Source organism: Cololabis saira, chromosome 20, assembly GCF_033807715.1.
Source record: "Cololabis saira isolate AMF1-May2022 chromosome 20, fColSai1.1, whole genome shotgun sequence".
Classification (NCBI taxonomy): Eukaryota; Metazoa; Chordata; class Actinopteri; order Beloniformes; family Belonidae; genus Cololabis; species Cololabis saira.
In genome coordinates this window covers 17,924,080-18,068,258 of record NC_084606.1, presented here as the reverse complement: position 1 = coordinate 18,068,258, position 144,179 = coordinate 17,924,080, and the positions used below count along the sequence as shown (strand labels likewise).

At 41.3% G+C, this 144,179-nt stretch overlaps 3 protein-coding genes across 4 annotated transcripts in view; 1 reads left to right on the top strand and 2 right to left on the bottom strand.

Annotated features, from left to right (window-relative positions):
- Window positions 1–32,625: 32,625 nt before the first annotated feature.
- Window positions 32,626–113,970, bottom strand: tnfsf10l (TNF superfamily member 10, like). Of its 2 annotated transcripts, none has more exons than XM_061709681.1 (7): window positions 113,363–113,970; window positions 73,659–73,808; window positions 41,985–42,021; window positions 41,788–41,889; window positions 36,923–37,086; window positions 36,706–36,816; window positions 32,626–36,613 (listed from the first exon to the last, which is right to left on the bottom strand). In XM_061709681.1, exons 1-7 carry the CDS (start codon window positions 113,609–113,611, stop codon window positions 36,428–36,430), a joined length of 999 nt encoding a protein of 332 aa, XP_061565665.1. In that variant the 5' UTR covers window positions 113,612–113,970; the 3' UTR covers window positions 32,626–36,427. The 2 variants fall into 2 exon arrangements, with proteins under 2 accessions (XP_061565665.1, XP_061565664.1); XM_061709680.1 differs by having other exon boundaries at window positions 36,923–37,089; window positions 113,363–113,969.
- Window positions 113,971–126,367: 12,397 nt separating this feature from the next.
- On the bottom strand, window positions 126,368–131,639 carry si:dkey-171c9.3 (uncharacterized). The gene is made up of 2 exons (XM_061710259.1): window positions 131,525–131,639; window positions 126,368–127,380 (listed from the first exon to the last, which is right to left on the bottom strand). The coding sequence occupies exon 2, from the start codon at window positions 127,372–127,374 to the stop codon at window positions 126,511–126,513; it is 864 nt and encodes a 287-aa protein (XP_061566243.1). The 5' UTR covers window positions 127,375–127,380; window positions 131,525–131,639; the 3' UTR covers window positions 126,368–126,510.
- Window positions 131,640–136,524: 4,885 nt separating this feature from the next.
- ccnb3 (cyclin B3) overlaps window positions 136,525–144,179 on the top strand; it is an 8,826-nt gene continuing 1,171 nt past the window's right edge. Inside the window, exons 1-10 of the mRNA XM_061709610.1 lie at window positions 136,525–136,659; window positions 136,866–137,003; window positions 137,989–138,072; window positions 140,568–140,683; window positions 140,777–140,945; window positions 141,033–141,131; window positions 141,269–141,361; window positions 142,232–142,369; window positions 142,540–142,695; window positions 142,821–142,970. Of these exons, the coding sequence (XP_061565594.1) occupies window positions 136,917–137,003; window positions 137,989–138,072; window positions 140,568–140,683; window positions 140,777–140,945; window positions 141,033–141,131; window positions 141,269–141,361; window positions 142,232–142,369; window positions 142,540–142,695; window positions 142,821–142,970 (1,092 nt within the window). The 5' untranslated portion in view covers window positions 136,525–136,659; window positions 136,866–136,916. The remainder of the gene's footprint in view (window positions 136,660–136,865; window positions 137,004–137,988; window positions 138,073–140,567; window positions 140,684–140,776; window positions 140,946–141,032; window positions 141,132–141,268; window positions 141,362–142,231; window positions 142,370–142,539; window positions 142,696–142,820; window positions 142,971–144,179) is intronic.

Here is a 144,179-nt window from a genome sequence, read left to right as displayed (position 1 = left end):
CCCTTGCTTGACGAGGCTCCAGTGAGACAGCGGTACCGAAGAATCCCCCCTTCGGAGTATGAGGAGGTGAAGGCTCACATTGATCAGTTGCTCAAAGCCAAAGTGATCCGGGAAAGCAACAGCCCCTTTGCTTCTCCCATTGTCCTTGTCCGTAAAAAGGATCGTAGTCTCCGCATGTGCGTTGACTACCGCCTACTTAATAGCAAAACACGGAAGGACGCATTCCCTCTACCTCGCATTGAGGAGAGCCTTGATTCACTTGCCGGAGCTTGCTGGTTTACCACTCTTGACTTGGCGAGTGGCTATAATCAGGTCCCTGTTTCTGAGCAAGACAAGCCGAAGACCGCCTTTTGTACACCTTTCGGGCTCTTTGAATGGAACAGGATGCCATTTGGCTTGTGCAATGCGCCAAGCACCTTTCAAAGGCTCATGCAGAGGATGTTTGGAGATCAACAGTGCCAGTCCCTGCTCTTGTACTTGGATGATATTGTTGTCTTTTCTTCTTCTGTTTCACAACACTTGCAGCGACTGGAAGTGGTCCTCAGTCGGCTGCAGAGAGAGGGTTTGAAGGTGAAACTTGAGAAATGTGCCTTTTTTCAAAAAGAGGTTCGCTACCTGGGGCATATCATCTCCAATCAAGGAGTTTCCACAGACCCTGCCAAGATTGAGGCTGTGGCAAAATGGCAGAGGCCCCGCCATGTGTCAGAGCTGCGCTCGTTCTTGGGGTTCGCTAGCTATTACAGGCGGTTTGTGGAGGGGTTCGCTAAGCTGGCGGGCCCTTTGCATCAGTTGGTGGCAAAACTCGCAGGTACCAAGTCAAAGCGAGGATCTGGGCAGGATCTGAGCTCTGCATGGACACCCCAGTGCGAGCAAAGTTTTGAAGCCTTAAAGGCAAAGTTGGTTTCAGCCCCAGTATTGGCTTATGCCGATTTTTCACGTCCATTCATTTTGGAAACTGATGCAAGTTACAGTGGCCTTGGCGCCGTCCTTTCACAGGAGACTGATGATGGTATTCGACCGGTTGCTTACGCAAGTAGAGGGCTTCGACCCACAGAACGCAACATGGAAAATTACAGTTCGATGAAGCTGGAGTTCCTTGCACTTAAATGGGCAATGGGAGAAAAGTTCCGGGAGTATTTGTTGGGGCACAAATGTGTGGTTTTCACAGACAACAATCCGTTGAGCTACCTCAATTCAGCTAAGTTGGGAGCCACAGAGCAGAGGTGGGCCTCCCAACTTGCTGTCTTTGATTTTGAAATCAGGTATCGCTCCGGACGCATCAACAGGAATGCTGATGCGCTCTCCCGCCAGTATTTATCAGGGTCTAGCTTGGCTGAACATGTCTTACCGGGCACTTCAGTTCCATCATTCTCTCAGCCAGCTGCAGTCTCCGCCCCAGTGGTACCTGCTGCCCAGGCGATGGTGTCTGTCTTCCGGAGTCATTCTCCAGCGGACCTTTGTTCTTTGCAAGAGGTGGATCCTCTTTTGTGTGATCACGTTCTGCCCTTTTGGAAGAGGCGGGCTAAGCCGACTTCCGAAGAAAGGAAACAACTTCCCGTTTCTGCTTTGACGCTCCTAAAACAGTGGGACCGCTTGGTTGAACGGGAGGGCGTGCTGTACCGCCGGACCTTCCGTTCGGACGGAGGTGAAGAATGCTTCCAGCTTGTTTTACCTGCTGTCCTTAAAAAGGAGATCCTTACCCAGTTGCACCAAGACCATGGCCATCAGGGTATTGAGCGTACCACGGAATTGGTGCGGCAACGTTGTTACTGGCCGGGGATGTCCGTTGACATCAAACAGTGGGTCCAGACATGTGAGCGTTGCCAAGTTGCTAAAGATTCAGGGTCAGTGCCCCATAGTTTTATGGGCCATGTTCTGGCGTCTCGGCCGAACGAGATTGTCGCCATTGACTTCACGTTGTTGGAACCTTCACGGAACGGGTTGGAAAATGTCTTGGTAATGACCGATGTGTTCAGTAAATACACAGTGGCAATTCCAACACGAGATCAGCAGGCAGCGACTGTGGCTCGAGTCCTGCTGACCGAATGGTTTTTTCGGTTTGGTGTGCCAAATCGCATTCATTCCGATCAGGGTCGGAACTTTGAGAGTTCCCTGATCCAACAACTGTGCCGCTTGTACGAGGTTGATAAATCACGAACCACTCCCTACCATCCGGCCGGCAACGGGCAGTGTGAACGTTTTAACAGAACTCTCCATGACCTCTTGCGGACTCTACCAGTCTCCCGGAAGCGGGATTGGGTTTCTTGTCTCCCACAAGTATTGTTTTGTTATAACACTACGCCACATCAAAGTACAGGAGAGTCTCCTTTCTTTTTGATGTTTGGTCGGGAACCTAGGCTCCCTGTGGACTTCCTTTTGGGCCGAGTTCAGGATGCTGAGCCAGGGGAAGTACAGGACTGGATGACCGAACATCAGGCGAGGCTCAAGGTTGCATTTGAGAATGCTCGTGGTAGGCTGTTGGCGGCTGCAGGTCGACGAAAAGAGCGACACGACCAGCATGTTCGAGAGGCTCCTTTGCAGGTGGGCCAGCATGTCTACCTCCGAGATCTTGGTGTTAGGGGTCGACACAAACTTCATGACAAATGGAGCTCCGTCCCCTACCAGGTGCTGAAAGCCCCACCCAGAGATGGGGCAGTTTACACCATTGCCCCTGTGGAAGAGTTGCATAGGGCTCGGCAGGTGCACAGAGACATGCTGAAGCCCCTGGTCGTGTCTGGTACCCATCTTCCTAGGGCGCCGCTTCCACCAGCTTTGGCAGCGCCTGCAGCCTCCCCAGGTCCACCTGAAGGTGGTGAACTATGGTTTTTGGTCCGTGACACTGTTTCACCCTCTGCCACCGAGGTGCCAGCCCATCCCTGTCATACAGGGCCAGCTGTGATGACATCAAGTATTGAGCCTAATCCTGGCACCACTGCAGAACCAGAACATCTTCGCTCTGTGTCCCTTCCCTCTACTGGTCAGTCCAGTCCTCCTCAGTCAGTCTTGCGTCGGACCGGCCGTTCCACCGCCGGTCAACACCCCAATGTTCATCGCCTTCCCCAGTCTGTTGGCACTAGGGGTAACGCAGTGCCTGAACCTTCACAGCCAGTGGTAAATTCGCAGTCTGTTCTGTTTAGGCCTTGGTCCTAGTTTGGTGTAGTCCGTCGTCGGGGCGACGACGCAGAAAGCGGGGGTGGAATGTGGCAGGTCGGGTGTTGCTCTGCTCCACCCCCTCCCACTCAATCGGCATCACCTGTGCTTGATTGTTAATCAGCATCACCTGTTAAATACTGCGCTCCTGCAGGTCGCATCCTCTCTCTGGCATTTACCTGGAAAGGACCTGTGTCGGCTTGCTCCAGTTGTTTGGCATGCTCTGTTAGCTTGGTCTTGGCATGATTAGAGTGTGGTCGTTTACAAGGTAAGTGTAGGTGTGTCAACGTTGTGCAACGTGGTGGCACATTATGGTGTAACAACCACCGTGATTTTGTTCTCAGTGTTAGCCGTGTCAGTTGGGTTGCAGCTGGAGGAAGTGTGGTGTCCCCTCTCTGCTGTTTTGCAGACTGGGACTGGATCGTGAGCATTAAAGCTCTCTTTATCGGTATGCCTGCTCTTCTTTTTATTCATCTCTGTTGGCTATAGTAGCCCTGTGCTAACAGCTTTTGCCCTCTGCTCTGTCCTGCTGTAGCTGTGGAATCTACAGAAGTTTTCTCTCCTCCTGCGCCCCTAGGATCCACTGCACAGCTTATTGCTGACCATCACAGCCATCCAAGTCAAACCTCCGCGGCCTCCAGCCTTGGTGCAGCCGCTTCGTTTTCACTCCGTTTTCGCTTCGTCTTCACTCAGTCTTCACTCGTGTCTTCTACGCCATTGTTTTTAATTCTGGTTGCGGCTCTCCACGCACCATAAGACTGAAGCCCCACCGCAATTGTTGTGTTTCTTTGTTTGTTGGTTTATTTCTTTTTGTTTGTTTTTGGTTAATTATTAATTTGCTTTCTGGTTCCTCCTTGGGCCAGCTGTTTAAAGCAATTTTCTTTGTTTGTTCTTTTTTTTTGAGTCACATCTGGTTATGTTTAGTTTTTGGTTACATTTTTGATTTTGTTATTTAGCTATGGGTTGCCACCCATAGCTGAGTTACCATTTAAGTATTTGTGTTTACCTTAAAACAATTAATTTGTATTCTTTATGTTGGTGTGCATGTGGGTCTGAATGTTGTGAGAGTGTTTTAGAATAGGCCATTTTAAATGTTTGTATAATCCAAACCCTTGAGTGTCACTTCCCCTAATTTTGTTTCTTTTCCCCCTGGACAGGAGCTGGGTAGTGCGTGGCAGACTCCCTGGTGGTGGTCCCCATCTCACATCCCTTAAGTTGCTGTGGCACGTGGTGGTTTGGTTTGTAGTGTTGTGTGTTTTTTTTGAAGTTTCTTTCATCTGTCCGCCTCCCTGAGTTTGGCCCTGCTCCCCCTTTTTTTTTGTTTATTTTCCCCTTAAACTACTGGTTTTAGCAGACACTCGGGTTGAAAAGAAAATGTTCATTTTAAACTATTGTTAAATAAAAGTAATTTATGTATCTTTGGAAGTCCGTCTCATGTACTCTTTTAACTTAGTGTAACGAATCTGTGACCTCATAGTAGACCGAGTCGAGTTTATTTCCTGGGGTGCAATTCCCCAGGTGGCGTTGTTGGACAACTTCCCCCTCTGCACTACGTCTCGCCACATAATGAGAAGATAAATCTTGTCCCACTGGCAGATTTTTCTACTTATTTCAAGGGAAAATGTACTTGAAACAGGTGAAAATTGTCAAGTAAGTTATTTTTCTGGTGTTATTTTTCTGGTGATGACTCTAAATGTTGAAATAACAGTAAAACCACATTCATTGATGAAATTACATAAGGGATGGAAAGGGGGGATGGCAGTTTTACTGGGGGGATGATTTTGACCGTTTTTATTTCAGGGGGGGATGCCATCCCCCCTCATCCCCCCTCAACTCGAGTACTGGTTGTATAAATGCTTAAGGGACAACAATTATAATGCCCAAACCGACAAAAGCAAAGTTCTTGGTCCGCTTCTCTTCAAGGGCAAGGTGAGGGATTTCTGGATATGTCACATCTGTTGATATTTTACAGAAAACGGGGAGGGTTAGCTATTCCCTGTGTTCCTGAAGAGTACACACCACATCCTGAATTATCCCATGCCTCTCCACCTCATCCCCCGTGTACGTAGAAGAAGGGCAGCCAGTGGATCAGGAGGACACTTTCACTGAACGTGTATTATTGGATTTATAATGAAGACTAGTGAAAGTCTGACTGAGCAGGACCCCTGATGAGCAGCCTTGCAGCTCCCCGGGGCCTTGTTGGTGCAAACTCCCAGTGGGAGTGCAATTCAACTGATGTCATTCAAATGTGGAAGTAACTTTTTTGCAGTCCCCCTCCTGCAAATGTCTTCAGTATTTTCCATTTGAGATATATGTCAGATATATGTCTCCTGAGCAATTCCAGACTGACTGATTGGACAGCGACAACCATCTCTCTAAGATCATCGCTGATATCTGTCCTTTTTTTACTGTGTTAACACGCACCTGAATACTCCAGATCAAGAAGCAGATAAATCTTCTGCCTTTCTGCAGCTCCAAACACCTGCTGATGGTCAGTAGATTAAGTGTAATGGATTAGTAGTTACTCTGTTAAAATGCACTTATATATTATCACACACATCTGATTTTTGGCCATGTTTGTTTGTAAATAATGACACGTGTTATATGTCATGATAATATAATATGTAATAATTTGTGATAGCCTTTTGTAAAAACTGAAAGAGGTTGTAACTTCTTTTTCACATTTAAAAAAACTCTAAAAGACTCTAAAATGCGTAACAGAGTTGAAGATGATTAATTGTGACTGACACCTTTTACATGTCTTTATTGCTGCAATTGTTGTCTTTTTGTTTGTTTGTTGTTGGTTTTTTTGTCTTGTTCTTTAAAATAAAAATGTGCTTTTTGTGTGGCTTTAGCATGAGTTTAAAAAGTAATTTGTATAATTTGAGTACTCACAGGACCTAACGTAAGAAACTCTCCAGAACCGAGTTCTCCCTGTAGGGTCACAATGACAGGTAAGTGAATAGTTTGAACTATTCATGAACTATGTCTCAGCTGAGTGGAGAACAGTCGCTAAACTGTTTCTGTGGAACATGAAGCTTTAAAGCAAAGGTTTTTGTTCAGTTTTATTATATTTTAAATGGAAAATGGCTACGAAACCATAATCCTGTTAACCCTATTGGTGCCTATTTATCACCGTAAAATTGGACCATTAGATTAATGCAGCAGGTTTGTGTCTTGAAATTATTTTACGCCTTCTTGAATTTGCTACTTCTTGATTAATAATGACATAAAACAATTTTGTTCGGCTGACACAAGCAAGCAGAGTTGGTTTAAGAGCTCAAAGGGAATACTTACTGCAAACTCCAGACCAAAAGGGTTTTAAAGACGAGAAAAAAAGTGACCACATTTTCTGTAGTGTTTTTTATTTAATCCATCAACATTTAAGCAGAGTTTTCAGGGCTTTTTGATTGACCAGTTCTTTGGCATGATCTGCAGTGATGAAGGACAGGGAACCTGTGATTGCAGTCACGTCAGTGTTCTTGTAACATGCTGTACTGCTCATATATATTTCTAATTTTCTTCTGGAGACCTTAAAACTAGGTTGAGGTCATAAAGAGGGATGGAGCCAATTTGCGCTTCCAGGTTTGGAATATAATCCCTTTTCTGTGCAGGAGCACACTTTCAAGTAACCTCATGAAACACATACCAGACATGCACATCACTCAGCCACGTCTTTCCTCCAGAATGTTCATGCTCATGCTTATAACTCTGGTTATTTAGGATTTGTATGCAGTGTTGAAGGTGTTTCATGTAACACTTTTATTCGGGAGTGGTTTCAATTTTGAAAATGTTAAAATTCTTCTCTTATGCTAAAGGCTTGTTCCAGTGGCACACGAAAGCAATTTCATCCTCATGTCTGAATTCGACCTCTTGTGGCAACAAAACATACATTCTCGTCATATCTGGTAAAATAATACATCACTGTCCCAGAAGCACACAAATGAGTACGTAAGTCTTCTTATTTGTGGTAATGACCATGAAAAGTATGGTATAACCATAACAATATGACTTGCAATATGTTGACAAAAGCTTCTATGTATGATATTTTGTTCTGCTTTCCTGTCATACACAAACCGTGAATTACCCATAAAGATACCCAAAAGATAATAAACATATCAGTTTTTTTTAATCTGGCAATTTGGGGAAGAAAAACTAAAAAACTTGCCTGGCAGGAACTGCAATATTGGGAGTTAACAAACGTGGCAGCAAGGCTGCCTTGGCATGGCTATCGGTGATTTAAGTTACACAAGGATTCTACTTCCTGAGACCTTTCTTCAGATGCACATGAATCAACGACGTAGCTGCATGTGCTGTTGAATGATTTAAAAAGCTCATCCACATGCTGATTGCGATCAACCACAAATGTTATACTTCTTATTTATTTTAGAATAAACCACCAATGAAGCTTAGATTGCAGCTTACTTCTTCCAGTAGGCGGGTATTGTGTGTGTGTAACTCAGAAACACTGTACAAGAACATTAAAACTGAATACAGTATCTCAGATTCCTTTTCTCATTTTCTAAACTTTACCATTTGGCCCTGAATTGGAATACGTGGGAATAAATTATGGATAAATGTTGTATTTCTGAGTTCTGTTGAGGTCCATCTTTTTAAGTTTGACCATCAAAAACCCCTCTGATGTCAGTTTGGACCATTTGACACTTTTTGTGTGTGATGACTTGGTCGACCAGCAAACCCTTCTGTGACAGTTTTAGGAAGTGTTTAAATAAAAACTTTGTAGTTTTGAGTTTTAAGTTTTCAGTAGAACTTTTTAAAATGGTTATTTGGTGGGGATGATTTGATGAGTTAAGAGGACATCTGTGTGTCTTTAAAGGGACAGCAGTTCAACTTTCACTTTTTAACCAAATTAAGAGGTTGATGCGTCTTAATCTAGACTTTTCTCAAAAACAACAACTTTTTCACTTTTCAACTAATTTAAAACGTGGTTTAGCCGACTGCCATAGTTGTCATTTAAGCTATCAGTGTTAGCAGTAAATCTGTCCTCCAAAGTTCGACCCCAACTGACCTGCACCTCTGTTCAGCCGGTCATTCAAGCGGATGAACAGATATCCTACTTGGAAATAACCTGGTATATGTCATTATTAGATAAGAAAATGCTTGCGGTTTCATATTAACATGTTGCTGCTATTTTTAGCAGGAGCTGCAGTAGTTTACTTTCCATCTCTCAAACTACAGTCTAGATGTCAAATTTGCTTGCAACAAGTTGAGATAATATTACCCTAGAAATGTGGGATTCTTTGAGGCTGGAAACTATAAACACCAATTTTATTTCTTTTCTTTTAATTCTCATCAGACACACAACCTCCATCTCCACATCCACCCTTCTCTTGGTGTGGTAGAAGCCAGGTAATTGTGCCTGTGATTTCTCTCACTTTGATCTATCTTTTTTCTGCCGAGGTTGCAGCTAAACTCCATGAATCTTACCCAGGAAGATCATCCGAACTGCAGATGATGCTGCCAATTATTTGAGGGTTAGCATGCAAGCCCCCTCTTTCATTGTATCATGAATGTACTTTTTAACATCTGTGACTGTGTTTATGTTCAGTGTTGACATGGATGAAGCTGTGAAGATGAGGACTGTTTTACTTCTCCTCAGGTAAGGTACGTTACAGATATCACCCGCATTGATATGTTGAATGATAGTTGCAGTAACCAGTCCAGAAATACATGTTTAATCCCTTCCTGACTGCCGGTGGCAGGAAACTAAGTGGATGTGTCTTCTCGCACTCGAGTTTTTATGTAAACAAAGTCACATATACAGTATGACCTGTCGGCTACTGTCAGTGCTCGCACTGTAAATACAGAGTGGTAGTGGTAGTCTAGCAAAATCTTCTCGTGCCAAGGAGGAACCGAGTGACCCGTGTGACTGGCAGTCACGCAAGGTTATGTACGTAACTTCCGTTATCAGTGAATCATTTATGGTGTTTTGCAACCAAGTCTCTTATGAACAGCTCGCGGTGTGTTTTTGGTAACCGATGTTATTAAAAATGTTTTGGTTTGCAGTAATTTGTTTTCTTCTGCTGCAGTGCGTCTGCTACCAACGCGTCTGAACAACTGCTGAATCACTGGCTGATGACACGAAGCCGAGGATAAACCAAAGCAATTGTAATCTGGTTTATGGGATGTCTAATGTGATCCCATAGACATGGGATCAATCTAGAAATGTTCTGTTGAAAGCAAGTTTTGACCTAAAATCTGTTGTTTTGGCAAATCACAGTAATTATCTGAATGGAAATATATATTAATTTATTTAAAAAAATTAGGATATACTTGCCTCCATACATATTGACGATCATATTGATACACGACACATAAAATATTCCACTGTTGTTGCCTTATATAAATGAAATTCTTTCTCTCAGATACAAAAGACCCTCCAATAAAAGTGTATACGCTCCCAAAGGCCTGTAACTACTACCAGACCTGCAGCTAAAAGCCGGACCTGCAGGTGATTATTGTTTCCAGAAGGACTGTTGGGGGTCTTGGGGTAATGGCTCCAACACGGCCACCAACAACCTACGAGCACGTGGGAAGTCATGTTTCATGTGGAGAAGGTGGGCTCCAAACTCAATAGTAATGTGTACAAACCTGTAAAAGAGGATCATTGATTTGACTTTGTTTTTATATGAATATGTACAGTACATACTGTAAACAGACACAGAATGAACAAAAGGCTGCTGTAAATAGTTGTAATAAACTGTAAAAAATTGAAGTACTACAGTTGAACGGTTTTATATATATACACATGTATAAAACATTTTGATATACGATACTGCAACATGAAAGTGTAGTGATTTGTTGGGCCAGACAACATGTTCATTATTTACCAAACACAGCAGTAGTTAAGGAAACGGCATGCCTACTTTTTTTCTCTGAACCCTGTCAGCACTACTGCCGCGGAGGAAGCAGTCCACATGTCTCAGTGGAGTCTGGGGCTGGAGAGCGTCCAACACCGGGCCTGGTAGCCTCTTCTGGACCTGCAGCAGTCAATCCCTCTCAGCAACTGCAGTTTATTCAAAACGTTAATACAAATAAACCTATAGAGCATGTCATTTGCACCATAAATATAATGTACGCATACTTTTGAGACAGTATTCACAAAAAATAAACAAACCTGCATTTCAGTACATTTCTACTGAGGTTGCACGTCCTTCTGCCTCCACCTCCTCCACCTCCTCCACCTCCTCCGCTCCTCTGACCCCCACTATCAGATTGATGGAATAAAACTACAGTGAAGATGGATGTTTGACAAAAAAAAACAAACATACATAAGGTAAACTTCATATTTTTCTCACTTTATCTACATTTAGCTCTGTGTGAAGTGTCTCACTGTTCACATAAAAATAAACTCATAAATGGAGCGTACAATGCCGCATATTTGGTGTGCAATACTGTAATCTGTTGCTCATTATGGGGATGTATTCATCCCTGTGTAAACGTCATTTTCAGACTACGTGTGAGTATTTTCATGTTACGTCATCAGCTGGTCAGTGTTTGAGATCTCTGTCTCTAATCTGACGGAAGCTAGTTATTTAGCACGCTAACTCCGTAGATACAGTATCTCACCAGCTAAACACACATTCATCATTTTTGTGATGTGCATTTATTTCTTCTCACTCTTGTAGTTTCTGGGTTATTTGGGGAATGCACAGTGTGAAAAAAATGCAGATTGACATTAGGTGCATTTCCATTAGTGGGGCCAGATGGTTGATGCGTCTCCATGACCACAAACGGCCTTTAGGACCCTAAACCCACATGTTATTTCAACTTTCATTTCCATGCTTTTCCACATTATTTGTATTTACAATATGTCCTTCTCTTCTTCAGAGGTCTCTCTAAATTGAGTTTAGATGTGGTAACTGTTCAGGTATTTTGTTTCAAACAAGCCTCTCATTCACCACTCACCCCATTCCAGAAACATAATTTTTTGTTTTATGTTGGGATGGAAAGTTTTTGTGGTGGTAAAGTGAAACATGGACTCTTTTGCCATGGTAGCGTTGTAGCTCCTTTATATTTATCCAGATTTTAAATTTCCTTCGGGTCTTTCTTCACTAATTGCTCTCTTTGTTTTCCAAATGTTGGGCATTTTCTGGGTAGTTTTGCACTAAATGTCTCTATTCAGTGTTTTATCATTGTACCGAATTTTTACCGACTCTTCTTTTTTCCTTTTCTCAGATCTGTACCGTATCATATGTTTACAATGTTTTGAAATTTTCCCAGAATTTCAGTTGCAAAGACAACCAGCAGACTTCACTTGTTGGGAGATTCAGTTACAGCGGTGTGTGTGATGTAATGAATAGTGTCACTATGACCAATCAACTCAACTACTGTGGATTAGTTGGTGCTGCCACTGCCTCGAGCTCACACACAGTACGCCCACATAAAAACAACCGTGTGTCAAATGACTTCTCTCTCATTTATTCCAACGCTACTGAAGTTGTAAAAAAATACTGTTGTAGTTGTCTCTGCATTTTACAGTATATTTATCACATTTCAGAATGATTTTTTTCAATCCATCCAAAAAGCAGCACAGGTTTCTAAAGCAGTAACCCCAAGTTAAGTTTTATTTTTATAGCTACGATTTTACATGTTTCCCACAAACTGAGCTCATTCTCAGTGCGCTTGTTATTTAGCCTTTCCAAAACCTACTGCAGATGTGGTTTTCAGTAACCTGATGTCACGGTTATATATGAAGAATTAAACTTATAATGCAGCCTGTGTTGCACAGCTTTATATCTGCAGTCCTGTGTGGTCTTTTCTTGAAATCTCCACTTGAACAAAGCTGTAATCTGTTCCTAAAACTTGAAACCAGTTCTCAATATTTTTAGACTGGTGTTAATTCTGTCTACAAACATCATATCATACCAATTTTTGCTAAAGTACAGTATTTAAATAGATTGGCTGAGTGGTATCCTATTATGTACAAAGCCCCCCTTAATCCAACCTCCTAATCTTGTTGATATTTGTTAGATTGGATGATTGGAGTATAAAGAAACAACACATATCGATATTTTAGTTATTTAACCTTGGATTATTTAACCAAGGGTAACGAGCCTCATTTTTCCAGTGAGGGAGATGCCGCCCCACACCGTCCATTGTTTCCACCAAAAGATGTTTCTCTATTGGTGCAGCAATCCGCATTGTGTTCTCTGCGTCTTCTCCACATATTGACCCAACGCGTTCAGGATCCAGTGCACGTGTTGCTGACACCAGCGCAGACAGGCCGGGTGTCATGGCAGGCCTCCTGGCAGCCCTATGAGACTGTCTGGGTAGATCTCGGCCATATCGTCCTGCAAACCTTGATTTCAAATCTATAGAAGACAGCCGATACCCAAGTGCCTGATTGACACCTGATTGGCAGCAGCTGGGGGGGCCAGAAACTCACAACAAGAGTCAATAGCAACAGCAAAATAAGTTGTTTGCCATTGGCAGTGAATATCTGGCAAAGTTTTCATGGATGCAACCCACATACTCAGCTCTGCTGCTCATCCCACAAATGCATGCTCCTTACAAATGTGGCACCATTTAAAAAGGAAATGAACAGACTTTCCAGTGGTATAAGATTTATTGACAAGAAGCATGGTTGCAACAAATACATAATCTTCCAAACACAAATGTTCTTACTTTTTCTGCTCAGTTTATGTTAATGGAAATGTTAGTGGTAATGTAAGGGTAGTGTTAGTGGTAATGTTATGACATTGTTAATGTTTATGTTCATGGTAATAACCAATATGGCAATGCATGAAGTTGCAGTGGCTTTGCATTTCTACAGTCTTTATACAGTATATTAGTGGTTATTCTGTGTTTTCTTTTTGCACAGTGACTGAGTGCATTTGAGTTGAGCTTGAGTTTAGGCATAACACATTACTCCATCTAGCAGTGTATACTTTAATCCCTACTGAGGTAATAAACTCTCTAGGGGCTCCTTTAACCGCAAGCTGGAGAAGGGCTGAAGCGAAAGTGAGAAGTGAGGAAGGTGTGGGTAAAAAGATTGGAAGAGGTCTGAACATCCATATTAAGTTACACCAACACCATAGTAGTAGATAGAGTCCGTTACAAGGATGAGGAATTCATGCTGCCTTTAGAGTTTTAATGGATGTAGCACTATCTATCTATCTATCTATCTATCTATCTATCTATCTATCTATCTATCTATCTATCTATCTATCTATCTATCTATCTATCTATCTATCTATCTATCTATCTATCTATCTATCTATCTATCTATCTATCTATCTATCTATCTATCTATCTATCTATCTATCATAACAATAAGGAATAATTGAATCCAACACCCGAGGCAGTTTCATTCCTCATGCCATGTTTTTTTTTGGCAAACAAACTTCCCTGTGATGGATGTGTGAACTGTATCCCAACTATTACTCAGGTGGGTGTAACTCCAGCCCACCCAGTACTCCCTCCACCCATTAGCCCTGAAGACAATGTGTATATACAATGTATGCATGCTAGTTTTATTGATGGTATCTCATTTGAAATGCTCTCTCCATCTCTGCAGTGGATATGTCTGCATGAAGCCCCCAGGCACATTTACATGACTTCTGAATGATGCAATGCTGTCATTTTCCCAGTTTTGTAGATAGCAGATAGCAGTGTTACTTAACTAGCCTTCCTGCCTAGACTCCTCCAATCAGGTTGTCAGCCTGTGTAATCTCAGCTACATCCGTCAATCCTCCAAATGTATCTTTCTCAGGGGTTTGATATCTACTACTTAATAATGGAAATATATTCAAGAAGAGCTAACAGCACTGATGAGAAACAGTTAATTTATTTCGTTCTCTCACACCGACTTTAGGAAAATGTATTTACTTTCTATTTTATGAAAGAAATTGATGCTTTTGGAAAAGCGCTGTTGAATAGAGAAAGAAGTTGTAGCCATCATTGAATGGCACTTAAACCCTTATTGGCTTAATTCCTCAGACTTGGTGGCCAAATCCACCAACGGCTAGCTGTGAGCTCACTTCCTCTGCAAATTGATGATCTATTTATTGTGTTTTCTTCCAGGGAGCTGAAAGACCCGGCCAGTCTCCCCAGCTTGTTCTCATACACATGAAATATAATTTCAAGCCTTGTGTGTGTGTGAGATAGCAGTAGCTCAGAGCCCCATGGCTTTTCATTTTCTCATTGTCTGTGGGCTTTTCCCCTTAGCTTCCTATGACAAGCTTTTTTTTTTTCTAATTTGCCAAGGCGAGCTGCTTTAAAGACCTTATCAAAGGCTTAGTAATGTTTGTTGCTTTACTGCAGAAATAACTGCATTGTTTAGGTGCCCTGCAAGGTATTCTGATCGCACCACTCCCACTGATTCTGAAATTCCCATTTCCAATAGCCGGTAGTTGAGGCAGCGGGGTCGAAGCAGTTTTATTGTTCTTCTAAAAAAAAAGTATGTGTATGTCAGGTTGAACGCTTTTCTGGCCCCACTTAGTCTCTTCAGGAAGTTTTGGTTTTTCTCTGTGTGTCTATCTGCATGCACGAGTGTGTGCGAGAATGCTTTCCAGCATTATAAAACTAATTTCCTGGCTGGCTCTTAGGAAAACAGAGAGTATGAAAGGGAGACTAGGAAAGAAAGGCAGCAGTGTTGATATAAAGCAGTGATGCTGTAATGGTATGGCAGGGAGGACTAGTTGGTGTAAATGTGTGTGTGTGTGTGTGTGTGTGTGTGTGTGTGTGTGTGTGTGTGTGTGTGTGTGTGTGTGTGTGTGTGTGTGTGTGTGTGTGTGTGTGTGTGTGTGTGTGTGTGTGTGTGTCAGGAAGGGTGGTACGACATGTGTATGGAGGGAGTGAGGGAGCGGTGGGGGAGTGGGGGTGCAGGTTAAACAAACCAATAGGTCTTTTGTTAACATTCCTATGAAAACACAGCAGGTCACTGCAAAGTAGATAAGTGTTAAATATGGCCAATGATCTCAATCCATCAAATGTCAGTCTGGGTCGTGAGTAGCAGCACTCAAGAAGGATTTCTTCTGTTACATTATCCTCCTACTGTGAATAAAGATATCAGTGGACTATAAGGTATACCTTATGTTTTTGAAGATATTAAACCTAATCAGGACCTTATGTAAAAGACGAAAACTGTTTTTGCAAAAATCTAACTATCACGATCTAGTATTCGCTCTGACGGGTTGGAAATTGATCAAAGTGCTCAGGTCGGTGTAGTACAGTTTCCAAAAGGTCAGCCCTGCCCTGCTTGTGTTTCCTCTGCTGGGTGGTGTAGCGCGCATGTCTATAACTCTGTCATCAGCCACATAACTGCGTGACACCCTAACGTCAATTAAAACCTTGCTGTTCTAAAAACAAGCCTTATCCAGTGCTGGTGTCAGGATTTCTATGCCCAGAGGCATCTGGATTGCAACATCACACAGTGGGAATCCTGTATTTGTGGTCAGAAGAATCAATATTCCAGCTTTTTTCTTTGAAGAAATGGATGCTGTTTGCTCGAACACAAAAAGGACCATCCAAAAGTCCAAATGCCAGTCTCTGTGATAATAATAGTTGGTGTTATTGCTCGTCTGTAATGGCAGTATGAATGTACAAAGTACATCCAGACTTTAGGTAACATATTGTGACCATGAACTGTATATAGTAATGGACGAAGACTTTGGTCACGTGACCCATTGGTTTCTGTACAAATGTTTTGATTCACATTTTTCCTCGTTCTACAAGGCGCAACCAAACGGAAACATGCCCACCACATGTCGATCAAAGTTAGCTTTGCTCCCAGATCCTTCACCCAAACTCTACCAACATATCTGCACGGCTGCCGGCAGACGTTTACAGCAGAACATACCGTTTAAAGGAGCATGAGGCAGGATTGAGGCAGGATTTATGAAAAGAAATTCGTATACGTTTTAAGTTTTCTAGTAATAATGTCAGATGAAGCGTTTCAAACCAAAAAGAATGAGCCCTCTAGCGCCGTGATTCCCAACCCCCGGTCCCCGGACCGGTACCGGTCCGTAGAGCCGTTACCACCGGGCCGTGGAATGGCTTGTGTTCCGATCATAATTAGGGCTGCAATGATTCGCCGACGTTGTCGACAAAAAAGCGATAATCAAAATTGTCACCAGACGTTTTTTTCCCAATGGAGTGAGGCATCTCACTTGACTTCACCTCATACAATCTCTGCCGAGAGCAGCGCTGCACGACAGGGTCTCAGCAGCTTTTCTTTTTTTTTGCGTGTCAGCGCAGTTGCGGGTAACAAAACTTGGCACTGGGGGTTCTAGGATTTTTCTGAAACAGGGGCCATTATGGGGCCAAATGTAACCTTCACGGGCCAACAGTATTAAGCCCCTTTCACATAGAGGGCGCAAAGCGGGACCGCCGCCGGCTTTCCCATTCATTGTGTATGTGCTACCGCAGCGCAAGAGTGGACCGCTCTGCTGGCGAGCTTGGCGGCGCGGGAGAGGCCACCTGCCACGGGCGTTTCACCTGCCTGCGCCTGAATTGAACATTTTTTAATTTCATCGCGCTGTGAGGGCATCTCGGTGCGACCAATAGGAGAGAAGGTGGTTGTCATCCTGCTGAGGACCCACTCCCCAACAGGCTGTCAAACTGCTCCCTGTTCAATCTGAAGTAGACCTGGTCATCATGGAGCTGTAGCTCCAACGAGCCTGGATTCCCCCAAATCCTGTCTTCTCATGAGGATTTCATGGACCCTCCTTGCTGCTGCTGCTCGTCTCCTCCTCAGAAGAACTAAAGCCAGCATCCCCCCTGAAATAAAAACGGTCCAAATCATCCCCCCCCCTGAAATAAAAACGGTCCAAATCATCTCCCCCTGAAATAAAAACGGTCCAAATCATCCCCCCCCCCTGAAATAAAAACGGTCCAAATCATCCCCCCCTGAAATAAAAACGGTCAGAATCATCCCCCCGAAATAAAAACGGTCCAAATCATCCCCCCCCCGAAATAAAAACGGTCAGAATCATCCCCCCCTGAAATAAAAACGGTCCAAATCATCCCCCCTGAAATAAAAACGGTCCAAATCATCCCCCCCTGAAATAAAAACGGTCCAAATCATCCCCCCTGAAATAAAAACAGTCCAAATCATCCCCCCCTGAAATAAAAACGGTCAGAATCATCCCCCTGAAATAAAAACGGTCCAAATCATCCCCCCTGAAATAAAAACGGTCCAAATCATCCCCCCCCCTGAAATAAAAACGGTCCAAATCATCCCCCCCCCGAAATAAAAACGGTCAGAATCATCCCCCCTGAAATAAAAACGGTCCAAATCATCCCCCCCTGAAATAAAAACGGTCAGAATCATCCCCCCCGAAATAAAAACGGTCCAAATCATCCCCCCCCGAAATAAAAACGGTCAGAATCATCCCCCCTGAAATAAAAACGGTCCAAATCATCCCCCCCTGAAATAAAAACGGTCCAAATCATCCCCCCCTGAAATAAAAACGGTCCAAATCATCCCCCCCTGAAATAAAAACGGTCAGAATCATCCCCCCCTGAAATAAAAACGGTCCAAATCATCCCCCCCCTGAAATAAAAACGGTCCAATCATCCCCCCCCTGAAATAAAAACGGTCCAAATCATCCCCCCCTGAAATAAAAACGGTCCAAATCATCCCCCCCCCGAAATAAAAACGGTCCAAATCACCCCCCCCTGAAATAAAAACGGTCCAAATCATCCCCCCTGTAAAACTGCCATCCCTCCTTTCCATCCCTTATGTCATTTCATCAATGAATGTGGTTTTACTGCTATTTCAACATTTAGAGTCATCACCAGAAAAATAACTTATTTGACAATTTTCACCTGTTTCAAGTCAATTTTCACTTGAAATAAGTAGGAAAATCTGCCAGTGGGACAAGATTTATCTTCTCATTACAAGCAAAAAAATCTCAGATTTTTCTACTTATTTCAAGTGAAAATCTTTGAAAAAAAATTGTTGTTTTTTATTTACTTTTTGTATGAACAGCAGCAAAGTTGAATAAAATATCTATTTTTCATTGAAGTACCATCTTTCTCGTGTTTATTATCATTTGCCACATAATTAAAGCAACCTCATACTAAATTTAAGAAAACAATTTTTGCATTTTTTTGTCATATAATTTCATCCAAAACTTGTATAAATCGAAATGTGTTTCTTTGAGTGGCAGCCCTGTCATGGCTTGGCGGACAATAAGTTCTGGTACCCGACCGGACTGAACAGCGCCATGCACAGGTGCTGTATGCAGGTTAGGTACAGTCTGCTGCAGAGATGAGCGGACCTCAGCAAACCTCCATGAGCCGTTTCTTTACTGGTTGTTCGAGTAAAAGAAATGGTGATGAACAAGTGGAAAATCCTACCAAAAAGAAAAGCAAAAGCTTTAATCGCAAGTACGACATTATGTATATAAAATACGGATTTGTTGCAACGGGCGATTTGGAGGCGCCAAACCCACTATGTATTTTATGTGGAGAAACGCTCGCCAACGAAGCAATGAAGCCATCCAAGCTTCAAAGACACTTAAATACAAAACATCCTTCTCTCAAAGACAAACCAGTGGATTTTTTCGAAAGGAAAAAACGTGAGTTACATTTGCAGAAGCAAATTTTAAAGGCCACAACATCAGCTAACGTCGCTGATGATAGCCTGCATTTTAAAATGCATAGTTTTTTTCTAAAATGTTTATTAAAATTGACATAAATTGTCAACCGGTCCCTGAGCTTTTTGTTTATACTTCTGCTGGTCCTTGGCTCAAAAAAGGTTGGGAACCCCTGCTCTAGCGTATCTGTCCGTTGCCTTGAACAGGCTGTGTGCTGCAAAATGTGCTGCAATTCTGGGCCCGAATTTCCACGCTGTCCTGCAGATGTGACGTCATGCACGTTCTCCCCGTTCTCCCGTGCCGGCTTCACTGTTGGCTGCAGTACCCCCGACGGCCGTCGTGGTGAAGGGTGGCGCTATCGAGTCTCATATCTCATGCTCCTTTAACATGTTGACTAGACGACAAAATAAAAAATGGCCGTCGTGTTTAGCCGATACTGAGTTCATAAAAATTGGTAATTGTGTAATTGTGAAATCAAACGTTTTTTTTTTAATATGTGTATTTCTGCTCTAACGTCTGACATTTTAACAGGGGAGTCGATGGTGACTGACTCGCTTTTGGAGCCAGCCACTATGGATCAGTCGAGGAACTGCAACGAATCGTAGTTTCCACATGAGCGTCAATGCGGAAGGAAGATGGTTGTAACTTGAAGACGACATCTTTTCCTGTCATGTCCACGCCCAAGCATGTTTCCATATAACAATACCAGACCACATTCTAGACATGACTGAGGGAGAGGAAGGTAGGAGTCCTGAGCTGGCCTTTCTGCCAAGCCCTCTGAGGAACTAAGGGCCTTTGATCTGGTTTGGGTCATTTTGACACGAGCCTTAGTGCCTTGCAAAAGTTAATCGTTGTGAGTAGTGGCAGCATTACAATGTGGTACAAGCTTCACTGGTCCAGCTTCTTTTGGCATGTGTTGTAGGCCTAAAATTTTAAAATTGATGCATATTAGGGCTGTTAGGGATTTAATCAATAAAAAAATCATGAAATTGCTGGAAAAAACTATTTATCAATTGATTAGTTGCTCATGTCAAACCAAAATAATTTCCCCAGTGATCAAAGGTCTTCTTTCACTTCATGCTTTACGCAACAAAAGAAAGTTGTAAGCTGTATTATTTGCAATTCATTACTCACTTGGTATGGTACCGCAACCGTCACGCAGGAGCACCTTATTGTTTATAAGTGTCATCTGGACATAATAGCTACATGGTTGGACAGTTGAGTGCATTTGTGTCACATCATCTGATATGAGAAAATTGGTCTGAGCTGTAAATTCATCAATGCACCTTTGGGACCAGAGACGTGTGTGAGAAAGGTCTGTGTTATTGTTCACGTCACTCAGTACGGTTACATGCACATCTAAATCGATCTCTTGGCATGAATCCACATAAGGATTAAACTAGAGTTTCTGAGAAATCCAAGTAAACATTTGAAGGAAGACAATCGATTATTAAGTGAGGTGCGTTCTTTGTTCTTCATCTTCTTCTTCACCTACTGTGTTGATATTCTGGCTTTTGCTGTGTCTCACTTCTGGAAGGGAGAGTCCTGGGGCAGTCTCTAGCTCGGCTAAGCATGGGTCTCGTATACATGCCAGAATAACTCAGAGTAGGAGCATTATCTGGCATTAAAAGCTCGATCTCAAGAGCTTCATTTCGGTTCGACTACAGCCTGACTAAGGTGTATGGCTTTTAAAAATTCGATATCGGTAGGATTAAGGAAACAATTCGTCTTTCTGTTAGTGCATGTAAACTTACTGACAACACCATGGTAGTTTGATCCCCTGCTTGAAAGCAAGATTGCACTATAACAAACTTTAATGAACTTTATTGACATCATCCATACTTTTTCTGAGGACATTCCTTCTGAAGAGCAATAAAACTAAGCAGCCCCCCCCCCCCAACACACACACACGCACACAAACACACTCTACCCTTGTCCACCAAGACATTTGGGAGTTTCCCTGAATTATACTGGATCTTCATAATTGTGTTTTCTGTCTGTTGATAATTTTGTCATCTCGCTGCTAGGAGGGACATAAAAATAGTCCAGCTAGTTTAATTTGCCTGCTTTTTTTCTGTGTAAAGTTATTTGGTTTACAGTTTTTACCAATTGCTAACACAGTAAAATGACATGTATAGCACAATTATTTAAACTGACACACAGCGAGCAAAACCTAAACACATTTTCTGCTTTACACACATTTTGCAATTCGAAAATGGCACTTTTCAAATGCACTGAACAGGGCTCTCTGAATAAGACACAAAAATCTGACATAAAGTCACATGTTTGCAATTTCAAACACTGCAATTCAAAATGACACGACATGAGCCAACTGGTCAATAATAAGTGCCGTCTGGCCGAACACCCCAATCACAAAGTACCGTATTTTCGCGACCATTCGGCGCACTGTGTGGAAAGGCGCACCCTCATTTTTGTGTGTAATTTTTGGATTTAAAACACACATACGGCGCACCGACTCAAAAGGCACCGTCTACAGACACGGAGCTGCACACACGCGCGCGCCGCAAAACACACCCGCGCGCCGCAAAACACACCCGCGCGCTGCAGAACACACACACAAGCACACAAGTGTGCTTATTTAAAAAGAGAGCGGGAGCAAAACTTAGTTTGATTGTATTTTATTTCAGTTTTTACATTAATCAAACCTTCAAAGTCCTCATCCTCTGTTTCTGAGTTCCGCTTAATCAGCTGTGCCAGTCCGAATTTCCTCGAAAGAAAGTGACTCCCAGAGTCACTTTCTGTGCCGTGCGCCGCCTCGGAAATGCCGGCTTTTGCAAATGCCTGAACAACAGTCCCAGCAGACACGTTAGCCCACGTGTGTGAAAAAAACCACAGGGTCGCCACACATAGACCTGCCTCAGCCACTCGATCATCTCTTCATCCATCCAGCCCTTTTCATTTGCCTTTATAATGACTCCGGCTGGAAAAGTCTCTTTAGGCAAAGTTTTTTCTTTTAAAAATCACCATAGGCGGCCGTTTCTGTCCATCAGCGTGGCAGCCAAGCACAACAGTAAATAAACGTTTCATACCCTGTTGTGCGGATCCCCCACCGCGCTGTTCCTGTCCTCTCCACCGCCCTAGCTTACGGTGTAGGGTACGGCGGCGACGCGCACCACCGTCCTCTCCACCATGTTATTCACCGGGATGTCGAACGTGAGCGGCACCTCGTCCATGTTGGTGATGTGGCTGGGCTGGATGCGTTTGTCGGTGATGTGTCGGCTGCAGAATGAGCGGAAGCTCCCCCCCCCACACACACTTCCCCCTTTAACGTCTGTGGATGGTCTCTATCACGTCTGCAACTCACGGGTGCTTCACCCGTTCTCATGGTGGCCGTCCGCCTTACATTACCGTAATACAGGTAATAGAAACGGCGCACCGTTTCATTGGCCGCGCTGCACATTCTTTAAAAAAAAAAAGAATTTTATGTGCGCCTAATGGTCGCGAAAATACGGTAAGCTCTATAAAAAGACCACAGGTGAGCACCTTTCTTTTTACCAACAACAATGGAAGACATTGCAGGGAGAGGAAGAGGAAGAGGGAAGGGGATGATGAGAAGGGGAGGAGGAGTGAGAGGTAGGGGTAGAGCTGGTAGAGGAGTTCATGGACAATGAAGACACCAACGTTCAAATGTAATCAGAACAACCTTGGTTGATGATGTCATCAACCATGGGCTGACAACGTGAGAGGCTGGACAGAGAGTGCAGCCCAACTTGAGCCATTTTACAGTCACCCGGACTGTTGGAGTACATACCTGTACTGGAGTACAGGTATGTAACCAACATTTCTTTCACACTGTCATAGTGTATTAGTTGGGTGACACCTGTTTATCTCATGAATGGCCGATATCATACACTAATTGTACAAGTTTCCTGTACATTTTACTGTACTGCTGGGAAAATGTCTTTAGGCTGCATTGTCCAAGCCCTATACATTAGGTTTTTTTGTTTTTCAAAAGGACTGAGGCACGCAATCATGGTGGAGGAAGGGGCAACATGTTCAGCGGGGTACAGGAAGCTGCCATTGTAAACTTGGTTTTGGAAAAATAATGAAATCAGATTGCGAGAAATTCAAAGCTACATCATCCAAGACAACGCCATATTCAACATCGTTCAACGACTCAGTCTGTCCACGTTGGCTCAGATTCTCAAGCGAAACCAAATCAGACTGAAACAACTTTATAAGGGGCCTTTTGAGAGAAACTCTAAAAGAAACAAAGAGCTCAGAGGAGCGTATGTGCATGTAAGTATAATATTGACTGCAGCACACTACATGCATTGTTTCCCAGTGTACTGGATAACACTACATTGAATGATTTTTGTTCTTTGTTTTCAGTGGACTGGAAATGAATGTTCATGCAATCCCAGATGAGTTCGTCTTCTTGGATGAGACTGGGTTCAACCGAGCAAAGAGGAAGAAACGCCATTGGTCACAGAGCCATTATAGATGCTCCTGGCCAAAGTGGTGGGAAAAACCAACTGTGCGCTTCCATCTACAATACGTGTCTTCCACCGTCATGCCAACCTTCATCATACAACACAGCCCATATTCTCACATTTCTGGACAGACTCCACAAGGTTTCTCATACCACCAGAACGCATGAATGATGCAGACCATCAAAGAAACCGGTACATTGTAGTATGGCACAATGTGAGCGTCCATCATGCAGCCCCAGTCCATAATTGGTTTGCTGACCACCCACATGCCATACCGGCTTCCACCATGCCATTTCTGAACCCCATAGAAGAGTTCTTTTCAGCATGGCAGTGGAAGGTATTCGACCGGCAGCCCTACGTGCGCATGCCTATAGTGGAGGCTATAGAAGAGGGATGTGATGAAACTAATGTAGATGCGATTCAGGGATGGATAAGGCACTCAAGGCTCTTCCCTTGACGAAGGGAAGATGGTGCCTGTGATGTGGACGAGATGTTGTGGCCAAACCCAGCTGTGTGGGAAGATGCTGCCCAATTATTTTTCTCTCATCTTTTTTGTTTCTATGTATTTTCTTTTTTCAGTTTACTGTTTTTTGTGAGCATATTTTTATTCCAGCCAACGTAAATATATCTGCTGTGCATATGTTGCACTGACTTCTCAAAACATAAATGCATGTGTGTGTGTATCTTCAAATATTTTTGCGCATGTGAACAATCTGAAGAATTTTCTACAATTTCAACTTGTAGCAGGGCGAGTGCTACGGGGGCCCGACCGACAGGACAGAGAGGACACGGAGTTTCAGTGCACAACCACTTTTATTCAATAACACCCAGGACACGTGCTTCAGCTTCAGCAGCCTCTCCAACAGCAGCCCAGAGCTCCTGTGCAGCCATGCCCTATGAAAGCAGGCAGGGTGGAGAGGTTGATGGGACACACCTGTGACCCATCACCTGAGTGGCTGCTGCTCCTCCACCCTGCCACACAACTATTTTAGTATTATGCCATTTTTATGCCGGGCTTTTCATTATTTCCAACAGTTTGTAGTCGTATAGACAAAAATCTGGTAATAAGAAGTGTGTGTGCATAAGTTCTTGATGATTCTATGTGTAGTTTTGGTTGCAGTCAGTAGGGGAACATATCAGAACTGGGCCAGGGGACGGGGCTTATGACCGGGCCCTTTGCAGCCTGGAGCCAGTTAAATAGCACTAACATCGTCTCCCGTTCGTCCGGACCACTTCACTTTTGGAGGCTCATCCCTTTTCAAGGTGCTTTTAGTTTCATTCTGACACCATGTTACGTTACTCTAAGCTTAACTATCTTAAAATAACAAGATAGAGAGAGTGACTTGCTCTTAACCGTTTACTTCAACGTCCTTAGCAACAGTAACCAATGACAACACATCCGGGTCCCTACATACTAACCACCAGTCCTCTGATTGGCTGAGACATAACCAGGTTTATACTGTAACAGGTTGGATTAACTTTACACAACAACAAAGTCCATAGCCTAATAAAAGGAACACATTTCAGACACAAATTCATCGCATTTGTAGGAGTTCAGCACCACGGATAGCCACCAGATCACTCTGAAATCACCATCTGACATCCACTTCAACTAATGACAGTAGTGTAGTAAAATTGGCACGGCGGCCCATAAATTCACATACAAGTTCAATTTCAATTTGAAGTATTTTGGCCTACTCACCACTACTTGAAGGTACTTGGCGAGCCCTGCGCTCCGTGAACTCGCCCGGGGGCCCGGGGATGAAATGCTGCTAAACATCAGGTTCATCTCCCACAGGAGGAGGATTAGGGCGAACAAAATATGCCTCTAGCTTGGGCAATTTGGCTTTTTCTTGCTCCCTTTTTTCTTTTTCTTTGCGTTTTATCACTCCACTTTTGTGTTTATAATTCCCGCTCATGTTTAGGCTGTAGGATTACTGTGCCCTGTTGACAAGTGATCGATGTGACGTATCGATGTGACGCTGTTGATGATGAACGATTTTACCCAAAATACATTTGGAGATTATACTTAACAATACATTAGTTGCAATTTTTGTTTAATCTCAGCACAACATATCATACAATGCATTATACCTAATATGAACCAAGTGGTGCCACAAAAAAAATTTAATTAATCTCGCAGGGCCGCGGGGCCTGCGGCCCGGGGCCCAACGGGGCCCCGGGCCGGGGGAGTACCACCCCCCCCAGCTCCCCCTGAAGCCCCGTCCGTGGTTGCAGTGCTTAATTTTGCAGGAAATATTTGGGATATTTTGCAGTCTCTCTGTGTGGTTTTGTGAATTGTGTGAAGTATTTTGATAAACCCTCCCTCTAGGTTGTGTTATTACATATTCCAACACAAAGTCAATAAAGACGGAGCTCCTATAAACTATTGGCCGGTCTCAGCTTTTTACTGCTCTCGGACCTGAATACGGCAACGTGACTGCACCTCTTTAACCCCGGAGGTTTTGATGGATCCACTGTGGATACTTGTGGTCAAACAGCAGGGATGATGAGAAGCACTGACAGAAAATGAAAAGGAGAGAGTCGACAGCTTTACGTAGTCTTTGCCACAATCATCCATAAATCATTTGATTGGCCACTTTTGACACCGTGAAAAGCAAATTCCTGAATGGGTCATATAAACTGATGATGTATAGGCAGCATATGCTACGGGTGTGAGGGTTTGCATTTAAGTTCAATCTTTACCGTTAACTGACCAGCATGTGTGTGACAACATTATGAAAACACGGAAAAGCCCTTGCTGTTTCTCAGATTCAGCAAAATTTCTTTAGCCTTTCTTTTTTGATCACAGCAGTTTTTTTGTCAAGTTAGTAGCTTTTCTTCTGTCATGATCAGTGATGGATATTTGTTTAAACAATATTATGTCATACGGCGGTAAAACATTTTTCAAACGATGAGAACTGGCTGAGATCCCCACAAACAGGGACTGTGCTCGTTTCAGGATCTCTTCCCTCGGCTTACATGACATCATCTCCATTTTCTGCAACTGAGATGAAAGAAGGCAAAGAGTCATTGCTGTGGATTTTGGGTATGCGCCACTTTTTCTTTCTCAGGAGTCTTTAAAAACGCTGTTAGTCATCAGTTGACCTCAAGTAAATGAGCGCTCCAACGTTAGGAGTTCAACATTTACAATAAATGCAAGGTAGCAAATGGTGTTTATGACTGTAGCATTCATTAGAATTCGCTTAGATATGAAAATAATAATAATTATTATTATTATCATGATTGCAGCCAGTGTAAGTCTTGGTTTGTGTGGACATCTGGCCCAAAGCCCTTGCAGATGCTTCTATTTTTGATGTGTTCCCAAAGTGCCTAATGCCTACGCACATACTGAGTAACACATTATTAGAACCACTGGACTTTGGGGAACGTGTCCAGAGAGATCATCTGGTGCATTGAGAAACAGCCATGTAAGGTTTAAAATGCCATGTCGCGATGATAATAAATCACAGGTGCAGAAAAAGGGCATAATCTACTTTGCGAATGTCCCTCATCCCTCCTACCCCTGTCAACGTTGACACATTTTAGATTTGTGCTGTGAACAGAGTTTACTATTATCAAGAGACCTCCACATTGCCAAATGATTGCAGGCTCATGTGCTGGAATATCTCCTCAGTTAATGACAAACATGTTAAATTCACATGGTCTCATAATCACAGGCAGAGCAGGCAATTATCACAAATCACTGGATGTCACAATGTAACGTGGTTCCTTCATGGAAACAGAACAGGAGCGCTGCAGTTGCAGTTTAACCCTCGAAACAGAAACGTTGATTAAAAGAAAATTTGTTGTTATAAGATGCTGAAGTAGTACTGTCGGTCAAAGGTTGTCGGTGGGAACATTTGCTGTCTGGACCGTTGTGGGAAGAAAGAAGGATTGAAATGTTTCATTGTGGATAAAGTTACTTTGCAGTTTTAGTGCCGCAGCTTTTCAGCCAATGATGATTTTATATCAGGAGCAGGTCAATCCAACTCTACGCTCTCCTCCGGGATCACCTCCAATCTGAAATCGCTTTATGTCTCTAACTTTTTATTCCACACCTGAATACTGTCTTAACTCGGTTTAATCTGCAATAAATCATGTTTACTGTGGCTTGATTGCTTTCCCCTGTTGTGGTTTGGAACTGTGATGTCACGGTACTCTGAATATCTGAAATGCACGTGAAATCCCATGTTCACAACCTTAGGTGGCTCAAAATAAAGAGACGTGGTTGTTGTTATTTCAAAGTCTTTGAAGAGTAGTCACACTCAATATGTTTGCTTTGAAGAAGACAAACAGAAACAAGGAAAATATTGTAGATCTTTTAATAATTAAGATTTAATTTGCACCTATGATACAAGCAGATTTTAAGGATTTCTTTCTATTTACTAGTTTCAAGGATTTCAAGGATCACTGTATTCTGAAAAAAAAAATGATATGCCCTCAATGCCCTTTAAGGTTAAACTATAGTATAGTAGAGCTGTGGGTATGTTTTTTCTCAAGCTAACTCTGTAATAAAATGGTCTGGAGGTCTGGATTGAATTTTTCCCACTTCAGCTGAAGCATTTGATAAGTTTGCCAAATGCCTGCAGTATTGTTTTTCATTGTGTCATTCTCAAAAGAAAACTGGCAAACGGAAAGAGCAGCAGGGTGATGTCAATAATCTGGTCCTGATGAGTTCAAACCCATGGTGCATCTCAGATCCTGCAACATGATGTCACAGCAGATTTATTAAGGCTCGAGTAAGTTTTAATATCACGGGTGAACTTTACAACTAATAAGACAAGTTTGCTGTTGAGCTAGCATACGTTTGAGCTTTTTAGACTTCCCGCAACAAGCAATAATTTTACAGACCACAGATGTTGCTGGAACAGGTGCGTGGAAAGTTGTTCATAGTTAATGGGCAAAGATGAATGAATAACAGAGTTTTGGGAAATATCTCTTAACATTTAATGAGAAGTAAGGCCAGCCAGAGAGGAAACTTGGACATTTAAGAAAATGATTTATTCTCTTAAAGGCTTAGCAAATATTTTATGATAAATGTGTAAACATTTTCTGAAGTGTCAACATCTGAACATTTCTAGAGCTTAAATATTTGTGTCTCAAACCAAAGCAAAGACTTGTACTACTTCTACTAACCTGAATGATCGATTGCTGTGATGCTCTGCTTTCTGTTCTCACCAAGAGGAGCAGACGTCAGCAACAGCTGCTGCAAACGCACCCACGCAACTGATGTCTAAGACAAGAAAGAGAGCTTTATAATTGATTTTAAGGCTCTTTTATTGGTTTATGAAACTTTTAATGATCCTGGTTCTCCCTGTTGATCAGATTTACCACAATGAACTCTCCAGACCTGTCAGGTCTACTACAGGAAGCCTCTTCATCTTAGAGTACAATTATCTAATGTTTTTAGTGGGCTTTTTATAATTTCATTTTCAAGTATGGCACATCTTTGCTGATCAGCCTTCCTGCACAGCTGAGAGAATAATACTAATACTAATACTAATAATAATAATAATAATAATGATGATTATTATTATTGTTTCTTTTTTTATCTAGGGCCTACTTATATTCAATTAACTGTACATTTATTTAATTTTTTGCTAAATGGCACATCTGTTGCTTGTATTTATGAATTGTAAATTAAGTATATATCTTTATTATATTTCATTTTTTTATGTTATTTTATGCTAACTTGTGGTCCTAGATAATAGTGGCAAGTGCCACTCCTGCGTTTTGGGGGTCTATGCCCTATGAGGGTGCTATTCTTTATCACCGGAAGATCGTAAATGCAAAGCCTGCTGGGATTTGAGTCAATATGGAAGTTCCTTTGTTTCCAACCATGCGGTCAACATTAAGAAATTAAGGCTGTGCTCAGAGTTGGGCCTCAGAATAAAAATCGTCCCATGTTCAACACAGGACTATGGCCCAACAACTGCTATGCTGGCGACACTCAACTCTACATCACCACCAAAACCATGGTTTCAGCTATTCTCTCGACATTCACCAACTGCCTCACCAACATAAAAACCTGGATAAAGCACAACTTCCTCAAACACAACAGCAATAAAACTGAAATTGTAATCTTATAATCGTCCCCACCTCCCAGAACATCCCACTCTGCATCGATGGCCACTCTATCACTCCCTCTCCGCTGGTCAGAAACCTTGGCATCTACTCCTTCAAGTCACACATAAACCACGTCCCCAAAACATCCCTCTTCCACCTCCGGAACATAGCACGCCTTCGACCCGATATCTCTACTGGTCTGCCCTCCACTGCCCTGCAATATGTTTAAAAGGCTGCTGCCTGACTGCTCACTCCCCCTGCAGAGAACACATCACACCCATCCTCCATCAACTTCACTGGCTTCCCGTAAAACAACACATATATTTCAAGATCTTCCTCGCAACCTACAAAGCCTTAAACAACCTTGCCCCTTCATACTTGACAAATCTCCTCCATCGCCCCATTTAACCCCACTGAACACGCTACACTGATGCCGACACCCTCACCTCCATCACCAGGACCAAATACAGGACCGTAGTCGACAGAGCCTTTCCCATGTGCCCTACCCTCTGGAACTCCATTCGTAGCTGTGTTTCATTACCTACATCTCAAAACCCATCTCTTCAATATCACTTACAACACCTGACGAATCATTTTCCACCCTTTGAGTATCTGTATGTGTTTGTATGCATGTATGTACTGTATTTATTGTACATGTGTATCCTCCTTGCTTTGCGTTTCTGTAAAGCGTCATTGGGTACCCAGAAAAGCGCCTTTTTAAAACATAATCATCATTATTATTATCATTATTATCTCTGAGGGATAAATGCATAACTGGAAATCTGCATGTTTTTTTTTGTAATTTTCTTCTGTTTTTTAGGTTTTTTTTTCTACCTGGATACCCAAGCCCAAGAAACTTTAGAATTGATGCTGATTTTTCATGTATAGCTACATCCTTCTCAGCTTCTTCACAGCAGTGCGTTCTGCTTCTGCGTAAGCTCAAAGACAAGCTGTTGGACAAGCGTACCATACTGACACAAGGCTCGTGCTCGTCATATGAATGTATGTTAATTTGTCCAGCGAGACGCAGTATTTCTTAATTATTATTAATCTTGAAATACAGCTAAAAACTGAACATATTGCAGCTGTGGACTGGTCTCAGTGCTGATTTATATGCGATTTACTGTACTTTAAGGTTGCTGCTTCAATCATACTCCACATACCCGACCGCAAGTCTGCTAGTTTTCAAATATTAATGCCACAGACTGTCGTGGAAGCTTTATTTTACTACATCGTCCAAGTTAAACAGCTCTGGGTTGTGATCTTATCAGTGGAGGACTGAATCAAGCATATGTTGGCTTCACAGTGCAGACCTAAGAGCACTAGCTTCAGATGTCAAAACTCACACCCAAGACATGCCTTTAGGGTGTTTATCCAGCAGATTGGAGGCATGTTTCTGAGTAGCATTAACATAAATTAAAGAAAATGAAATCACTTTGTTTTCTCTTGGTAAACTGAGCCGTGTTTTGACTGACGGGACAATTAAACTGTGGTTTACGCTGCGGTTTCCGCTCGAGACAAGGGTTTACGCTCACGACATGGGTTTAGTTTGGGTTGTTGCACATTTTGAGAAAAAATGACATTTTTTCAAACATGTGATGTCAAGAGGTCATAGAAAAAAATATTTGAAACAGAAGCAGTATCCTTGTAAGTTTTAGATAGGCACACAGTTTTCACATTGTTAACAAAAGAGTGAAAAAAGATTGAAATATTTAAATACAGCATTCGGCAAACAAAGATTTGGTTCCGTTCCCTCAGACAGGCCTGCATCAAGAACCGTCACTCATCAATAACTGATATAACCACATAGTCAATATGCTTCAAACCTTTGTCAAGAACTAAAATGCATTTAACTTCTCAGGGCTCAGAAAAATGTAATTGTCTAAATGTGATACAGTAGACAGAAGACAAAAGGATTATCACTCTTCTTAGCACCAAATGCAAAACACCAGGCTGATGGTCTCATTCTTACCTTCATGTTGTACCATATATTTTTGATGGATGTATCGGGGTCTTTCATCAGATTTGATCCCTAAAAAACCTCTGAGTTTGTGTGCAAATGTGGTTTATGAACCCTAAAACATCTACGTTGGGCCTAAGGTGCTGAGCTGGGACTGAGTCTATGTGTGAATTGTAACCGTATCCAGTGTCCATAACTTGTGAAATCAAAAAATGTGTGTATTTGTATTACAGTATTTCATTAAGATATCTTAAATTACTGAGGTTATTTGCTGTGACACAACCCGTTATGGCTCAGGCTTAGACACCAAGTTATCATCTAAAGCACCTGTTGGTTATTTATTGCAATCAAACAGAAAGTGACATATTATGACATCACTTAGTGATGATCAGGCTCACTCTGCAGGATGCTGGTCGAGGAAAACATGAAAAACGCCAGAAATCCTGTGAAACATGCAGGAGGAAAAACTAATTGTGCTTTCTGGGATGAAATGTGATACGATGATCTATGGACTCGAGGGAATCTCTGGAGATGTGTTTTTTTCTCACTGCCTTCAAGGGAACATTGATTTGTAGATTGTTCAGTCAAAACAGGTTTACAAGTAGAGGTGAAAGAGGTTAAATCAAAACTGATGACACAAGGCTTTAGTGGTGGCTAAGTTGTATTTTAAACTATCAATGACTTAATATAAAGAGAAAAGTCCCACAAACTGAATGCAAATCTTTTTGGGAAGACTACTTTTACTCTTCATAATCCCAGCTGTCATCCTTTAGCCTCGTCTATGTTCTCGTGACCCATTTCAGGGGTCTCGGCTCCCAGTTTGGGAGCCAGTGAATTATGATCCATTCTACAAGATCAGTCAGACAACAGTTTTGAACATTTAATGCTGACCAGCGTTTCCAAATGTATTCCAAACTGTATTTATGAATGCTGTTAGAAACAGGCAGCCACTGTTTTCAGTCTGGCCAGTAAACAGCAGCAGGTTAAACCAGAAACACCCAACAATGTTTAATTAAGACATTTTATTTGTGTCTTCTTTACTAGCCCAACAGTCGCGATCTGACGATGACACTAAACCTTTCTCCCTTGATGTAGCTTCTCAAGGCAGCTAGTCCAGCGGAGCTTTAAAGGCCAGTTTTCCTGGTTCTGAACTGCTTTCTTCACATTTGGTTGTCGTCTGCTGGAGGGTTGCACCACAAATTGAATCTAATTTAGTTTGAATTGCTGTACATGAGGCATTTTTCAAAACGATGTCTTAAAAAGAACCCGGCTTCTCGCTCAGTTTTGATCCGTGATGTAGTAGACGTATTCTGACTTATCTGCCCTCCCTTTTAGATGAGGAACAGGAGGATTTCTTTTTCTTTTTGGCTCTCTGAACCGCCATATTTGCACAATACAGTTTATCACACGTTTCCACATCACATGGTAAAGTTCAGAAATTTTATTTTTTTTCAGCAACACTGTGCTACACATTTTCACAGCTAGGTATAAAACTGTCCAGTACAAACAAAGCTTTTACAGATTTTAATGCAAACACTTTTGCAGATAGTCCCAGTTATCCATGCTGTTACAATACGAGTGGGTATGATGCGCTCATTTCTGTCGTTTACCCTGGATAATAGTACAGAGACTACAGAGAGTCTGAAGTTCACAAAGGGAGAACAAGCATTGTGTGCAAGACGTGACGGAGCGTCGTTGGGTTGAGAGAAGGCACAACCGGTAAGATGAACAGAAATTGCCCTCAGTTTTGAACTATTCATATAGTAAACTGAATAAATATGGGGGTATGTTCCAATCTTTTGTTGAGAGTATTTCTTTAAATCTTTTGTGTTTTCCTGCTCCTATATTGTACTGCTCTTTCTAAAAGCTTTGCTTTCACACTCAACAAGTTTCTGCTTGCTTGCCAATCCCCTCTGCTTCACCTCAGAATGTGTTTCTGCACTTGTACGCGTGCAGAGGTCCTGCTCTGACTGCACTGGGTCCGCCTCAGTCAGGTTTCTTCTTTGTATTCTAAAGGGCTTCGATTTCTGTTAATCAAACTTTGAAAAAAAAACATTTAAATAAAAAAAAAATAAATAAAAAAATCCAGCCAGGTACAAAGTTGACATCCCTTGCTCTTTATGTGGTGTGTTTGTTTTTTCTTTCACGGCACCAGAGTGCAGAAACCCAGTTTTGAGGGAGGCAGGTACAATATCTGAGTCTTGAAACAAAACACAACAATAATAACGAACACTGTAAAATGATTAGAAATAGGGACAAATAAGATAAACGGCTAAATCTGGGCCAATGTGTTTCTTTGTGTGTGTGTGCAATTATATGAGTCCAATCCTGCTTTATGGTGTAGACTATGTACAGGTAGGCACACACAGAGTCACGTTTTTTACTTGTTTGACCTCATTTTCTTAATTGTCCATGTTGAATCAGCCCTTTGAACAAAAACACACACACACACACACACACACACACACACTGCATTATCACTGACGGTAACCAGAAAGTGCACGGGTGCATGTCAGCCAGTTTGAGTCTCTACGCTGGATGTGGCACTAAATGATGGGGGGTTTCTGCGGAGCAAAGGCCGTCTTGAATGCAGTGAGTGGTGATGTGTGTACATCGTTAATGCACACACACGTGCACATACCAGAGAGGGGAGCTTGTGGGGCCCCAAGTCAGTGCCAGGTGGTGCATGTTTAACGTGCCTCTTTGACATTTATTAGATTATCTTGTGTGGTGCTTTTCAAACCTGCTTTCCATATTTGTGATTTCTGAAAAGTGCAGACAGATAAACACGTGTAGCTTGCGGTTGTCTTCACATGACAATGTTTCCGAGGGATTTGGGGTACGTTAAAGTATTTCCAACAGCGGATTGTTCATCTGATCAAACATTTTCAGCACTGGCACATCAAATGAGTTCTATTTTGGGGTTAACAGCTAACTTATTATCTGTTTCACAAACTTTCATGCTTCCAAACCACCAAAGTCTCTTTAAACTGAACTAAAATTTAGCAATTTAACTAAACTAATTCCCTTTGGACAATTTAGGTAATGCATTTACTAAAATTTCTCCTCCCTTAGATGAAAAGATTGAGGCTACTTGCATATCTGGGCATTAAATACGGAGCTAAAGCGACTGCTTCATACACAAAAATAAAAAAATAAAATTAGACTTTGCAAGGCAGGAGAGTTTCCAGCAAGCAAATTTCTGGTCGATGTGAAACAGACCCCCCTCTCAGACATAGTAGTGCATAATTGAATCCATTAACAATCCACAGGTTTATTCTACACATATGCCCTCCTGGTCTGCTGTGCAGCAGCGCTAGCAGCAGCAGCAGCACTCCTCTCTCCTGGCTGTTGAACATCGACATGCCTTTCCTGGAGGAGGTCACATATGGCTCCAATCGCTCCATGCCGGTTTCATTTCATTTTAATTTTCAACACAGAACACTGCCAAACGGCTCTGCTAGTAGGAGATGTCATCTGTCGCCCTTTTGACCACGTTAGCGTGGGGGCGAAGACTACACGACTCCGGCTTAAGCTCGATAAATAACAAACAGAGTAAAAAAAAAAACAACAAACAAACAAGACAAAGAAAACTCAAACATTTCAAACAGTTCTTGACATGAAAGCAAATGGGTGCAATTCCCCCGCGGGTCAAGCCGATCTCCAGTTTTTCAGCTAAATTTATGTCCTTGCTAAAAGCAGGATCAGACGTAAGCCTAGCCTGACTTTGTTCCTCTGACCCCACCTTTAGGGTCAGAGGGAAGATTAAAGAGGTTTGGGCTCCAGAGTGGTCTGGATTTCAAATTACTCCATTTAAAGGACCATTTGGAGCGCAACACGCCTACATGGCAGCACATAAAGCATATAGGGGGTGGGGTTGGATGTATTTGTGTTTGGATGTGAGATGCAGTCCGTTGCAAAGGCCTCACTTGGCTGTTAAAGACGTGTGAAAACAACTGTTAGCTATTAACAGGTCATAAAACAACTTTTCATCCATGCTCAATGTAAATGTTTGATTGTGCAACTAGCCGTGTCTTTTTTTTTTCTTTCTTTTTTTTTTACAGGTTTATTTTTATCTAAATATACAGTCATGGGGTTCTCGTGTCTGTTGTTTGCAGCTTGGTTGCTTGACTGATTCTCAAAGTAAAACAATGCAGCGTCACAGGTTAGACGGGAAAAACGAGACAGATAGAACTGCATGCCATCATCAGCCGCTCGCCGTCCTTTTGTCTTCAGAAGCTGGGCTCATTCTTACAGGCATTTACGGGACTCATCCCCCTCAGTCCTTCTTCTTTTCTCTTGCAGACTCTTGTTGGATACGAGCTCGCTCCTCCTCCCACTGTTTGTTACAGTATCTGGTCAGAAGAAACTAGAGGAATTGCATAAAATCCACAGTTCTAGTGTGACAAGGCAATGGTCTGCAGTTAGACCAAGTGGTTTTAGGTCCAGTCAATATAAAATACATAGGAATAACTTTAAAAATCACCACAGGTCATCATTTTCTAAGTCTCATCGTCAGCCATACATATGTACAGTTCTCTCATGGCACGCTTAGAAAAGGTATAATCCACTTTTTTTTCAGTTTTTTTTTGCTTTGGTTTGATCATGAGGCGTTCTTCTACTACCGTTAGACAGTCTTTGTTGCATCTTCGATGCAGAAGATTGACGTGTACATTCTTTGGTTCGGAATCCAAGGCTCTGGTTGTTAACAGAGGAGATACGTTGAATGTTATGAGTTAATATAGGACGCCGTTAGCAGACTATACAATTATTAGTGTCATCAATCGGAAGGTCTTGAAGGATTTTCCACGGGTTTGCTTCGCTTTTTCTGTAATCCAAATAGCAAATTCTTTCCTGGAGGATCGGCAGTGAATCAGTCCTCACATTTGTGATTGCACATGTATCTCCGTAGGATCTTGCTCTTGATGATTAGTTTTTGTGTTTTTTTCTATCTGAATGGAGAGTTGGAGACAAGACAACTCCATCTCTCTTTGCTTCCCTTTCACCACACCGTCTTGCAGCGTTCATCACTCAAACACATTTAAAACTCAACCCCCTCCATCCTTCAATGTATCTGTCCAAGCAAACATTGAGGATCCTAGACCCAGGCTCGCAGTCTCTCTCCCAGCCAACGGACTTCGAATAGGCCGCTCAGGTCTCAGTGTTCTCCATCCCATCGGTTTATCCACCCATAGTCTCTCTGCTCCGTCGCCTCTCGTCTTTTCTTCTCAGAGGTCCAGACGAAAGGCGCCAAAGTAACTGGAGGAATCGTCGGCGTTCACCATGGTGGGAGAAGATACGGAGACGAAGAGCTCGTCGCCGGCCCGCAGTTCAAACAGGCCGCCCTGGTAGACGGAGTGTAGGGCGTACTCGGCATCCGGAGCCCAGCATTTGGTTCCCACACCCTTCAGGAGCTACAAGAACAGGACGGAGGAGAAAAGTGAAGGTGAGGACGACATTACATTTTCCATATTGGGTTGGTTAGTGTTAAAAAGGGATGCTGCACCTGTATGGGGCTTGGGTAGGAGGTTTTCTTGTAGACACATTGCACCAACTGGTGGCTGACGCTGCGCTGGTCTGCGTCACTAGCCGCTGGGGAAGGATAACGGAAATAAACCTGGAAGAGAATAGAACAATGACTATGGCATATGCTGCATTATCTGGTCTAATTGGACAAGATTGAACTAAATTACATGAGTTTTGTAACTTGAGGGTATTGTTACCTGCGAGTACAGATAGTAGCGCCCATCCTGAGGCACCCGCAGCTTCCCGTTAGTCAGCGTCATGTTGTGCAGATGGGCCCCGAAGCTCTGATTGGCCCATGAGCGCACCACATGACGACAGGACTGGTGGAGCCCCGGTGTGGGGATCGGGTAGGGAGCAAACCCTGCTGGGGAAGGCAAGAAAAAAGGGGGATATTGACCAATTATAACAATTCCTCTGCAGGGTGAGAGCAGGGAACGAGCCACCGAGTAGGGGTGGGTATTGGGAAGGACCTCACGATACGATACACATCACGATACTTGAGCCACGATACGATACACATTGCGATATCCCGATTATGCGATATCCCGATTATTATATTCTACATAGTTCACCGAAAAATTTAAAAATGCATTACACATCTTAAAATCCAAGTTGTATATATGTACATCAGATGATAGTGATGGATCTTAAAATCCGAGTTGCACGTTCATCAGATTATAGTGACAATTCATGGGACAAACTGAGTCAAAACAATGTTTTATTATAACTATACAAGCTAAAGTTACAACTTATTTGTATATGTTTTTCATATTATTTACATCATATGAAATTAACATTAAATTTAGTATGAGGTTGCTTTAATTATGTGGCAAATGATAATAAACACAAGAAAGATGGTACTAAAACCAAGGACAGGCACAGTGATCAGTCAGTATAGATATAAATCCATAAATAAATAAACCTCTGTCCATTATTTTTCATTTTTTAAGGAAAAAAACCTGAGCTCAGTGCAGGGCCCTCCCAGGGTTGGTAGAGAGTGGCAATGCCCTGGACTGTCACTTAGGTAGGAGCACTGGGTGATATAATGGGAAAAAAATCGGGGATAAAAAATATATAAAAAAAAAAAATCGATATTCAAATTTTTAATATCGATATTGAATCGGCTGGAAAAGTATTGCGATCTATTGCCATATCGATATTTTTGCCCATTCCTACCACCGAGCCAATGAAAGCTGAACAACCGCGAAAACTGACAAGATTGCAGGACAGAAAACAGAAGCAGTGATGAAACACAGTAAGAGCGGTCCTCTTGCACTAGTTTGCAAGCTCCTTAGGCAACAAGATGCAAATATTCCCTGAAGTTTCAGGATTGCTGAGAACTCTGAAAATGCTGACTGGGTGGCATTTAATTAGTATTTCACACCACCTGCGCTACGAAAATGTGTCAATTTTCATAATTTTGCTCTTGAAAGCTGACTGACGTTATTGTTTCTGCTGTTACACTGTTACAGTAAAATGCTAGGAAAAAGTTCTACTTTTGACATAAGTTAAATTCTTGGCTCAACCAAACGACTGAAAACGTTGCTTCTTTTAGGACCGGACCTATAAATTTGCCACGTCCTGTTTACCAGCCTTTGTTCTGTGGATGAACAGCTGCGTGATGCGTTCAGTCCTTCTTCTTCTGGCATTTAAAGAATGTGTTGCAGCAGCTGCTGAGGGTGCACGGTTTAGATGGCCTAACCAGAAAACCAGCGCCAAGGCAGGCCGCTGGAGACGAGCCCTCCAACTGTACATGCTTACGTGCACACAGCCCGCATGTGCACACTGCAGAGGAAAGTAGGACCCAACAATAGAGGCTGCAGTAAATAAAAGAGCACATTCTGCCCACGGTGTTACATAAAGGACTTCAGGAACTTTAAAAATTCCTTCTGTGCTGTAATGTGCTTGTGTCATGCTTGCTTCCTGTACGTGTGTTTCTATATGTGTGCGTGTGTGTGTGTGTGTGGTAGCTGGTCCCACAGCGAGGCTAGCATGTGCTTCAGACTTGTAAAACAGCAGTTTACTTAAATATCTACAAGTAGAAGTCAAACTGTCTCTCACTTCTGTGCATCCTTATGAGAAATCCAGGCCGAATGTGTGAACCTCACCCTCTCTTCCTCCTTCCTTTCCTCGCGCGCACACACACTTCTGAGGTTCCCTGCCCTTTGTCAGCTCAGTGAGAATAACATCAGGCAGCCTTTGCCAGATTGTCAACACCCTTCGCCTCGCACGCCAGTTTCAGATGAAACAATGCGAAAGTCTGGATAGCACTCACGAGGACAGACTCTCTCCAGCTCTAATTCCCTTGTTTTACAGCACACGTACACTCCCTCGTATGATGTCTTCATAAATGTCTCTTTTACTGCCACACACAATCACAGATTGAGCCTTTGGGTGAAGGGAAGGTTTTGGAAACCAAGGAGCGTTACTTATAGGAACAGATGGATGAAGGCACGGAGGATATTTCCTAAACAACCACCGGAGACTGTAAATGTGGTGACCACACCTTCCTGTGGAGATGGTGAACACAGGTTATCTAAGACTTTTGGCTTCGACATCTTCTTCTGTGTTGGTTTTAAGTGCCTCGGTACGAAAAGGTTGAGCTGTCGTCCGAGATGGGGATTTATACCAGCTTTATCAAATCCTGACCAAAAATAACGGGTCAGTTGAGCTGTCTGATCCGCCTCCAGGTGGTACCAGATGTTGGCCACCTGTTTTTCAGCTGAAGAGGAGGAGATTGAGCCGTGTTCGATCAGGAGTGCTCCACTATGGGCCGAGCGCTCTCCAAAACTGACTTTATAAGGGATATATATGAATATGACATTTTCCTTCTTATTAGGGATGGGCGGTATGGACTAAAAAATGTATCACGATAATTTCTGGCATTTATCCCGATAACGATAAAAAAAAAAAAAATACTGATTCAACTCCACCTTTTCAACTTTTAAATCTATCTCGCTCTCAGATCCGCCATGTTTGTTACACAAAAACGTCATCAACGGGAATTTATTCTTTCTTTCTTTCTTTCTTTCTTTCTTTCTTTCTTTCTTTCTTTCTTTCTTTCTTTCTTTCTTTCTTTCTTTCCTTCCTTCCTTCCTTCCTTCCTTCCTTCCTTCCTTCCTTCCTTCCTTCCTTCCTTCCTTCCTTCCTTCCTTCCTTCCTTCCTTCCTTCCTTCCTTCCTTCCTCCTGCTCTCTCCTTCCTTCTTTCCTCCTGCTCTCTCCTTCCCTTCCTCTTTTCTCCCTTCCTTCCTTGTTTTTTTCCCTTCCTTCCTTCCTTCCTTCCTTCCTTCCTTCCTTCCTTCCTCCTGCTCTCTCCTTCCTTCTTCCCATCTTCTTTTCTCCCTTCCTTCCTTCTTTCCTCCTGCTCCCTCCCTCCCTCCCTCCCTCCCTCCCTCCCTCCCTCCCTCCCTTCCTTCCTTCCTTCCTTCCTTCCTTCCTTCCTTCCTTCCTTCCTTCCTTCCTTCCTTCCTTCCTCCTGCTCTCTCCTTCCTTCTTCCCATCTTCTTTTCTCCCTTCCTTCCTTCTTTCCTCCTGCTCCCTCCCTCCCTCCCTCCCTCCCTCCCTCCCTCCCTCCCTCCCTTCCTTCCTTCCTTCCTTCCTTCCTTCCTTCCTTCCTTCCTTCCTTCCTTCCTTCCTTCCTTCCTTCCTTCCTTCCTTCCTTCCTTCCTTCCTTCCTTCCTTCCTTCCTTCCTTCCTTCCTTCCTTCCCGTACATTGTGCGTGGATTTAACACAGAACCATAAATCAGCTTTACACAAAAACGTCATCAACGGGAATTTATCATTTTTACCGTGAGATGACAAATTCTTATCGTGAGGAATTTTTTTGACGGTTTAACGTGAACGGTAAAATATCGCCCATTCCTACTTCTTATCTTTTTTTTTTTTTTTTAACGTATGAATGCCACTTATCTGTAATACTTTCACGAAAAATACTTCTGGGTTACAGTACAACAGCTCCATTTTCGACCATATCTTTACTGCTCTGTTCAAAGGAGCTGGTTTAAGGAAGTGGAGCAACCAACTCATCTCAACTCCACCCCCTTTTCCCTACAAGTTGTACCACAACTAGAAATGTGATACTGCACCTTTATCCACTTCCCGGAGGTTTGCAGTACCACAACTGGATAATACGGCCCCGATCTTGGTTTATCGTCGTCGCAATTCCTTGCAAATCTGAATGGTCGCCCGCAGAAACGTAAGACGGGTTTGTTGATTTTCAATTGGTACTCATTCCAAACACAAAACTAAACAGGGCAGCAGTGGCTCTCAGCTGGTCTGGGATCAGGACCCACCATCACCCCTTAATGACAAGCCGTGAGCTAAATCACGGAAGATTTTCAAGTTCTCAAATGTATTTAATGCAAAGATGGTCCAGATTAAATTAAATGTGCTTTAATGCACAAATGTGAATTTTTTTTTTAAGTACAAAAACTTATTTCCAAAATATAACAGCTTTACATACGAGTTTGACCTTTACCTGAGGCAAAGGTAAACCCACTGAAAATAGGTCCACTTTCCGGGTCCTGAAACACCGATTGAGAATCACTGATCCCGATAACGTATCAAAGAACACGGATAACCGTAGATAAGAGGGAAAAAAAAGGCAGTTCAAAGGATTTTAATGGGATCATTGTGAGTTTGGATGAATGACAGCTGCTCTTGCTTGGAAACTTAAACGCTTTCCTCCTGGTCTGTTTTCCCCCCATTAGAGATAGGAGCGCTAATGCTGTTTGACAGTGTTTGCCCCGCTCAGCAGTGGTTTGTCAGCGCTCCTCCTCTTGCAAAGTAAATCACCGTGCCGTTGGTTCCTTCAGATCAGATGTCGGCACCATTTTAACAGACATTTGTTGGCAAGGAATAAATCCTTTTAGCACCCTTCGTTTTATTAGTCTAAAACATCGTACTGTTGCTTGGCACGTGTGAGACATATGTGATACCCAAGAGATTCTGCAGGTAGTATGTAAAGACCTGCAGGAGGTCTTCACGTAATCCTGTGATTTTTCCCTCTCCTGCTCAGTCTCCTGTGGGGCCTTGTCAGGATGAATATAAAGACATCTCACCTTGAGAGCTGGTGTCTCTGAGAGTCAGGTGTGCAGACGGCCTCTGGGCCATGGAGCTTGTGAACTTGGAGTTGTTGAAAGAGCGTGGCATTGTTCTCGCCTCTGGAGGAGACAGGATGTGAGAACGTTTCAGAAACGGTGCCTGCAGGTGCGTGCACGTGAGTGTGTGTGTGTGCGCATTGGAGAAAAATGCTTACCGATGAAGGTTTGCTTGGAGATGATGTTCTCTGTCACCTGAAAGAAGATTTAAACACACGCGTTAGCAAAAATGTACGTATGAAAAATGATCCTACAGTAGTAACAGCACATGAACTGATGCCCCGCCTGCTTTCACAGAGTTAAAAACACGTGTTTTGAGTCTAAAGCTGCAATAAAATAATTTCATATTGCACGTATAATAGGTTTGTAATGAAAGTCTCAATCCAAATGATGTGTTTGTGAATTCAAGTTTTTTTGTATTCAAAAGTTTTGTTTGCAAATCAAAGAGTTTCAATTGCGCATCTGGAATTTGTGCGAGCTGCTGGGATGAATTTCCTGGGTGGGAACCAGGCTGAAGTATGTTAGATGTTTGTCTGTTGGCCAGTTGCAGTCTCTGAAGTCACAGCTCGGCAACATCCGCGCTTTTCGAACAGAGTTCGTGCGTGAAGCAGACGGCTGCGAGCTGAAGATGGTCGAGGCGATAGCAGTGGGGTAGAAGTGTGGATGAATGACTTTTGTCGCTTTTCCAGTAAAACCTTGATGATGTAACGTGTTACGATCAACGCTGCAGTCGTCTTATCACATAAATCCCGCCTCCTACTCCACTGCGATTGGTCGTGGTACGTTCTGTACCGGTGGAAAAGACTGACCGGGGGGAGTAACCATTTCAACGAGAGACAAATGTTTGCTATATGAATGGATATATACAGCCAGGCTACAGTGGACATTCGTACGTAGCAAATAATTCAGATAAAATCCTGTAAGCAAGGTGAATCAATAAATTTATGAAGAACATTTAAAAAGTTTCAATGATGTCTTTATACAACTATCTGGTGAAGCTCTACAATACAACCATGGGTGCATCAGTGAGCCGTGAACATGTGCTCGAGTGCCTTTCTATCTCTTCAAGCTGCCGACAAGATCAGAGGACCTCACGTCAGGCAGTTTCATCTATCTACTGCCAACAACTGTTTTCTGTTATATAGAGTTATAAAAAGCTTCTCTCCGTGAAATAATTGTGGCATGAATATTTGTTTCAAAGATAATATTATCCTGTTATTATAACAACCGTTTTAAAACTCAAGTAAAGGATTTTTTGGCACGTCTCCCCCGTCAGCCGTGCAACTCAGCTGCGCCCCATCTTCTGCAGGTGCACCAGCTCCGAGGTGCAGGGCGGAGATACAGACGGGGAAGCTGAACTGTTTGATCTGGTTTTGTTGTCTTCACAACATCTGAAAACCTTGCTGAATTTAATATCTTAAGCTTCAGGTGACAGGGTTGTATTAGTAGTTACTTCATACGTGCAAATAAATGCCTCCAAATTAGGGATGGGCGGTATGGACTAAAAAATGTATCACGATAATTTCTGGCATTTATCCCGATAACGATAAAAAAAAAATACCAATACAAAAAGTGTCATCAACGGGAATTTATCTTTCTTTCTTTCTTTCTTTCTTTCTTTCTTTCTTTCTTTCTTTCTTTCTTTCTTTCTTTCTTTCTTTCTTTCTTTCTTTCTTTCTTTCTTTCTTTCTTTCAGGCTCATTCATTTCTTTCTTTCTTTCTTTCTTTCTTTCTTTCTTTCTTTCTTTCTTTCTTTCTTTCTTTCTTTCTTTCTTTCTTTCTTTCTTTCTTTCTTTCTTTCTTTCTTTCTTTCAGGCTCATTTCTTTCTTTCTTTCTTTCTTTCTTTCTTTCTTTCTTTCTTTCTTTCTGGCTCATTTCTTTCTTTCTTTTCTAAATTTATCGTTTTTACCGTGAGATGACAAATTCTTACCGTGGGGAATTTTTTTGACGTTATATCGTGAACGGTAAAATATCGGTAAAAATAAAACGACCCCCGGCCTCTCGTTCCCCTGCATCCATCACCACCAGAACATACTCCAAACTCATATCTCCTCCTCATCGCGTCCCTGGTCTGTTTGTCTTCATCCTCCATCCCCCATGTTGGCATGGAAACGTACACAGATGCAGGTCCTCCCTCTCTCACACGCAACAACTCTGGTCCTGTCACACACTCATATGGTTGCTTCACCGCAGCCTCTTACACTTTGTAAACCAAGCTTTAGTCTGTTTTCTCCACACATTTTCCATTTTTCTGCCTGTCCAATTTGTCTAAACGTCTCCTTCGTCACCCCTTTCATCTTTGTCCTCCTCCAGCAGCTGCCCGCTTTCTAACCCTCTTGGTTACAAAATGGTTCGGACAAAAGCTCAGTTTGCAGTCATGTGGTCGGTCAGCAATCTCAAGTGAGACACTGAACCCCCCCCCCCCCGCTGGTATAATTCCCCCTAATTAAATAGCTGAGAAGCAACAAAATCCCGAACGCGCCTCATTTCGCCTGGGTTTCTGGAGCCGTGGTGTTATTCTTGGCAGCGGGTCAGTTACCTCCTGAACCACAACCCAACCTGCAAATTGGATGTGATCACTCAGGGGGGCTCAGGTGTTGGTCTATGAGAAGTGCCCCGCCCCCGCCCCCGCCCAAGCCCCCAAATGCACGTCTTATAAGTTCCAGTGAGACGTTCGAGTGCATCCCGCATACTCCGCCATGCTGGCTCGCCTCGCGTCCCACATTACGTGCCTGTCTCAGCTTCGCGTTCCTCATTTCCTGAAAGCAGAAAATTATTCCCACATACACACGCACACCTCGAACACATTTACTGAAAGAAAATTGCCAACAGATTTTCTGCCCCGCATGTGGCTGCAGTTGAGAACGTAAAAAAAAAAAAAAAAAAAAGAGCCCCACACAGTTAAGTTCAACACGTCTGCTGCGTTTAAGGTTTAAAAGGTGTGGCGTCCCGACACTCTCACCCCACTTTAACCACTTCACTTCAAAGGTGAACGCCAGTGTCTCGTGCTCGTATAATCCCCCCTCTGCAGCGCTTTCTTTGTTACTGTCTGAACCCGTTTTTTATTTCAGACACACCGGGTGCAGTTAGATAACATCATACCTAGGGCAGAAAGTGTCAAACATGGCTGAGATAGATTGCAGAGACATTTCTAAGAAGTCATAAATCTGAGCGGTTGCTGAAGAGATGCGGTGTTCTGGAGAAATGGTTTCCTGCAGGAGCTTTCTGTTAAAGACTTAAAGTGAATTCAATAGAAACTTCTGTCCGTTCTTTCTTAAGTGTGATGAATTATCTTACTTATTTAAGACAAACAAGACCAAATAGCTGAAGAGAAACCACACAGCTCTCAACTCTTTGTGTTTAAGTTGAGGTAAAAACACAGATGTATCTTTAGAAGTTATGTCACCCAGATGGCAATAAATCTCTCCGATGTGCTAAGATGACAACAATTATAACACTACAGCTGGTGTCAAGGTGATAAATGTACAGTGAAGAAAACGTTCAAGTATATGTATAACCTCAGTCTTAGAGTCAGCTTAAAGTCATTACGCTATCTATTAAATAAATAATTCCTTTAAATGATCCGACTCCTTTCATCTGAGAGATTTTTCCCATTCCGATCCATAAAATAGAAACTTGCAAGGCTTTATTTACATTACCCACAGGCTACAGTTTAGGCAAATGGAAACAAACAACAAAAAAAAACCCCGTAAGAGTTGGGACTGAATGTCATCCTGCTCTCAGATCAACGTGGAAGAGAGAGCCTGAGGAAGTGCAGCTGCAGCGTGTGACGTGGTCCCTCTGCTTCCTCGTGTTTGGTCCCAATTTGATCTTGTGAAGCTTATAAATGTTGACAGATTTGGTTACTCGAGATAACACCAGGATCATTAGAAATAGCAGAGTTACCACCCAGCTAAAGGACAGTCAGTAAGCCCTTCACAAACCTACTGAATCATCTCTATAATAAGGAGCAGCTACTTTAACGTCTGAAGTGGGTATCAAAAAGCAAAGCAAAAAAAACTCCATCATACAGCATTTCCCATTCAGTGAGCTGTTTAGGTTTGAGGGTCAGAGACGAGACATCTGTCTCCCCGGCACTCATCTCCACCCAGCTTCACGTTTTCCTGCATTTGCTGGCCCTCGAAGTGTATAGCATAAAATTGCTAATACGTACATAGCAATTTAAGATTGAGATGTAAAGACTTTTATTTTGACATGCAATCACTCACTTATAGTTGTAGTTCAAGTATATTGCTGCAACCTATTAAGACGTCAAGTTACTGACCTGCTGGCAGCGCTCAGTTTGGAGTTGGAGACAGTTAAGGCTAAAAACCTTTGTGGTATTATTGAATCTGGTCTGGAATTGATAACAGAAGCGATATACAATCAAATCAATTTGATTCTGCACCATCCAGTGGCAGAGGAGTTGCCACAGTGGAGCTTCACAGCCTACACACAAATTTGGCTGCGTGATTTATACCGGATGTCCTTCCGGACTAGGGCTGTTCGATTAATCGATTTTAAATCGTAATCGCGATTATGTAATTAGAACTATGTTAAAACGTGAAAATCGTAAAATCGATTTTGCACTTTTTTTTTTTTTTTTTTTTTAACCTTGTCAGCACACATATTAATGATTGATACCATATTAATGATTGATGGAAATACCTCTCAATACCTGCGACAAGTGCCCCATGGGAGAGGCTCTTTAGTGTAGGAGGGGGCGGTGTAACACCGGGTAGACCGGCTCGTGTTCCTTGCAAAAAACTTGCAAATGTGAACAGCAAATGTAATGAGTGACATTACACATCTCTACCTCCTTCATGGGTTGCATTATTATTTAGCATGCAAAGACCCAGTTTAGTTTAATTAGAAAATGTCTTGTTTTATTTAATTGGAAATATAACTTACTGTATGTTTGCAAGTGCTGATTTGCTGATTTTTTTTTTAGAGATAAAACTTTATATTTTATTATATTTTTTAAAACTTTTTTTCAACTTATTTTACAGAGTTTTGCACTTTATTCATTCATTTTTGGTTTAATAAGAGCAAAGTTTGCACTTAAAGCCCAATGGGGCAAATGTTCAATAAAAAAACAGCATATTTGAAATCATTTCTTTGCCTTTTGTCAATTCACAAAATAATCGTAATCGAAAATCGGATTTTGAGAGAAAAAAATTGAGATTTTATTTTTGGGCAAAATCGAACAGCCCTATTCCGGACACAACCCTGCAAGCACGGAGGAAACAAGCACACGTCACGCTCAAGGGAATCAAACCTTCCGACTGCGAGGCAAGTGCGCTAGCCACCAGGGTGCTCTATGCAGGGTGCTATGCAGAGGTCCCATCTCTGACCACACAGACAACATTAATGTGTCGACTGCTGGTGTAAGACACCTCTAGTGGGACAAGGTGGTATTACAACACATGCTGGACCGCCCCGCTCTTTATCACAGTATTATCAGTTACTAGTTTGTAAGTACAGCAGCTCTATGCGCCGCCATGTGGACGGCTGCGGTATTGCTACATAGGGTGGCTTTAAGACCTCAGGCTATTACAGTAGGTAGTACAGGAAGTAGAGGAAATGGTGCGAATAGTAACAAAAGGACAACGGTTGCCTTTCAAGACAAATATTTTCGTCATTTAATGTGAGTTAAGGGGGCGGGAGGGTTATTTAAACCATTCATAGCTTAAATACTTCCACACAGAAGATCTGGAATCACTGAAGGCCGCTTTAAAAAACAGAAAGATGTATTTAGCGTTACAGTGAAGTTCAATGTCAGTTCATTCCCAGTAAAGCAGCATGCAGTCTCACAGCTGAAGCCCACTGCTTATGTGACTTGATGTGAATGCAAACAAGCTATAATGAACACCAAGCTTTTGTTGCGTGTATCTATCTATGGGCTTTAGGGTGTTTGAAAGTCTCAAAAAAGAAAGAAAAAAACACTTTCCAGCTGGAATTACAACAACAAATATGCCCTGAACGCTCTCCTTTCACTCTGATTAGAACAACACACAAAGACAAAAATAGCAGTTTTTTTTTCTTTAATGTCATAATCTGCTGGGTCAAAAAGCTAAAGAAAGATTCGAGACAGCGAGAGAACAAATTAAAAATTACTGCACAAGCAAAAACAAGGAGTCCAATGAGAATATTGAGAGTGAATACTTATATCGGTAAACATGTTTTTTTGTTGTTGCAGGTATTTACCAGATAACACGCGTTATCTGAGTGAGAAAAGTGGGTCTAGGAAATACAAAAACTAAAGCAGCACAAGCAAAAATCATCTCGTACAAATAGATTAAATATAGCTCTTTCAAGGTGGGGATGGATAGAAATCTATTTCATGTGAACTGTATCAGCAGCAGAGCCAAGCAGTATAGGTTATATTGTATCTACGTCATATTTAAGTCATACAGTATATTTACCTTATATTTGACCAAAGTGAGTGTTATACTTGGTGACATTTAGTTTCATCTGAGGTGTCAACTCTGCACAGTCGATCGGGTACCAGTTTTTTCTGACTGCACGGTCAAACAATCCCCTGAGCAAGTACTGACGGCACCAACTTGTTTGAAGACAGGCTAGGCGACGCGATTCATTTTTTTTCACCTGAGGAAAATAAGAGTGACAGCAAAACTGTGCTGCATTTTTTTTTTTAATGTAGGATATGCAAGCAAAGTATAAGATAGGAGCGAGCATCCTTCTGTGAAAGCACTGTAACTGCGGCGTGAGATGAATGAACGTTGTCACATCTGGGGACATCCGTGGGAATGTGCTTCTGAGGCACAGACAGGCCTAAAACATGTTGGTTTTCTCTTGATGAAAAATGCCAATTCATCGCCAGAATGTCCACCAGGACGTGCATCTTCTGTAAAACTGGCCTAACGTTTCCATGTGCGCGACAATTGCTCCCAGTGGAAAATTTCACACATTCTCCAAGGAGCCATAAATGAAGAAATGTGCTGCAGAAATTCCCTGCATATCTGGATCACATGTAAACTGTCTGGATCTGCAGCAGGAGATAAAGTGAACGTACGGTACACATGGCGGCAGCAGCGAGGGCGGAAAAGCACAAAATGTATTGAGGAAAACAGTTAAAGCTGAGCTGAGTTTACTGCATCAAAAACAGCTGAGGAGGCGGTGCACGAACAGGGAGCATTAACTGTGTCTGAGCACTAAATATATGTGAATTATGTAGACAGCATGGTATACTCAATTTGAAATACTTAATTGGACGACATATTTTCAGACTTTTGAGTCTGCGATCGAAACCACAGCCTTTTCAATCAGTCTTTTTAATTAGCATTATTACTAATAAGCAGTATCAGGATCAATTAGATCAATACCAAACACTGTAAATCAAGACATTTGACTCTCATTACTTTTGTCCCCATATCTTTATGCTTTATGAGACATTTAATCAAAAAGAATTAAAAGTTGACATACTTGCAAATACAGATTATTGATAACTGGGTATCATTCGTAGTCGATCATTCAGTTGATTTGGAGCCTTAGACCTTCATAAGAAAAGTCTTCTTTTCTATATTCCTGGGCATGGTTATATAAACCTGAAGCACTGGCAACATGATGTGGAAGCATCTGTTTCAGATTTCTTTATAATGTTGGACAATCGCTCCCACTGGAAAATTTCACACATTCTCGAAGGAGCCATAAATACATTATCTCTTCCTGCAGAGAAGTCAGAAATCATGTTAAAAGGTGTTGCAACTCTCCTAGCGATCCCCGAAGATGGACAGCTATCGCTTGAGTCCAGTATTGGCATTATGTCAAGCCTTTTTTAGTGAACGGTTATTTAATAATTGCATTTGTAACCTTTTTGTTATCCCCAAAATAGCTCATCTGTAACTTTTTTTAGAATCATGTGAAAAGTAGAAACATGCAGAACAAATGGGGTGAATTTCAGACGCTGGTAGAGTAAAACTCAGAAAGGGGGGGAAAGCAGAGAGCAGAAGATGATGGACAATTATGGGAAATGAGAGAGCAGGAATGAGGTAGAGAAAAAGAAAACACAGACCAGAGTCAGATGTGGACAAGTATAGAAAAAGAACCGAAGGAAGATTGAATGAGAGGACGGAGAGAGGACAGGAGGGGAGTGAAAGACGGACAAGTATGCACACGAAGGAGCGTTTCTTCTGCAGACTCGCAGTAGCTGCAACCCAATACTTTAATATGCTGCTCGACCCTGACAGGCCTCGACTGGAACTGGGTGTGTGTGTGTGTGTGTGTGTGTGTGTGTGTGTGTGTGTGTGTGTGTGTGTGTGTGTGTGTGTGTGTGCGTGTGTGTGGCTACTATGACAAATTCTTATCATCTAATCTGCTCTAACAGACTTCTCATTCCTCACGATCTGAGTGATTATTGTCCAGTTTTGGTGCAGAAAAAAAATCAAACTACAAAAACCAAAAAAGTCTGTCTAAAGAAATAAATTCCAAAAAATAAAATAGGTAAGGATGTTGATACTAATATTCAGGTTTTTGACAAAATGGGCTTTTATGTGTAATTGAAGAAGGAAGGTACAAGTATTTAAAAAATGTTCTTCATTTCAACCTTGGAATTTCTTTGTTATGCTGCATCGGACGAAACTCTTCTGCTTGAGAAACCCATCATTCCAGTACGGGGGTGCTGAAATGTGTGTTAGTTCCCCAATGACTTCAGAACCCACACCCTGGGTGGAGTTTGCATGTTCACCCCGTGTTCCCTTGGGTAGCTAATGTGAGCTACCCTCACAAAAACATGCAACAGTCCTGGGCTATACATGCCCCCTCTGGCCAGCCGGGGCACCAGATGGGGTCGGGAGGAGAAGCCCCACCCTGTCTGGTGAAAAGATGCGGCTGCTCACTCCTCAAGTATGGAGGAGACCTGAGCTCAGTATGGCTCTCCCGGGGTTGTTAGAGGGTGAGCAATGCCCAGAACTGAATTACTGTAGGTAGGAGCACTGGGTGATAAAATGGGAGAAAAAAAAAAAAAAAAAAAACAGGAGAAAAATATATAAAAAAAAAAAAAAGAATTCCCAGAGAACTGGCTCCAGACTGGCAACACTATAAATTCACGTTGTACGAATGGCTGTTGTGAAGGGTTCCTTGCATATTTGCCTTAATTTAAACCAAACATACAGTATCTCCATCAAACGCCCGTCTACTTCTACAACATAACCCCCCCACCCATCTTTTCTCTCTCTCTTTTTCTCTCTTTTTTTTCTGAAAAATTCTTCTTTAAGCCAGAATAGAGATAAATCTCTGACAGGTTAATGCCCGTGAATAATCGGACCACGCACGCATCTGCTCTGATCAAAGTTTTGCTTTGCTGAATTAGATGGACCGTACGGGCTAACTGCTCTACGATGACATTTAGAAATGATTTAGTAAAAAAGAAAAAAAAAAGGCAGCCTTACAACTGAAAAAGAGATTGGGAAACGGCAACAGTAGAAATATCAATCAGAGCAAAGTTCATTTGAGGTAACGTTTGATGCGAACTGTTAATGTCATTTCTGTACCGCCAAGGTTTGACGATACCAAAACAAACTTACATTTTCAAAAGATGTCAAACAGAACCAAGTGGCAAAGGACCCCTGCGTTTTTAACATGCCAGAGATGCTTGTTTGAGATGAAGGGTACATTTAAACCAACTGTGAACACTTCAACTCCCCGTCAAATGACGACTTTTTCTGCTGTGGTTTTTCCATCTGCTGAAACAACGTCCTGGCAAAGGATGTTGATGGAGACGTGGAAGCAGTTGCACAAAGTGGACCGCTGTCATATATCTGACTCAATTCTGGCTTAGGCTGTACATCCATATGTCCATCCATATGGAACACATAAGGACATAGTACACATAATCCTCCTGTCCAAAACAGCCGTCATACACGGTTGCTGGAGAAGGATGAGAGAAGCTCCATCATTTCTTCTGATCAAACTGCACCCAGGCTGGGAAGCTATAGCTCCTTTAGGTCTGGAAAACTGCAGAAAGTCACTAACTAACTTCAACCACAAGCATAAGAACCTCCTCTTTACTGTACCTACGTAGCAATGCAGCACAAGCTACACGATATGACACATAAACAAGCATTTTTAGAAGCACTAACTCATAATTTCTGCATTCATTCCTCTTGTCATGAATAAAATTCCTCAGCAACATATATTTGCTTTAAAAGTCTGTTAGCTGACTTGTTTTATAAACTAATAGCAGTGTAAAACGGTGCTGCAAGTGTTTCACTAAAGTTATAAAAAGCTTACCAAATTTAAATTGGATCATAAAGTACTTTAAGTTGTCGTTGCAATCTGGCTGAGGGAACTTACAGGCCGATTTGGGTCTGGAACAGAGTCAGCGTGGGATCTTCCAGCATCTCAATGGGAAACACTTGCTCGAAGATTAGCAGGCTCATATAACGCTGGTTTGAATCATCTGGCCTGCTGAGTAAGTCTGGGCGTTGTTGGTAGGGATCATTTTTGAGTTTATTTGCTGTATTGAAGCCAGTCCGGTCTGGAGCCAGATGCATGAACAATGGGTTCACACAAAAAGTCGGCATGTGACTTTCCCTACATACTTGTTGACATGATCTGATCCGGGACGAGCTGTTGCTCCTTCCGTACCTCCTGTGCGATGGCAAATCAGGCCTAAAATCCCCTAATCTGAAGGAGCCTCTAATGTTTTCATTGGGTGCACTCTTTATTCCCCCCACATTGATCCCTGATTAGGATTCCAGAGTAGAGGCACTGAATGAAACCAATTTTCGTGCTTTGCGTTCAGACTATGAAGAGAATGTGGATACAAGTGTCCCAGACCACCGTCAAATCCATCTTGGATTGCGTTCAGGGATTTCTTTAGTGTTGGATTTCCTAGGGTGGATTTTAACACAAGGTCTAAACATGTTGATAGTTTCTCTGAAATTGCGTTATACATGTGTACATTCCCAAACTATGATGTCATAAAAAATGTCCTTGTAGGCCTCCGTCTGGTACTGTGCAGGTCAAACCTCAGCTGCATCCAATACTATTCCAGGTAAACAAACAATACATGTTTCTTAGAAGTGATTTTCAAATTTAGACTTCTCTAATGCTTAAATGTGCAAAATCCAAGAGGGCTTTCATATCCTCGGCGCAGTGTGCGTTTAGTGCCTTTGCAAGCCAGCAGGAGTTGTTCAGTAATAGTTTATCGCTGAGAAGCAGGCGGGAGAGGTTTTTATGACAGGTAATGCACCATTGGCCGACTCGATGCCAGCTCCAGATAAGTGACCTGGTTTGTGTGGGAGTTTCCTGCCAGACAAATGCTGCGTCCACTTAAGGAAGCAGTTGAATGTACACAGATTTACAAAAAAGGAGACGAGAGTCCCCATTTATTGCTTTTCGGGTTCTGTTTCTCCAGGTTATTAACTTCACTTTCCTTTTCCTCCAACTGTTTTTTGGTTTCACATCCAAGGACACAAACAGGATGACGTGATTTAAATGCAACAAACACTGCATGAGTATTTACCTTCCTACTGTATATGAGTCGTTCCTGTGCCGTTTGCTCTCGTTTCTCTGCAGAAACCAAGCACCCAGCTTGAGGAAGCAGTTTCTGCATTGCATTCATTCTCTTTCTCATCCCTCCCTTTGTCTTTTCAAGTTTCTCTTTCTCTCTGTTTGTCAACCTTAATCTCTGTCACAATGCGGTTTCTGCTCCTGAGATCACAAACAGCATGAAACTGGGTCAGACGTAGGGTCGGAGGCGCCGTCTTTTAAGTTTCATTTCACAAGAGCAAACAGCGATCTTACCTGTGCAAGTACCTGCATGGCATGACAGACTTGTAGGTTAGTTTTGCTCTTTGGTACAGTCAAAATACTACTTTAAAGGTTTTAAACTCGTTTCTCATGCAGTTAACATCAAAAGGCTGCATAGCATATGTTCAACATTATGTACGTTTCATGCAGCAAATTATGGTACCAATTTTTGGGAAAATATTTATGTGAGAGCTGCAAACGACTGGAGTCATCAGCTCTAATTTATCTGTCCATAAACTTCTCTCGTCCAGAGAACATTTCAGAAAAAACCTTTACAACTGTGAGGTCATAAAGCACAAAACAGCACGACAGCAGTTTTCTGGAGACATAAACACAACAATTACCCTCAAAGATATCGACATATCTCACATAAAACCCAACTTTTCAACCAGGACTCTGGCCTCGTCGGTTGGTCGTAATGGGAGTGATGCCTGAGACAAAACAAACGCATTCACAGCTCTGTGGTGCAGGAACTCTGCCCCTGCATGTGAGATTAGAGGAGGCTGCATGTGCATCACAAGCTGCCTGGTAAACACCCAACGTGACACGTGACTCACTGGAAAAGTTTCTCCATGGAAAATACGCAGCCCAATACTCATTTAAACTCATTCTGCTGCACAGAGTATAAGTTGTAATGTCAGTTTTATGTACTTTACTGAGCCCAGGTTTATATTCTGAATTCTTTTGTCTGTGCAGCAGAGACCGGTTATATATATGGTGTGGGGACTTTTCAGGTATGCAGAATAAGTTGAAAATGTTAGTGCAAATTAATCTTTTCAGTTTGTACGATTGGAAACCCTGTCTTACATGTTTTTTTTAAATTGGAGAGAACTTCATGCCAGGAGACTTTCTGATAATTGGTCGTAAATTGAACATTTTTGATTGGACAAGCAATGAAAGACATATTGTCCTGTGTCTTACTCTGTGCAGCTAAATAACTGAGATATTTTTTCCAGAAAACATGTGCGACAGATGCTTGTTAATGATAATTAGTAATAATAATTATGATATTTGGTATAATTATAATTGGTATCTCAGTGTCAGTTGGACTGTATTATTATTATTATTTTTTTTATTTATTCTTTATTTCATTCAAAAAATAAAACAATTCAATACAAATACAAATGTTCTTAAATTGTGAATGAAAAGGGAGCAGAAAGAAGAAGAATCTTATCTGATCTGCCCCTTTTTTCAAGAAATAACTTCACAAATAACATAAATTTAAAAAAAAAAACTAAAAAAAAACAACTAAGTGAAATAAAAAAAAATTTAAAAAAAATATCACCGTCTATGGGTATGTCAATCAAACTTAACTAACATATTTCATTATATTTACTAAACATACAGGCTTTAATTGTTCTTTTGAATGTAATGTTTGATTTGGATTCTTTGTTTTCTTTATTCAGATTGTTCCATAAACTGATTCCTTTCACAGAAACACAACGTTCCATCAATTTTGTCCTGCATCTTGGTTTAAAAAATCATCTCTTTTCCTTTTTTATCTGGATATTGAGACAACCAAAATCAGTTTTTAAACTTTAGATATGTTGGAGGTTTCGAGGTTACCAGTTGAGAACAAGCCACGGTTGTGTTTCCGAGCATCAACACACGCCAGCTTCCCAGTATTGCTAATTTCCTGAGATATGCAAGTATCCTTCAGGCTCCGACTGATTGGCACCATCTGAGTGGAAGAACCAAGACTAGGTTCGTCTAAAAATAGCATCTAGTTAATACAACCAGACTCAGAGATACGGTCGTCCGCCGCCGTCAAATTACATGATCCTTTATTAAAATATCAGATGCGACAAATTGGCAAGAAGTGTGTTTGAGAAGCAGCTGCGAGCTTTGTGCCCAGAGTCTTTGTATTGAAAACAGAAAGGGATTTTCCGATACACAGATAATCTAAACTGACAGAGTGATTCATTCAAATCCAAGTAAAAAAAAAATAAAAATGAAATTGTCACAGACGACAACATTTGATTAAAAACTACAAGCTCTGGGATGAGCCTGGATTTCCCGGTTTATTGTGACAACCAAAACCAAATGTACTTTTAATTAGCTTTTTGGTAACCTCCTATGGTGTTTACAATTTGAATTTTGAAGTCATTCTTTTCCCTCCATGGTCTGCATGCTGATAAGATGTTTTGTTTTTGCTCGGATTAGTTCCGACTCTTCCGTCACAGAGTCAGTCTGGCAAATGTACAAGATAATACACAGGACGCGAAGCAGACAATAAAAACACTTGTTCACCGCCTGAGTGTTTTCCAATGGCACAAATCCATCTGGTGCATCTGGCAGGCCAAAACAAGCTCCTGTGGTCTGCAGCGAATAACCCCCCCCCCCCAAAAAAAACCCACAGCTTTCTTTGAAAATAATGCAGGCGGGTGGGTGGGGTGGGGCTGAGCAATATTTAGAAACCTTGCAGTCCTTTCCAAGGTTGCAAGGTGGCGAGCCTCAGACTCACCCCGTTTAGCTTGTCAAATCGAGCCCATTTATCAAGCATACGGAGAGACGGCGCTGCCTACAGAGTGATGACTTAATCGCTCTTTTATCTCCCAGTTGTATTTACGCCAAATTCTCCATTTTCTTTTTGCCTCCTGACAGTAAAGAAATCCAGACTGTGGTCCAGGAAGCGTGTACACATCTAAAGAGCGAGCGTCTATAAATAAAATTTAAAAAAGCCGTGCTGCCAAGTGATAATATTAGACATGTAACACAGAAGCGCCTCCTGAGACCGAGCATGAACTTCAGGGACTTATTTTTCCCCAGGAGGAGATTAAATAAAGCCTCACAGACAGAAACGTAGTCAGAGTAAACATCATGAGAAGCCACCAAAATGTCACATTTTTCAAGGTTGTAATGAAGCCAGCAGCATGTTTTTAAATAGACGATGTCAGGCCTGCTATCGCTTTTGGAGTTTCTGACTGCGGCTGGAAGCCAAAGACAAAAACTGGACCAGTTGTTTGGACTGTAAATGTTCCGTGCGGAAAAATGTAGATGCTTTCGCCCATTGGTTTTACATCCTTATACGGCTTTATTTACAGGGCATTTGGTGAACCAAGAAAATCAGACTTGATTTATATCATCTTGTCATTTTTGAGAAAAGCTACCGTCATATTCTTAGGAGCTATAATCTCACAGGGCACGTTAACCTCTCATCCACAGAAGTATTCAGTGTTGGATATTACTGATCAGTGGGAAAAAATGAAAGGATCAGAACCAAAAGGAACTAGCTGAATATACAACCATGTTCAGGACAATGTGATAGATGGAAAACATAGAATAAAATAAATAATCAACGTACACTGATGTGGACTCTGTGGTAAAGAAGGAGCCGAGCTGAAAGGTGAAGCTCCTTTCAGTCGGTCCATGTCCCTACCCTCACCTATGAGTTTACTCTGACTACGTTTCTGTCTGTGAGGTGAAAAGGGACAGAAAGAACAAGATCGCAGGTGCAAGCAGTGGAAATGACCCCTTTGCAGGATGTTTGGACTAGGAATGGGCGATATTTTACTTTATTTCACGATAAACCATCAAAAAAATTCCTCACAATAAGAATTTGTCATCTCGCGATAAAAACGATAAATTCCTGTTGATGATGTTTTTGTGTAAAGCTGGTTTTTGGAAAGAAGGAAGGAAGGAAGGAAGGAAGGAAGGAAGGAAGGAAGGAAGGAAGGAAGGAAGGAAGGAAGGAAGGAAGGAAGGAAGGAAGGAAGGAAGGAAGAAAGAAAGGAAGGAAAGAGGAAGGGAAGAAGGAAAGAGAGAGCAGGAGGAAAGAAGGAAGGAAGGGGAAAAAAGAAGAAAAGAAGAAAGGAAGGAAGGAAGGAAGGAAGAAAGAAAGAAAGAAAGAAAGAAAGAAAGAAAGAAAGAAAGAAAGAAAGAAAGAAAGAAAGAAAGAAAGAAAGAAAGAAAGAAAGAAAAAAGAAAGAAAGAAAGAAAGAAAGAAAGAAAGAAAGAAAGAAAGAAAGAAAGAAAGAAAGAAAGAAAGAAAGAAAGAAAGAAAGAAAGAAAGAAAGAAAGAAAGAAAAAAGAAAAAGGATAAATTACCGTTGATGACGTTTTTGTGTAACAAACATGGCGGATCTGAGAGTGAGATAGATTTATAGTTAAAAAGATGGAGTTGAATTGGTATTTTTTTTATCGTCATTTTTATCGTTATTGGGATAAATGCCAGAAATTATCGTGATACATTTTTTAGTCCATACCGCCCATCCCTTGTTTGGACTCTCCCTTAGAGACAAGGTTGGTCATCCGGGAGGGTCTCAGAGTCGAGCCGCTGCTCGTCCACATCCAGAGGAGCCGGATGAGGCGGCTCGGGCATCGGGTGAGGATGCCTTCTGGACGCCTCCCTGGTGAGGTTTTCCAGGCATGTCCTTCTGGGAGGAGACCCTCTGAGAGGACCGAGGACACGCTGGAGGGACTATACCTGGGGACGAAAGAAGTCTGGCCCACCCTGCTTAGGCTACTGCCCCCACGACCCCATCAGATAATCCGACATCTAAATTAGACGCCTATGAACTCTCAGAAGATGCTGCATCAAAAACTGATCCAGCACTGGGCGGAAACAGCCTCATAGGAAAAGGATTACTTTGAGGAACTTTTATAAAGCACAATAATACAGAGCTTTATTTAAAAATGACACTTTGCAGAAAAGAAGCCATATGTTAACATTATCTGATTGAGGGGATGTTGATATCTCTGGGCTCAGAAACATCTGGAATGGGCAGTGGAAATATGTACTGCATTCATATGTATGTTTACATATGTTTGCACTTTTTTTTTTTTAAATTCAGAGCACATGTCTACCTTATGTTTACAAAGTTCTATCCATCGTTTATTTTCATATATGTTCCACTTCATTTACCTTTAGCATACTTTTATTTTTTAATTTACACGTGTACACTTCCTTTTTTACCCCTTCTGGGACCAGAATTTCCATTGGGATTAATAAAGTTTGATCTTATCTTATCTTATTCCAGATATTTGTTGGAAAACGAAAGATGAAAAAGAACAATCCAGACTGTTAATAGCAACAGAAAGTCTCTCGATATCTTTGGAAAAGATCATTTATGCTTCTATGATGGCAGAATCAATGCAGAAAAGTGCACTGAGATCTTGGAGCAACATACCCTCTCTTCCATCCATGCATTTTTCAGCAGAGCAACGCAAAACCACATTCTGAAAAAAGGCATGGTCGAGTAAGAGGGTCCAGGTACCGGACTGTCCTGTCTGGAGTCCTGATCTGTCCTGAACACAGAACTTGTGAAGAACTTTGATATAAAATGCAATGATGACAACTCTCTACCGCTACACATCATATTATATAACATTTTTGCAAGAAGAAGAAAGGGAGGAAATAACTACCGATCCTCTCAATACCAGAACATCTCTCACAAAATGTTGTGAGGAGGATCAGTAACATTACAAAGTGGTAAAAGGTTTACTGTCCCAACTTTTTTTTGAATATGTTTAATGTGAAATGCAAAAAATTGATGTGAATGATCAAAAGCAGAGAGCTTGACAAGAAAGAATGACTGTTTTTCTCTCTCTTTTTCCTCTTTATTTTCCACGTTTCCCATTTTTTTCTGATTCGTGATTGTAAGTACAAAGTTTATCTTGAGGTGAAGATAGTTAAGATCAAATCATATTCTAAATAATTATTCCAGTGAGTGTTGGGGATACGTTGAGCCCCATTTGGCTCGAGGCGAGTTAACGCAGCACAAATTAAAGCCGAACATGTGCTGTAGGAACGCCGTCTGCGAGCTTCGATACGAGTTTTTAAATATCCCAAGAATGTGCTGCAGATATATGACTTTGAGCAGTCGTTCATCTGTGGGAATGAATGCGCTCTGGGGAAAGTCCCCCTCAGATGAGTCTGGAATTCAGGATTTAAAACATCAGTCGTGACAGCACAGAAGCCTCTTGTCTGTTGCTTTTAATGTGAAAGAAATGCAGCAAACTTGAGTGTCAGGGAAAAGGAGCTTGAGGTAAAAATGAAGGATTTTCACGGGGTCACTGGACAGGAACTCGGCCCGAGGGATGAATGGAGAAAAGGAGGGTGGTCGACGCCAGACACAGAGGTCTTTTGTGTTTGTCTATCAGCTGGAAATCACCACCACTCCACCCTGAATGTGTGTGTGAGTGTATAAACATCATGTCAGTGACTGACATTTGCTTTTCAATAGGGCCGAATAAGATAAGGAAGTGCTGCTCCAAGGTCAACTTGTTTCTTTGGAGTGAAAGAAACCTCAGACAAAACCAAGAGTCCGCCACCCAAAAAAAAACATGTTGTTACGGTTGCGTCATGCTGCCCCACATCTCTGTCATTTTCTGAGTGTGAGATAACCTCCTTTTGAATTTTTCTTTGTTTTGAGTGTGGAGAAACTCCACGTTTTAGACAAACTTGAAGCCTGACTTAAACCAAACACTCCATCTCTGATACATGGAGAAAGGGCTGCACGGCGAAGAGGTTAATAAAACAAGTGATTGCATAACTGACACAATAAGATGTTTCCTAATATGAAGAAACAGGGGATTTATTCAGATTCTAACAATGTCAAAATAAGAAGAGAGCTGGCCGAAGCACAGGAGAAATAAAAGATTTGTTTAATTCATTAAAAGAACGAAACAAAGTATAGCGAGGCAGATAAAGACTTTTTATCTGAACTGTGCACATCAAAGTGCGTGGCTCAGCATCAGAGCGTAATTGAATACTGCACACCAGAGAGCGGTGCTTCATGGAGCTAAAGACTTGTGTGTCCTGCTGCTTCTCTGTCCACACCCAGACCAGAGTGTCAAAACAGCTGTTTTGCATCAGTGGAGAAACTGCAAATATTTGCTGTGACATCACTGTTGCATTGATGGGGGGAAATTAATATTACATGTATGTATGGCGGTCAAACACCTTTTTCTATCACGTTCTTCATAAAGTAATAGCGAAGGTGTATCTCTAAAAACAAACAATGTTCTTCTCAGATGGCAGAAGAATCTGACCGCAGTGAGATCTGGCATCTCTTCAGGGGACTTTCCATCATCATATCATGAAACACAATTCTCAACTGCGGAAAGAATTTGCATGAAACAGCAGACGGTTAAATCCATCATCTTCAGACATTTCTCCACCACAAATGTCCATGAAATGTGCAGGTTATTACGGATCACATTTTGTTTTCAGAAGCACTCTGACTTCTAATGTAGTCAAAGTAACTTATGATGTTCGACTCGCGGGCCAGGCAAGAGTCTATCTGTGTGGAGTTTGCATGTTATCTTGGTGCTCGCCAAGTCCAAAATGTAGGTTGGGTTGATTGATTGAACAGTGTAAAACCCCAAATCAGATAAAGCAATAACAATATGATGAACATAAATACATATTTTTTTCTTTGCAGACAATATGAACCCATTATTCTTTGTTTTTTCTAATGAAATTAATTTAAATTGTTGATATTAAAGCATATTAGGACATGCAACACAATCATTAATCCAAAAAAAGAATATATTCTATAATTTTGTCTCATTTTTTAGCACAAACATTACCTGAAATAATGCAACAGTATGTGATTGGGGTTCTCAAATTTGTTGTTTTGAAATTCTATGCACATTCTCGATAAGGAATATTTCAGGACTGCAGCCAGTCCAATACCTGTATGTACCCGCTTCTTCTACAATCATTTGTCACTTTGTGATTTGTGCACGATGGGATTGTGCATGGATGTCTCTGTGAACGATGTGGTCTTGGTCAGGATTTGTTGCTCTAAAGCAACACATTTGGTGTCAAGGGCACTGATACAACTCCATACTGTCACAGAGCCTGGCTTTATTACTTATTTTTTGCACAATTAAGTTATTATTTATTTTTATGGCTCCATATTATAGTATTTGGCAAATGCTCGTGCTGATATCAATTATTAATAAATGACAGCTCTAGATGCCTTATGAGAGATCAGAGATCGCAGATGTCCAGATCAAGCTTGCTCCTTTGTCCTGAAGTTTCTCCAGATTCCTTGAATTGTTTAATGATATTATGCTATAGAACATGAGAAGTATGCTAATCTATTTACTGGGGAACAGTAAAACATTTAAAAGCAATACATGCATTTGCTGAGAAATGGGAGATCTATTTGTTAATGATTGCTCCTCAAAAGATTTCTCATGGAAACTGATTTGCACCAAATTTATCATGGAAAGTTGACCTCACTAGTTCAAAACAGCATTATTCATTTTTTTCTCCTTCTTATAAGCAGTATATTGTAATTATTGTTTTATATTTGGTACTGAAATAACATGAGACCCCCTGGGTTTATATTGTAACCAAAGTGAATGATAATCACTGCCTTTCACCTTTAATTTTACATACTGTACACAAACAGGACAAACAGTTGTATGTTAAAGAATGAGATTAATTTGAAAATGTAACTATCTAGACAAATGTAAGAATTATTGTGAGTTTAATTTTCAATGTTTCTATATTGTTCCAACTTTTTCTGATAAATGGTTAACTGGTGGTCTACTTTTTTAGATGCTCCCGTACATTATTATCAAATAAATACCAAAATCTTGCCTCTGCAGGAAAATAACAATATAACAATGTCAGGCTGTCTATTGTGGCTCTGGGTTCAGACAAGGGAAATCCTGGTGATGTTCGGTGTAGCCCCAATCTAACCCAACTTCCTTTCTTATTCTCAGCTGAAACTGAGAAAGGGCTGGCAGCCTTGATCCCTAGATTGGAAACAAAAAAGGAAACTGCATTCTCCCTCGAATAAAATAACTACTATTCAGCCAATATAGTAGCTGGAAAACTTAACTTATCAGCTGGGGTGCAATTTGACGAGGAAACTTTGTGGGAACCCAAAAACGATAGACTGATCACCAAATATGTATTGAAAAAAAGAGCAGCTATGCATGCCAAACTTAAGATTGATGACGAGCAAAGCGTTAGATGCTCCAGCTGAGACCTGGGAGATGACATTCGAGTGAGCTTGCATTCCTGCTGTGCTCGAGTTGACCTCAACCCCGGCCCCGAGCGCTATCCATCACCGCAGCTGGAATCTCAGAGCTGCTGCGCTGGCGGCTTATCTCAGCAAGTGCAGGTTTGGTGGTTCTGTGTAAAGAACTTAAGACGAGCAGGAGAGGAACATTACCCCAGCCTTCACGGGAGCAGTTAGCTTAACACTCCATGCCATGCTCCTAACTCTTTTCTGATTCTGCCTCCTGTGATTTTCCAGCCTTTTGCATGTCTTTGTAACTGAGCTCATCTCAGATATCGATGGCCGAAACGCAGAACCTCCTATCTAAAAAAATGCAATCTCCTGAGAGAGGGAAAAACTCAAAAAAACTAATGTTCTCCATCAATGATTATTTCTTATGGATACCCAGACTAAATATGACACTTTTATAAAAGCCATTGCCCTCAGTGCTAACATTTCTATAGAAATTACTCTCTAGTTAGTCTGGAGCTCATGCAGATGGCAACATGCAAACTCCCACATATTTAAATTGATCTCATATAGGAAGCCACAGAGGTTAGATTTCCTTTTTTTTACAATTGCGGTACAGGCCTGGAGGATGAAAGTTGTCTATGTCTGCAGGTTCATCTTTTTGGCTTAATGATATGAACTGCAACTGGCTTCTATAATTCACATGCAATAAGTAAATGAATGTAATGAAAATATAAATATATTTTTAAGTTAACCTACTTGAGATGAGGAGCTACTTAGCAACTTCTTGGCAAGCTCTCTCAGTGTTTCTCTTTCTTTTTTCGTCAGGCCACGAACATACTCCATGAAACAATTGAAAAGCAGCTAAAAATCCCTTTTTTTGCCGTGGAGGCAGAGAGGCTTACATTGAAAGGCATTCCCTACAATGAAACATGATGTTTACATTATGTTAGTAAAAACCTAATTACTCCAACAGTAAAATTGCATAATTAAAAATGATTAGTCTGCTTCTAATAAAATACACCATACTGATCCAAGTTGGACAAACGGGCCCGTCTGAAGAGAAGCTAATCCTGCATACAGTGTTCAACTGAGCCGGAACTGGCCTACACACTCTGCAGTTCCCACCCTGGACTTGACCCAAAAAAGCTAAAGCAGCATGAAAAAAATGAAAATCAACTAAAGCATATAGGAATCCAAAACATACAAAGCTCTTCCGTTGTTTGGTGTGCAGCCTAATGGATCACCAGGAAACACAGAAAGCTTTCTATCTCGGCAGAATGTGATGTACTTTGCTTAAAACCTTAAAAGTAGCTTGAGCTACGACAACAGCCCGCCTAAATTGGGCATGTTAAACACACGCACTGCTTCCTCTTTCTGTGTTCCTGAAAACGTCTCCTCGTGCTGAAGTATGGCAGACCAATAATGGCACGGAAAAGTCCTCTCAGATGTACAGATGCCCTTGGGCACCGAACACAGATGCGACTGCGCTGGGGAGTTTCACCACGCAGCCTCAAGAACACTGAGGTTTCATTTGCATTCGTTCAAAGATGAAAACATTCAGAGAGTTGTGTAGCTTTGGTTGTTGAGCCGATGTGATGTGGCTTCGTCCATTTTTTATATTCACACAATTACAACCTAATTACGATGTGGTTTATCTGTCTTCTATTGTTTTTGTCCAGCTGGGCCTGGTGATGTCTCCTTCTCTTTTCCTTCTATTATCCCTTCTCCCTCCGAATACTCTGCTGTTTTCCTGTCTTCCTGACTTCTAGTGCAGACATGTTGGGCTACGCTTTCGTCGACGGCTGCAGCCTACAAACTCGGCACCATATTCATCAGTCCATGCCGACCCCCCCCCCATCACCATCATCATTACTCGCTCTCATTAACTGCAGCGTGTGTGCATGGTTCTGACATACATGCGGTCCACTGAAAGATCTCCACACGCCGACATATTTCACAGGGGAAACCACGGGCTAAAAGTGTTTTAACACTTTCCTTTATGAGCCTCGCACCATTAATTTCTCCGCACCTCATCACACCAACCCGCTCGCACTCCCGACTTGTCATCCTGACTTTTAGAACCAACACAAACAGGCGCAGCCGGGTGTACATCCAAGCTCCGCTTTTTATCGGTGGACGAAATCCACGCATCTGTTGGGACCCGTTGGACTGAGGGCTTCGCGCCAGGACCGCGAGACAAAGAGACCGTGTTTGTGAACTTGTGTAAGTGCATTCTTTTAATTACTTCAGAGGAGCTGGGTAGATTTATTGCATCTACGCTGATGGTAACACTTTACTTTAAACCTCATACTTGTCACACATCTCACATCATAATCCAAAAAATAAGTTATGCACCAATCTTGTGAAGTTTTTCCTTTTTTTAATAAAAACTTAAGCAGATGATGGCCTATTTATTTTTCCAGAAGTAAATGTCAAAAGTATCCCACCATTTCTTTTCTTCTCTTTCAAAAGAGTACATGATTCTCAGCAGCAGAGCTCTCTTCTCCGTGACACCTGCTGACTGATGACAGCTGGGATGCCCTGCAGACAACAACCGGCCTTTTCACGGGGCTGTGCTCACATCTGACCCTTATTTGTTCTCTGGAAGAGCCGTCATTGCTCTTCTTGTCCCACGGTGACCTTAAGCTTTATTCAATTTACGCCCAGGCCTCCTATGAAGAAACTTTGGTTCAAAAAAGTTACACCGTTCTTGACATTAAAGTCAAAGTGGAAGTTTTTACTGTAACTTTTTATGCTGCAGTGTGGATGGGCCAAGTACTCTTGCAGCAAGCACGGTTTCCAAAATTAAAAACTTACACGAGGCAACGAGAAAGCTTTCCGACTTCACGCCAGTCCATCTTAAAAGGACAGATGCCCAGAGAAACAATCATTACTGGATCTCCACGTCTTTTCTCTGCATGGTAGAGCTTGAAGATGTGGTGATGAACTGTTGTTCGCTGACGATTACTCTCAGAAGCGAGCTCTTGTGGTTATTTCCTCCACTGAATCGTGTCTGTTTTCAATGTGATGCTGTCCAAAGATCTGCCTGGAGATCACAGCGTTGGACGCCTTGACTTCTGACAGACTTTTTCCAACTTCTTGTTATTCCAGAACCTTCCAGAGTACTGAAGCCCCCTCGTCTCTGCGATGGTTGGTCCACGTCCAATCATGTCACCACGCTGTTGCCATGACAGCTATTTTTTTTAAAAATAGCATCAAACCTTTGGAAAAGTATATTCAAATGCCTCTATCGCCCTTCTCTGTAACATTTAAAACATTGCAGCTCGAAGGGCTGCGTATCAGGAAGAAGAAACCCAACTTTGATCCCGAAGTTTCAACACAGGCTTCTTCTGGAACGGTCCCACATATTAAGAAATTAGCTCGCTCGTTTGATCGCTGACAGTTGGACATGAACATCGATACCAGTGACACATACGATTGTAGTTGAAGCAGCTGGAACCAGCAGAATAGCATACCCAGTAGGAGCGCGGGGGAAACTTGGCGCGGCACATTCGCTGAGATGTTTTGTCGTTTCGACAGTTTTAACAAGAAATGACAGCTAGAATAAAGAAGAGCTCCCCCAGCTCTCGTGTATCAGCGGCAGCCTGTTTGTCCGTGGCCAAATCACTTCCAGGCTGACACAAAGGCACGACTATAGTGCCTACCAGACTCTCGGTCTGCTTTTAACCACTTTAAGACATTTCACCCAGCACCAGGAACATCACGGGCCCCATCGCCGACCCTTCATCTGCTGCTGTTCTGTGCTGAAATTAAAACATGCAGCAGCACTACTTTCTTTTTTTTTGTGGACAAGTTTGAGAAAAGCATTGCGTAACTCAAAGAAAAGGACAGAAGAACGAGGCGCTCAGGGTATGAACCCTGTTGCGTAAAAGCTAATTAATTAAAATTCTGATTGCTACATAAGCTAGCCTACTCGTTGTTGTACAAGTCTGTGTTTGGAAATGGCAGAAAAGTCTTTTGACATTTTTGCCACACTGGAAACTCTGGATCTCCTGCCCTTTTAGTGACGGCTTTTATAAGGAAAGAGATGGCGCCTGAGCAGTCTGCCAGCTCCAGCTAACCACCGACTTGGCGTTTTCTTTGACGAAACCATTTCTTTTCTTTTTAACCTTCATCGAGTGATGCAACTTGACAAAGGGAATCAGTGTTGCTTTTGAAAGCCGTCTTGGAGACCAAAAGTCGATCCGATAGCAAAGCTAACCCAATGCTGTGATAAAACACCCCCCCCACTTCCTCTTTTCAACGTTAAATGATCATGAAAAGAGTTCAGGGGATTCCAGTTAGCTAACTGACGTGTCTTTGTCTGAATATGTGAATGTTTACAAGTGAGTAAGTGGATGTAAATGTGTTTACATGTTTTTTTTCCCCCTGTATCCACTCACACTGGAGCAAAGCTAGACATTCCTGTTCCCGTCCACTGACCACCACAGGAGCGTGGAGCAGCACACTCCGATCGTATCATACAAGCAGAGCACGGAGGCGATTGGGGTTAAGCGGTGAGGGGATGAAGAAAAGAAAACAAAAAAAGCTTGGAGGAGAGTGTAAAAAAGAAGTAAGAGATGCATCTGCTTTGGTTTTGGTATAACGAGGTGAGTATAAAAGGCACAACGTTACAAATGGCCACTTATTTGCAACATTTTAATCAAGCTGAGTGTGTTGTTTTTGTTTTATAGAAGTTTAGAGTCCAAGAAAGAAACATTTGAAGAAATTGAGCTCTCACATAACTATTACCGATGTCCCAGCAGGCCACAGTATTTACACGCTCATTAAGATATAACAGTCATTATACAGAAAACGTCAGTCGAACCAAATTTTAGATCAGCCATTATTCCTTCTGACCAGCTCCCCAGATAATCAACGTGGCTGATGTGCACAATGGAGTACATGTAATACTGGTAAACTTAGGGAACAGTCATCCCACAATGCAGGCAAAGAGACGATGAAAAGTGGAGGATACGATGGGATAAAAATCACATCATTCACAGTAAGCTGCCTTAAAGGAGCTTGAGGCCGGATTGTGGCAGGATTTATGAAAAAAATCCGTATACATTTTAAGTTTTCTAGTAATAATGTCAGATGAAGCGTTCCAAACCCAAAAGAATGAGCCCTCTAGTGTATCTCTCCTTTGCCTTGAACAGGCTGTGTGCTGCAAAATGTGCTGCAATTCGGTCCCGAATTTCCCGCGCTGGGCTGCGGATGTGACGCCACACGACGCTGCATGCGCGTTCTCCCCGTTCTCCCGTGCCGGCTTCAATGTTGGCTGCAGTACCCCCAACGGCCGTCGTGGTGAAGGGTGGCGCTAGAGAGTCTCATTTCTTGAAAGGAGCCTCAAGCTCCTTTAAGTTGCAAATTTCTTTTTTTTTTTTTTTGCACTGGCCCTTACAACTCTGATCTAAAACCCTACAAAACTCCCTAAATTCTCATTCTGCATCACCTTTTCTGTCTCTAAAGAGCAGAACAGGTGGAAAAGAGTAAGAATATCAGAGTTAACAGACATCTGCAGAGTGAGCACAGTGAATAAGAGAACTGAAACTGTGAAGCTGGCTGTGAAATGGATTTACATGTTGTGTTGGAGTCTAACCATGTAAAACCATTTTCTTTACCTTCTTATCTTATTTTGAAAAAAAAATGTGAGTTGGAGAATTGAAGAAAAATGTCATCAATTTTAAGCCTTTTTTAGAACCAGGTCATCTGTTAAATCAGTTATTCTCAGTAAAACTAAAAATACTGAGCATGGGATGCCCAAACAGTTGCATGCCACTGGCAACTTAAAGAAAATAGAAGAAGATAGTGCCTAGAGAGATTGTGTGTGTGTGTCTGCGTGTGTGTGTGTGGAGGTGGTAGAAAGTGAGGGGGCTGCACGGCTGTAAGCGTCCAGACACTGAGACTAAGTGGGGGAAGTCCTCCTGGCCATGTCTGCGAGAAGATGACTTCAATCATCGGATGGCCTCAGCGGGATCATGAATGAGCGCTTGTGTGAGTGGGTGTACGTGTGGGAGAGTGATGGGGACTTCTGAATCTTTTAGTCACCGAAATTTTCATGCTGACCCAGCGTAAACGCAGCGTAAAACGCACACATCCAAGACTGCGTGTGTAATAAAAGTGTGACTAATCTGTGTCTGTTACTGTTTGAATCTGCGTGTCTGAGGTGCTCAGCGGTCGTCCGGACCCTCGAGCCCACAACATTACTGATATGTATACACATATAGGTTTCTGAGCAACGACAATAGTGTATTTGTGTGCACGACTGTGCCCTTGCATGCAACACGAGACATGAATTTCCGCCTCTGCAGGAAAACAAAGACCAAAATCACCTCGTGTCTCGGCAGATCTCACAGGTCTGCGCCAAGTAAAGCCAGCTGTTCCTGAAGTCAAGCTCGACTGCAGCAGACGGAGAGGTTACCTGAGGGTGAGGCCTCATAACACACACATTGACTGAAGCTGCTTTCATTTTTTTTCTCTCTCTCTTTCTCTGTATGTTGTTTGAAAGATCAGATGGCTTTTCCGGGATCAGATGGTCCTAGTCACGTTAATCCGAGTCTGGCTTTTGGATTAATGTATCTGTATTCAGTCATTATAGATGATAATGTGGATTGTTAGTGTCGGGATTGTCTGATGATGGCAGATTCATCATCGGGCCGTTCCCCGGTGACCTCTGGTGAACAGAAAATACCAATTTTAACACAGAACCACTGCCCACCTGACGCATGATCACTCTTTTTAATTAAGAGACTGTTGTGTGTGAAAATATAGCTGATTCTAACTAATAAATGACTTTTTTTTGTTATCATGATATGTGTTTCTATTAATTTCTATTTCTATCTAAATCCATATGTATCAGTAAATCCAAATTTGTGAAGTTAGTTTTTGCTCAATATTCAGACGAAACACACAATGCATGTGGGAAAATGTTGAAGAAGATACAAAATGCTGCAAATATGATCAGAAACATTCTGACATATGGAAAATATTTAAAACTGCACCTTTCACCCCAGTGGCAATCTTATTAAGTAATCTTCCACGGAACAATTCATATGTTCAAAGATTAAAAAGGTAGTCCCAGTGAACGCTGAAGAGTGGGCTCAACATTAAACCCCCCCCCCCCCCCCCCCCTTATAGAGTATATGCAGAAGGGGGAGAGCTTCCTCTGAGCTGCTGAGTTGAAAGTGCTCCTCTGATTTTCAAAGCACCGATTCCCAAAGTTGACACACGTGTGTCCGGCAGGATTATCTCAAAATTACACTTAAGCCTGTTTTCTAGTCTTGTTTAAATTTGATTAACCTGCTCCCAAGAAAGTTTGACCTCACGTTTCTGTGACCGTCGGCGCAGCAACTGTTTTTAAGACCCCCAAAAAATGTCACGCTCATGTCAGAAAGTCGACTTTGATCGGGTTAAAGTTCCACCCCCGACCATTTCGGGCGACCTCAGTCGCTGACAGCAATTTTCGAAGACAGCCTCCATGAACCGGCAAAGAAAAAAACTCAAGTTTTTTCCAAAGTTGAATTGATTTCTTGAGCTAATATTCAAACGTCAGACATATGTCAATCGAAATATGACCGGGATACAGTACAAGAGGGCCGTATTCAACCATGACGCCACACCTCTGGTCACAGAAACCTAGGTTAGGGGTTGTGCTTCGTGCTCTAAATGACGCTGCAGCGGTGTCATACCTATTTCCGAGATATGGCAAATGCAGTGTGATCAGAATCTGATCAGAATCGGTGACATCAAAGTACTAGGGATGGGCGGTATGGACTAAAAAATTTATCACGATAATTTCCGGCATTTATCCCGATAACGATTAAAAAATACCAATTCAACTCCACCTTTTCAACTATAAATCTATCTCGCTCTCAGATCCGCCATGTTTGTTACACAAATCGTCATCAACGGGAATTTATCCTTTTTTCTTTCTTTCTTTCTTTCTTTCTTTCTTTCTTTCTTTCTTTCTTTCTTTCTTTCTTTCTTTCTTTCTTTCTTTCTTTCTTTCTTTCTTTCTTTCTTTCTTTCAGGCTCATTTCCTCCCTTCCTTCCTACCTTCTTTCCTCCTGCTCTCTCCTTCCCTCTTCCCTTCCTCTTTTCTCCCTTCCTTCCTCCTTTCCTTGTTTTCTCCCTTCTCCCCTTTTCTTCCTTCCTTCCTTCCTTCCTTCCTTCTTTTTTCCCTTCCTTCCTTCTTTCCTCCTGCTCTCCTTCCTTCCTTCCTTCCTTCCTTCCTTCCTTCCTTCCTTCCTTCCTTCCTTCCTTCCTTCCTTCCTTCCTTCCTTCCTTCCTTCCTCCTGCTCTCCTTCCTTCCTTCCTTCCTTCCTTCCTTCCTTCCTTCCTTCCTTCCTTCCTTCCTTCCTTCCTTCCTTCCTTCCTTCCTTCCTTCCTTCCTTCCTTCCTTCCTTCCTTCCTTCCTTCCTTCCTTCCTTCCTTCCTTCCCGTACGTTGTGGATTTAACGCAGAACCATAAATCATTTTTACACAAAAACTTTATCAAAGGGAATTTATCGTTTTTACCGCGAGATGATAAATTCTTATCGTGAGGATTTTCTTGGACGGTATATCGTGAACGGTAAAATATCGCCCATTCCTACAAAGTACCACACAACTCTGAAGAAGGGGGTTAGCTACTTTAGACACCTGAATATATGCTTCCCAGCAGAGAAAATTGGATTTTTTCCCCCCCATATGTCCCAGTTAAGCTATTTGGTTACTTACTGGATTAACACAGCAACACACGTGCACTGGTGGCTGCGTCTGAACACGAACTTGAGTGATACAAGCAAAGAAAACAAAAGGAATAGGTTGTGTAAAGCCATTGCGAAATGTAGACCTGCATCGTAAGAGGGGAACCGCCTTCACTTCCACTGAATTTGATGGAGATTTGACACATTTACAGTAAGACATCAGTTTTCCAGATGTATGGCAATAGTGGCACAGCCGGAGTCCACGTCTACACACAAACACAGATGGCCGTTATTTTTCATACACTGCCGTTGCCTTGACATGTGCCGAAAACAGGTGATAAAAAAGAAGAAAAAAAGACATTCTTGAGCACTTTTGTTAAATGCACGACATAGGGGATAAACAGACTGCTGTTTATGCTCCCACGGCAATAAAAAGACAGTTCCAAAGGTGAGCGTCCGCTGCTATCAATCATTGCTCTGGTCTGGCGACATATTGTTGGTTTATCCAAACATAAAGTTTAAATTACATATCACAGGTGGTGTTTTGTTATATGAATGCAGCAATAACACCACTGACTCCAGAAAAGAGGAGGGATTTGCAAGCTCTTTTCTACCGTGATGATCCACCGGAGTTTCATCGTTAAGCAAGAACTCATCCTTAGTACAACAACATTTTGTTCTAATCTCTCACATGCTCTGCCTTTATTGGACCACTATTAAAAGCTGAGCAGCGGCTGTTTTTAATAAAAAAAAAAAAAAAAAAAAACAACAGATCATCCAAAAAGCTTTCCATCATAGAGAGGTAATTGGAAAAATATCTTCTGGAGATGGCGTCAGGGATTTTGGGGACTCATCACTTGATCCTTTTACCCTATTTATTGAACTAAGGAACTTTGTCATAAAACATTCTGGCAGAGACCTTGGACGGTACCTTGTCAAATTGTCCATCTGAGTTTAATTCAACACACATGCCCATTGTAAGTTTCTGCTTTACGAGCGCTCGTCCCTCGTAGCTGAAGGTTCCCCCATTACGATGATAAATATGTGCCATTGCTCCCCTCCCCAGAGGTCCGGCTCGGCGCTAGACCCTTGCAGATGTTTCTGTGTTCTCTGGGACTGAGCAGATTCCTTCACGATGACACCAAACCAGCCTCCATTTGGTCCCCAACCAAACACACACCAGCCAGCGCTTATATTAATACGGTAAGCCCTGGCTTTGGTGTTGAAAATATGTATCCATTATTGCTGAACCATATATTCTTGGATGTTGCAACTCGTAAAAATGTGTAAAATCGCCCATTTCAGTTTCATATGCAATAATATTCTGTCCCTAATTGGTGTTTAAATTTAGTACAGCCTTAGTCCCTCAAAAGATCAACAACACATAACATATAACACTGTGTCATTAATTATTATGATCGTTAAGAGAAAAATGTGGAAGCAGCGTGTGAAAGAAAATAAACACAGCCCACAATCCAGCAATTAACTGAAGCATTGTAATTATTTTCTGATTCTTCCCATTAATGGTGAATTTAAGCCCCTGCAAATGTTGGATCACTGACATTTGCGTTTGTTTTGCAAGTATCTTAAAGTATCTTAAATCTTAAAGAACAGCTTTTGTCACGTTGAATTGAAGATTTGGGAGGGTTCGTGTGGGGATGGTTTGTTTATGTTTTGTTTCAAGTATCAACAGATGTGACATCATCCATCACCCATAAATTACTGACCCCGCCTTTAATGTTCAGTCACAGCATTTCAGTCTGGTTGGGTGAGTTGGGTCATGACGGGGGTGGGGTGGGGGGGGCGGGTCACCTACCTTGGCTATCACTGCAAACAGCTCAGGTTTTAAATTTGTGTTTGAATGATTTTGTGACAGGATATTTTATGTATCTGCATGATCCAATGTCAACAGGTTCATGTAAAAAATAAATAGAGAAAAGAACATCTTGGATTCTGATGCATCCAAATTTGTGAAACTGACAGGTTATATTTAAAGAGGACAAGCAAGCGCCTGTCGGGAGATGTTAATAATGACATATGGAACGTCACATCATCGGTACGCTGCCAAGAAAAACGTTGAATTGCAAGACATATTTTTATTTTTCCAATGTCAATTAAAGTCAAAAACTAAACAATATGTTTAAAGACATTCGGAGAGTTGCACTTCCGCGCATTTGAGAAATACATCGATGAGATGAAGCTGTTTAAGCAGCTCGGTGGCTAATGCGAGCAGCTTCTCAGCATTTAAGTTCCTGAAGCGCACCTTCTCAGAAGAACTTATGTGGACTGAAATATAAATCCTCGTCTCCACTGAACTTTCAAAAAGGCCTGATGAAAACTATAGGATCGTTAGAACTCAGCGAGGGCATAAAATACCAGGTTTTCCCCACATCTAAACCTTCTTTGTCAGTAATGCAGTTTTCTTCTCACCTTTGAGATGTAGGCCTTGATGCCTTCGGCCAGCTTGATGCAGGGCTCCCCGAAGAGCTGGGCGAGCTGGTCCGGGATATCCTGGTCCTTATCCAGAGCGTTCAGTAAACTCAGGCACTTCAACTCCTCCGTCACTCCTTGGCTACGCACCTATAAGCAAACACAGTACGTAAAAAATTCAAATAAATAAATCATCAGAGGCTCATGTAAACCATTGCGCTGAAATAAAGACAGTGTGGCAGAATGCCACTGCCTGTAAGGAAAACATTTATAATATTTAACCCAGTTGTTTATCCTTTGAGTCGGTTTGGAGCCTCCTGGTTTTCAAGAGTTTACAATCTCTGTTTGGATTAAACCCTCCAAAGCAGTTATGGTTGTTCAAATAATAAAAGATTACACAGCAAACACAACTCTTGGTGGTATAAAGTCAAACCTAGGAGGTCCACAGTGAACCATCCTCCCACTCATGACACACATGCAAGAGACCAAATCAGTCTTGGTCTCAAACAGTCATGTGTTAAAGAGGACACGATTTGCTTGAGAAAACAAACTGCCCGCATGCTGTGCCTCGTATTCATATCCACGCCCGTCACACTTTCTCTGTCTGAGCTCATGTGTTGCAAGAGGCTCCTCATGAAGAGCAGAACCGGGACATTCTGGTACCCTGTCAAACGCCACTCACATCGCAGCTTCAGGCTGCGAAAACAACTGCCGTCCAAATGCAGGATGCAGAAAAAGGAGCATTATTCTTGATTTCCCCTGTTTGATAATCTCTCGTACCTCGTATGAGATCATGTAAACATCATCCTTTTGTTTTTCAGTGCCCTCGGGGGAGGCTCATTTACGTCACTTAGTTGAACGCTAGGCTCTGACGTGTCGTCACTCATGTGGATTTTCACCCATTTTGCTGCCTGTTTCCTCATACATGTGGTTCTGTTTTTAAGGCTTCTTCATTGTTGTCTTGAATACATTTCTTTCCCCTCTTGTTTTTAAGTCTGATACGACTTTAATAAATATGGGTCCCTGCACAATACCACCAGAAACATTTGAGAGCATTCACTGCTTCTAGACTCGCAGCATCGCTCTTTAAGACGAACCGTCTATTGAGATGACTTTTTAGTGTTAAAGCAATTTGTTGAAAGAATGTAAAAGCCGTGGCGGGCGTTATACGAGCGGTGAAACTGGTACAGAAACAAATGTAACTGAAACGTTGTGGCGGCTGAAACGCGACTCCTCATGTAACATGTAACGTTCTCCTGACCAGAAACAGTCACGCAGACCTGCATCCAAAGTAAGCAGTTCCTTTGTTATCGTTTCAGATTTTGAGCCCATCTAAGTAATGCCTCCCGTTTGGATGAAACTTTGATGCTTTGAAATGTTTGCATGTAATTTTAGGGAGTTTAATTAAACTTTATTGAGAACAGAAACAAGTTTTCTCCTGCCATGGAATAATAGGAGTGAGAGTGTGTATCCTCCAGGGAGGTTTTCACGGTCTGAAAGCCCGGCTAATGACTCTGTAACAAGCTCTGATGAAGAGAAGGAGACTGCAGAACTGCTTTTTATTCAATTCTTTTCACTTGACCTCTGTTTTGTAATGAAAGCCTTCCCTCTTTGATTTGTTTCTCATAGTTTTTTTCCATCTGCTTTTTCTTTACTATGTTATTTGACAAAGTACACACCCCCCCACCCCCATCCCCATCCCCAGAGCAATAATTTTCATGCTGATGCTTGAGTAGATCTGCTTGTTCCCTGAGGTGATAGCAGTGCGCCATGTGTGTGTTCGTGTGTGTGTGTAAATTGGTTCAAACCTCGTGGGAAGCGCAGCGCTCTTACGGGAAATATATGTCCTTTTCAAAAGAATGGGGTCACATCTCAACATGTTAGCAAGTCCTGAATGATGACTAATGCTCCTAATGACTTCACTTGTCCATTTAGGGACAAATAATAATGAATTTAATTAGATACACATGGCTGTTTTCCAGCCTGTACACTTTCCGGTTGCAAGCTTGTTCCGAGTTTGAGGCACATTGTATTAAACGTGGTGCAAAGGTGAGCAGAAATGGAAACTAAGTTTTCCCTAAAGATATGAACTTCCCATGAACCGAAAACCTAAAAACCCTGTGGTGTGGCCGCAGTAAATACACACCGCAGACCGAGTTTGTCTTCCAACGCGACATGCAGGAAATTCAAAATATCTTGCTTTGAGAAGCTAAATCTTCTCCCGGTTCGCACCTGTTTAAGGGGCTCAAATTGTTTTTTCCTTTGGAGACCACAAAAGTCTGCACAATTCACTCGAGTCAAATAATGGAAAAATGAAGTAAAACTGAAGTGTATTTTTCATTTTACTGCTTCTTGTGTGATTGCATTTTAATAGAAAGAAAAGTTTGAACAAAATGCATAAAAGAAATGTAGTGCAACAAAAGTTAGAAAATATGCACTCGTTAAAGCAAAATAAAGGACTTTTATGATTTCTTCAATGGGCCAGTGAGTCTCTAAAGTTGAGTTTTTTGGAAGTTGAATGATAGGCCAGATATAGCATCAGTAACTTCTATAAAAGGACATAACCGACACTATATCATGTACAGTAGCTCTGAAAAACAATTGGGCAAGGTGTTTCTAATGTGCCACATGAGTTTTCAGTGGAAATTACCTTCTGTCAGCTCAGACGGTGTGAAGGACATGGCATGACATCAATCTCTACAGACGGTGAGCAAAAACAAAAAGCCCCTTGGAGGACCATGGAGGAGGGTGTACATTTTTATAACACTGGAGCACATTCTTTGATCAGATGTGTCTGAATAAATTTGCTCGGCTCAGACAGGGTTCAGTGCATTTGGTCAGGATTATAGTGGATGTGTTGACCCAAGTGTGAAGCATGGAGGTGGCAGTGTGATGATATGGGGTTAAGGAACATAATAAATAAAGCCTTATCTGAGCAATGAAATGCTTTCAACAGTGGGGTCTGTCCACCCAGTTCATTTCATTTAAAAAAAACAACAACAAAATAAATCACTTAATTTCAGTGATATCGCTCAGAGGGTACAACATTAAGTACACTACATCTTGTCCGACTTATAAAACTGTGTTTTGGACAAAACTTTCCTCTAAGGAAGTAACTAATACTGTTTAAGGTGCAGTTAGAGACCTTTGACTCATCTGTTTTACAGTCTGGACTCTCCTCACCATTTACTTCCTCTCGTAAAATCGACGCGAAAAGGAAGCACGGTAGGCCATACCAGATCATCTGGGTAACATCAGGACACATCTTGCCAAGAATCTGCTGACAGTGAAGTCTGGGCAGAGACAGTTTGTCTATTGTGAGGAGGAGTGTGATGACAGCTACCACCGGCAAAAGCGAAGGGGAGGTTAACACACGGGTGAGCGGATCCAAGGTTTCTCAGACCAAAGGAGGAGAAACTGGCTTTTGTGTCTTTCTGATGGTTCTGCGAAAAACAAACTCCCTTTTTTTTTTGGACATGGTTGGAAAAGTAAATGTTATTGGGGAGAGTCCTTGTGTGCCAGAGTAAAATGGTTATTTTCCATGCACATACAGGCCTGGGTATCCATTAGGTTCTGACAGTGCAGACAGGGAGTGTTTGATCTATTATGGGAAACAGTCCTGCCCATATTAGCGAGGAGATAAAGCCCATACAGATCCCAGCCCTGAGCTAAAAACAAGATTAGAGGTAAACTAAATGCTACATTAGTGTGTGGAAACAGAGCCAAAGGCCAAAGTCAACGAGGTTGGGAAACATTAGGACTTGAACAAAACAAGAAACTCCGTGTGGTCGAAAGAGGTCAGCGTTGCCGCCCTCGGTCCACTTTTCTTGCACTTCTGTGCAGGTTTTCATGTTGAAATTGGTGATAGTCAGCTAAACAATCTCTTTTTTTTTTTTTTTTACTTTGTCTGCACACATATTAATGGTTGATACCATGCTGGTAAAAACCTAAGGCATAGGCCTATATATGTGCATTGTTACTATATTTAATATATATACATATATATACGCATACACACACATATACACATACAAACCTAGTGAGTTTTTTTTTTTTTTTTTGGGGGGGGGGGGGGGGGGTGGGGGGGGTGACATCCACTGCTAAACCAGGAAGCAAGAACTCACGGAGGCACACGTCGAGCACTGGAAATGTGCAACAAAAACCACAAACGAAACACGAAACCGACCAAAACACAAGCAGCAATCGACCCAAATCTCGAGATCTAATCACAGTCTGAGCTAGATTACCGCAACTCACTAACCCCAAAAACTACAGAACAAGCATGCAGGTGAACAAGCCAGTGTGTGTGTCTATATGTGTGTGTGTGTGTGTGTATGTATATGTCTGTGTGGCTATGGGTGTGTGTGTGTGTGTGTGTGTGTGTGTGTGTATGTATATGTCTGTGTGGCTATGTCTGTGTGGCTATGGGTGTGTGTGTGTGTGTGTGTGTGTGTGTGTGTGTGTGTGTGTGTGTGTGTGTGTGTGTGTATATGTCTGTGTGGCTATGTCTGTGTGGCTATGGGTGTGTGTGTGTGTGTGTGTGTGTGTGTGTGTGTGTGTGTGTGTGTGTGTGTGTGTGTGTGTGTGTCTGTGTGGCTGTGTGTGTGTGTGTGTGTGTGTGTGTGTGTGTAAATGTATATGTCTGAGTGGCTGTATGTGTGTGTGTGTGTGTGTGTGTGTGTGTGTGTGTGTGTGTGTGTGTGTGTGTGTGTGTGTGTGTGTGTGTGTGTGTGTGTGTGTGTGTGTGTGTGTGTGTGTGTGTGTGAGCATGTATATGTGTGTGTGTGTGTGTGTGTGTGTGTGGCTATGTGTATGTATATGTGTGGCTATGTGTGTGTATATATGCTTGTATGAATATATGTATATGTGTGTGTGTGTGTACGTGAGTGTGTGTGTGTATATATATCTATGTGGCTATGTGTATGTATGTGTGTGGATATGCGTGTGTGTGCGTGTGTGTGTGTGTGTGTGTGTGTGTGTGTGTGTGTGTGTGTGTGTGTGTGTGTGTGTGTGTGTGTGTGTGTGTGTGTGTGTGTAATAATCCTAACAAAGCTCCACCTGAAGTGTATCTATAGTGGAGGGGGGGGGGCAACCCCGCCACCCGCGAGACCAGAGGCCGACAAGGAAGAACCCGGAACCCAGGCCACCAGCAACCAAGCTAAACAATCTCACCGTCTCAACTTTCTTCCTTTTAAAAATGTGGTTCTTGCAGAGTTTATTTCTGTCGTCTGTTCTGGCTCCTCACCAAACTGAACAGTCCAGTGTTCGGTTCTGACCTGAAACACACACACTTAAGACTTGCTCTGCCTTGCTCCCAGTTCTTTCCCTCAATTTTTAAGTCTGTTTCTCTGTCTCAACACACCCTGTGAGCCTCGTTCTTCAGCTCGGTTGGCTTGCTAGCTTTGACTCTCTCTAACTGTAAATAAAAAACCTAGAAAAAACAACTTTGGACAAAAGAAAATGTCAGTTATGTGGTGCAAACTTTCGTTAGGCACCAAAAGCTACCTGAACTAAAAAGGTTTGAAGTGAGAACAGAATAAGTGTTGGCAGCTAAATTACAATTAATGTTTGCATGAGGGCAACAGCGATAAGTTAAAAGTAACTGCTATTTGAAGCCTCTGGCTAAATCAATATTGTGCTTAATGATAATGTGGAAAGGGCCACTACAGACAGACCCGTACAAGTTGACGGACTCAACTTCTAACAATCGCCTGTTTTGTAACAATTATATAAATGACAGTTCTGTTTTGTGGAAGGCCATGAACTTTCATCATTTTGCATCCATTGCACGTATTTACTAAAAGGTTTTTTGCATTTCTCATGAACAGTAGAAACACACGCACCCATATCCATTACTCCTTTTGAGGCCTGATGTAAGTGACTGGATTACTTATGTAAAATATTCTCTGTTGATTCGGTTGACCTGTTGGGAAACATTTGAGATGTTCCGCAAGCCAGTTTAGACATGCAAACCTCCAGAGATGGAGGACCGAGCCTCTATATCGTTGCCATGCCCTGGGAGCATGCATGTGGAAGTACGCCACAGTCTCGGTTAAAAAACCTCTCCCCTACTGCTTTCTGCTCTGACAGCAGTCCAACTGCCAACTTGGAACTCCTCTCTGCCAAATCCTGACAACTAGCAAAAAGTGACTCCTCTTGGTATCATTTTGTGAATAAGTTACATCCCAGTGAGTCAGAATTGGCAAATTAGTGAGATGAGAAAAGTTTTGCTTTGCCATTTAAAACTGAAGCCCAAATTTTGTTCCTGTTTATGGAAATGGATTGTGACGCAGATTTGATTTACTGCTTTAGTTCCCAAACAAAAGTCTGCAGACAGTTTGTAATATTGTAAGTATGAGCTTTATACCTCCCAAGTGGTTTCAATCCTACTGAGGTTTTTTTTTTTTCAATTGCTGCCATTATGGAGCAATTTATGTGATGTGTCACGACACCCATGACCTGACGCTCTCTGGAGTCATCACCCATCAGTCTGCTAGGCCTCTTCAGCAACTAAGAAAAAGCTGACAAATGCATAAAACACTTACTAAACACTTGAGATGATTGCTGTGATGTAATTCTCCATTGTGCGGTTCATCATGACCAGACCAGACGTCGTAAAAGACAAACATTATTGTCAATGTCCGATATCTCTGAAAGCCAGGGTGGCGAATTTTCATGTTTGAGCTCTGTCTCATGCTCTCACGCAAAACAAGAGTAAACCCAAAGCCCCTACTGTGTGGGGAGGGGGGGGTTACATTTGTGCTGCTCCATCACAGCTGGTGGGACATTTATATTTTATGATCAAAGTCTGATACATAAAACACTTTTCTGTCAAGTAAAGATTAATGCTAAAGAAATATTTCAGCTGTTTCTTTAAGGTTAGAGCTTCATTTTATTTGAAGTTGGCACTTCAAAGTGCTTTGCTGTAAAGAAGTTATACCTGTGTGTAAGGAAATGTGGAGAAAAAAGTACAATTTAATATATCAATATATTGCTTGCAATGACGCACCATAGTATATGAAGCTATGAGGACAAAATACCTGTGAGAAGTAAAAGTAAAATACAGCAATACAGCATATTACAGTAGCAAAATCTGTTACCGTACTTATCAGGACTGACCTTCACAAAGCTTAGAAATGTCCGGACCACACCGATAACAAATCTAAACAACAACAATAGTACTGTAAATTGTGCTCACTGCCTTCTTTATCAATCCTGATTGAGAGGATTGACAGGGAAAGTTTACAAATATTGTCACTCGAGGCACTATTCAATCTGAAGGTGGGAAAGATCGTGTATACGGCAAAGATGGAGGCTGAACCTGTGCCACGTGAATACATTGAAATACTTGAATCAAGTCAAGTTTTTTTCTCTGGTATGATTTAAGATGTAAAACACAAGAACCAAATTGAAGCTGGACAGTGAAGTTTATATAATTTATGTATATATTTTACTCTTCCTCGAGAGGTTTTATTGCAGAGTGGCGATCCTTTAATCATTACAATCTTTGGAGTCTCCGAAAACTTTGGCAGAACTTAGCAACGGGTTTGCTGTTCAGTGTGTATATTGTTTTATGTCCCAGAAAGGTGGCAATAGCCCCAAAGGCTACCGCCAAGGGGAGGGGGCTGCAGCCCTGAAGGCCCCCTTTTTCAAATGCAAATGAACATTTCCCAAACATGCAAATGGCTGAACGGGGAACTTCCTGGACGTTTGCAGCTCTTCCATGCCACATACTCCTTTGATTATATTTGTTCGTTAGGTTAAACCTTTCTTAAATACTATTGATCAGTTACTGTATATTTAACTTATGGAAAGTATGAAAAAAGAGAAAGGTCCAGGTATCAGATCTGGCAGAGTTCAACTTCCTCTAAAAACAAAAATCTAGGTACGTCTTGCTGCACATTTACATCCAAAAATCTTTATTTTCTGTGTGCGGTTTTCTGCTAGAGCACAAACCCGACAAAGTTGTATTACAGGGGGGAAAAGAAATAAAGAAAATACTTCCTGCACTGTCAGAGTGTTATTTCACGCCTCTGAACGTGAATTTAATTTCTGTATCTCTTCAGATAAAGAACTAAGTGGGGAAACTCCCAGCTGGTCTGCTTTTGGAAATCATCATCGCTGCAGCGAGAGGAAACTCATACACACACACACACACACACACACACACACACACACACACACACACACACACACACACACACACACACACACACACACACACACACACACACACACACACACACACACACACACACACACACACACACTTGCACACTTGATAGTTTTTTTTTTTGTTTTAAAGTGGTCTACGTGCTATTTTTCCACTCTGCCAGAACACATGTGGTCTCCCATAGCTATCAGTTCTGGCCTGGATGACCGGGTTCCAGAGAGAGCTTCTGCAATCCTAAAGCCGACTCTCTCAGGAAACGGCAGACAATGCTGCACTGTTCCCTGCCCTGTGTGAGTTTTTGTGCATGTGCATATACTTATGCATTGTGTGTGTGTGTGTGTCTTTACATATGTTCGTGCATGAGTGTGTATGTGCAAAAGTATTGCTGTGCGTGTGTGCTTGGCTCGTGGTGGACACCAAACCCTGAAAAGAATATCTCAGAGGGCCACTTGGAAAACCAAGCATGTGTGTGTGTGTGTGTGTGTGTGTGTGTGTGTGTGTGTGTGCAGGGTGGGGGGGTCTGGGAGATCTTTGGCAGGCCAGAACTCTCATTTGAGGGGATTAGGAAGAGGAGAAGGCAGCCACGTAACTCAAATCCAACAGGGCAGACTTCTGGATCAAGTGTGTGTGTGGGGAAGGAGAGAGTTCACTCTGGGCGACCATGGTTTTTATGCTTTCGTATGGAACCACACATGACAGGGAGCAGGCTGAGACGGCGGCGGAGACGAGGCACTAACGGTGGCTCTGCTCATAAATCACTGCAACAACACATTCACAGACGCACACAAGCGTGGAAAGGCCCTCAGCTGATCCGGAATCCTGCAGCGAGTGTTCTGATGAGAATTAGCGTGAGGGATTAGATTTCTCAGTTTTATCGTCAGCTCAGTGGCTTCTTTTTAAATCCAGGACAGAGCTTAAAATGCTTCCACTGAAAACACGAAGCCCTTAATAGAGACATATTGTGAATTTTCTGAAGTCTCAGCGAACTTCATATGACATGTTTTGTTCATTAGAACCACAAAGATTCAGTACAAAAGCTTCTTCTGAACCATCACTTTGTACCTCTGTTCATAACAGCGATTATTTTAGGGATGAACGAGCCAATCAGTAATTGTTATTGTTGTTTCTATTCTATTTTACCCATTCTTCCATGGATGTGCTGTTTTTGATAGTGATGTTACACTCTCTTCTGCATCTGTGACGTCACTGTGAAATAACAGGTTTTAGTTGACAACTTTATTCAGGGTTTTGGAGCTTTTTTTTTTGTTTAATGAGGCTTTATGTCTGAATAGGTTTATCAAACTGTAATATCTTTCAAGTCACTTTTAAAGCTACTTTTGAGGAAATAAAAAATGCTTTGCGTTGTAATTGTGGATTATGAAAGCTTTAAATACTACAGAAGGCATCGCAGGTTGAAAATTTGATCTTAGTAAACCAAATAAAAAACAGGTCAAAAACGCTGAGATGATGGAAACTATAGGTTTTCGGTTCTGGAAAGAAAGATTACTTAAAGAACAACAAAAGGAACCTTTGCAGGCTTAAGCTGAGAGCTGCCACCTTTAAATGGGGAAGTTATTCCTTCATTCCTTCACTCCTTCATCCTGAGTCCCTCAGTCACCACCGTCATGATGTCTCATGCAGCTTTAGAGTGGTTTCATCACTGTTTATGTGTGACATAATGCCGTTGAGATGACCAGAACATGAGTTCATTTTAATGGATTTCACCAACAATAGACGACATGACCCAGAAGAAACCCCTTGAAAGTTACATGACTCACTTCTAAGAAAGTAAAAAGGCCTAGTGTGAAGAAAATGTTTCTTACCCCACTGGTGAAGATATCTGTGCTTAAAATATGACAATTCTAACTAAATTCATGCAATATTATTTCTAGAGGGGCTGTTTTTGCAGTTTAGTTCTTCAAATTAAGTTGAAACTGTAATTTTAAAATTGTGATATAAAATGTTCTATTTATAAAAAAAAACAAAAAAAAAACACCTGACTTGGTGAATAGTGGACTGTATTATATTTGTTGGCAGGTTTCCTTAAAGGGCACCTATTATGAAAAAATGTTTTTCTTACGTTAACATATATAAAGTGGTCCCCCCTCAGCCTGCCAACTCAGAGAAGGAGGAAAGCAACCAAATTCTGCAGTGTCTGTACAGCCGCCCGGATGAGCCGTCCAGTGTGATGTGGCTTCTACGAGCAGTTCAGATTCTGCTCCCGTCGTTACGTAACGACGGGAGCGATTTACATCGGTTGGCCTCCGATGCGTGAAACCACGCCCACAACTAACTTCGCCGGCCGGAGCTTCCGCCATTTTTTCTTAGCGGTGTATCGCGTCATTTAGGCAGCCAATCAGCACAATGCCTCATTATCATAGCCCCGCCCCCACTCAGAATCCTGCATAGATAATGAGGTTAGAGAATGAGATGATAAAGACATGACTCAGAGGCTGAATTTCTAATTTATTTAGCAAAAACAATCAAAAGCTTGTTTTTAAGACATTCAAGGCCTGTTTAAAATAGGTATTAGATGCCATAATAGGTCCCCTTTAAGAAAAATGTTGCTCTTCTCATGCTGAGCCTGAAGCAGCTGTCTCACACATCTGTCCATGCTCTCATGCTCACACCTAAGCACGTATCAGGACTCATTCTTCTGCAGAGATTAATATTTAAACAGGATTTCAGTGTCTCTAAAAGTCAGTCACGCAAGAATGCGACCGTTGATAAATCTTTCACTAAATCAAGGACAGATACAGAAAAGATGAAAAGTTTCGATCCCAGCTACTGTACTCATTGTCGGTGTTCAGAATAACACCGTGGCTCGCAGTGACTGTGTTTATGCTTTACTTTGGCACAGAGCATTCCAGCAGTGGTCAGGTTGCTGCTCCCCTGCCCTGAAACATTTATGGCTCATCACTCCAGTCATCATTGTTTCAAGGAGATGTGTCGGCGAGGCTGTGCTGCAGTTTTCAGATAGAAGTATCAAGCCTTTATCGCTGGGTTCAGTTTGTGAACTTTATCTTATCTATTTCAATAGAGTGGACTGACTAAATATAATTAAAAATCTGTTGTTTTAGGAGTTCTACAAACAACTCCCTACAAGCTTTCAAATGATAAGAGTAGGCAACGAGTGCCAACAGGGTGTAAAGGGATTGCAGCCTGAGAGAGCGACCCACATCTAGAAAGGGTCTGAAAACGACCCACGGGGCCTCCCCATCCAGGGGTTGCTTATCAAACTGCTTTTGTATGAGGTTGGTTAGCGCCACGACCAATCAGAGCAACGAGCATGAGAGCAGCAGAAGCAACAACAAGGGAGTGAGTCGTGTAGGAGAGTGAATTAAACTTTTACTGTAGCCTGTTGGCACAACAGCAAATACAAAAGCAAAAGAATGATTTTAATGCCATCTTCTGTTCAATTTTTGAAGAAAAAGTCTGAATTTTTGACCGTTGGTGGCTACACGTACCTGCAATTCAAATTAGGTAGTGCTACGTCTAGATTTCTAGGCTAGAGGGATTTCAGTGATTGTTAACAACAGATCATGCACGTAACTGAAGTGGCGTTTATGCATTGTGGAAACTGAAATGTTGAGTGTGTGTTTATGTGCATCTCTTCTATGAAGAGAGTTCATCTGTGTCACCTGCCGATGATAGATATCACAACATAAGCTCACATGTTATCCTGCAAACCCACGTCCTGATGCAAAACATTAATCGTGTGCAAATGAGTAATAGTGGGAGCCTGTAGACTTTTTTTCTAACCTTCTACTGGGTGAAAGTGGATCGCTTTTTATTTACCCGTCGCTATGGTGAATCCCAGCACTGGTTATGTATTTTATTTTTCCTTCTTTTTTTTTTCACTGTTCAAACATGCACTTACTCACGCCGTACATAGTCAGAGCTGAGTAACTTTCATCAGCTGTTTTGGAACCGAGAAAATGAAATCTGCTTGGATACTCTCCTGTTTGGATCCCTTTCATCTTATTTCCTGATGTGTTCGGATCCAGCTCTTTGTACTTGTTGATTAATGTTTCCCCGTGAGGGAACTACAGTAATGTAGGAGGGACTAAGAACTGGGATTTCATCTTCTAAAACAGCTGCCAAGTTGCATCTAAAAGGAGAAGTAACACAGAGAAAGCCCACTTACTGTATGTGGACTATTCACTCTGTTTTCCTCTTTTTCCCGATGGAAAGTCTCAACTTATAACAAGCTGAAATAAGCTGTCGGAGCAGAAGAAACCATAACATAAACCCCTTCCCAAACTCATTTCATTAAACACGAACACACTAAATAAATACGGTCTAATAAAACAGCAGGATCCACTAAAAGGTCTAATAAAAACATGCAGAAAGAAAACGTTTGTTGCAGACCTACATCTATAAACGGTGCAAGAACTTCACAAACAGCCATATACTGCAGATGGAACAGCTTTCAGTGTTTCAGGGCTCTTATTAGCATGTGTTGTGTTGGCAATAATGAGATTTAGTGGAAAAGACATGCTGAACTAATTTGGAGGATGTCTATGTAGCCATGTAAAGCTAACAGTGGTACATTGTACTTACTGCGAGGCAGACGTGCTGCTCATTTCTGACCCTTTGCACTTACAGTAAGAAACAGCCAGCCAATTATTACCCTGAGATTTTGACAAGTGTGGCTTTTCATCATCACTCAGACGGCTGTGTAAGAATTTGCCCAAAGCAACCTCATTAAGTCTTTTCGTACATATAGGGGGAGAAGAATACGTATGCTTGCCCATACAAACATCTGATGAGCATTTGTGCTTGACGTGTAACGTGTGTGAACGACTCATATTGTTTTTAACTGCAGACACCTGCATGCATAAGTTGCATTATTGCGTAATTGCAAGAATGTCTCTGTCCAGTATGGAGTGCAGCCTGTCCATGTACTGTATGTGTTTATGTGTCTGTTTTTTCAGTTTGTCTTCCCTTCAGGGTTTCGGGTGTACAGTATTTGGCGAGCAGCCAGGGCACTGACATTGACGTATTTGTTAAAACTCTGTGATTTATCTCTGTTATATGTTTAATGAGCACATTCTCTCTCAAAAATCCATCATGCTAGAGCATTCAGGTCAGGCTCCATCTGTGTAGGAGCCTCTTTGATTTCTTGATGCACAGATACATAAAAGTCAGTTTTGGATGATGAAAAGGAGATAAACTGCAAAATTCTGCCGCAATGCAGAGTGCACTTTTTTTATTTGTCTGCAGTAAAAAGTCAGACACTACGCAGGAGGCCTGTCAAAGCTCAGCCCACATACATAACAGCGTCCAGGGGAGTATTTTGAAAATCTCTCGCCCAAAGACACAATCGTCTAACAATTGTGGAACAGAAACCATTGTTCTGGACTTGGATTCTTGAAGCCACATGAGCTCTGGCTGTGCCTCACTTGCCAACATCACTTTGCTTGAATAACTGAAGTGGAGAGACAGACATTTTTAGCGAGGTTATCTAATAAAAAAGTGGATTATCCTGTTTTATATTGCAGATAGTTGGTGACTTGTGACTGTGCGCTTAATATTAAATGTGAGGTGCTTCTGTAGTTCTGTATTTTAAGTATTCGTGTCCAGGAAACTGGAACACTCTTCAAGAAAAACCAGAAAATCCCAACTCCAGCCTGAAGGTGAAAGACGAGTGATCCTCAACTTCCAAACTCCTCGTATACGCCCACAAAAAGTGATGCTGGTTTTTCATCAGGAAACCAGTAATTGTAAATTTGTTTCTGCTCGCTCTTTTTCAGGGTCACAGGGACCTGCTGGAGGGTATCCCAGCTTTCTTCTGGCGAAAAGCAGGGGTACACCCTGGACCGGTCCATCGCAGGACCTAGTCTAGACACACATCTACAGAAGGGCAATTCAGAATCACCTATTAGATTGATATGTATATCTTTGTCCCGGGAGAGGGTGGATCCGAGCGCCTGGAGAAAAGCCACACAGGCACGACGAGAACATGCAAACGGCAGACAGACAGAAAAGGCCTCAGGCAGAAGTTGAAGATTGGCAACGGTGCCAATCACCTAGGCGCCACGTTGCCCTGCCTTGTAAACTACAGAGAAGCAAAACAAAAACAATGCAGTGCTTTGCAACTCATTTTAAAACAAGCCAAAATTAATTTTAATCTGAAATGTTACTCCTTCACTCCTTCACTCCTTCCACAGTTTCCTCAAACTACTCTTTTTTTTTGTTTTTTGTTCTTTATTATGAAACCCTAAAAGTATTCAGATGGTACATTTTTCTATCGACTTTTATTTGTACTTTGAGAAAGGACAGACCCGAAATTCAACTAAGGGTTTAATAAATGTTACTCAGTGACTTGCAACAGAAACTTTTCCCAAACTGTGCTCTCTTTTGGGGGGGAGAGCTTTAAGAGCTTTTCTGATTGCAGCCTAACGAGTCATTTCTTGAAGTCATTTATTCTCCTTAAGAAATATTGGTTTCAATTGACATGCACAACCACAGACCATTATTGTGAAATCACAGACCAGGATCAAAAGATAAATTAAAAGTATGCATGCCTGCATATGACATTAACATAACAGCCTCATGTGACAAGCAAACATTAAGCAAGCTTTTCTCTTTTTTTATTGTTATTATTACGCAATCCTAATGATAAATTGCAGCTTCCATTAATTATGGGTTCACTTTTGAAGTTTGAAATCTTTACAAACAATCTGGACTCTGCAGAGATTTGATAGTAGCTTCAGGTGAGGATTATTTGACGAAATTATGTGGTCTGCACATGTTGTATTATCTTTAAATCAATCCAAGCAACGACAGTCTGCATCTGCCAAAAGGAATTCATGCCTTATGATATTAACTCGGTTAATTCCTTTATGTCCACATGTGTGTTGTGAGTATAGAAGATACATAATGTATACAGTATACAGTATATAAACATAATGTACAGTATATTTAAACTACTTGCTGCAGGGCGTACAATACATTTCCCAAAACGTTTGTGTTTTTGAAGCATTCAGTGTCCTTATATGTAACAGTTTGCATGAAATTAACACTGTCTGACTCATGCAGGATTGCATGAGCTAATATTGGAGACAGTGTACACAACCCCACAGCGAGACAACAGATACCACTCCCAGCTTCTGCGTGTGGAACTCTGACCTTTCTTTGTGAGCTTTGCTGTTCTGGATTTTCTCCAATTTAAATAACGTTTAAAGACATACAAAAGCAGGGTGGACCTCTCCGCTTTTTCTTTCTTTCTTTTTAACTTCCTGCTTCCTGAACACAATTGGGATGGTTACAGTTTAGTCATAGGGAGCAGTAAAGATCAGTTCTGATAAAGGTAGAGGCTGTTCAGGTATCTCAGAGTTTACTGTAACTGTTAATGAGAATACTGAGCTGTGTAATCTGAGTTAGATAGAGTAAGTTATGAATTTGCTCACAACGGGGTTACGTTTCTGGTTCCTCTCATCATTCCAAGAATGAGGAAAGAGAAAAAGAAAAGGAGGGAGGAGAAAGCTGACAGTACCAAGGAAAGTGTGAGAGGAGGTCAGGACTTTCCAGTTTATCTTTGTCACTTCTGCACAGTCAATGAGGGAAATTTGAGGGGACTGTTTTCGACATGACAAAGGTGGAGAAAAGGATATTGAGATAGAAGCTGTGCTCAGAAGCAGGATTTATTTAAACTTTAACAAAATCAAAAGTTCAACAACAAAACAATCAAGTCTCACAGAGAGCAAAAGTATTCAGATGCTCAAAAACGCTTCACAAGTTGGTAAACTGTGACAAAACCTGGCTGACAGCTAGAACACTTCATGGATAACTCTGGATAAGTACACACCAACTAGGGCTGTGCGATTAATCGATTTTAAATCTAAATCGGATTTATTAATCAAGACGATGTTAAAAAAAGGAAAATCGGAAAATCGATTTTCCTCTCTCTTTTTCATATAGCTGGAAAAGAAGAAGAGAGCTGTCTGCATTACAGACAGAGCTCGTCTAGTCATCTTTGTTTGGTCAAGAAAATTGTAAATGTTGTCACTTTACTAAACTCAAGGAGGATTTACAGTATCTTTCAATTGCACTTCATTCTCAAAAGGGACATTCTTTTGCTATTTTTCTTTAAAAATAAAGATAAAATATTTGAAACAATTTATTCCATTGTCTTTTGTAGTTTTACCAAAAAAATCGGGTTTTCAGAGAAAGAAATCTGGATTTTATTTTTGTCCAAAATCGCCCAGCCCTAACACCAACCATTTTATTTCCTGCAAAGACTCCCCTTTGGGACAAATTTGGTTGAGGTAACAGCCATCCGGGTGCGTTTAGTGACCCACGGACCCATCTGTCTTCATCAACATGGTTCATTTCTTCATGTGAAAAACACCACATTTTTTTTCCAGTAAGCTTTCAGGGACAAGATGAAGCTGACCAGTCCCAGAATATTTAATGCTATATTAGCCAGTACTAAAAAAAAAAAAAAACTACCTGTCAACTTTACCTAGGTCTGTCAGAGCAAATGGTGACGTACCTTATGGGGTGAGACATTTGCTTGAATGTTTGTGCCAACAAGGGCTTAGCTTTAATCTCTCATTAGAAGAGGGAGAAATTAGACACATAGCATGGCAAATTGAGTTCATTTTGGGTTCAGTTTACGATCAACATGAAGTCAAAACTTGGTGGTTCTTTGATGGTAACTCAGGTAAAGCAGCCGAAAAAGAAAGCTAGCCGTTGCCACTAATGGTGAGAGCCTGTACATTGGGACAGTACTCATTCTTGTTGTCAGAGTGCCTCCAACAAGCTAAATTTCCAGAGAAATGTTTTCAACTACAGTGGCGAGAAAGCCGGTTGGACTGGTTGTATTTCAAACTTTATCACTCAACTTGAGGCACTAGCCAAAGTGCTTAACAACTGGGAGGAGCCTCCCCCAGCTAACACCGCTGAACCTCCTTCCTCCATCTGTGCCAATATCACCAACTGCAGCAGTGACGTTGAAACTGAGATCAGCACCTCTATTTGTGCCCTATGTAGTAGAAATATAAGTTTCCCATCAATGACTAAAAACATTTTTGCTGATTGTACAAAAAGGTTTTTTTCTTTAGACTGCATAGTTCTGTAATGCTGTGAAAGTGCACACTGCACATATTTCATCATTGTGTTACGTGCAAACGATCTGGTGGATTTTTGTTAGACCGCAAGGAGCCTATAACATTACATGCAAGCCAAGCAAAATGTAATCATATAGCATTGGGAATATTCAAAAGTCCATGTTTGACACTGCGTGTCAACAGCCAAAAACATCTAAATTAGTCTTCAAACAGATGGCCAAGACAGCTATTGTAGCGCAAAGATGGTCTACATGAAATCAAGATCAGCTCGCATCCCTCGGTTTTCTCCTTCCTGTTGTGTTGCTAGCTGGTATTTACTGTAAATGGGACTTGTGTCTGAAAGCAGCAGAAGTTATCTTGTAAACTTCATGGAATTATACAATATCTGTATATTGTAGAGACTGAAAATTGAAAAGTCTTCCTTAAGTTTGTTTCCTTAAGTGAGGCACTCTTGCCATATATTGGCTTGTTAACCATATCTTTGCCATTGTGGTTATTCCAACTAAAACATCCCTTTCTTCAGTGTCAGTATCAAAACTGGTCGTTGGATTACCCATTTCTAAGGTCCAGCAAATGCAGCCTGGGACGTTAGGTAGTGATAAAGCTGGAAAGGCGAGATGGTCCCTCTCTGATCAAGGACAGTGATGTCACAATGTCCTGCAAATAGGAAGCGCTAATTGAACAACAGATTTTCAGGCTTCAGACTTTCAGGGGCTGCTGACCAAAATAATGGGGTTGTGTTATGTTGTTAAGTTTTCAAGATCGTAATCACTTTAGATACCCTGATAGATGCTGTCAAGCAAATTTTTTTTTTTAAAGACTTTAGTTGGGTGTTTTGCATAGCAGACAGTCCTAGGTACTATCCTGAAAGATTAAGGTCTTGCAAGAACACCAAAAACCCATCTAATCCAATCCACTCACACCACTTTCCCGTTTTCCGTTACCACTTGCAAGTTGACGCTAATTCAAGAAAAATAGCACAAAATGATTAGACTTCAATTTATCACCATAGCCTGACTTTGAAAAGATCTAACAGCGGTCTGTTTGGTTTCTATTAAATACACCAAAACACAAGACAAATTGAAGCAGATGACAGTTGATTATGGATTACAGGACACGATAGTCCACATAGGATAAATGTATGCATTTTATGAATTTAGAAAACTACATTTCTTAGTTGATGTGTTACCTTCTCGTTCATATAACTAACCCATACATTTGGATTCCTACAACATCCCCAAATTAGGAATAACCAGCAACTAAAAACAGGTTTAAAGGTTGTAATCTGGCATTCAGTCTAAATTAAGGAAACAGCTGGAGATTATTTGTACTCTCGGTGTATATTTAAGTAACTTTAAATTATTGAGCTGTGGCTCACATTGACTAAACTTGTTTAAGTTTTGAGAACCATGTTACCTTTGTAGGCTATATAGACAAGACGTAATGTATTACCTTCCATAACTGGATGATTTCACCATGAATCACATTTGGGAACATGAAAGTGAAGAAAATGAAGATGACGTTAAGGCCAGTTAAAAGCAGATGGTGGCTAAAGGAATTTGTAATATGACACTAATCGGAGCAGCTTGTGCATTTTGGGGTCCTTTAGATGTGTGTGTCTGTGTGTGTTTGGGGGGGGTGGGGGTGGCAAGACCAGCCTGGGTGGGCAAGTGTGCATGTAAATGCCCTTTTTTGTGTGTAGGTGGCGATGACTCAAGAAGGTTTTTGTATGTAATTTAAGACTGTAGCTGAGTCAGATTCACTGGTTCTGTGCGGATGTTCCCACAAGAACTGAAAGATAAGTACAGAGGGGGAATCTGAAAGGCTGAAAAGGTTGTTTTGAAGGCAAAGGTTAGAATGACTTTGGGGATATTTATCGCTGAAGGGCTGAGTGTTTGTGTGCCTGTGAACGCCTGCCTGCCAGCCTCCCTCAGCCTCCTTTTCTAGCATGAGGGGACACTGGTGTCAAGCCACAACAAACACTGCGTGGACTCTGGGGATTTCTCTGGCTGCACTGTCACATACAAAACATAACTCCTTAGACTGTACACATCCTCGTCTGTGTCCTTGTTTTATTGTATTACACATGCTGCGGGGATGTACATGAACACACATTTTTTGAGGCTCACCAAACTTAGCAGGTACTACTCAGAGTATAGGTACCACTGGGATTAGGACAGAACTTGACCACAACTCCCTTTCAAGTACATCTCTGTAGATCTGCTCAAAGCAGCCATTGTAACGGGATGAAGTGAGCTACTTGATTCCACTCCAGATATTTTGTTTTGCAAGCTGAACCTTATGTGGAAATTTTTGTAACTACTTTACACGGTCAGAGACAAAGCAAAACCAATATGATGCAAGGTTAGGTAGAGCTAAGGATGGATACCTCTACTCGGGGTGTGACACAGTACCCTGCAAATCATAACTGCTCACTGAATATTATGTCTTCATATCAATACCAAGCTTTCAATTATGCAAAAACAGGCTCTCAAGCAAGAACAGGTATTGTTTTTTGTTATAATGTCTTTTCGAGAAAATAGAACATCTTAAAACCAAACAATATCCAGGTTTCTGGGGTAATTAGCCTATTGTTGTTCTGGGGTAAAACCGCGGATTCTCCAACATCTCCTTGAGTCTTTCATACAAAGCATCTCCATTCAGAATGACTATATCCAGTAGGATGGACTGCTATAAAACTAGCACTCAAAACCACTTGGTGACCAGTAATAGTGCCACTTTTGCTGTTTGCCAATCACCAACCAACCACTAATAAATACAAGAAGGTACATACAAGAAGAAAAACTGGGATGACAAGATCAACACTGAAGGAGCTGAGATGTTTGTTGGTTTCTTTTTGCTATTTGCTTACACTGCCATTGTGGCAAATGAGAAGAAATCATTTGCATTTGAAGGGAGCATTGACACACAGTACGTTTACATGCAGCACAGAAATCGTATTTCTGATCGTATCAGATAAAGACATCCAGAAGACCCAATCACTTGTCTGAGTATACATGCTGTTCAGAGAATCGGATAAATGGCCAGAGCATGGCTGACTCCGTGACGCTATGCAACAAAGAGCCACTTCCGGTTGACGGTTGTTTTGTTTGGCGCCAAATTTATGCCTTCCGTATATTTTTCCACTTTATTTTTATCTGCTCCGGTGTCCTGATGAAGCCCGCTTTTGCCATCTCTTTCGCAATCTTTTTAAAGGTGTTTAAACAACTATTTAACACGCACCGTCTCCTTTCACTTCCAGGTTAATGCCCCAGAGGAAATTGTCGAGCATGCGCACAAGCATGCAATATCATGCAATATCCGATGTCTCCGTATACATGGCGTTAACATTCCGACTGTCAACGAATTATCTAGGTGTTGCTATCCGATCATTAAATGTCCGATATAGGTCCGAAATAGGTCCGAAGTAGATCGGATTGAGGTGTTTACATGCAGTTTAAAAGTCTGAACAATGTCTTATACGATCAGAAATCCGATTGAACTGCTGCATGGAAACATACTGACAGTAAATGTCATCCTCTGTCTGTCCTACCTTAGCCAAACCAGGGATTAGATTCGTCCCTGTAAAGATTCCATAAAATTGTTTGTGGGGCCGTTCTTGGTAACAGGGGCATGCGACAACAGAGAATCCCGATGTAAAACTACACCCTTAAACCCACCCAACGTTTTGGAATGCACAAAAAAAATGATAAAACAAAATGTTTCTCAACTGTTTTTCTCCCAAATTTCCTTTTTTACAATAAAAGACAAACAAAAAACAATGGTCTTTTAGTTGTCAAAAAATGAGAAACTTAACATTTTGAGAGCACAATTATAGATGTAATTTAGAAGACCTTAAATCATTTTTTGGAAAAAAATGAAACAATAAAACAAAAGTTGGATCCATTAAAGTGTCCCTTTGTGTACTACGATTGATCTGCTTCACTGAAATGTTGAGTGTTTGTGGTTTTTGCTGTGTTCTGTGAAATGTGCCTCCTGTTTCGTGGAAGTGATTTCTAAAACTTTGTCAGCTGTGGTGGTTTGGCAATTGTATTTTGCTCTTTGTTGTTTATATACTCATTCTCCCTGGCTCTAATAAGATGCTGTAAGATACTGTGACATGCTGAACATCAGTTTCAGGTTTGCTAAAGTCAAGACAAACAAGTTGAGCAAAACAGGTAAATTTAATCTCACGGTAGAATTCTTAACTGTAGGTCTTCTTTAAATCTCCTCCTGATACATATTCTGATCATGACCAGCTTACGAATACCATTAAATAAATATATGATGTCATATCATCTGTAAAATGATCTTTTCATCAGGTTTTGTTTCATCTGACAGTTTTCAAAGAAAACTGTGCTTGATGGGATCCAATAATTACACACCAAAATGCTCCCAGCATTCCTGACAACTGATCGTCATCTTGTCGTATGAGGGACCTGGTTTCCCTATTTGATGTGCTGTTATTACCACTGCAGCTAATCATGAGGCTGCAAATCCTTGAACCAGGGGCAGATTAGAGGATCAGATTACTTACCATGATGTGACTACAGAAACCGTCATTCATTTTATATGTCCTCTCTTCTTTTCAGGATCAATACAAAAGCAGCTATCATGAAACTGAGGGATCAGGAATACCTCCATTTGACATGTTTCCTTATATTATAAAGAACAGAAATAAGATAACACTAATAAATTATGTTAACAGCATTTGTCTAGCATTTCCGGATAGTAAATAATTCTCAACAGGATGATCCCCACGCAAAAAATCTTTAGCCGTGACTTGGATGTATCTAGATTTATTCGGTACAACCAGATCTGAGGTATGATCTACAATCAAAGCCACACCAATCTGGTTTGACTCAAAACCTTTTCTGCAGCTGTTACTTGTTGATGTGCTGTAATTTTGCCATGCAACTGAATCCATTATTGTGTGTTGAGACACATCTTTCTCAACACACAGCTCCATAGGAGGTGTTGAATTATGCTGACGCTATTAAACAACTCTTATAGACCAGAGGGATATGTTTGAAATCTAATGGGATTTTCTGCTACTATATTTTCCCTCCCTTTCTGAGAATTTGAGGGAGATTGTGAAATGTTCTGGTTTTAACAAAGAACTAAACATCTTCCTCCAGAGGACAAGTTCAAGGTTGGGATGTGAGCTCATTGATAAAGCAACCAGATATCCACAAGTCATTTGAATATTCACTGCATAGATCTTCTTGGTTCACATCATGCGACATGGTAATTTAATAATACTGTATGTTACTGTATGGGTAGAAATTTTTGAGGGATGGCTTGAGCCAGATTCAACAAGCTGACAATGGCTAGATTCTGGTTTTTGCAATATCAACAAGAAAGACCAAAGATTTTCCTTGATGGAGTCTCAAGGCCGAGCCAGTCATTTGTAGACGCCATCTTTAACCCTGGTACATCTGAGAGAGAAAAGTTGACAATCGATGACATCAATTCAGTTGTGCAATAACTGCATTGGTTTAAGAAACAAACTGCAGTCTGCCAAAGGAGGATAAAGGTTTAAACCACATGACTTTCATCCACGGGAAAGCGGCCCATGTCCAAGTTTTTGTACCAATGGGACCAATGGGTTTTCCGACTTAGTTGCAATTTAAAGACCTTTTTAGTCCTAAAGATGGTTACTTAATTGTTGTTAGGAAATCAAGTGTAGTTCTTATGGTGTCAGGTTCCTATTATCACCAAAAAACACCCAGTAACTAAAGGTAGTTTTTGTAACTTTGGATTGCTATTACTACTATTGCCATTTAGCAGACGCTTTTATCCAAAGCGACTTACATCTGAGACACACACACCATGGAGCAATTAGGGTTAAGGCCTTGCTCAGGGGCCCAAGGTGGTTCATCTTGGTTGCCATTCCAGGGCTTGAACCTGGGTCCTCCAGACCCAAGCCCACCTCTGTAGTCACTGGACTACAGTACCATCAGCTGTTCAGATCATCTGCTGCCATGACGCTTTATGGCACTATGAGACGCATGAGAGACAACAAGGAAACTAGTTCACACAGTGAATATCATGACTCAGGAGACGAAAGCCTGATTCATGCTTTTCTGTTAAATCAACGCTGTTGTGACGCAGACCCTCTACTTCAACAAGAATCCCCTCTCTGAAGAGCCTCTGCATCGCCCGACAACAGCCTCCAAATTTTTGGACTATGTGTCAAGGTGACGCAAGGGCTGTGATTGGTTTGCTTTGTCCCTTCTGCTAGACTCATTTAAAGAGCTTACAGATCTCCTCCTCAGACAACTTCTCTTTTTTTTAGTCACTTCACTCAGCCAAATTATCATCACTCATAGAAAAGCGTAACTCAAAGTTAAACATTCAATCAGTGAGTTTCAAGTGATTTCATGAAAGATCTTTCGGACACTCAACACCCCTAGTGTTTTGGCAGCAAATGGTTTTGTGACACGTAGACCTCAACACCAAAAGGTACACAAAAGCGATGAGGCGACGGCATTCCCTTTGCGTCGAGTTGATGGAGAAGCATAAATTAGACTTACGAGACTCAAGATGGTAATGATGGAAGAGAGCTTAAATTTGCAAAAGACCATTTGCAATGTTTTCAAATGGGAAATGGAAAATATTTATCGTAGAAATACACCAATAGATTGGAAGTAAGAGCTTCTTAGTTGACCACTAATCATAGCTTGTTTTCCTCATCCTTGTAAACATGAAAGATGTCAGACTCTAGTAAAGTCTCTAGTAAAGATGCAGAGAAAAACACTAATGCTAATTTAATATGCATTTTCCTGTGTCCTTATTAGTTATCCTGATGTTATGCAGATCTAACATTTTTACGTAAACTTAAACTGACAAGATCAGCTAACAAAAAATGACAACATTACCAAAAAGTCAAAGTGTGGAAAGAAGTTTTGACTGCCTTCCTCTTTCTTCCAGAGCTTTTGATACAGTTTTCCATTCAGCATCTGCACAAGGCCAAATGTGTGGTCAGCGCTTGATTCATTGACTCACGGATAACTTGTGTTCCCACATGTCCAAGTTACCTCACAAGCTGCTTAAAACATGGCGCTATTATATGAAACCTGAGGCCAAACTTTTGTTATAATCTGGACTCTGAGAAAGTTGAACAACGGTGATATTTATGTGTGCGTGCATTTATTTCTTTTACATTTTATTCATTTTTCGATCTTCAAAAGCCTTGATAATTTGTTACACTGGGCTTTCATTATAACCCCTAAACCGCAAAGTTCTTTGCAGTCAATGAGACATGGGGGAAAGACAAAAGGAGAGGCCAACAAGGAGGCAACTCTTGTGCATGTTAGACAAGAGCGGGTGGAGGAGTTTTGGGAGGAGATCAGAGCAAAAGCACAGGAAAGAGTTTACTGGTTATTTAATGGGTAAAGAAATCAGATCTGACAGGATGACAGGTAGGACGTATTACTGAGTCGGACCTCAGAATTAGTATAAGAGAGCGTTTGAGAGAGGAAACACTGGGCAACACAGTTATCTCGTGTGCCTGAGATTAATTTCTGGGTTAGATCAGGTTAGTTATAGGACCCCCCCCGACTAAATTCTCACATCAAAATTAACCTTATATACTCCAGCCTATTTCAATACCCATCTGGTTCTCTGCAGTAGGGGGACCCTGGAGTGAAATGGGTTAAGACAAATCCTTACATTTGAAGACTAGGAATGTTAAACTCTCTTTTCCTTTTAACAACCATGAAAACAGCAATTCACCTAGGAATTTAAGCTCATGTATTATCATATAACACTATAAACCCTGTAAATGTCGTAACCTTCCACTTGGAGAGCATGTGGCTCTACCTTTTATTGTGCAACAACTAAAAGTCCTGCTTTAGTATTATTTATCAATGGAAGCAGGTTTGTAGCATTTTAGCTTAAGAATATTATAAAATTGTTTATTTTGAATTCATTTTTAGAATTAGTTGATTATTGATGCAGCCGACTACATTGGTTATGGTAATTTTTTCATCAATAGTGCTAAATCTCAGAGAATTTAATTAGATTTTGATTCCACAACAGTTTAAATTAGGAGTGTAATGGTTCACGTATTCGTACCAAACCGTTTCGGTACAGGGCTGTCGGTACGGTGCAGAGGTGTACCGATCCAAATACAATGTTTAACAGTAACTTGTTAACAGGCTTGTTTTACGTACTTAAAATCCGAGTTCCCACACAGACATCTTAAGTAGCAGACTTGAAGTTTGTAGTCAGCACTGGACTCCCACGTGAGTTTTTTTTCCCACTAGCAGCCGCCATGGTTCTTGCAAATAAGAAACCAGAGCTTGAAGAACCTCCCTTATCTTTAAGGTCTCCTGTTTGGGAACACTTCGGTTTCCCGGTGAAAAACAACGGACAGAGATAAGAAGATAAGACGAGAGTAGTGTGCAGACATTCACCAGTAATCGAGCATGTTTCTGGCAACATGTCAAACCTCATAATGCATTTGAAATGGCACCACGCAAATGTGAATATCGCTGCTGTGAAGAAAGAAACCAGCACCGTGTCAACGCTGCTACCTTTGGCATTTAAACAGGCTTTTGCCAGTAATTGAGATGAGGCTAATGCTATAACTAATGCTTTTAGTGTTTTTATAGCGGCGCATCTGCGATCATACACAGGTTTAAAACACACGTTTTGTATTTTATTTAATTTGAGAATATTTTATTTATTGGAGGACTTGGTAATAGATTTAAGCAGTATAGTATTTTTTATTCCATTTTAATTTGTTTTAATGTTTCATTAATGTTTCCTTTTTATAAGAAAATGTATAAACCATAGTTCTCAAAAGTTGAAAATTAAACGAAAAGCTATTTTTATGTTTTTTTCCCTTACTGTACCGAAAATGTAGCGAACCGTGACCTCAAAACCGAGGTATGTACCGAACGTGATTTTTGCGTGACGTTACACCCCTAGTTTAAATGTATTCCCAACAGACCTTTCTAAACACAAACCTTTGACAGATGTTGAGATCTTGTTTACTTTTAGAAGAAAATAACAGTTTAAAAATGACAGAGGCTTCTTTTGGCGTTGCAAAACCCTTAATTCATGATTGGGAGTAATCTTCTCCAAAACAAAACAATATGACTTTCTTCTCTTGCTGCATCAAATGTGGTTCTGTTGTAATATTTCTAACGGGGGCAAAATAACTGATTTTCCACCTCTTTTTTTACGGTTTACATACAATGGATATGGGAATGATTTGGTTCTGGCATAATGAGGGCCATGTGGACCCATACGATGAAAAGATGAGAAGAAATGCATTCTTTTCGTTGTTTCATAGTAGCAAAAAAAAAAACATAGGGCCTAAATCCACAACTAATTTCCGCAAGCATCTCAGCTTATGATACTTTATATAATACCTAAGGGTCTTTCTGCTTATGTTCAGGGGTATTTTCTTACATTCTTTCAGCAAAAGGCTTCTGTTTCTGTGAGATTGTTGGATTGTCTTACAAAGGGCGCTCTTTTGAGGTCTGGGCAGTGCTTTCTTCATGATGTTTAGGCCAGGGGACTGTGAGAGCTATGGAAAAACCATCCGCTGTTGCCTCCTCGGTTACACTATTGTGGATTTTAACCCCTTAAACCCAAAGGTGCTCTGAGGTATCATTTAGAGCAGTACTCTTCCGGACCATGTACCAGGTCTGGAGGGTCTGAGGGGGTTAAAGTGTTCTTGGCTCTTCATCCTGTTGGAAAAGCGGCCCCCCTCCATTTTTTACAGAAGGGTAATGATTGTTTCCGAGACTTGTTGCAGTTTTAAGCGAATTAATTAAATCTTTCCCATATTACTACGCAAAACAGGAGCCCAAAGGATGATTACTGTGCTCCTGTTTTACCTTTCACATTCAAATGGGGACAACGATTGCCGTTTTTATCAATGGCTGCAGACATCTGCTTCTGGGAGCATCCATCCATCCATCCATCCATCCATCCATCCAGCCATCCATCCATTTTCTATACCCGCTATATCCTTTGCAGGGTCACAGTGGCATTAATTGCTTAAATGGTTCCGAGTGCTGGGCCGCTTTTTCAGGGGAGCTCATCGCTGCTTCACCCTCCAAATATTTCCACCCTTTCCTGGTTCTCTTGTTAAGACCTACACAGCTGTCTGTTCACTGACAGCTCTATCGCTATACACAGTGTGTCAGTTTCTTTTTTAGCCTTTAAGCGCTGTAAATCAAACTGGTTTGTTTAACTTGCCGTCATTGTTACTTGGGTGAAGATTGTAAAAGAGAGCTGATGGAGATGTGGATTTATGCCAAAAGTCAAGTGTCATCTCAAAACGATAAAAACTGAGGTGTGCGGTGAAATGGTACATCGATCCTCAAAGTTAGCAAGAATTCTGTTTGCTCTGCATTTACCACATCATAAAAAAGTTGAAAGAAAACTAAAACTAAAACAACCACAACACTGTTGCCAGGTGCATTAACAGAAACCAAACACAGCAGCACTGATAGCAGCTACATGCTGCAACATTTCTCTGATAGGAACTTGAGCATTTATCAGCACTTTATTGCCATGTTGACAGAGCAAACAAAGTGATAACACGCAACACAAATTACGGACACACACACACACACACAGCTGTGGCTACGTCCTAATGAGCATTCCTATGTAAGAACACACATAGCCTGTTTTATCAGGCTGTTAAGCCTCTGTGGGCCTGTGTGCGGTGGGTTTGTGTGTCTACGCTCGGTCACGTGACAAGACGCGCTGCACTCCTCTCATGTTCAGTTTGAACATACAACTAAGCTCATGCACTACAGCTTTGACCTCTGCACACTTAGGCTGTCTGGTTCAGCGGCACCCCTTCCTGCATCATTCATGTGAGCTGCAGCAGTAAGGAAATGGCACAAACACGCACAACTTTCACCTGATTTTTTGGTCGCAACTTTGGCCTTTTGAGCCAAAAGGTAGACGCAGTGAAAGCGTTCATCCGTTATTTGTGCAGCTCTCCATTGTCGGCAGAAAGAAACTGGAAAGACCGACTGCAGAAGTGAAAGAAGCAATGTAAATCAGGCTCACACACGAGACATAAGCTGCATTCAGTGGATAAATTATTGTCATGATGGATATAAAAGGCGTCGTAAAGCTGCAACAATTAGCTGAAATAATCAACAAATAATCCATTATGAAGACCTGATGAGGAGTTTTTAGCATGGACTTTATCTTCTGCTCGCATCTCTCAAAGTCTGCGTTAGTGGAGGGCTGGCATGTGCACGTGTAATGAATAATTGTAATTTTATCTAACAAATTTTGATGAGGCATGTGAAGGTCATGACTGCAAAATCCTCGAAAAAACAATCGCCAAACCGGTTGAATCCCAACAATATTGTTAGTTGCAGCTCCACTCACGTTTTACAGTTCATGAGCCTTTAACACTAAAACATCTATGAAGAAATGTCACCTGATTATTTTGTTGAACTGTTACTGTGTTAAGCTGCATTCTAGACGCGTAAAAACTCCACAAAGTCATTGAAAACCAACTCAGCTGCATCATGGACCCCGTATTTCAGACCTGAACAGCCTCTTAATGCCACAATATAATAAAAAAGTTCTCAATGTTGGAGGTGTTTTAAGAAACTATTATCGGATATAAACAACGTTTTTCCATGAAAATGTCTGGATTAAATCTACTCTAAGGCCTATGGATGGGTGTCTTCTTCTTCTTTTAGGAGTTTAAGGTCGGCTGGCACCAACTTAAAGGTGCATTTACCGCCACGTACCGGACTGGAGTGTGGAACATTTGATTGACAGTTACAGACTAAATAAGGTCGACAATAGACCAAAAAACTAAACAAACAAAGTAAAACAAAACCTAAATCCTCCCTGTCCTTTTGTTTCTCACCGCTGTGTACCCGTGGATTATAAAAGTCCCATTGTGCCCTCATCCATGTTTCTTGTATACAAAATTATACTGGGTTTTTCCTGCAGTCCATATACAAATGTTTTAAACTCTTATCCATTCGCAATCAAGCTCCTTGCATTCCACTGTAGTATACCTAAGCCCATGCTACTCCACCGTCCTGGTCTGCTGACTGATGCGATGGTGTTTGTGAGCTAGGTGTCCCTCCTTTCAAAATACCACACACTTCCTCTCACCCTATGGTCTCTACTCCTAAGTATTTTTCTGCTGCTCTCACTATTATCTTGATTTTTTCAGTTTTTCTTTCAGTTTGAGCAGTACAGTTTATAATATCTACCATGAACAATATAAATTATCTCTTTCCCACAATCAGTGTGTCCTCATTAACCTTTTTACAGCCCTCACAATCTCTCACTTCCCCTCTGTAAGTTTTCCTGCTTTGGTTTCCTGTTGGTTGAACTCCTACTTTTTTGATCACTTCTGCATATGTTATTCCTTGTGTTGTTTTAATTCTCTGCACTTCTGCTGCTTTTTTGCTGACTTCACATCCCATGTAAGCTGATGCATGCTCCCCTCCACAGTTACAACACTTAAGTTTGGCTCCTTGTTCACACTTTCCGTATTCATGCTCTCCTACACATCTCCCACACCTTTGTTTCCCCTTATACACTGCCGCAAAATGACCAAATTTCTGGCATGTAAAGCACCTTAATGGCGGGGGCACATACAGTCTCACTCCATATCTCATGTATCCCATATATTTATTCTCAGGTAATTTTCCTTCATCAAACGTTACCATTACTGCCAAGCTATCGCATCGTTGTCCCTCTCGTGTTGTTTTTTGTCGTATGACTTCTTTTACTTTGGCTCCAGTTATATTCTCTCTGATCTGTTCTGCCTTTACTTTCACTGGTATACCATAAATCAATCCCTGCACAGGGCCTCCATTCCTTAGCCAATGTAGTTTGTACCTTTTTTCCTTCCATTTTATTAGTCATTATTGCTTTGCCAAGCTGTGTGCTATCTCTGCAGCTCACCAGCAAGGCTCCACCCATCAGCACTCTAGCACTCCTTACTTCTCCCATTTCTTTTTTATTGGCTTTGGTGAGCAACATAGGGTTCCACTCACCAAACGACGCTCCCTCCTGTTCCAGCCTAATGATTACTTTATGTTCCTCCTCTCCTTTCTTCACTTGCTCACTGTCAGTTTCTTCTGAAGTTGAATTTCTTTCATTCTGTTTCAAACTTCCGCGTTTACGTTTATATTTCAAACCCTTTTCAAAAATTTCAAAAATTTCAAAACCCATTTTCCATTTCTACCGCCTACCAACTCCATCCCAACATCACTTCCTGACCCGTCACTCCCCTTCTGCCATCTCCTGTCCATTCACAGTCCGGTTCTGCCAGTCGAGATTTGCAGGTCCAGATCCAGTTCAGTTGCACATCTTACTACTTACTACAGAAATAGGAGTTAAAATACCCACAAACTCCTATGAGCTGGCATGAACTAAGCTGACAGGTCACGGTTGAAAATGGCACGTCTGTCCTGAATCCCTGTAACATTTTCACCAAAAGATGTCTCAAAGCCCCCGGGAAACAGTGCAGACTTTTCAAGTATGGCACGAAATATGAAACCAAGGTGGTTTGAAACAAGTGAGTGTCTCTCTTTCGTCCACTAGGAAGTGTCTGAAAATAGATTAGAAGTTTAAATATTGATATCCGCCCATCTTTCTCATCAGCCAGCACACAGACCCTCAGGTCCTGATCCTCTTCTTGGCTCCTTCTCTCTCCTCTTTCCTCCCTTTATTCTTCTGATGCCTGTTTTGCTTTTCATCTTCGTCCAAATGACCTGGCCACGTAAACAGCGAGCACGCATGAGGATCAGTGCGTGGACGCCACGCTGCTTCTCATGAATGCGTCTTCAAAGCCGCTCTGGCTGTAAACTGCGCCCGGTTGTTCAAAAGGTGTAATCTGGATTTTGAAATCCCTTTTTTGTTATCCAGGATCACGTAATCCGTCCCAGTTTCATCCCAGTTGTTCAAAAAAAATAGAATTGGATCAGTCTGATCCAGACCCAAATTTTCAAGACTACCAAATCTAGATAATGAGTGCTATCTAGAGTGCTATTAGACCGCATATCACACTGACGGCCACTAGCTGCATAAAAACAAACAAATAGAATAGCCACCATGGGGTAAATCAAAGTTATCCCGATCCTACTGAAAAGTGTTGAACAACCCAAACTGAGGGTTTTATCCAGATCAAAACCAAAATTGGATTACGCGATCTAACCCGATCTCAGAATCCGTTTCTGGTTTTGAACAACCCATTTTCAAGATTTGATCCAATCCATTATCCAAAATCCCATCGGATTACCTTTGAACAACTGGGCCCTGGCTATCACATCCATCACGCTGCGTGAAATCCCACAGATCTATTTATTTTCTTGAAAATCCTGTCTCCCTTTTGTGTGTGTGTGTGTGTGTGTGTGTGTGTGTGTGTGTGTGTGTGTGTGTGTGTGTGTGTGTGTGTGTGTGTGTGTGTGTGTGTGTGTGTGTGTGTGTGTGTGGGTGGGGGGGGTTAAAATGACTTGCATAATATGATTGTGATGTTTAAGTGGGCCAAAAGGGGCCAGAGCTGTTTGAGTGCTCCAGCCTACTGACATCATTGAGGCCTTGAAATTTTCATTTAAGACACATGAGATGAGACATGAAGCACAACTCAGGCCAAGTGTATATGCCTCTCACATTCCTCTTCCAGTAATCATGTGCATTAAATCTCTGGAGCCTCTTGTTTTTCTTGTTCTCTCTGTTTTACATATATGCAAACACTTGACAAGATACCATGGAGAACAGTCTGGGGCCTGTTTAGTTACACAGATTGCCAGAAAAAAAAAAGAAGAAAAATCTCTCAATTTCCAATCTCTTGCCTCATGACATAAAATAAAAATGCTTGTGTCACTCCTGAAAAATTCATCCCACCCTTGAGCTCCAAAACCGACTGTAACTTGATTCTGCAGTGTGGACCCTAAAGCATAACACACGGAGAGTGCAGGGGGGCGGGAGTTACATAGACAGAACAAAAAGGGGAACTGTGTATTTTGGAAGTGGAGTATGGTGCAGGGGTTTAGTTAGTCTTTTTGAATTGAATCTAAATATTTGCAAAGACAGATTTGATTTTACTCCAATTTGTTCACTAATTTTGAGCATATGAGTGTGTTTTTGTGAATGTGGAGGGAAAGTTTCACTCTGGCTGTCTGTATCTCCCACAAAAAAGGACAAACCTTTCACTGCACAAACCCTACACTAACTCCTCACATGCGTGTCTGTTCGGCCAGCTACTTGCCAATGTCCTGAACTACCTCCACATGCAGCTACTCTCCTTACTCTTCTGTAAATATTTCAATTCAAAACTAAAGTGTTGAATACACATAGATCAGAGTTATGATTTTGTATCCCATGATGCCTTTTCCGGCACTTGGAGGTTGTAACGCTACCGCAAGAGTCTTTAAAGTGAAGTGAGGCAGTAAAGGAAGAACAACCAGTGTAGGTTCTTGTCTTAGATGTATTAAAAACATGATTGCATGATTACATGATGAGCCCCTTTTGGTCCTTAAATAGACCCGTGAGCGGGGTAGAGTAAACCATGCAGAAGGATGGAAGAAAGGCTAAAATGCTGCTAGAGATGTCAGCAAGTGGCAGGACCAAGCAACCAAGCAACACTGGACTCTGCGGATAAGAAACATTAACTGCAGAGGTTTTTTGTCATTCGCCAGGTTTAGACCTGGATCTGAACAAAAAATCTTGGCTTGCCAAAACTAAGAAGACAATTCAGCAACAGCAAATTAAGCTGTTCTAAAAATGCTCTCGCCGCCCCAGATCCCCCACAGACACGTAACCGCCGGCCAGCCCCACGACCCGGCAGGGAGACCAGCCCAGGAGGCGCCTGAGCCCCTGGGCAACCACTCCCACAAGGCCTGCAGCCCCACCGAAAAGAGGCCCGGGACAGAACCCACGGGCCTGGGGCCGCAACCCAGACGCCCCATCCCGGGCCCCCCCAGACCACAGCGTTCCAGTCCCCGGTGCCTCCAAGAGCAACTGACCCAACAGAGCCACATCCCGGCAGCAGGAGCACCACTCCCCCCAACCGCCAGCCAATAAATGAAGAGGGACAGCGGAGAAGGAGAGGGGGAGAGAAAAGGATGGAAGAACAGGGGCAACGGACTAGGGCTGGGCGATATATCGAGATTTTAATATATATCGATATATTTTCAAACACGATATGGTACGAGACAATATCGTTTATATCGATTTAAAAAAGAAAAAATCTTTTTTTTTTCTTTTTTTTTTATTGATTTTGATATAGCTTATTTTGTGACAAATTGACTTGAATGTTTTATTTGAGATTTGCACAAATGTTTTGTTATTTGCACAACTGTCAACCTCAGTGGAAAAGTCTGCCTGTTACTGTCTACATTGTATTAATTGCACAGTGTATTTTAATTTAATTATTATGCAGGAAAGGGATATTTGTTTTATTTTATTCAAGAAACATTTTTATTCTATATATGCAGGCAGTTTATTTTTATTTCATTTGTTTTATACATTTTGATATTGTGCAGACCTCTGTTAATAAATGTACCTGTGTGACATTTGGCACGAGGCTTTGTATTAAAACTGACTGTTTTTTTAAGGGTTTGCCTCAGAAAAAAATGAAGCTAACAGAGATGCTATGCTATAATGCTTTGAGGGAAACCCCAATTAAGGCACAGAAAAAATATCGAGATATATATCGAGTATCGCCATTTAGCTAGAAAATATCGAGATATGACTTTTGGTCCATATCGCCCAGCCCTACAACGGACCAACACCAGAAGTGCCAAGACGGCCACCGCCTGTACCCAACACAGCAGCAACAACAAACAAGAGCACACCCTGCAACAGAAGTCAGCACCAGGACGTCCACACAGGCTCCCCCCAGGATGCACCAGCTAGCAACAAGCCAGCACATGCTCGAAATATTCTCAACTGCACAAATGGTTCATACGTATATCTATACCCGGAAGTTACTCAGAAATGACTCTGATAATCATAGCAGCTCCGTCTGCATCTGCAGGAACGTATTCATCCAGCTGCTGACGTCAACTCTGGCAAACAAGCGATGGTGATCTGAACAATTGGAGAGAGATTTGGCAAAAGGATCCCCGGAGTCAGTGAGTTCAGTATGGTTGAACTTGTGTTCACATGCACCAGTTTGTTGCCTGGATTCAAGACATGACGGATCAAGTTGATACTGAAGGACCAAATCACAGCTCTCTTCATGTTGTTGTTTTCATTCTAAATTGCCAGCAACTATGTGTAATCATCATCATCGTCGTAATCATCATCACCACACTTCCATTGGTCACTAATGAACTTAAAATGTCGGCACAGCTAAATAAGTAATCAAGGTTACCAGCATGCAAAAAGAAAAGTGACTTAATATCAACTCTAATCATCATAAACTGGGTAATTTAAAAAAGGTCAAGACCGCCTCGCTGATATAACAGTAACGTCACCTGAATAAATGGGTAAGAACCCTCATTTTTAATCATTTCTCAAAAATTAGTTTTACTTTCAAATTGGTGCATATTCAAGGCATTCCTCTCTTTTTCATTCGGAATTTTTAAAAAAGGGCTTTAGGTTTCCGCTCATTTGTTACAATGAAATGTGTTTAAAATCTAACTTAAAAGGAGCAAACGAATTACCCCTTTAGTCCACCAGATTATAGGCTCTTAACCTTTTTCTTCTTCTTATAAAGACACAAAGCTATACAAACTTAGCAGTCCGACTCAACACTCAGCTGACTTCAGATGTCCAAATGTCTCTTGTTAATGTGACTGCTGCCTTGCTACGGGCTTTTGTCAGGTTCGGGTATAAAACAGGATAAGAAGCTCTATTAATGCTTCTCCTGTTCGGAGTATTTCAGGTTTCCCCTTCCCGGCCACTTCATCCAGGTCGTCCCAGGCCAGCCGAGAGACATGGTCCCGCCAGCGTGTCCTGGCTCTTCTCCGGGGTCTCCTCCTAGTGCAGTGTTTTTCAGTTCTGGTCCTCTGGCCGCCCTGTCCTGCATGTTTTAGATGCTACCCCGCTTCAACACACTGTGATACAAGTAGCTGTGGCATCTACAGAGTTGTGGAGACCATAATAACAAGCTAATGAGGACATTTAATTATAATCAGGTGTGTTGATGCAAGGCAACATCTAAAAACATGAAGGACTGTAATGGGACATGCTCAGAAAACTTCAACACAGAGGCGTCCAGGATGCATCCTCATCCAGATGCCCGAGCCCCCTCATCCGGCTGCTCATACACTTCTGCTGTAAACGTGTTACCTTTATTTTGCTGCCAAATAGATTCAAATTATCCTTGTAGTTGCTGCAATGTCCTCAAATTCATTTTGTAAGCCTGCCTCTTTAGGAAGGGGTCAAAGCCCTGCAATATTAACACCTAATCCATCCCACAATCTGGTGTAATTCTAAACCCGAACCCTCAGCTGCCGCAGGCACCTTGTAGTCCGGAAATGTTGAAGTATTTTGAAAAGATTTTCCCTATTTTCCTCTGCTTTGCTCAGCTGGTCGAAACAAAGATAAACACTTTAGAAGATCTGCACACACAGACGAACACGAAGACCGCACACACACAGACAGGAATGACAAATTTGCAGAAGTTTTTGGCTGATTAGACACACACACACACACACACACACACACACACACACACACACACACACACACACACACACAAATGTATACACTCCCCCACAAATCTCCACATTAAGTGGAAATTGTGTAAATCAGGCCGCACAAAAGCACACAAGCACACACACCGAGGGTATTGTTGCATTACAAGGTTGAGTCAGAGACTGTCAGTGAACCTAAGCAATAACAGTCAACCAGTCATGTGAATGGAACATAACGCCAACGTACATAAATCCAACCAAAACCTTTTTCAACAAACACAGATCGGGCTGAATCTTTGTCTCTGCACGCGTCATCTTGTTTGTTGTTGGCGTTGTGGGGTGCAGAAAACTTCACCTTCTGCAAATCTCTGGGGGGAGTCATGTGAGCCAAAGCCAGAGGCCATAAAATACAGACGTTAATCAGGTTTTACTGCAGACGCGAGGTGCAACAAAGTTTTCCTGAAAGCAATTTACCAACACTGAAATGGGGACGAGGCTCATATAGTTTTATCGTCAAAGCTGCGGCATGAAAAATAAAGAAGGTGTTATAATGCATCTATTTCCATTCACAAATGTACATTGTCCTGTGATGCGCATTTCACACGATTTTACACAACAAACGTTGAGAAAAGAATTTCATGCAAAAACAGGTTGTTTTCGTCTTATTCGCCCAGAAGCAAGCAGCAATTAGAAGTTTAACTCCTTCTCAAATGTTGAATAAAATCCATCTGAAACCCTTCAAATAAAGATTTCTGTAGTTTTTAGCTTTGATAAAATCCCTACATACAGCCAGGTTGCATTGACAGGTGTGCAACATCACACATTCGCATGTCCTGACCTGATGAAAGATTGTTGCTAAAGTGAGGGGGATTCTCTGTCCCCTTTAGCTGAGATTTCAGAAATTCAAAAATAGAAAAAAGAGCTTTTTAACTTCCTTATTAGGTGTCACTAATCAGAAAAGCTGCACGTCACTCTGCAGATCTCATGCTTCTTAACATCTGGAGTCAGGATGTTCAGGCAAACGTCTGCCTTCACTAATGGGCAACATAATCCCAGAATATATTCTTGCCTGCAGCGAACAGTGGCTTTGCATGATGTGTTCGTGCAGAAACAGAGGGCACCCGCTCGTGGCGTCTGTGTTCACACACGTCTGCTTGTTTCCGCGTGAATTCTGCAGCTCCGAGCCAGGACCAGAAAAATCCTGGTTGTGCAACCTTCATTGTTCCAGGCGTTGTTTGCCTTCGCCCGGCTGGCATGGCCTGTAGCTGCGCCGCGAGAGAAAAAAGGGGCCGTTTCCAGATTTAAAAATAGCTGGCCTTCACATGAGAACCAGGGGATTCCCCATATGCATATACATGGCTCTGTTTTCCATTAAGTCCATCCAGTGTCATCTCCAAACTGCTCTCCATGCACCTTTTCTGCCATCTATAATTTTTCTAATTGTTTTTCAAAACAGTAACCTACAATCAGGTCATTAGAGGGGAGCTTTATTGATGAGGACAATTCATTAGCTAGATTATGTCTGGCTGTCTGAAGTGTCTGAAGCTCTGACACAATTTCCTGCAAGTGGGCCGCAAATAGTTTTATCAATAATTTCACAAGGTGCACATCCCTCAAGGGAGAGAGGGGTGGAGTCTAAAACCACCTGCTATGAACAGAACTGTAAGAACCTGTTGAAAAGTGAGCTTTTGTATTTTGACCAAAGCACGTTGGGGGGTCAACCAACATTGACCAGTCCTTAAAGCAGCACAGAGATTGGCAAGATTTATTCTTGTTAAATCTCTTGTTTGATCCCTCCATCATTCTATCTTCCATCATTGACAGTGTTCTGCAAAATGCAGTTGTTACCTAGACAATAGGAGTGGGGGTCCGAAGCTACTCAGATTTATTTGTACCAATATGAGGAATGGAAGACTTCCAAAGCTTGATAACACCTCCAAAAAGTGATCAGATATTCCTTCAAATGTAAGTCAGACTGATACTTTAACACAAAACCCTCCTTTGTGCTGCTTTAAAAACACTGTGTCATCAAATTCTTCCACAGCCCATCCCAAATCTTTAACCTTGTTGATAAGTTTGCCTAAAATGATCATTTAAATCAGTGTGTCCGATCTATGTCCGTGCCTAAAAGCCAGGAATTAGTTATTTTATTGTTTCAGCAGTGACTGAACTTCTAAAGTTAGTCCAAGATGGACAAGATACCAAAGTACTTTGGGGCAACTGCATTTTGAAATGTTCTCGATGTAAGAATAAAAACGACTTTACCTGACATTTATTTCAGTGCTGTTTAGATATTTGGGGAGGCTACACTGTTCTACTGTGAAGTCTTGGCTTCTTAACCAAAATAACAAAAAACAAACTCTTCATAAAAGCCCGGATGGCCTGACAGATAACGCTTTATTAAATGTTGATCAAATTTAGTTCTTTGATGCCCTTAACTGTGCCTCTGATCGGCTCCACAGGGAGATGCCGGTTCCGACATGATTCGATTTAAAATTTAAAAGAATAACAGATAAAAGATATTTGACATCTTTTTCCACTTGTTGCTTATCACATTTATTTCATTTTTCTCCATCAAGATAGGCGCCTTTTTCCTTGTATGAATACTTTCCGCAGCGGTTATTAAATTTAGCCCATCACGCGTGAACACTGGACAATATTCTGAGCCAGAGCGCTCGCAGGCTTCTTTTCATACACGCTCAATGCTGCACAAATGTAGGTGTTTGGGATAATAACAACAGAGTGAATGGAAAACAGCATGTGCAAAATCGGGAAGAAGAATGGGACAATCACCTGCCCCTTACATGGCCTCAATCTGACGTTTGTTTTATTTGTACCTTTTCCCTAGAATAATGTGAACTTCAATGTCACACGCACTTCGCTTCTTGGAAATCACACCAATTCCGTCCATCCCATATCCAGCATTAGATTCCACGGGGGTTTTCCTTTTCTTTTTGTGACAGTTTGAGTCACACTGATTGTCCTTGCAAACAAAAAAAAAAGGGAGGACGGATGCGTATTCGGGAACCTCTGTCATACAGGCAGCAATTAGAGCCAATCTACCCGATAAGCTTATCTCTCTCATATTTTATGCCTCGACACACAACAACACAGCCAACCCAAATAACTTGTCTGTTTTCCCTGACTCGGTGAAAAAAACTTGTATATATTAAGCACCATGTCTGACTTTAAAACAGGACAAATGAAGACTTTCGCTTTCAGTGACTGGAGCATTTTTCTGTCAAATGTGTTCTTATATGAACTATCATGTATTATTATTTCAGAGCATAAAGGTGGAATAAAACAAGCCACGTGGGGGTAGCCCACCTCCACTGCTGCCCTGCACATTTCACCTCTGTCCAACATCTGCAACCGAGTGAAAGGCATTGCGCGCCCCAGCCTGCGCTGGCCCACTTGGCTCGGGTTTGTAGTTTACACGCACGCAGCTGAGCACGTTGGGTTCAGTGAACGCTTCCGGGCTGAGAGACAGGCAGTGGACTCTTCTTCTTATGAGTGTTTTTAAATTCCGGATAGCGTTGTGTGACAACCCCAGTCAGGCAAGGCGTTTTCCCCTGAATGTGTCAAACCAATCATGCGGAGAGCGCGATGAAGTTTTCCTGAACTTTTTCAGTGAAGCAATTACACGGCATTGTACATCATATGGTGTTTATTATGATAGGAGTCACTGAAACATTACGTCTTAAGCACTTTGCGTGAAGTTGTTTTTCTCTCTCTTTCTCTTGGAATCCCACACACACACGCGCAACAAAAAGCGCACCGCGTGTGCGCAAAAATGCAAAAAAAGAAAAAAACCCGCGCCGTTAAAGCGAAAGCGCAACAGCTCCTTACCTGTGATATGGACATGTTCAGGTAAACAAAGAGGCCGGTGGTCGAGGCGATTTGCAGCACGACCACCACAATCACCACCATCGCCAGCCACATCTTGGACGGCGCTTCCCGGCGTCCTGCCCCGCTCGGCCCGCCGGTCGGGACCATCATGTAGGCGGTGGACTCGCTGCTCACGGACCTGAAGTAATCCTGCTGCTGCTGCGGGTGCTGCTGCTGCATCTGCGGCTGCTGTGCGCTCGGAGTGGCCATGGCATTCCCGACGCATGAGTATAGCAGAAAACCAAAGGGAGGACGCAGCAAAGACAACAATAGCCTCCACAGACTTGACCGACTGACCGAATCAAAAAATTGGAGCAAGAGAAAGTTAGGTGTCCATGCGGCCGCCAGCCTGTTGCAGCTTTCACATTTGGAGCTCAGAGAGGAGGGAGTCGCGCAGGAGAGACGGATAGAGAGAGAGAGAGAGCTGGGAGCTAAACTTCTGAAGTGTCCATGTCTGCTGAGCGCTCAGCTGCTGCAGAAATGTGGGATTGGAGGAGGCAGCTGGAGTTGTGGGCCGAACACCGAGGGAGAGAGGGAGAGAGAGGAGGAGAGGGCAGGCTTAACCTCTTCATCACCCTGGAGCTGCGGAGGAATGCGCCCTCGCGCACGCAGGCGCGCGCGCCCACATGCGGCTTTTTGTTCGAGCGCAGCTCCAGAGGCCGAGACACCGATGCCAAACCAGACACACCACAACAAAAGCATTAATAGATACTTATCAGCGGAGGTCTCCGTGGAAAGTCATTGTTCCCCAATTTCCTCCCCGAAACTGGGAGAAGGCAAAGCTCGAATCAAATAATCGGGATTTCAACATCTCAAGGCTGCTGTTGCATCTACCCCACACACAGCTCCTGAATCATTTTTTATAGTGTATTAAAGCGTTGGGTCTCACCACGGGGATGACATTTATTTTCTTATTAAATGTGTGGTTTTCATCCTTAACCAAATGTGTCAACGACTACTTCTTTTTTGTCTCTGTGAGTATGTGTCGACGTGGGTGTGCGCGCCTGGGAAGCAACAGATTCCCTCGACCTCAAACTGACTAGAGGGCGCTCTTTCCTCGAGGATTTCAGAGGATGTCTTGTAGCAGATGGGGAAGACCTGAGGGGAAACAACTGAAAACCTTCTAAGATTATTTATCTATTCATTTAAGAAAGCAATTTAGGATACATAAACCGCTTTGCAGGAAAAAAAGTGTCATTTTGAAAATGAAGAAAACATGCGACACCCACCTCATGTATAACACTTAATTTCACCTTTTATTAGCGCATGCACAGTCTGCATGCCTCCTGTATTGGCTACTCAATTCCTTATCATTAAGGCATAAATTAAGTTAGAAACTTATCTTTTTCTAACCCAAAAAGAAAATTGCTTTATACTAGATTGGTTTTAACTTAGCTTAACTTACCCCAACACATTCCACTGGTTGACATTCATGCATGTGGGGCATCCATCCCAAAGACAAGAAAAAAATAAATATATAGGTGTGACTCTCTATTACTGTTGAAAAACTACAATTAGCCGGTACCGTTCAATCCATCCATTATTTACATCCACTTTTAGTTTTTTAGGGTCACAGGGTCCTGCTGGGGCCTTTTGTTTATAGGCAAAGGCTGGGGTACACCCAGTACGGATTGCTAGTCCAAGCAGCGCCACATTCTTAGAAAAGAAGACCTTTTTAAAATATAATGCATGCTATTGGAAAATACATTCCTCTGTGCTCAGGAAGCTCTGCGGCTCACCCAGGATTTGTGCACAGATATTATGTCATACAAGACACTGGACCCCTGTGTTGTCTCTGTGTTGATATTCAAAATTAACTCTTTGGACTATGACTTACGAAAAAGCTAAAAGAGATCTGAGGTGTGTGTGTTTGTCCAGAGCTGTTTATCTATGATGGGAGGCAGACGAGCCGGGAGGCGATGTTGGATCGCTGCCAGTCACAAAGAGGTATGAGGAACTCCTCTCATCTTGAAATGCTGGTTTGGTTAGTGAGCCATCTCAAAGACCAGCCTCCCAGACTGTTTGAACAAGAAAATTGATCCAACATCAGCTGATTCAACAATAAGACACCTCTGTGTGTTACCTACTGCTGTAGATGAGTAGTAGATTTTTTATTCGAGGAAGTTGCATCTGGGATCTATTGCTGTTATCAAGGCCATTGGTTAAGCAGATTTTAGAAACCTTTTTAGTTTTTTTGTTTGTTGGTTTTCAACCGGAAAATGTTGTCCAAGGTTTAGAAGAGTTGGACACCAGATGTGAAAGCTATCCGATCCTGCTGGGACTTCCTCACATGCCTGTACTCTTTGGACCTATAAGCTCAGCTTTGGACACTGTTGATCACAGTATAATGATAGACAAGCTGCATAAGATGGTGAGTGTCTCTGGATCTGTCCTCGATTGGTTCACTTCCTACCTCACTGACCAACCCAGACTGTGTCAGCAAAAGCTTCCCTGTCCCCCTGCCATTTAAATACAAAGTTTAGCAACATTTCCTATCATCTTTACGTTCATGATCTCCAGCTCCTTTGCTCTTTCCATCCAGATTATCCCTGTAGTCTCACTAAGTAAAATGTTGTTTAACAGTTATTAAGTCCTGGAAACAAACTGTATTCAACCAAGTTGAACCAAGTTTGCATAACCTCGGGGCTCATTCTGGACAGTTCTCTGTCCTTAGATGCTCATATTCAGCAGCTGACTCGTGCAGCTTTTTTCCATCTAAGAAACATTGCAAAATTAAGACATGTTGTTTCGGCAGAAACAGGAGCGATTATTCATGCTTCTTTTTCCCTTCACAGCTGGATTACTGTAATTCTCTTTTTTCTTGTTTGAACAAAAGATGCCTGATCGGCCTCCGGTGTGTTCAAAATGCAGCTTTTTTCTTTATTGTTTTTATCTATTGCTATCATGTTTTTATTATTGTGTTTTTATGCTAAAGCACTTTGTGACTGATGTTTCTATAAATACATGTTATTTACTCTTGGTACATACTGTATCTTGGCAGTCAAAAAGGTATTTGAAGACATTTTTCAACACACTGCCCTGAAACCTCTTCTTGCATCTACAAGTCCACCATTCAACAAATTTAGATGATTATTTCGGTGATAATGCTGTTAACATTCTGCAAAAGCTTTTTTAAATTATTATTCTTCCCGGTTACCATCAAATCTCCAGTGTTTATCCATGAAACAATGTCTTGCCCGAAAAGACATTAATCACAGACATCGTCCACCAGGAACACCTTCAGAGTCAAGGCGCCAGTGCCAGATGGAACCTGCTACGGATTTGGGATACACCACCCAAAATATTTATTCTGAGGGGGAAGCAAAGCTCGGGTGTACTTGAAAATGGCTTCAACATATTGCAGAGCTGTAAAGCTTTCATACCAGAAAAGGTCATCCTGAATGCATGGGTGAGTTGAAAGATTATTTCCATGAGGCCAAGACATAGTTGTGGACAGTTTTCACCTTTTCAGGTTTGAATTTGAATCAACAGGGATGGGCATCCAATGAAGTGTTGCAGATGTTATGCTCACCTTTCCTTTTTGCAAATGCATGTTAAGATGTTCAAAAGTACATGGTACTTGTTTTGGCATTTGTTTTGAAAACAAATCTCCATTGATCATAGATCAGGTATGCAAGCAGGCCAGTCCAATACCTTTACGCTCTTCTTCCCCAGCCACATCTTTGTAACGTTCGCAGAGTGTGGCTCCACTTTGTCTCAATGAAAAATGCATGTATGTTCCTGAGAATATGCTATTTTGATGCAGCATATGTTCTTATAAAATCTCCATGTGCTTTTCTACATCACTGCTGTCATCACAGGGATGTACATTTCAGTTGCTTAAGACACTGATACAATCCCTCATTATTGAGGAGCTTGAATCTTAGACTTTTGCTACCGATTAGAGTCTGGATGTTTTTTTTTCTTTTTCATTTTTGATCTGGAGGACACGGGACCCATGTTTAAATAAGAAAAAAGAAAAGATCTGGAATATAGATTAATCTCACCACAACACACGTTTGCATTATGACAATCCATCCTCAGCTTTTTAGCCTAAAAACGTCAACACTGCCTCTGGACAAAGGCTTCCCAAAATGTTTCCTTGCCTACACGGTTATAAATGAGTTCTTGACGAAAACTCATTCCTCCATCTAAAGGACTGAGATCACATATGTCTAATTGTGGTTTCAGCTCTTGCACTGATTTTATCATGCATTTGCTGACAAGCTGGAGATCATATGTCCATCTTTGGGATAGCTTGCATAACATGTGTTGAGTTATGGAGGCAATGCCTCCTGTTGTTTTGCCTGCTGCATCCTTCCCAAGGAAATACGGTTTCTACTGAAAAATAAACTCCTTTGGCATATTATGTGAACTGAAGATGCCAAAGAAAAAGAAAAAAAAAACAGTGCAGAATTTTGAAATATTATTTTTCTTAAACTACCAGGAAAAACAACACATTTTGGTAACGCACACATTTTTGAGAAACTAACATAGGCACACTGGCCATTTGCAATTCTAATTGATACAGATTAAAGGGTAATGGAAATGTCCCGGCTTTTAAGATAAAAACAAAACAAAAATAAAACCAAGACAACTTAGAGAAACCAAGACAAAGAATGATAATAAATGAATAAACCACAAGCCCTCAGAGACAGGTCTACTGTAAATAAAACCAAACGGATGAGCCAAACGTAGAAACAAAACATCTTCAGTGGAGCACAACTGAAGGAGCAGGCGATGGAGTTCAGAAGGGCACGGAAAATACCACAAATTCACCTGTGAACATTGGATAGCAGACACACCTAACAACAAACTCAAAAGGACAACGCTGAAGGACCGGAGTAGAATAAACCTGTTTTGGTAAATTCAGTCCTTTGGGGAGCAGGAATCATGGCTAAGGATCCTCTAAGACTCTGTGGTGGCATCTGCCATCGTCCGATTCACTGGAGAAGCAGCATCACAATTGTAGACAGAAATAGACTAAAGGAGAGAGCAAAGCATATATATTTACTTTTAGTTTACTTTTTTGGGTTAGACTAGTTTTACACCCCCCGTCCCTTTGTTTTTTAGTAAAGTCACTTTGCATTGTCTTTTTTGTTCTCTTGTTGCACCGCAAATTGCCCATAGTTAGATCAATTCAAATCTAACTTTATATAGAACTTTTCATACAATAGTAATGCAAAGTGCTTTACAAGATAAAATCAACATTTAACTTAGACAAACTCATACACTCATACACTGTGGTTAAAAACACATATCTGCTCATTTTTAACTAGATAACAATAAACTAAACCACACTAATAAAATAAATACAATTATGTTAGAATAGATGAATAAATGATGGTCCCTTTAGAAGAGGGCTACATCCTCCTATTTGACCTTCAGTGGTTCAAAGATCGCCATCTTTTTCTTGTCGTATTGGTTTTAAGAATTTTAAAGCTCATTTCCCTGAGTTTAAACTGGGAAAGGTCAAAAGTGGCCACAGGCATGCTTCGAACTCATAGAAATAATCTCTCCACTCATCCATGCATTTACGATGACCTTTTCTGACCGGAAAGCTTTAAAACTTTGGAATCCGTTGCAAACCGTGTAAATCCAAAGTACAACATGGGCTTTGCTTCACCCCGAGAAGAAATATTTTGGGTAGAGTATCACAACTCCACAGGACGTCCCATCTGGCACTGGCGCCTTGACATGTGAAGGTGTTCCTGGTGGATGCTGTCTGAGATAAGCTTCTTTTTGGCAATGCATTTTCTTCTGGCGGCATTTGCCTAAAACTGAAAAAAAAAACAACTACAGAGATTTAACTGGAACCAGGGAGAACAACAGATCAAAACAACAGCAGAATGTTTCGGTACAGGTGCTATAAACCGTCCCCTTTCTAGGTTTTTTCAGCCATTTGTAGTTTGGTCAAAACAACCTATGGCACTTCCCAAAGTGATGGCAGAAGGGGCCCTTAAAATTTCACATAACCTTAAGTTGTTTCAGGAAGCTTCCAATGTCTTTTTTTATGCCAAGATGTGCACTGATAGTCCAGGAATGTCAAGACTCTCAGCAGGAAGAGATACGTTTAACATCTGGTGTACAAACCTGAGGAGCTTGGGATCTTTTTTTTTATTTTTTTTTTCCTGAATAACACCAGGAATAGCTATTATATGGAAAAAATAAAAAAAATGAATCTGCTTGGTTGTTGGTCTTACTACACCAATAGCTCCTGGAGACAATGTTACAGCATTCCAGAAATAAAAGTGTCACCTATTGTTCATCAGAGGACAAAAAAGTAAAATCAGCAGGTGCCATAATGACGTGTTTTTTTTAATTTGGCCTCAGTTTTCTTGCGTTCCTGGTTTGGTTTGAAGACTCTGTAATGTCCTAGAGATGTTGCACTGTGAAAACCATTGTTTTAAGATGAGAGAAGCTCCTTGCACTTCTGATGGGCCGGAGCAGTCCAGCTGGCTGCGATCCAAGCCTGACTCCCAGCTCGTCCTGCTCCTGGAGCTGCTACACCGCTCTGCCTGTGGCTGGATGCACACACCCTCATACACACACGCATACACGCTCTGCTTTCCAGCTGTTTCTGGTAGGGAACAAAGGAAAAGGAGGAGATTTTCCTTCTTTTTCACATCTTAACTGAGGTGTTTCTGCCTTTCATCTTGTTTTGCAGCAGTTCTTGTGTGTTTATGGGAGAAAACACGTCACTGGATGAAGAGTAAAACACAGCTGTTCGATGTTTTTTTTTTCCATTTGTTCTCCACGATAATCACATTTTCATACAGCCTTTAGCACCGTTTGCCAGTAATCTTAATGCAGCTTAGTCATACTTTTGTCAGCTGAAAATCAAATACTTAATGGGAGCCGTGGTGATACACTGGAGTGTGTTGGATAAACATTTAATAGACCAAACGCATGCACGCAAACCCAGAACACACTGGATGAAGGAGATAATGCAGAACAGGACCTGTGTTTGCAATTACTGTTATCAAAAATAAGAGTTAAAAAAATCTCCAGTTAAATGGATACAGTATTTGCTTTCATTATTTCTTCATTTTTCCTGAATGTTTAAACTTTAATGAACTATATTAAATGTGTTTTAAAAGCTTGCTTTTACAACTGCCAGACTGCGTTATGTTTTGTTTTTTCCTGAACACAAACTATCTGATTATTTCAACATCTATGTGAAGAGTTTAACAAAAAAAAATTAAAAAATCCTCAGAGCATTTTACCTCCATGCATGCTCATTAAAGCTTTGCAGTGGGATAAACATTTACATTCCGGTTCCAAAAGATGGTTTTAGTCTCAATAGCAAGAGTTGTTCATTTTGTACAACATCTGGAGAAATTGTGTAATGCAACAACTGTATCTGTTTGAACAGATACATTGTCCATACATTGTAGATAGGAATGAAAGTAAAGAAACTAGCATCACAGGTTTGCTAAAGCTAAGTCAGTCAGGCTGAAAGTGCTAACTGTAACTGTGACTGACATAAGGTGGGCAAGTTCCAGACAGTTTCTGAGGGTTGTTCACGCCAACCATTTGTAACACGATGCCGCACAATACGAAGAAACATAGGTTTTTAAAAAACTCTTCAGAAAACCTCTGGGTGATATCTCAGAAGGTTCGTCCATTGTCCAGTTGATTTTCAACCCTGGTCCTCAGGACACACTGTCCCACATGTTTCAGTTGCTGTTCTGCTCTAATACACCTGGCTCAAATTAACGGACCACTGACAGACTTGTTTGGACCTTGATGACAAGCTGTTGGTGCTCCAGTCATTTGAATCAGGTGTGTTGTCCAAAGGCAAGACAACGTTATACTTTGGGACTAAAGTAGACTAACTTAGTATTTTTTTTAATTCAACATTGTTTCAGTGGACTATAAATTTAAAGTTTCCCACTTCTCTTGATGTGATTTAATATTTTTAATTTTATTGTCAGACTTTTTAACAAACATATGGATTAATTACATGTTATGTAAGAACTTTTAAGTTTTAATACGTTTGACTCTAAAGTCTATGGGGTTTGGATCTGAGGTAATATTTTCAGATCGTACTTTAAATGCTTTCAGCTACAGATATAAAGCAGATCATCTTTGGTGGTTTTAAATAGTCTAAATATTTGTTTAATCATTTTCTAAGATGTAACCAACATGAAGCCCAAGTTCTCTGTAAAGACGGTAAGTAAAAGGTGATATATGCTCATCTTTACAAACACAATTCAAGTCAAACTCAATATATCACAAAACTTTCAAGAGTTGTGGCGCTCACAACAGGGATTGAAACTCATGAAATAACGTTTATCAAAAAAGTTTGTCTATGGTATTTAATGCACATTGGGACATTCTGTACAATGTTTAATAAAAACAGAAGACAGTTGTCACGATGGGGCTGAGTAGGACCCAGATGCAGGAGAGACGAGGAGGCAGGAGTTCCAATAACACGTGGTTTATTTACTCAAAAAAAAACAACACAAAATTGCTGCTGAGCAGGAATTACCAAAAACCACAAGCCTAAACTTGAGAAAACCAAAAGCATGACATGACACATGGCAGAAGAAAGAGTACGGGCCAGCAGGGAGCAAGGGAAAGACAAGACATACACAGAAGGCTTAGCAAGACACAGGTGCAAACGATCAGTGCAGATGGGAACAAGAGAAGTCAAGACATAACTTAAAACAGGACATGGGATTTCAAAATAAAACAGGAACCTAAATACCAAAACTGTGCAACCCCCCCCCCCCCCCCAAAGAAATGTGACATAAACCATGACAACAATGATTCGCAAATGAGACAAATATCTAATGTTAACTGAATAATCTCTCTTTTTTTCCATTTTTTTGCTGTTTCATTTTGAATTTGACGCGTGCAAAATATTTCAAGAAAAGATAGGACAGGGGCATGTTTACCACTGTGTAATGTCACCTTGTATTTTATCAACACTTAAATGTTTACGTACTGACAACACTAGTTGTTGAAGATGTAGGTTGAATTTTTTTTCACATTCTTGCTTGATGTATTACTCTAATAGTTCAGCAGTCCAGGGTCTCCATTAATGTATTTTGGTGTAGGTTTAGGAAAACTTCATAATGGTCACCAAATGTCAGACACCCTTTTGTGTTTTATAGGTTATGGTGACAAATTATATGACTGTTAGAACAATCTATACGTTCAAAAATATTAATGAAGGTATACCATGCACATTGATACGGGTAAAATAGGTTACAGAAACACAAAGTCATATGTTGATACAAAATGAACATGTTTCTGTAATTCTTCGCGACTTCTCGTTGGGGATGCTTACTTCAGAACTGAAACAACATTTAATCATTCTTACGATGAGTAACCAAAACTATAAAAAAATAAATCCAAACCTTATGCGGCCAGCCGTGGCTCTATCAGTCCCGCTTCCCTCTGATTTACACATGTAGAGCCAGTTAACAATGAAAGACTCTTAAAACTGACTAATTGGTAGGCTCAGCACCTTTGAAACACTGCAGGGAGTGTCAGCTGACACTGGAGATAGATGGGTATCTTATGGTGGAAATAGTATATCCAGATTGTTGTTTTTCTATGACCCTGAGTGACCCCAGCAGTCCGGCGCTGTTATGAGTGAAAAGGGAAAATAAACTGCTAAACCTAAAGTATGGAAGAAATGCTTTCATCCTCAAATGGAGCATAGTGAAAGTGAAAGTCCTGCCATCAAAGTAAAAAAAAAAAAGAATTTATAGTTTCTTGAACTGTGTTATGCCATGTGTAATTTTCTGCCATTTACAGTGTCCTCCCTTATTTCCTGGGATTCCCTCACTCACCATTAGATCAGCCCAATTCCTGTTCTCTTATTGGCTGAAGCTTGAATGGGGATTCAACAACAGCATGAGATCTACCGTCAGATGGAAATGACTCAGCAACATATTTGCAAGCTGCAGCTATTTCGGCAGGAATGGGTTGAGGGAGCTGGTAGCTACAGCTAACTTGACATATGGTGGGCGCGTGCTCGTCGGTTTCCTGAGCAACATGGCGGTGCTCGATACAGAGAAAGAAGGCTTCAAAAAGGGCTCTTCAGAAATGAATGAGTCATGTGACTTAATGCTTCCTCTATAGTTTATTACAGTCCATGAGCCACTAACAAAGGGAGAATGACCACTTCCACCATTTGGCTTTACGGTTCATTCCCACTTGTATTTTCAGTTGCGCTATGTCAACACAGAAGATTACATTGCGTCAAAAGGCTTGTTTTCAAATGTGCTTGTATTCACTTTTCAAAAAATTAATTTTACATATGGTAGCTTTTGTTAGACAATGGTCATTTGGAAATGTAGACATTTCTAATACGATTTTATGTGCTGGAGCCATGAAGAAGAAGTTGAATGGTACTAATCCATAATATGCTCATACGATGCGACATAAAATCCAGTAATATTCTATTATTCTATTTTTACTCGTGAGAATAATTTTGCATGGAGTCTTTTTAATTCTTTTTCATGATTTCACCCATGGGGGTTGCCCACTGTGCATTTCTGCCATTTGCTTCCCTATAACATGTAGAAACCCTTCTGCTAGTCTTCATCTGTGTGTCATCATACTTTTTCCTTTTTCTGTCATCTCTCAGTTCCTCTCTCTTACTGGCAGCCAGCCTCCTTACAAAACAACAAGCATTTCTCCAGATGTGGGTCTCCTGTGACACCACAGCTGTCTGCCCAGCCCTGCAGCTCCTCAGTGTGCTTGTGTCGGTGTGTAGGAAAACCCGGTGGTCATCAGCCACGAGAGCCAAAAGTTCATGATTAGCATTTCATGACTTAGTATGTGTGAGAGTTTAGGGACTATTGGATAGTCCCTAAACACTTAACACAAATCCCTATTGCAGGCAAGTCAACATCTACCCGCTTTGTGCATGTGGGTCAAAATAACAACTAAGCATTCATTCATTCATTCATTCATTCATTCATCATGCTGTTTAGGGTGGGATGTGGTGTTGGGGGGGGGATTGGGTGTGTAAGATACGTTTAAAATATGTCTGTTCAAATATAATGTAAAATATATTTAGAAGGGATTTGATTCAAGCAAGTTAGACCATGGATAAGTAAGATAAATCAGTCACGTGCACATGTGCTATCATTATCTGAAAAGGAATGAAAAACACTGGAAAAGATCTGGTTGAACTGCTCACAAATGTGCGGGCAAAGACTTCAAAACTGCGCAAACTGACAGAACTGATGTTTTCGCTCACTCTTTTCTTTTTCGCAACTGACCCGTGGCACAGAGTTGCATGTAGTTGGCACGCTTACCCCAAAAATGTCAGAAGCACATCCATCTGTGAGCTTTCACGCTGACTGCGGTTCCACCCAGCAGTAAAGCAAATTTTTTGAATTGTTGCTTGAAAGAAAATAAGTAAAACACATTTTCGTGAAAAATGTATTAATATTTACGTCACCATTTCCCAGTTTCCACCGTTAGATAGCGTGATTGCTCCATTTGGGATATGTGAACCTTCATATATAACACACAAGGCCTTGTTAGACCAGGCTGGACAAGCTGTTGAAAAGATGTTTTAGTGGGTTTGTAAAGCTGCAGGCGCTCGAGCCAAAAACTAATGTCAGGGTGTCAGACGCCCACAGCGGCGGTGCAAACATGTTGAGGTTACACTGGTTGTGTTAGTCATCATCTCAATCAAAATTCAGACCAAATTTAGCTCAAAGCTGAAACACTCAAGTCTGTCATGATCATAAATACGTAATTCTGAACATAAATGGTAAAAAAAATCTGTTGCGGTGGGTCCCAGATGGGGCTGAAAATATAAATCCATGTTTTAAGTCTAAATCTTAATTCTAATAGTACATGTTACTGGTCTGTACTTGAACTCTTTGTTACATTGTTTTTTAGGCTTGTGCGCTTAAGACACTGTCTTATTTGTGCACAAATACTCTGTTTTGTCTCCCACTCAGTCCATCTGTGTTGGAGTAAAAAAAAAAAAAAGTACTTTGTGTTATTTGCACATCTGTATGTAGTTTTGTGCGTTCAAACATGCGTGGCAACATAAAAGAGCACATGTCCGTGTGTTTGTGCCCCAAATACCCACTGAATTGAACCTGAGAGCCATCTTGAACAGACAAGACACAGGAGGGCTTTTAATTGGAAACTGCTCTTTGACAGCTCAGCGACGTTTTTCTGTAAGTGAGTTTGGCATTTTCTAAGTAGTTAATGGTTTTTATTTATTTTCAGGATTACAGGACCGTGTCGAGTTAAGATTTGTGGCTCCCTCTTCCTTTGAGACTTGACCGCAACAAACAAGTTTGTATGCAAATAAGTTGTCAATGAGTCCAATAAAACATAAAACATGACAATTCAGCTCGCTTGAGGAGATGGGTGAATAATGCTGGATGTGAATGGATTTTGACGCCGATTGCAAAGATAGGAATATGATATCCAGACAGCATCGAGTTCTGGGATGCATAATCGTCTACAAAATACTTAAAATACAGTTTCATCCTTTGCTGTCTGAGGTTTTATATCTAACACACACACACACACACACACACACACACACACACACACACACACACACACACACACACACACAAGACTAAGAAACCAAGTCATTAATGATTCAGACATAAATGAGAAATGAAGCTTGTCAAATTTTAAAATTGTACTTCTGTCAAAAGCTATTGTTTTCTTGGAGACGAACATAACTTCAAACATTATCATGTGCCTCAGATAGAAGACTTTGCTGGCCTCATGCTGTAAACATGGGGGAACGTTTCTCCTGTGCTGCCCTCTAAAGGGCGTATCCCGTTATTGGGTCCTGATCACTGGGTCCTCGTTTTAGAACAGTCACAATACAGGACTATTCATTTATTTTCCCTCTTAAATCGTTTATCTGAACTAACCTTAAAACTTCTGTTTTCAAGATGCATGTCTACCACCAAGAAAGTTCCAGAGGCTTTTTTTTTCTTTTTTAATATCAGATTATAAGTGAGTTATCGCTACAAAAGTCAAGTTTTCATCTTGATGAGCTTTTATTGTAACACATTGCAGAAAAAGAAACAATTTGTTATTTCAAATCGAGCCACAGTTAGAGGAAAGTTTCAGTCATCACATGTGAAGTTAAACTGCTAAACATGCAATTTAGTTTTATCAAGCGAGGAGGCGATGATGGTTTCAGCCATTTGCTGCGCCAGCAGATAAACACTGCTTTCATGTGGTTTCTGCTTTCTACTTTTGACATCCCGGACCCAGTCCACGATCTCACACGACAGAATCTCTGCAAAAGCATCCATGCTCGCTCCGTGCTGAGAACCTCCTTCAAAAGCGTCTCTTGCCAGCTCAGTAGTGGACAGTGAGTACATCAGATGTTCCATCAGCTCGGCCTCAGGGTTTTTGGTGACGCCATCTGAGCTTTCCTCTTTGTCTTTTGGAGTTGACGGCGGAGGAGAGGGCAAGAAAACCTTCGCCAGTCCTCCTTTCAGCTTCCGAGCAAAACTGCTTCTGCTCCTCTCGAGCTCGGGGACGAGAGGGGTGGTTGGAGGGGCATCAGGGTAGTCCAGGGATCCCACAATGGGAAGCCCTGACTGGGACAGTGGGGGATGTGAGGGCCGAGGAGCTCTGAAATTCTGGGTTTCCATATATTGATCCATATCTGTGTCGAACAAATCTTCTTCCTCTTCACATTTTCCAACAAAAGAAACATTGTCGCATTCAGCCCCTATCTGATCCTTGACGTTTTGAGCTAATGACACTTCTTCCAGGGCCCTTTCTATCACTGCCAACGTTAGCTCTTCAGCTAACATCTCCTGGCCTCGACCGCAGCAGGACACTTCAGATTCCATCTTTTCCATTTGGTATATGAATGAATGCATAATGTTTTCTGCCATGTGTTGAGCATACTCCTCTAGAGCCTCCGCATTTAGGGGGCCTCTGTTTTTAAAGTTTTCAGGAATGGGCTCCGGTACCCTCGAAACTGCACACACAGTCTGCATTGGAGCCTGCATTGGAAAAGAAAAGGCACTGGGATATGTTAAAGTGAAATAAATATCAGTATTGCTTTTCATGTAGCCATTTTTTCAGTGAGAGTAAAGGAAAAGAAAGCAAACAAAAATGCCACAAAATGTTTGAACTGCTGCCTTTTGTCAGATAATTAGTTCATTTTGTATTTTTATGAGACTATTGCTTGCCAACAAGTTCGACTAAGGCCAAGCATAATAGCATAATATAAATGTTTGCCTTAAATGGTGTAGCTTTTTTTCCTTCAGTATCTGCTCCATAAATATTTCTACAATCCTTGTCCTTCCATGTTACTGATTATTACTGAAACTGATGAGCTGGAAATTGAAAGAACACTGAGGAAACTCCAAAAGCCAGAATAAAGCTTGGAGTCTTGTCAAAATAAGGGGACAGAAAGAACAGAAAGTCCCCTGAAGCAGCCCTGAGATAGCAGAGAGTCAACCGCAGCCTGTCAGAGGTTTCAGCCAGTCAGGATGTGACAAACAGGAAGTTCAGTGCAGCAGCAGCTCTGCCAACTCTGCTGGCTTCAGCTGCAGCACCCTGTCGCTTCTCTGAGCCCCGACATCTGCAGTTGATACGGACTGCCTTGTGTTTGAAAATCTTAACGTTAAGTTGGCAAGCAGAAATACAGCAAAGCAAACGTTACATGAAATGCTCCTGATGGAAGTATCCGATTCAGTTCCAGCTTATACAAGTATAGATACAGAGGTGGACAGAGTACTCGACCCCAGTACTTGAGTAAGAGTACAAATACTACTGGTCAAAATTTACTCCGTTACAAGTAAAAGTAGCTCAGTCAAAATATTACTAATATTATTAGAGTAAGAGTAGGAAAGTACTTGCTTTTAAAGGTACTTAAGTATCCAAAAGTAAATGCTTTTAAATTTACTTTAAGTAAAAGTGAGAGTAAGATTAAATTTACTATTTTCCACATCAGTAAATTACTATATTTTTTCTAAATTAATTTAAGGATCTTTAACTCTTGTTTCTGAGAATTAACTCTTTGACACCAGCTGCACTGATGTGCTGCTTTTAGAACCACAATGTTATAAAACCTGCAGAAACACCAAAAACAAATCAAATGAATGGGATCATACGCAGGCGTAGCCATTGTTGCGGCTATGTCTTGACTTGTTGCAGCTCTGTCTTGACTTGTTGCAGCTCTGTCTTGACAAACGCAGGCTACTTTGGCGGTATCGTTTTGAGGAGGCTTGACGTATTTCCGCTTTACGTACATCCCAGTGGAGAGCGTGCACTGTGATAGGTCTCCTCCTTTGACAAAAACAGCTTGTGTCCAATAGGATTTTAGGGAAGAAGAAAAAAGAGCAGACCTGAAAGTAACGAGTACTTTTCAGCCTTCCTAGAAATTTACTCGAGTAAAAGTAAAAATATTTGTCTTGGAAATGTATTCAAGTAAGAGTAATACGTACCAAAGAAATCTAATACTCAAGTAAAGTACAAATCCTCTGGATATGTACTTAAGTACAGTACTCAAGTAAATTTACTCCGTTGCTGTCCACCACTGTATAGATATATATTCAGTGGGAACATTGGTACTTGTTCTTTGAGTACCTGAAATCCTCTTTATATATCTTCCACTACTGTTTGCATAATGATGGGGGGGCGTTTTGAGGGTTCTGTGGATGAAAATATCCTGCCTCATTGCAACGCCTACAGAGCTCTAATGCTGAGTTTTATCGTGCTTGTTTTAACTGGACAGAAGCCGAGCGAAAGAAGTGAAGCGCTGCGTTCTCAACGGAGTGTGTGCTGACTTTTCTCTGGGTTGCACACACCAGGTATGATTTTCTTGTCAAATCTATAGGCATTCAAGAGACTAAAGATACTTCCTCAAAATGATTTACTGCGGATTTTTTTTACTATGATTAGATTAAGGTTTCCCACAAAAAGGGGGATCCGAATAAGTTTATAAGTTTTGTGCTACCTTAAAAGCTTGCGATGACAGCAAAAAGCAGGAAACGGGAAAAAATATGCATCTAAAGAGTAAAAAACTATACACACAGTTTATAGATGTGGAGAACAGGTTTGGCACCCTTCCATTAAAGACTGACATCAATTGTAACAAACAGTCATTATAAATAATAATTTGCTAAAACCAACAGAATCATTAAAAAAAACAATTAAATTGGCTTTGACAAATTAGTTGGCACCCTCAACTTGATATTTTGTTGCACAACATTTTGAATAAGCCACAGCAATCTATTGTTTTTTGTAACTCTCAGTAAGACTCCTGCACCTGTAGGAAGGTGTTTTGTCCCACCCTTCAAATGACAGGTGCCTTCTCCAGACTACATGTTTCAACTTTTTCCACTGATGTTCATAGGATTTAGATAAGAGTTGACAGAAGGGCACTTTAAAATGTCAACTGGATGAGCAGAATCCAGCCAAATAATGGTCAGTCATCAACCCCAAGACTCCCAATTACAACACAGTCATATAGTGTGAGCAGCACGATAATCGATTAATGTTGACATTCAATTAAGAGTGGTGTCAGAGTTATTTTGGAGCCCGCCAGTGGTATTGCATCCAAATGTAATACCACTGGTATTGAAAAAAAAAAGAATGTAGTTAATGTGAATAAATAAGCATTTTGTAGTCTTTTTCAATGCATTTAGGCAGCAGACATAAAGAAAACCTATGGGGAATGGAAGAAAAATGACTAAACATTAAACATGGTATGTTTGTTGGTGCCAGATGGGGTGGTTTGAGTATTTCTGAAACTGCTGATCTCCTTGAATTTTCATGCACAACAATCTCTATGGTTTACAGAGAGTGGATTAAAAAGGAGAAAATATGAGCAGCAGTTTTCTTGGCACAACTTTCTTGTTGATGCCAGAAATCACAGGAGAAGAGGTTAGTTTAGGATAAAGGAAAGGTAGACCTAACTAAAATGATCACTCATTACAACCAAGTCACATAGGACAAAAATGATTACCAGTGTTTGAAAGTCACGTTATGTGACTATAGTTACTAACCAGGTCACATCCCTTTATGACCACGATGTACTCATTGTTTTTAAGATGACATTAAACATGATCACGTAGTGTGAACACCACAATGCCTTCAAGACTCCCAATAACAAGACAGTCTTATAGTCTGAACAAAATTGCAGCTGGTAAAAGATGACCAGTTGTTGAGACGAGCTCACAGAGCTACAGAAGAAGTAATGACACTAAGAGAAACATCACAACAGTACATTTCAGACATAATCATTAGAAGTTTAGAGTTAGTGATCCACTATCCTCAGACAGGATTATGCAGACATTAATATAAATCGGCTCAACATCACAACATTTTGAATTTCTAGAAATGCTTTCAAAGGCCTGGTGTTCACGTAAAAATTTTTAAATGGCCTGCTGCACAAGTATTCTGTTATTTATTTAGTCAGCCTCAGTCTGAGCTCAAACTAGACGGAGCCCAGAGAGGACAAGATAGAGAATGAAACCCAGATGTGGCGCAAATTGAAAGCTCAAACAAAGAATGTTTTCTCTTGGCAATATGACTTGGACTTCCTGATGGGCAGAAGAGTGATTGAATTTCAAAATGCTTCTACATTTCATCCCCGGACAAAAAAAGAAGAGTCCCATTGCTGATTTGGTCACCCTATCACAGCTCCTCCAAAACTCCTACATCATACGAGGTATCTTGCAAAAATGTGTTCATGACAGTTGCCCTGTTTAATTTTCTGCAAAATGTTATTTTTTTGTAGTGTTTGAAACAGAATGATGAAATGCGAAGCAAAGGTGCAAGCCTCTGCGAGTGGCTATTTGGGGGATTTTAGAAGGTAGTCAACCTTTGTTTGCAAAATAGAAACTGGAGAGTTGAAAAATTCGCAAAGGGACTTAAATCTAGAAAACGTGTACAGATCTCCCAACCAAAGGCACATAAACTTGTGGTACATAATTTATGAAGGGTGGCAGATCAAAAGGACAACTTCTGATTTATATCCATAGCTGCGAGGCAAAGAAGGAATCTTGAAGACCAAATGGATGACCGTAAAGCCAAAAGTTACATAAAATAACAACAAAATACACAACACACACAAAAAAACCCCTAGATATAGTAAACATACGGCGGTCTAAACTGTCCGGGTGTAAACCAACTTACCGGGGTGACAGTTGGTGCTTTAATGTCTCTGGTGCAAATGACTTAAATGGAAGACGTTAACATACAAGTTCACAAAAATGACTCACTTCCTGTTTGTACATGTGTGTGTGTGTGCGTGGGTGAGAGAGAGAAAGTGAGAGAGAAAAAAGAGAGATACCATCGGGATACAATACTTTCAACTTGGTGCAGAGTGACTGTTGCGCAATTTTCTGAATCAAAGGAGCACAAGAGTTTTTTTGCGCTAAAATACCAATATCATCTTAAGTAAGATTGGACCCCTGTCCCAGTCATCTCTTGCCACATCTGTATATCAGACTATGGCGCTATGTCACACATCAGTAATGCTGAAACTAGCTCACAGTGTTGCAGTGGATAATTACAGAAGCAACCGATGTGCATTATTGCTGCAGGGTTCAAGTAACAGAAGGCCTTTTCCTCCCATATAAAATCAGATCGGGTGTGACTACTGGGCATGCATGCATGCATGGATTTGGATATTTAGATTTGGTTTTAGGCCTCAATCATATGTAGCAATAAGTGATGTAAACACAGGTTGACAGGCTCATCTCTTTCCTCTCTGCTTTCAGATCTGCCTAATCCATTCCTCTCCCCAAGGAATGCTTCCGGTAGAAATGGCTCGGATGATAACTTCTGCTGTATCATTCACAACTTCAAGAATACCGAAGCTTCCTGAACGTATTGACAACATAACGTATAATCACTAGCGGAGCAGGCGGGGGGGCAGGGGGGGCGGCCGCCCCGGGCCCACTGCTCCGTGGGGGCCCACTCCGAAGAGGAAAAAAAAAAGTGTTCTGAATAAAATAAGGAAAGTTGGACAGTATAACACTTGTGTTCATAAGGATAAAGTTGTTTAAAAAATAGAAATGAAAGAAATAGTCTCTTCTCCCCGTGTGTCTGCGGCTGCCTGTCATGCACGGGCATGAGGTCTGTTTAAGGCTGATTTATGGTTCCGCGTTACACCAACCCACATCCTACGGCATAGGATGCGCGTCGCCGCGTAACCTACGCCGTAGTAGTGCGTCGAGCCAGTTGTCGCATCAGAGCCTTAAACTCATGCTGAGTTTCAGCAGCTGAAGTTGATTAAAAACTCTCTCCGGGCTGCATTGATGAGACCAGATTATCAAACCTCACCTTGCTCTCAATCGAGAGGACTTCGCCGTTGATGAAAGCAAGTTTATTGTGACCAAAAAGACGATTCATTAAGAAATCCAGCGCTGCGGTTGAGGTTGCCACATCTGACAGGTTCCAGCCCAAATGCAACGTAAAACCCACCGAAATAATGAAAAACCAGCCCGAATCTTACATTCTCTCTTAAAACCATAAATTATTAAATGCGTAATACATTTCATCTACACTTTACTAAATAACCTAAAAAAAATTCAGGTTCCAAACAAAAACTACAATAGAATTGAGTAGATTAAAGCAAATACATTATCAGTGAGTTTATTGTGTAAGTTTCTACTTTTCTCTGCCATAATGTAAACTTTTTTTGTTAATTTCTCCTAAATATTTAGTAAAAACCAGGAAAAGCAGCCCAAATATATATTTTTCAGCCCAATTGGGCTGAAACCTGCCCAACCTGGCAACACAGATTTAGGACATCCGTAGGAGATTCTCCTCAAAACGACCGGTTGATGGTTCGGATATAGTTCGGATTTGAAAAAGTTTTTAAATGAAAGTTTTTGCATTTTGGGTCGTTCAATGTGCTACCCCCCACCCCAGATGGAAATATGTTTTGTTGTGGTTCTCTGTCCACCGCTGGATGAAACCATCATTGGTAAGCTGTCATAATATTAATTATTTCTCATAACATTGTCATAATGCTGAATATATGGCCTTTCATATATTGTTTGTTACTGTTTGACCGCCGTGTCTGATTGTGTTAAATAGCCACGAACACGTGTGTCTGAATTGTGCTACTTGGCGAATCCGACATCTATGGCTAAGATGAAAATTTAGCCTTAAAAATAAATATATCCCCACGATATTATGAGATAGAAAGTCGAAATGATGACTTTTTATGTCATAATTATGACTTACCGTGGGGATATTTTTATTTTTAAGGCTAAGATTTCATCTTAATTTTTTCTTTTACTGGTGGAAATGGGCTTCCATAAACATCACTGGATGTCATTAGATTTTTATCTCCAGTTTGATAGTTATATCTACGTCTGCATTAAGCTTATAATTAGGTTTGACATGACTGGTAAATCCATGCTGCTGAAACCTCAAGTGATGGTTCTGACCGTGTCGTCTGCTGCTGTGGTTGTGTTACAGAGACGCTGATCTGTGGCATTATTTTATCGATTATGTTTTAACAGGGATGTTTAGACCACAAGGGCCCATCTAGAATGCTTCGCCCCCCCTAGGCTGGGACCCCTGCTCCGCCCCTGCGTATAATGTATACAGTAAATGTGCTCATCTTGTGCAACAGTGAGGAGGCGTGTCAATATGCTAATGATAACGGCATCTTCTACTTCATCTAAGTTCATTTCATCAAGTTTCATTGAGAATAGTGGTAGTTTTTCTCACCTTACAGCCTAACCTTTTCCATGTCAGTAACCAAGTCTTTTAACGCTGGTTTGCGTTTTAGATATAGGCAATAAATTGGATTTGACCACCAAAACCTCCAGTGTAAATGCAGCCTCAGAGATTCAAGAAAGTAATGACGGAGGAGAAAACCCACAGTGGCCAAGCCAAAAACTGAACAAGAGCAATTCTTGGACAGCGTCGTATAAGTGACTTCACCTCTGCACATAGAGGGGGGCCATCTGAGCTGAAGAAGACAAAAGTTCCTTCATGTTGCTTTATTCAACCCATTTATGCTTTTTATTCGTATTAGAAAACCTAATTACTTTCGACATAACATGAAATGTATTGCTGCAGAACCTCTTGTCACATTCTGTGAAATATGCTCTATTTCAACTCCTGTCTTTTTTAAAACTCCTTTTATTCATATAACTGACTGGTCAAAAAACAGCAGAGTGCAGAGAAGCTGCTTATTATTTGTTTTTGTTATGTCAAACTGACCAATTGTTCGCCTAAAGTGAATGTGTTTTGTGGTGATGACATTTAGAAAAGTTTGGACTACAAACAAAGCAATTTTTTGACTTGGCAAAGGCACAAGTAACAGAAACTAACACACAGTAATTGCATGTTGGTAAACAGCACAATATATCTCTTCAGTGCATAAAAGTGAAGGAGACAGAACTCTATGAATCATCGGGGTGATTTAGATCCTCAGTTCATACATTTCACAACGGTCTATTTCAGCAGTTAGACAATCTGATTGATCATTTGTGACCCTCCATAAAATACTACCTCCGTGGACGCAAACTGAGAATCCAAACCCCATCGGATTTGTTGGCGACTTCAACCAATCTGAAGGAAAATGAAAGTATTTCTCTCAGCTCTGATGGAGACACAAGGAATTTTGGAAGAAGCTGCTTTCACGTGAAAGCTTCTTGGCTTGGATGAGCCTCACAGGGAGGGGCAGTAAAAGAAGAAAATGAAGAAAATGAAGAAAATGGACTGATTCAAGATGATAGATGCAGGCTTCTTGTAATGCCAGACTGCACTTTGTGAACTACAGTACAGGCCTCAAGATGCTATAACATATTGGGATCAAATGAAGTGAATGGAAAGCAAAAGTTTACATAGAAGAGTTCATCTGTATTTGTTTGTGTGGTCGGCACAAATGAGCCAAAACCAAAGGAATGTTTGCTTATTTTACTGTGCCAAGAGAGAATAAATGATGCATTTAGAGGGAGTGCTTAGAGATGACATGAATCTGTTTCCCAGGTTATAAAGGATTAGCTTGAATTCATGTAATATTTATTTTGTTCTCTTAATGAGATTCAGAAGAACTTTACTGTCTTGGTTATTTAATTCAGACAAGAATCCCACCCAATACTCCTGGCAGTTAGGTGAAAGTTCCTCCACTTGCCATCCGGAGTCCGTCGTGTTGTTGAACATATGCCACTGAGAGTTTTACGACGCTCTCTTATCCAAGCTGCTGCTGCAGTAACTTTTGTATGAGCCCAAGTAGGCCTGCTGTGCTCCCTCCAGTTCAGGAAATACTTTTCTTTGAGCCTGTGAGCTCATTGCCAACTTTGTCATTTAAATATATTTTAAAGGTTATTGGAGTTCTGGGTAATTGCATCATGGAATAACATCTTTGTATGCCAGACATGTCTAATTCAAAAAATTACAGTCTCTTTCTCATTTACCTATTCACACAAACTGCTCAACAGCTTGCTCTTATCTCTTGTCTCTTATATGCACTCGTTGGAAAAAGAAAACCTTTGTATTTTTAAAGATTTTGAAGGTCACATATCAGGATAAATACAAAAACATCTACTTGTCTTAGGTCCTAGAACTGGTTAAATAATTATATATATAATAATTATATATATATATATATATATATATATATATATATATATATATATATATATATATATATATATATATATATATATATATATATATATATATATATAGAACTATAGAACTGGTTAAATAATTATATATATATATATATATATATATATATGCAATATTATGTATGCATAATGTGCAACACTAACATGATACATCCATTTCTTAGTTCTATTGGTTACCAGGAGGTTTGAAAATCTAAACAACCTTTAATTCTTCTGGGTTCGTTTGATTTTAGCTCATTGAGATGGCGGACTTCTGATTTTGTAAATAAATTACGTTAATTTAGAATACAATTTACTTAAACAAAAATTGTATCCACATCCTTTGACATAATAAAAAAAATCATAGATGTGACTATTTTTGGTTTTCAAGTATAATCCTTGACGTATTATGAATACTTTAGACATTACTCTCCACAATACTGTATCGGGCGGCGCGGTACTATAAAACCAACGGTCCCTCTCGACGGCATCCGTAGCGAGCTCCTGATTGGTCCGTCCGGCTTAAATTTGAACCAATGAGAGCGCAGTGCACGAGTTTCTTTTCTCAGCTGAAACGCTGTTGTTCGCTGTGCCGCTGTCGTGCATGAAGAACCACTAAAACTTGGATTATTTGCTGCAGTTACCGGCGACTAAACTTGCTGCAAATAAGGAAAGAATACACACGGTCAGGTGAGTTAAAATAGCCGTTTGAAAAATTAAATTTCGAGCTTAAGCTTTCGCGTGGGAGGAAGCACCACCCATACAATCATACTCGTGAACATTGCATCCTTTAAAAAGTACAAAGCGTGGGACCGCTTGTTGTGATTTTGAAAATAAACGCGCCATTTCGGTGTGTTTTCCTTTTTTAATTTCCCTTTTTTTTGTGTAACACTTAGAAGAATAAGAGGAATTGGGACGGTCCTCTTTGGGGAATAAGGTGAATAAGGATGCCACCAACGAGAGGAAAGAAAGCCACGGCCACCGCCGTGAACCAAACATCCAAGCTGCTGCGAGCAGCGTCCTCGGAGAACCAGGTGAGCTCTGCCAGTGCTTTTAAATCCCTCCTAATACCTGCAAACAAAGAAGATTGCGCCGCAGTTCATCGTAAAGGTGTAACTCAATGTTTCGTCTGCTGGAGACTGTTTGTTTGCTTTGCTACAATTGCTCTGTTACACAAAGTTAAGGATTTATTGGACAACAAAGCATTGTACATTTTATATAACACTCTGATTGTTCCATATCTGACCTACTGTGTTGAAGTTTGGGGAAATGCCTGTAAAACATATATTCAATCAATTTTCATTCTGCAAAAAAGAGCCATAAGGATAATTAGTAGAAAACGATATAGAGATCCAACAAATCCATTATTCCTTCAGTTAAATTTGTTGAAATTTCATGAACTAGTAGACCATAGTATTCTGCAAATTATGTTTAAAGCTCATAAAAAATAAAAAACTTTACCAATCAACATTCAGAAAAGATTTGAAAAAAGAAAAAGCAAGTATAACTTAAAAGGAACAGAGATTTTTATAAAACCAAGATGCAGGACAAAATTGATGGAACGTTGTGTTTCTGTGAAAGGAATCAATTTATGGAACAATCTGAACAAAGAAAACAAAGAATCCAAATCAAACATTACATTCAAAAGAACAATTAAAGCCTGTATGTTAAGGAAATATAACGAAAAATGTTTGATTGACATACCCGTAGGCGGTGGTAATTTTATTTAATGTTATTTTAATTTTATTTTAGTTGTTTTTATTCACTTAGTTGTTGTTTTTTTAAATTATTATTAATTTATGTTATTTGTGAAAGGGGCAGATCAGATAAGATTCTTCTTCTTCTTTCTGCTCCCTTTTCATTCATAAGTTAGGAACATTTGTATTAAATTGTTTTGTTTTTTGAATGAAATAAAGAATAAAAATGAAAAAAAAAATGTTTTGTTTTTTTACTAGTATGTACACCGCACGAACACGTGGTTTATGACTAATACGCTGCTGCTTGTTGTTCTGGTTTCAGGAGGAAGGCTCGCAGGTGAAGAGGTCCTCCTCTCCTCCACATGGAGCTCCCAAGAAGAGGACTGCTTTCATAGACATCACCAATGTAGGTGTTGCCATTCATTAGTTTCGGCATCTAAATCATGTGCTATCGCCCTCTGTAGATAAAATATGTCCTTATTTACTGGAAATGTCCTGGATAGTATACAAGAATCCTGCAGCAGCCTGGCATAGACAGTGTGTGAACAGTATAGGGTGTATTGTCCTACTTGAAATGCATAATTTCTTTGCCTGCAACTCTGTTTCTTATTTGTAAAGACCCTTGAGAGGGGACCAACACATGTTCAGAAAAAGCAGATCTTGACTGCTAAGATTTGATTGCAAATGTCTGGTTGTGCTTTAAAGCCAGTCATGAATGCATCTTGAGTTGTATTTGCTACCTGTGCAACATTTACCTAATTACTGCACTGTCCTCTTGCTTTTTAAAATGTGTTTCTTTGAGATTTAACATCTGCATGCAGATGATATGATAATACAGCACCCAAAAGTCTAAAGTCGTTCACCAAGGATATGGTAGAAATGCTCCTTGTGTCATCAATCAGCTGCAGGTGTGGATCAATGATGATCAATGTGAGGAGCTGTCAGAATTCGGGTTTACGCCACAGAAAAGGGATATGTGCAAAATTCAACACTGTGAAGGTATCCTCAGTGCCTGGATCATTTTAATGAGATGCAATTCACAATTTAAACAAACAAATAAACCATCCTGATATCTGTTTAGCACATTTGCATGGGGTAGGTGAATTTGGGATGTGGGTGGGGGCAACAATTAAGTAACAAACATTGAATATAAGCTTCTGATCACACCCTACAGCTGCACTTTAGTCACGTCACGCCATATTTTTATCCGTGACCAAACCTGAAAATGACATGGGTCTGTGCTTAAGTTGCCATGGTAACTGTAAACTAAACAGTAAAAGTAATGGGAGCTTTCGTTGTAGCCTAAAAACTTGGTGGGGTCAGACTAGACATTAAGCTTGCAGGATAGAAAGTTCCTTATGGCATGTAGTTATGGACGCATCCATCTCATCGCCACTCTTCTGCTGCTCTGGGCTTCTTGTTTCTGACGCGTGTTGGTATCTTAGATTTTATTCACTTAAAAGACACTGACACTTTTATTTGAATGACATTTATTTTTATCCATCACTGCATTACTATTGGAAACATCCTTTATCATTAGAAGTTATGGCAAATTTGTCTAGGGGATCACGGTGGCCAAAAGTCACAAATGTGCATCTTATAATTTCCCCTCAAACCTAATGTTTTATATTGCTACTCATCTGCATTTAGTTGAATATTGGCATTTATGAATGTGTTGTTTTTTTTTCTCCTATTTTTTAATTTTGAATGAGGCAGATTACAGCGGGTTTTCTTAGGCAAAATAGGCAATCATATCTTTCATTCTCACTAATGTCTTGTTCTGTCAACATTTTTTATTTTCATTTTTTTATATTTTTATCCCCGATTTTTTTTTTTTTTTTTTTTCTCCATCACCCAGTGCTCCTACCTAAGTCAGTCCTGGGCATTGCCATCCTCTACCAACCCTGCACTGAGCTCAGGTCTCCTCCTTAACCTGAGGAGTGAGCAGCCACATCTTTTCACCAGACAGGGTGGGGTTTCTCTGGCCGGACGTAGCGCGTGGAAGGATCACGTTATTCCGGCCGGATCCTCCCCACCCCATCTGGCTCCCCGGTTGGCCAGAGGGGGCATGTATAGCCCAGGACTGTGCATTTTGTGAGGGAAGCTCACATTAGCTACCCAAGGGAACACGGGGAGAACATGCAAACTCCACACAGATTGTTCTGTCAAATTTGAGTTTCACTTTAGTTTCTGGGCATGATATTCGAGGCTGGTCTCGGACCACTGCTGCTTTTGGTGTCCCTGCTTTAATTTGTGACGTGAGCAGCAGCATTTTGATGTCTGTGTCTCTTTTCTTGGCTCTGAATTGGTGCTTTTTCATGGTTGGGTATTGTAAACAAAGAAACGACTCCAAGTTAGGCAGTGGCGTCCAACCAGCACTGCCTGTGTGTGCTTCATTTTGCCGGTTTTCCGGATCATCTGTTTTGAAAATCAATCACCCTGTGATCCTCTGGTCCCCACACCATGTTTTATCTCTGTTGTTTCTTAATGTTTGCAGTTTCACAACCATCCTTGTCCATATGATGAGATGATCTTCATGTTAAAACCAAAGTTGTTAACCTTTTCATTGGAAATACATTTGAAAACATGCTTAAAGCTGTCCAGAAAAACAGTGACAGCATGTCAACTGAAGGTCCAACAAACTGCAACTGTGGAGTTTTTTTCACCATGTTGTGAACATGTCCACTGCTGCAACACCTCGTTGTGAATCATTTAACTTCTCTGTTTGTCACTGGCAGCTGTTATTGTGAAACTACCAACTCTGAGGTTGTGTAATCGTCAGTTTTGGCTTTTAAATGGCTTCTGAGCAGTAGTTGGTTTCCTCAGAGGGGCAGCATTTTGGATACAATCTCTGATTTAAAACACACAAACAGAAAAAAAAACCCTCAACTTTGTTCCCAGGCTCATAAACTTCAGTTGAGCCTTCCAGGGAGGAAGAAAGAACCAGGAAAGAAGGCGGTGAAGAAGAAGACCAACTCCACCTCTGTACCTACAAAGAATCGAGCCAACCTGAAGAAGTATTTGATTTTATTGATGCCTTGATCTTCCCATGTTGTATGTTTTTGTGGTTATTCAGTTCACTTTAACCTTTAGCCTCTTTCCTTTTTCAGGTCGGTGTCTGTGAGCTCAGAGGGGACATCAACTGAGCGCGACAGGACTGATTCGGAGGAGGACAAGGAAGAGGAACTGCAGAGTGGCATCGTAGCTTCAGAAGATGAGCCGACGAGCGTTTCGCCCCGTGCTCCTCGTGACGTGCCAGTACATCTCCAGAAGCAACAAGTAGGGAAAATGCTGCAAATTAACTATGTAAACGTAGTAGCGTCAAGCCTAACTTCTGTTCATTTCTCTTTCACCCCATCCATGTAGATCCCAAAGGAGTTTGACATAGACTCTGAGAACTCTGAGGACTGTTACATGTGTCCAGAATATGCAAAAGACATCTTTGACTACCTTAAACAGAGAGAGGTGAGCTAAATGGAGATCCTTTCATCATGCTGAACTGCGTCTCCAGGATCTAAACTGGAGCTCGTGCACAGTCTTCTAAAAAAGGCCACTTGAGGACATGATTTCAGCTAGTCTCTGCTCTGGGTTATTGTCTGCAGGAGAAGTTCGTCCTCTGTAACTACATGCCCAAGCAGCCAAGTCTCAACGCGGAGATGAGGGCCATCCTGATCGACTGGTTGGTCGAAGTCCAGGTGAGATCTCCAGCCGGGTAGGGCTGCAACTACAGACTATTCTGATAGTCCATAAGTCAACTAATGGGATTAAATCATTATTAAATAGCTCTTATTTAGCTCTCCGCTTTAAAATTTTGTATGAGCTTATTTATATGATGAGCTAATAATAAATTAAAGCCATGAAAGATGAACGCCACCAAATTATTTCCATGTGCAACTCTCAGCAGAGATGGGAAGGAAGCAGATGCCTCACTCTGTTAATAATTTTCATTTGCCGACAATAGTTGCCATTTAAAACTATTTTTTTTATTAGTTGATGTAGGGCTGTGCGATTAATCGATTTTAAATCTAAATCGGATTTATTAATCACAATCGATGTTAAAAGAAGGAAAATCGGAAAATCGATTTTCCTTTTTTGCAGCTGGCTGCATTACAGACAGAGCTCGTCTAGTCATCTTTATTTGGTCAAGAAAATTGTAAATGTTGTCACTTTAGTAAACTCAAGGAGGATTTACAGTATCTTTCAATTGCACTTCATTCCCAGTAGGGACATTTGTTTGCTATTTTTATTTAAAAATAAAGATAAAACATTTGAAACAATTTATTCCATTGTCTTTTGTAGTTTTACCAAAAAAATCGAAATCGAAAATCGGGTTTTCAGAGAAAAAAATCTGGATTTAATTTTTGTCCAAAATCGCCCAGCCCTAAGTTGATGTTTTATAAAAAAGCCTGAATTGAGGAAAAACTGTACAGGAGGTGAGTTGGGTTTTGGTTTGTCATACTGCTGAAAATACTGAAAGGGAATACAATTTTTTAAAATTTATTTATTTATTTTTTTTCTGTTTAATGCTAAAACAAGATTGCCTTTCTGTTTCTGTGGTTGTGTAGGAGAACTTTGAGCTGTACCACGAGACCCTGTATTTGGCTGTGAAAATGACGGACCACTACCTATCCAAAACCCCCGTCCACAAGGAGATGCTGCAGCTCGTCGGCTCCACCGCCATGCTCATCGCTTCCAAATTTGAGGTGAGTCTGTGCAGCCTTCAGCCCTCGCTGCTTTCAGCTTTGTCACAAAGTAATTTTGAAGGATGACGAGCAGAATCTTGATGACCTGCAAGTTTTTTTGAAGATCACAATGAGCTCTACTTTTATCTAAACCCCTTAATGCCTAAGTTTATTAAAAACATATCTTGCAGGAGCGCAGCCCGCCTTGCGTCGATGATTTCCTTTACATTTGCGACGATGCATACAAAAGGGAGGAGCTCATTTCCATGGAGGCAAACATCCTGCAGACGCTGTCGTTCGACATCAACATTCCCATTCCATATCGGTTCCTCAGACGCTATGCCAAGGTGTGTGTGCATGAGTTTCCCACCGGCTGGTTAACACCAGCACCACTCTGCTGGAAGGTGCAGGGAGACCTGGATTTGTGTGTGACTTCACATCACATGCAAGTGTTTCCTCTGTGTGTCTGCAGTGTGTGAGCGCCGGCATGGACACGCTGACTCTGGCTCGGTATTTCTGTGAGATGAGTCTCATGGACGTGGACCTGGTGTGGAAGCGGGGCTCTCTGCTGGCCTCAGCCTGCCTGCTGATGGCACTGCTCACCAAAGACCTGGGAGGATGGGTAGGTTCCTACTGTCAGGAGATGGATATGTCTCCACTGTCAAAGAGCACGTGTAAATCTCCACAAAGGAGATTTTCCTCCTCACACTGTTGTTGCGTGAGGTGATGTTTGAATGTCGGGCCAGCGCATCACTCGTTGGTTCTTGATTTCTTGGGACGTGCTTCATCTCCAGGGTCTGACTCCATCTCACTGACACGTTTTGCATCAGTGACTCTTTCCTCTGAAGATGTGCAGTTTGCTGCTGTTCAAGCTCTGCTGTGTTTGAAGGGTTACGCTTGAAATGGCCCGCTGCCTTTCTGCATCTTGCTACGGTGCTGTCAACAGGACTTTCCTGTGGAGACGCAGCCGTTGCTCGATGGAGACGCAATCTGTATCATTTGTTTGAGCGGGAGCTCTGTGGCCACTGCAGTCATGCTGCCTGCACTCTTGAGTTGCTGGTGTGCTAAACTTACTGTATGTGGCATTAGCAGTTCAAGCATGTGACTGAAGTTCCATCTGTGGGTCAAACCAATGTGGTGCGACTGTGAGGAACCTAATTAGAGTGGGAAGTCCACTTGTCTTTGGAGGACTACTGAATCAGCTAATATTTGCTGTGTAATTATTCAAATTTTAATCATGACTTCATTTTTTGGTTCCAGACAATCACATATTTAGTTCTGAGTGATGCATTTTTTTCCTCCTATCTATTTGATTTGCAGTTGTAAATAAGTACATTTTACTTATATAATTTCACAGACCTGAGTCACAAAGTGCTTCACAAGAAAGATGTGTGGCAATACAAGAGATTATATAGAGTACCATTAAAACAATTAGTCAACAAAAGCCTGCGTCAATAGAAAAGTTTTTAACTGCTTTTGAAAAACAACAGAATCTTGGCAGCGAGAGACAGACATGGATGTTCCATGCATACAGCTTTGGTCTCATTCAGGGAACTGTCTAAATAGACCTGTAGATGGATTTTCTCCTTTTTGTCATCCTGTACATCATTCAGCATCACTGCTGCACCACGTCCTGGTTTTCTAAATTGCCGGGGGGAAAAAAAGAGTGCATTTAAGGGGGAGGAAAGAAAAAATAGCTGGTAAATCAATTTTGCATTAACACGTTATTATTGTCGTTAACTTTGACAGCCCTTATGGAGAAGAACGTTTGAGTTGAAAGAATGATTACTTTCCGTTAAGTTTTACTGCAGGTGACATGTCGTAACATCTG

What these genes read in the sequence shown, in the direction of transcription:
- tnfsf10l (XM_061709680.1), bottom strand. Translation starts at nt 113,611, where the DNA reads ATGGCCACTCCGAGCGCACAGCAGCCGCAGATGCAGCAGCAGCACCCG. An exon ending in TCAAGGCCTACATCTCAAAG is followed by an intron (nt 42,022 to 73,658) that starts GTGAGAAGAAAA and finishes ATCTTCTTTCAG; the next exon opens with GTGACAGAGAACATCATCTC. An exon ending in GCTACTATCTGTACTCGCAG is followed by an intron (nt 36,817 to 36,922) that starts GTAACAATACCC and finishes ATTCTCTTCCAG; the next exon opens with GTTTATTTCCGTTATCCTTC.
- si:dkey-171c9.3 (XM_061710259.1), bottom strand. Translation starts at nt 127,374, where the DNA reads ATGCAGACTGTGTGTGCAGTTTCGAGGGTACCGGAGCCCATTCCTGAA.